The following is a 144,179-nucleotide window of genomic DNA, read 5'->3' on the forward strand; positions in this document are numbered from 1 at the left end:
GAATGGATTCAATATACTATAATAGGCAGTAGAAAACACCACCACCCCTTCAGGTCAGCTTTAAAGGAAACCTCTTGCATCCAGTGATCTGAAGAGGATGCTTTTGTCTGGAAAAGGTAACAAACAGCCTTTTTTTTTTTTTTTTTTTTTTTTTAAATAGCACAGCTATTTGATTAAATGACTATAAAATAATAAGGTTTCTGTCTAAGACTTGTACATTGACTCGTGGTCAGATGAAAAGAGGCTGACAAAATAATGCCAATCTGTTTAAAGGACTTGTGCTGGCCTTACCTAGTCCAGTGTCACTCTTCTATATCCCTAGCTATGACAGTCTTACTGTTGTTCTAACTAAAGTTCAATAATGCTAGGCTTTGGGACATTAGATCTCCTTTCTTATTCTTTCTTATCCAGTTATTAAGTAAGATGACTTTGTTTTTTACTTTGGGAGGTAGAACAGCAAAATCAGTTGACCTTCCCTCTGTTAACATAGGAGAGAAATTGAAGATTTTGCTATGCAAACAGCTCATTTAGCGGTGAATTCATGTCTGTGAAAGGTCATACACATACATACAAATTAGCAAATTAATAAACCTTCCAAAAATATTCAATATAATAAAAAAGCTTAGGACTAAGTACAGTCTAACCTATATTTAAATTTAAAGTGGATACATATTGCTGATTATCACAAGCTAAACAAAATAAATAATCTACTGTGTGTATAATTAGAACACGCCATGTTATGATAATAAAAAATAGTTTCCTTTTCGCTCTGTAGCCATGGAAACTATATATATTTTGGTGCTCTCTTGTCTTTTTTTTTATTATGTTAATCCAAAGGCAGCTAAGGTATGTCTTAAAAGCACTTCTTTGTTTTTGCTTGAAGAGAAGTTGAAGAGATCTTATCCATATCCTGGGCAAGATCTGCCTTTTTTTTTTTTTTTTAACTAGATTTTGATGAATACTTAAAATTAAAAAAATAGAAGATTTAAAAATAGCTTAATTTTAAATTAATGTAAAATGAATTATTATTCATTGGTTTTTAATTATAAAGATAACCCTTCAAAAAGCACAAAACTAAATATATTTATGTATTTATTTATTTTACTTAATGTTAACCAATAACAACTGGGAATAGATTCCTTGTGTTTTCAGTGGTATCTCTATATGGTTATTCTTCTCAATCTAAAATAAGTGTGTAAGCTATGTGGGAAGGTGCAAAAATGTGAAAGGCGTCTATTTCTTTCAACTACCTATGCAGAAAAACAAGATAATTAGTATTTGGATAACTAAAACAAAGAAATTCTACTCAAATGATCAGCTGAAATGTTTATAAGGATATTATTTAGATATTAGCATTTCCGGTGTTCCCTGGAAAATTAACTAAAAAGAAAGGAAGAAAGAAAGAGCTCTCTTCCAACACATTAAGAAAAAAAGAATAATTTTGAAATAATGTTTTGGTGACAATTTTCATTTTAAAGTTAAAAGTATTTTTTTAGGAAAAAAACATTTTTGATCTATACATTTCAAAATCACAGCTATACATGGAAGCAATTTTTGTGAATCTCGCACATCATATATAATTCTGCATTTATCATAATACAAGCGCAGCAGGGAAAAGATTGTAAAGATACTAAAATTTCTTAGTTTCACCTACATACAAGCAAAAGACAGGTTACTATATAGGGTGTGTGTTCAGCTATCAATGAAAGAAAAGCAACAGCATGTTACGGTCATGAACTGTCATGAATAATTTCAGTCCCGTCCCACAGCCAGCATACTGAACATAACTGTTTTCCTGCAAATGACTGCAAAGTATATAAGGGAAAGGGATTTTTTAATTGGTAGTTTACATCTTTTATAGATACCTTGACAGAAAAAAAAAACATTAAAGGGCAGGTTTTTAAGCTAGTTATGGAATGAATTCTCAAGGAATGTTTCAGAATCTGATTGCCACTGAGTATTTAATTCAAAGAATAACAAAATATTTATGCAGAAAGAAGCAGCTTCATCAGTTAGCATTCAGAGACATTTGGAATACTTACTTGGCAGTGCTTTGTCTTTTGAAATGATTAACCTTCAGTCAAATCCGATGAGTGTGTAATTGGAATCAAAGCTACAGACAGGAGTGCTGTATCAGCTGGGCTATCAAGAAAAGGGGTAAAAAAAAAAAAAAAAGAATCATTATCTCCACTTTCTGTGGAGAAGGACAGAACTGACTTAGACACTTGCACCTTGGACAGTACATGACAATGCTCATTAATTTGACCTTTTGTCCTAGGACACTTAAAAGTTAAACATTGTAAAGCTGCCTTTGCTCCCTTTTGTGACTACATTAGTCTTTGGAGATGTTAGTCACCTTATGCTGGTCCTAAATTAATTGAATGTGATCACTAATTTTGAAAATCTATTCTATGGACTTTTAGAAAGCTTTGTCACCTGACAAAACTAACAAAATTCATAAGCAATAAATCATTGGCTATCTTTGTATGCAATAAACTTGAAGTACCCTTCATTTCAATCATGGTACCACTCTTCCCAACATGAAAAGGTGCAGTGACGATAATGACAGTGAGTAATGCTGCAAAAACAGAAAAACATACCTAGTGTGATTATTGAGTTGGTGAATTGTTTGCAGTTTAGGTGATAGCGTCTGCTTGCCAAAGAGATTACATGTTTATTAGACCCCTGAAGTATATATACATTTACCTTAAGAGAAGGGACCTAATTTACTGTTGGGTGAAGTCTGCGAGACCATTTTCTTTTGTCAGAATGAAAATCAATGGACTCATGAAGCACTACATATCAATAACTTCCATTAGATTACAGGGATTCTATGTGCCTGGTTGTATATAAACAAACTTCTCACTCCTTCAAATATCTTGTAATTCATCTAGATACAGGAAGATACATGAAATAATACATTTCTGCACACTCTTCCGTATTTCTTTGCAATTTTTAAACCTACTGAATATATATTTTTTAAAAAAGATATAGCAGATGGAGACATTAAATGTTTCCTTCTAAGATTTCAGAATTTTAAAATGTTGGTTAAACACAAATCAGGATTAAAGTTCACAATCCTAAGGAGGAGAGAAAAGTTATCACCAAACTAAGTACTTCAAAATTATCTGTTTTTTCTCTATAGAATATTTGCTTAAACTGCATTGGAGTAAACTATTTTGACATTTTATCTTAGAAAATGTTGATGTAGTAATTACATTCCCGTGAAATATTTCAAAGATATGAAATCAGTATTTTACTTCGGAAGATACGAAAAAAGTTTCAATCATCAGCTTTATTAAGAGAAAGAACTAAATATATGCATAATAATATCACTGATAATATGTTAAAAAGATATCAAATAGGTAAGATTAAGTGTTAGACTGATATCTTAGTGAGATTTTTGAGATTAGGGTGTAAAAATTCAGATTATGTCATGAGGTTGTATTATAAGCCATTCTGCTTTCATTTGCTCCTCATTTACTATATAATGAAAAGAAATAATAATAGAAATAATAATAAGAGAAAGATCATGCAATCAATAAACAAAACTGGTTCTAGTGTTCAGTGTTTTATAAAAAGAGTTTTAGATTTTTTCCAAAAAAGTAAAAATTCATTCAGTTTGTCTGAGTTTCTCCCAGTTTAGCACAGAACTTGTAGAGAGGAAGGATAAAATTATTTTGCTATATCCTAAAATGGTATGTGAATTATAAGGGACTGAAACTGTGATTGCTACAAATGTAGGGGATACTAGTCAAGATAGGAACTGGTCAATAGGCTTACAATGAACTGGATCAACTTATGGATTTCAATAAATGTGATTTTATGGCTTTGGGGAAGCCTGGACCCTAATTCAATGGTTTAACAGTGCAAAGTCAACCATTTTACATCCTTATACGTACAAACTAGAGTAGAAGAATGGATCTTGGGCCCACTAATTTATGAAAAAACTCTATGACAGGGAGCTGCATAGGCACCTGAGAGATTTTGTTAATGGAGAGTCCTTTGTTTTAACAGTATTAAAGGAAACTAAAGGCACAGCAAATGGAGGCAGCTAACAGAGACAGCAGCATGTGAGCATGGAGTGGGGACAGAAACTGCTGAAGGCAGCGTGGAACTGATTGGTAGTGGTGATGACAGGCCACAGAGATGGTCCCCAACTGCGGCAACTGCGCCAGCACAGCACAGCTATCCCCCAGAGGGAGGACACCGCCACCCAGTCAGGCTGCAGGGACTGCCTGGTGCCTCTCTCCAGCGGGCTGGAACAGGTGGAGGTGGGTCCCTGCCTCCGGGGCACGCGCTGGTGATAACTGCGTTTTTCACCCAAGAGAAGAAGTACATGAAATAAGCAGGCCGCATAGCGCCCAAGGCAATTGTCTAAGTTCCATCCTCTCTGACAAGGTTCTTTTGGATATTCCACACATGGAAGGTGTAATGTCGAAATTTACTTTGAAAATATTTGATGTCACCTGTGTTTTTTGATTTAGCAGAGTGATAAAGCAATACCCTGAAATCACAATAGAAGTGTAAGTTACGCTTAGTAAAATATAGCAATTGCAATGCACAGTTCAATCACAATACCAGTGTGATCCCCATTACTGGTCTCTATAATATGCTCACTGTTACGATGACGGGTGCCCCCAGCCACTGGGAAGGGATATGTGGGTTGAAGCCAGCTCAAGCCCTTTGATCTCTCTGAAATTCCTCTGTCAGTTGTTCAGTTTTCATACTCTCTATTGAGTCATGTATACACTTTCTTCCCAGGCTGGTCTGGCTAACTCCGGGAGACATTCACACCCTTTTGATGAACTCAGGGAGAAACATTTACACCAGTTGACCCACTCAATTGACATCATAGCTGTTTATCTAAAACAAAGGCCACCCTCCAGTTCCCTTTATATTGAGATAAAGTCAGCTTTCACTTTCAGTGCAACAGCTGTGGTTAATGAGTCACACTCTACATTATTCCTGAGCTTCATGGGCACCTCGCCGTTGCCCATCTCCTCTGAGCCTTCTTCCACAGTAGAAGTTTATTGGTTGGCCACAGAAAAGAAAATGAGATTGACAGGATCTTCTCCGAGATCCTGCAGAGATGAGAGCCTGAACCTTCACCTGCACGGGAGGGGCTTGTGCTCATTGAGTGGCAAACAGGAACTCCCAAGGGCTGAGAGTTCCTGACCTCTTTCTCCAACCACAGGTCTGCAGCTATCAAATAGCTCAAGTGCCTTTGTAGTGGAGCAGGGGCTGGGAGCTCTGTGCAACCAGGTGACTGAGCCTGAGCCCCATGGCAGCAACAGGAGAAAGCAGTGAGGGGCAGCAGTGAGAGATCCTCGCTGCAGGGGATGGAGGCCCCATCTCCTGACTAGACCTGCTGTCTGGGGAGGTCTGCTCCTTCCTGGGGGCTCCAGGACACGCAGAGAGGCTACCAAGGCTTGTCTGGCCCTTGGACTATTACCCACTACCGTTTTTCCATGTGTTCACCAATATAGCTAGGGCAGGCCTGGAGCTGTGTTTTTGTGTTATTCATCTATTTTTATTCAAAGGAATATCTTGTCTTAGTTACTGTAAACTTTAGACTGTAGATTTTGGTAAAAAAATATTTATCAGAAATATTATTGGAAAATAAGTAATCCGTAGGGTTGTTTCTGTTCATTTGACATACTCAGTCTCAAGCATATGTTTCAGGAGCTTATAAGCAATATTTAAAAGAAATGGGCAGGGCTACTTTTTTGTTTTGTTTTTATTTGTGTTTTATTTAATAATATCTGTAGTTTGTAGAACTTAGTAGTTAGAATCACCTTACTGATAGCTGTTATGATAGTCTCTTCTCAGTTCTACTCTCACATCTACAAGCAGACTGTAACTGGTAAGACATTAGTGCTCTTCCAACCTGTTGAAAATGGACCTCTATGCAGAAAGGAATGTGGGAAAAACCCTAACCAACCTAGTCTGACCCACTGTTTGGAGCAGGACATTGAACTAGAGACCTGCTAAGGTCCCTTCCCCACTGAATTATCCTGTGATCCTATGAAACAAAGGATCAGAATACTCCAGTAAATCTATCTTTAAGAAATCGGTTTTGGCTCTTTTAACTCCATAACAGCCATATTTAGATTGCGTTATAGTATATTTGGAGGGATCTATTGGAAGGCTTCATTTTGTGCACTGTGTAATAATTGTAATTATTCCCCAAAGTCTGATTTCTAAAGGGCTTTAAATATCTAATCTTTTAAAAAATATGTTTATACAAGGGGTTTTGAAATATTTTTGGAAAAAATGTAGAATGTATACTTTCCACTTATTTGTATATATTATTTGAATACTCAGAAATATCTAATTGCCAATTAACAGAAGGGTCTTTTCCACAATAGATTTTTGTGATTTTTTTGTATTCAAGATACAGTGGGAAAAGTGATAGCAATTCCATTTTATACTCAGTAGTCTAATAATTAGATCATTCATTTAATATATGAGAGATATATACTCAAATACCGTGTGTATCTAACCTTGAGTGCAGAAATACACAGTGACTTCTATGAATTTTATAGTCATTGTTCTAAGCAATGTTCTGAGCAAGTTTTCATTTTCTCTTTCTGAAGGTGTTTTGCTCTGTGACAAAGGTAGTTAAATGTTCTTTGGAGCAAGGACTAAAACTTGAATCTTCCTAGGGACAGTATCCTACTCAACTAGATTTTCTGTCAAGTCCAATTTAGAGCAAAATCAAATGTCAAAATACTGAAATTTCCCCAAAATCTCTTTTCAAAAGTATATTCATTTTTTGATTTTGTCTTCAGGGACAGAAGGTCACAATCTGAAAAGTGTACAGCTTTTGTTTAATTGTTCAGAGTGAGTAAAATGTTGGAGATAATGTATATTTTTAATGAGTCAATAGTAATTAATCACTTTACAGCATACAGGACGGACAACTGAATCAGATGTCATACATTATGCATAAAGATAAATCCAGTTTCTAGTGACTATTTCTGCAAAATTTGTAGTATAGTTGCAAAAGCTCTATTTTCCATGGATGTCAGCAAATCAAGCTATTGTGAAAATTTGTGCAATTTCATGACCACATTGTTTTCATATTGTGACACATTCCACTACAAAATTGCAAAAATCCTGGCACAGTCTCCTGGTCTTTGAAAGAGCAGATAGAAGTGCTTTTTTTTTTGTCATTGTACTACCTTAACTAAAAAAAAAAAAAAAACAGTGATATAAAAAGGGGGAGGAGACAAAATGGCAAAATACTCATCTTTTCACTTTGCTGCAGCTGTAAAGACTTCTTATACCTTGCATGAGCAATCCATTGTAAAGTCTCATTGTCCTCTCCTTTGCAAGTGATTAGAAGTTTCAGTTACCCTCAGAAATATGTTAAGTTATGCAAATGTTCTGGATCCAGAAAGTCAGTGAAGCACAATAACCGCTGAGTAGATTAACTTTGCTGGTATCCTCCCATGGACAAAGGAATAATAATTGAGATGAATTTAACATCAGAATAGAACATCAGACTTCTGTGTATTTGTAGCACATGAATCCCAGGATATTGTATCATAAATATGTCATGTTTTAATGGGATATCAATCTATGCCAGTAAATATTTTCACCTCTTTTCAATTATTTGAAACACTTGAATGTTTTCCTGCCAAACATCTGGTAGCACAGACTAAAAACTGAGGACACTAATAGTAAGCTCATGGGAAAATGTGTTTGGTAGGACTATCTGAGTCAACCGCAGTCCCTTGTGGTCATAGACACTATAAAACTGATGGCCAGAGGGCCTCACACTGTGATCCACAAAACATTTTCCACTCCCTACGACAAACGAGTTTTACAGGTTGTGTTGAAACTATAGCTTGTGAGAGGAAGAGAGCAACAGATCAAACACGTTGCTAGTGTTCTAGTTCTGTGCAACATCAAGTTAAACTATTTCATGCACCACATAAAATATATGCCTCATAAGTAGTAGAGAATCATTTCTGCACAACCTGAATTCTTTTATTTATGTGGTTTCCTCTGCTTCACAGAAATATGAAATCATCTTGTTATGCCTTTTTACAAGAAATCTTGAATAAAATTTGTCTTACATATTAGTCTTGCATCTCTTTTTACAAAATGCTCCTCTGATGTTTGTGACTCGGGAAGAAGGCCCTCAAATGCATAGAGAATTAAATTTTCCTGGTATTGTGAAAATTATTTTTTACGTTTTTGTTGCCCAGAAAAATATGGGCAACATGCCACAGTAACAGCTGAACAAAAACATATTCCACTGACTGTTGTGGGAACCTAAACATATACATGATGTTGAGAGATACTAAAGTTATCTAAATTAGATATTTAAAACCAAATCCTATCCCGATGCTTTTGATGCTGTGGAATGTGTGTAAATATTTCTCTCCTCCACAAAAATTCCTTCTGAGGAAGCATTCAGTTAATGTTACTATTTGTTCAAATCAACTGCTAGCTATTCCTCTTCAGCTGTTGAATTTTCAGGGTTTAGAAGCCGATAATGATGAGTGATATTACTATGGGTGATACAAAGTTTTATACAAATTTTCAAAACCTTTTACACAGAAAGTAGCCAAAAATTCAAGCATATCATACTTAAATATACATTGAAAGTATCTCATCTAAATGGCAAACTTAAACATTCTGAAGTTAAGAAATGCAAGGTTTAAAGAGTATTTGTTCCAGGAGAAAGATATAGGCTACAACATTTAATGGATATTATCACATATGTAAAAACATTTTTCCTCTCTGACTAGACCACACAACAACTAACATGAGTGATTAAAGAGAGCTTTTTGAGGGGAAGAGGGAGAAAAAAAAATAACCAGTTTAGTCAGTTGAGGCAAACAGATGAGCAGATATTAGAATGCAGAAATACTTAAGAGCTCAGGACCATGAAAGTCCGGGAATATGAATTCTGCATTGAATTTACGTAGTAAGTAAAAATACTCAAGTTGAAAGTGAGAGGAAATTCAGACTGGCAAAAGTTAATTTAACATTTTCAAGCTGTCATATTCAGTCTGCAGAGATTTTATATGATTTTGTGATGGTTATGGATGTGCCTACATTAGAATTTTAACTACTGGATTAGCATGGGTGCATCAATGCAACTATTAAAAGGCAAAACTCGAACCATGACAACACCATTTGCATTAAGATATACTACATAGTGTAAATTAGACCTATACTGGGAGTTTATACTAATACAGCTATCATCCCAATGTAGAGAAGAATTTCACTGTACACAATAAAGCCACCTTCTTCAGAAAGAATGAGACATTGAAGGAGGTCCCAATTCACAAAACAATATTAGCATGGGCATCAGCTGTGGGCATAATTCTCCGTTTTGCTGTGCTGGCATAGTTTTGCAGCAAGTATTCCCATTGCATACTGAAAACATGAAAAATGTGTGAAGGCATAGTTTTGCAGCAAGTATTCCCATTGCATACTGAAAACATGAAAAATGTGTGAAATAAATTCAACAATTTTAAGGTTATAGAGTTTCCCTTGTCTGTTCTTTACCAGCACAAACAGTGTATTTCTAGCAGGTTGCTTTACAAGTTCTATAATGGAGTATTTGCAAGTAAAAGATTGACAGATACATAGCAAACACAAATCTATTTCTGATTTGCTTATGGCTGATTACATCCTGTGGAGTATTTTGTTCCCTGGAAAAAAGTTTGTGAAGTTGCTTTATCTTCTCAGATGCTATGTGAATTAACAGTTTCTATTTTGCATAGCCTCAATGCAGCTTCAGGCTGCAGTGAAGTATTCAAAAGTTGAAATAATCTAGTGGGATCATGCCCTCTGAACAGGGTCAGATAAGCTACTGCAGCAGTCTCAATTTCCATGTATTGGTTGGGCTAGGATAACATAAGGAACTATATTTAGTCCTTTATATGATTTAAAAGGTAGCTTTTAAAAAAGCAACCTTTCCCCAACCTTATTGATTAACTTGTATGATATCTGTGCTTTTTGTAAGGATACGTCATGTATGAAGAATAGAGTTAGCCCTTAAAAGTAGAAGCTGGGCTGTTCAGGTCCAAATATAGTAGTAAATTTGTTTTGATCAACCCAGTGGTTTGATTCTGTCTGTACTAGCCAACAAATTTGGCAAATTTATTTATCTGTGATGGTGGTAAAAATGAAATAGAGTTTCAGCTCAACAGAGTGAAAATTTTAGGCAGTGGATTAAGTATAATGAATCTGATAAAAATAGAATGTTAGTACTTATCAAATATATAGTACCGCAGATGTGGAAGCCATTATAGATAAGAAGCAAAACTGACAATGCCTGGGTTTGGCACTTCTACTGGAACAATTTCCTAAATTTAACTGAGTAGCAAAAAGTTCAGAAGTTGCTTTGAAGCTGGTTCTTTAAATTTCTCTGAAATACAAGTGGTTTGAGTCACAATTGTCCATATCAGTATATCATTCATTGTTCATCATCTATTTTATTTAACTATAATGAGTATTATTCTTTCAACCTTTTATATTCATTCTAGAATTCAACTGCTAAAATCTGTTCAGAAGTCTCAGTTATTACATGCTTATTCATATGCAAAAACTATGCTGGGTTTGATGTTTCTTGATTGCTGTTATCAACCTGCTCAATCAGGAAATATCATTGCTTAGCATCTTACATAGAGAGTGGGAAAATCACTGTGTCAAGTTTTCAATTGACAAGCAAAATTCTGATTCAGTGATTAGGGAACTCTTACGAAAGAATGCCATTTATTTAGCTTAAATACAAAGTCTGATAAGCCAAAGGATTCAGGGGAGAAGAAGGAAAGGAGAAGACAGGGTAACAGGCTTCAAATAGATAAAGACAACTAAGGAAGGTCACAATCTGTTATCCAGATCTATTATGAATTGTTTAGATATAATGGACTAAATCCAAAGCAAAGAAGATTCAGGTCACATGTTAGGAAGAGCTTTCTGACACATATAATAATGTACATTGGAATAAACTGCCTTGGGTGACGGTGCAGTCTCCATTACCAGACCTCTTTAAGAACAAATTTGAAATATATATCAAGGGTGCTATAAATATCAAATAATTCTACCTTATACAAAAAGAATGGATTAGGTGGCCACTTGAGATCTCTTTCAGCCTTTAAATGTTATCACTTTAAGAGGTAAGGTAGAAAATCATCAGAATGTTAGAATCATAAAAACATAAGAATTTGAAAAATATTTTTATGATTGTATTTTTTACAGCATTTTTAAGAACTTACTATGATAGTCTCCCTAAACTGCTATGTGACAATTTCATTATCATAATGCCTTAAAATGATTGGATATCAATGCTACTGATAAAGTAAACATTGTACTGCTTTGTTCTATTCAGCTTGTTTTAAAACTACTAGTACATTTCTAGGTCCTTAATTTTTTTTTTTCTCATTTTTTTTCCAGCTCATTGCTACTTTTGCACAAAACTGTTTCTGAACACTTTGTAAGTTTTCTCATTTAAGAATGGGCTGTAAAATGAAAAAATACTATCATATACTTCCATTATTTTATTTCTACTTAGAGGAAATACGCAATTAGGCTCTACTTCTCTGATATTTAGACGGTATCTTATTCTACTGAAATAAGCCAAGGTACATACCTCTCCAGAGTTCCTCTTATTGCAGCCAGTACATATTTTATTGCTAAAATTTTACAAGAGTTTCAGCTAAAGTTACATAAAAGTCAGACAAGAACAAAGCTGTAGTATGGAAAAAATAACTGCTTACTCTTTATGTTAAGATTAATATCTAATCTACTAAAAAAAAGTCCCAAGTGAGTGCATAATAAAGAAAATATAAACCTCTCATAGCAGTGAATAACATGTAGATGCCTCTACTTTGCTATATTCTCTTGTTGATATATCTACAATCCTTTTTTAATATTTGTATCAAAATTAAATAAATAAAACTACATGTGTAATATCAAGGGCCATAATAACAGGATACTTGAATAAAATGTCCTCAGTTAGAGAAACTAGGTTGCTAATCTCTTTTTCATGAATTTATTGAAGCGATGTTAAAAAAGTGTTTCTGTTTTTGTTCCCATCATTTCTAGAACAATCTGCTCCTCCACAACTGTATTATTTTAAAGACAGGAAAACATCTTCTAAGTTGACACTCATATTTGTTACTTTTAGGCTATACTCATATGTTCTTCTGCCAATATTGTGATATCGACTGGAACAGCTTTCTGATACTTTATCTTAGTTTAAATAGCTCTTTTCTCTCCCTCATGGATACTACCTTCTCTCTATGTCCTCCCTTAATGAACTTAAACAGCAGTCACATTCAGTGCCAGCTTTCTTTGCTAGGCTAACTAGAAATTCATATTATTTTGCAAGTATTGCATTCTGCATCATCATGGAATGATACCGTCATCATGTAGACATCTAGATTTTCCCATACGATACCCTCATCCCTAGGATATCAATATTTAGTTGCAGTTCTAACTCCACCTCTTCCAGCTTATTGCATTAGCAAATTCTTACTTTAGTAAGATTTTATCGGTTGAGGTAATCAATAAAAAATATTTAATAAGATCTGTCCAAAGATTGATTCTTTACAAATTTTATCATAATTCTCCTTACCCCAGTGTTCATCCTCCCAGTGTATGTTGAATATTAGTTTGTTTGTACCTACTCTTTAAGCCATTCCTAATCTTTATAGTTCTTCTACTGCTCATCTTCTTTATAATGAATAATAATTCTTATGATAACGTGTTAAATGTGTAATTGAAGTCAAGAAAGATAGGATCCAATGCATTTTATTAGTCTAGAAAGTAAATCATTTTATCAAAGGAAGTCCTAGAAAACATGTTTATGTTTACGTTTTGAAAAATTTATATTGCTTTTTATTTCATTGTTTTATGATCTATATATTTAATATATAATTGTTCTTTGGTACAAGAGTTGTTTTTAAGCATTGACTGTTAGTTATATCTAACTAAGCATTGACTGTTAGTTATGTCCAACTAATGAGCCAGTTGTTCATAGTTTGATACTTTAGACTCTGTGTTGCTTTATTCTTTAGGCTGGTACAATTCTGCACTTTTATTCAATGATCAACATCAATAATTTTATTGAAAAACACATTAAAGTATTTAATTTGGGGTTGCGCTGGATTATCTTCAACTTGTAATTAATTTTTATGGTATTGAAGCACCCTTTCTATTTCGCTTCTTTTTATTTAGTTAGTTTTTATTTTATTGGCAATTTCTAATTTATATATTCTCCTTGAATGTATAACTCATTTATCACTAAATGAATTATTTGAGAATTAAATATTATTCATAACTGCATTTCTATGCTTTACTTTTGTCATTTCTATACCATCCTGTATGTCAGTTTTAATGATCCCCATTTTTTTGCGTTTTTTTCTTTTTAATCTGCACCTTACTGTGACTGCTTCTCTGTCCCTCAGCCTCCATGACTTCCACTTACTTCTGAGTCCCCTACACGGTCACTGTGAGGAGATGGCAGTGGTGTTCAGCCTCAGGTACATCAGCACGGATCTAAGGAGGTGACAGCTGCCTCCTCAGTGCTGCTTCTGCTGTTTCATCCTATTCTCACACTGCTGCTGCCTCCCTATCACAGCATCAGCTCCCCTCCAAGCACGGCTGCTGTTTTCTCAGCCCAACGAGGAAGCGCTGTCAAAAGGATCACTCTTTTGGCTGCGTATGTGAGCAAACTGAAAAAGGCCAGGGCTCATTCCCTGATCCTGAGGCAAATGGCACAGTTTGACTCGTGTCCATATTAGCTTAACTCTCTCGCCCTTTAGAATAAGGCAGCCTGGCTGAGGCTCTGCTTTGGGGATGCTTGCTCTTCAGGCTGTGAAGCAATACTGATGAGCACAGGAGAGCACTCAAGATCATAACGTGGCTTGCTTAGTTTACTAGTAAACAGGCAGCTAAATATCTATCTCAGACCAAGTGGTACAATGTGATTGCGGCAACCTTGCAAAGCCTTCAGTCCCTTTTTGACCTCATTTGGTATGTTCTGGCCCACAGATATAATTGTTATTTTGTGCGTGCCTTCTCTTAGTGTCCAAGTTAAAACACATGTGCAGCAATACACAGAATGATGTTTTTACAGCTCGAAAATCAGATCCTGTTTTCTATGTCCTGAAGCTTGACATGAGAAAAGCTGGAGGTATTTCCCAGTTCTACGCTTGCTGGGAGCACGACAGAGGAATCTTTAAGGCAAAGGCAGCTAAATTAAGTGCAATCCCACCCATACAGCCACTGGGCAGCACTGTGTCTGAAGCATCTTTGAATCTCAGAGCCACAGCTAGACTTAGTCCAGAGGGAAATAAATGTTTTTTTTCTCAAAGGCAAAAAGGAAGTGAGCTATATTTTGCGAGGAGGACTACCACAGACCAAGATCTGGGAATGAAAGGTAAGTTATGAAACAGTGTAGTCATATTCTAAGGAAACTCCGGAGTTCGTAGGATGCACTTTATTTGAGTTTTGCTGAGCCATAAGCAATGTTTCATTCATAAAGAATGAATACTTTATGTTTCTTTCTTTTGCCTTTCTTTCTCTACTTTTTTTCTGGTCTGTATCTTGAAGTTCGTTACCTTTGTTGTAAACGTGGAACTCTTTTCTCTCCTCTCCCTCCTCTTCTATACCTTCCTTCTACAATTTTTCCACAATGACAACTTGAATCTCTTAAATATCTATTACAGATTAGTTTTTTTTCTCTGATTCTTTACATATGAAGGAAGAGCTTGAGATATATAACTAGAACTACAAAATGCCTTTTTATTCATCCTGCTGTATATTTTATTAATCAAGTTACAATGCGCATTTTTTTAGAATGTCTGAGATTCATTTTTCTGCCAACAGAATGGCTATCAAATTATTTCTAGAAACGCTTGGACTTTACAATCATTTATAATTTGTCTTATAATAATTTATAGGTGGTTACATTTCTTGAAAACTTGTTCTAATTTCAAAGAGGAGTCTTAACAGGTTGCATATATATATATTTATTTATTTATTTATACATATACATACCTATATAAATTTAATTCTTTAGCAGTGGATTGCAAGATGACTCTTCAAGGCATTATCCAAATCTGTTATTCATAGCTGATTCTTATTGTAGAGTTAATCTCTCACATCATTCGTATATTTAAATGAGAATTTTTTCTCCTACACTATTGTTAATATTATCTACAAGTAGTTCCCAATAATTTCTTATAAAAGAACAGTCACAGACTTGCACACCGACAGCTCAGAAGCATATGGATTCTCATTTTAGAATTGTATTATACAATAGTGTTTTTAATTGTTTTACAACAGTAAGAGATGTTCCAGCATTGTTTCAGTTCTTTTTTTCCCCCACAATTTGACGTTCACAGGAATATAAAAGATGTAGGGAACAAATGCCTGATAAAACTACCCCAAGTTAATTAACACATGATTAAATCTGAAAATGTCAGAAAAGACAAAAATGTCAAGTAATTTTCAACTATCTTATCCCTCATACAATTAGAAAACTGATAATGACAGCATAAGATTTTCAACTGGAAATTAAGGATATAAAAATAAAAATATATACAATTTGTCACCTTTTCTAATTTTATTTGCCACCAAGCTCCATTTTCCTCTCCCATACTCTTCTTTCTGCCCTATTTTTTTCTCCTATATTATTCATGAGTTATTCTAAACTAATCTCAGAATTTTAAATCTGAGAACACGGGTTATTTTATTTTTAATATATTTTTTAATAGGCCCCTTTACTAATGACTAGCGAGGGGAAAATAAATTTGGAATTCAAACCCAGGAAAAAAAGACTATTTTAAAATTTTCTGGTGTCAAGGCTATTCTTACCATACAGAAATAAATTTTATTTCATGTTAAATTTTCCTTTTCTGAGCCTGGGGACAGACATCAGCAAAAGTAGCTGATTAGCTGTGCTTCTAAATGGAGAAATGTGAAAGGCCAAAAAGCAATACTGTTACAAGCAATGGGTTTAGCAGGTATACGTGCATCACTGCTTGCTTGCTGAATGTTTACCCTAGGAGAATAGTACGGGTAATGGATGGCAGTTATTATTGGAGATGTATTACAACTAAGAGCTTCTCTGTACCATCAATTTTTAAGTAGAACTTACCACTGAAATTAGAGGCAAGGTCTGATTAAAAATTGATTACATACTGAGGGCCCCCAGGGACATTTGGTAGTGAACTAGTCACCATTTGTAGATATATTTTTAGCAAGAACAAACGATCGCTTCTTGAATAAAAACCACTGGGGAAAAAATATTGTATTTCTTTAACTCCACAAAGTAAAGAATCATTCTAACTGAGCTATCTAGTAAGTCATATCAGGTATATGAAATCAAACATTGCCTATTATATGTCAACTCACTGACGAGCTAATCCAGTCTGAATTGACCGTTCTTCACTTCCTAAATGTAACTACCTTTTGAAAAAAATCCTATAATTCTTTAAAACTACTCTTTTTATACGATAAATACCCAAATAATACATCGAATGAATATTGCCAATGAAAACTATTTGTGTTTCTGCCTCCCCCAAACAAACAGAACATATGATGTTCATGACAGTGCCTTACTTACTCTATCAGTAATACTCTAGTGTGACTAGAATGGTTATAGAATGCATTTCATTTCATCTCCCTCAAATATAAGTCATATGTGTAATATTACACCAAAGGATATAAGAACTGTCCTCTGTCACCTCATTTACTCATTTGAGTTCGCTGGTATCGTTTCCGCCACACTTCAATACTATGGAAGTGCTGATGAGATGAACTCGTTCTTAGAGAAAACATCTAGAAGTGCACACGCATAGAGAGGAAGGCAGTGAGTGAGCATTCAGCTTCCATTTATTTCAGAGGTCAGTATGAAGGAAGGACCATCCTTGTGGAGGCAACGTAATTTTTGCAGCAGCTCAGAATTTCTGGCAGCTTATCTTTTTTTTTGTTCACTGTCTTTGCATAGTGTATCTCAGCCTCACTCGTGCAAAGATTTCTACATCTGTGTCTATATCCTTCCTCTACACTTGGCACTTAATTGGATCAACAGTGGAGTGTTATAAACATAATTTTAAAGCCTTGTTTTCAGGTTTTTGTTGTCCAGCGAAACTCATGGACTTGTCTTAAAACTGTTATGCCAAATTGTAATGCTTGTACCATCTCCAGAGGAACAGACATTTTTTCTTGCTTTGAGAAGCCATGAATCTCATTTTTTGTCATGTTGAAAAACAATAGCCTTGAAGCAATTGAGAAACATGTTTTCTCCTAATGACTGCTAAGTGAGAACTGTTGGAGTGTTGCATACCCTTGGCAATGAAAGAGGAAAAGGAAGTTCTGTCTCCCCACCACCAACTTGCTCAAGGTATTAGAAAACTTTAGCTGCACACAGTCAGCTTTATATCAAGCCATAATTACTGGAAATTAATAGGCTGTAAGTTGGAATAATCATAATGGTCATTTTCATTCATAAGCTCTTATCAAGTGCTATATTCATTGATCCTATATTCATTGATCCTAAAAAGCCTGTTTGCTTTTTTTCTTTCTCTCCAGCTCCACTTTCCTTTTTGTCCCTAATAATTCAGAGAATACCTTGTACATCCATAATTGACTCATCTGTATTTTATATTGATTTCATCTTTGAAGGTGCCTTTTTGAATTTTTCCTGGAGTTCTTCCAACTGGTATATTTTAGTGTATATTTTGGTGTCTATTTTAGTATATTTTGCTCATTGGCTTCTTGAATTTAGTCAACTTTAGTTTCCTGAAATTGAATATCCTAGTACTCTTGTATCATGTGGTTCTATCTGCTATGATGATATATGGAAGTAGCTCATGATCACTGCTTTCAAGCTCTTTTTAAGTCTAAGTCATTTCTTTTCTGTTGCAAAGAAATGGCTCTCTATTTAATTTTAGTTACATTTTTCAAAGTTACATTTTGTTACTCGATGATATTCAAGACTATCACAGTTTCTTATTTTAAATAGAAAGGAGTTATTTCTGTAAATGTTCCAAAAAGCGTAGATCCACAATATCTATATGCTATTTCATTGTGTTAGGTGTGACAGCCTAACAATTTGTTTTTACTTATTTTTGTTCTGTGAAGTCTCTGGTACAATATGCAATCACCTTGTATTGATGTTTCCTTTGTTTTCCTTTAATTTCCTCTGTGATTTTGAAATCAAAGGAGAAGTTATTAAAACAATGGAATTGAGAAAATTATTTTAATTTGATAATGTCACAAACGAGTAGACGAAATTTGTAACATATTACCACAGAATGTAAAAACAGAGCTTCCTTGTTTATTGTTTTTATCAGTAAGAGACAAAAAGAAAAATTTGACACTAGGATGCAAATGTTGCTGTCTGAGCCCATTTGCACTATTTAATCTCTGAGGAAAATGCAACTTCTTTCCCCAGATACGTTAGCTTGTAAAATACATGATAATTTAGCTAAAACAGTTGATTAAAAAAAGGAATTTTTAAATCTCTGGTGTCTGTATTTCTGTTTTCCATAGATTTCAAAGCCTCTGCTGCAAGTGAATTAACTCACAATTCCCTGTTTGACAACACCTGCCCTACATCAGCCAAATCCAATTTTGAGTAAGACCAACATGTAAAGGCCTGTACCACTGAAGTTTCTAGCAATCCATTTTTAGCATAAATGCAGCTGGAAGAGATTGTTAGACCTTGGATAAAAGAGGCAGAGAAAGTAGCTGGCACACAAAGTCTTAAATAATTCCCAGCCAACCAGCCGGTGTTTCACTTTTGACCTTGAGTGATATGCCATTTCTCCCTGCAGAGAAGTTCAGCTTGCACCTACAGGTTCCCCTGGTGACAAAAAAGTGAGAGAAAACATATTTCACGTACTGTTTCCTACAGTGACTTTAGCATTACTTGCTTTCATCTTACAAGCCCTCTGCAGCGATGACAACCGCTCCTGTAGACCTCTCCGTGCCCTATCTGATCCAGGTGCAAACAGCCTGAAATTGGAGTGTCAGCTGTGGCAAGCTTTGGGATTAGACCTGTCAGGGAGAGAGTCCCTGCCACAGCAGACATCCAAAAATACTGCTGCCACTAAAGGTTTTATTCTTCAGTGGCAAGAATACTCCTCTATGGGGGAAGATTCCTCTGTGAAAATCCTTTGTGCTACTGTAGCTGACTCCAGAGAAAAATAACTAGAAAGAGAGAGGGGAAGAGTGGGAAAAAGAAAGATAGAGGAAAGAGAGGGAGGAGGGAGAAGGGAGAAGGGAAAGGGGAAAAAGGAGAGGGGAGGAGAAAAAAGGATTAGTTTTCTAACAGCTCAGTTGAATTGATTCACTGAAGATTAGAAGAAGGTGAGACACAGCAGACAGAAGAAAGGGGAAGGGATGACTGGGAGTGAAGCAAGGTAGGGCAGTGGCATGGGGATTGTCTTCTTCAAGGGCAGTGAACTATTAGAGCAACCAACCTGCTTGCTTATACCATTTCAAGGGATGAATTGAAAGACTGCTAGATACAAGGTATTCCAGAGCTGCTCACAGCTACATAGACAAATGGAATTTTCAGATTTTTCAAAAATATTTTATGACTTTTAGTAGATTTAGATCTACTTTTTAGTAGATTTAAATATACATGTGTATTATTTCTAAAGCTAATTCCCCCCAAATAATACATGTGTGTATTATCTGAAAATTTCATTGCTCTACATTCATTTCACTTAACATTCTCTTATACGTACAACTGACAACTGACAAATAATAGTTTCTATTATTTTTTGAAGGTGGAGAGATCTGTGCTTCAGAAAATGAAAGCACTGTAGGAGTATAGATTATTTATTAATTATCAGTTTAGATTTTGTTGTAGATTAGCCCAGCAGGCAGCTATGAGTTCTAGATGAGTTGCCAATGTCTATTTAATCCATAATGTTATGTCCCTAGCAAACGTTTACTACTAATCTTCTTGTTTATGGTGGGATACAGTGGCAAACACCAGTTTAAAAAGTGTGAACTTCCCTTATATGTCTTTAAAATCATAGAAAAATGCATGATAAAATTGGTGTTCTAGTCTAAAATTTTCCTTGTGGATGATAAGGTCTGAATCAAAATTTGGCATGATTTTATCTAAAACCTTTAAGTTTCCTTTAAGTCTTCATCAAGTAGTAAACCAGAACCTGTTCTCTGGAATAAAATCTGCATGTAAAAATGATGCTTAGTATAATTGTTACATATAGACAGTAGGATGCATCTCCCAGTGAAGCCAGAAAGGAACTAATAAAGTCCTATTAAACTCTATTGTGATGATTATAACTTGATTATAAACCACACATTTTGTATCCAGCAAGCGTTTTCTGCCTTCTCAATTCCTTTCTCTGTGCCTCAGAGATGAAAGCGTTTAGCAAGCCTGGGAAGTGTATTAGTACCTTGAAGAGGTGTCTCTGGCTGATGAGACAAAGCTATAGCTATAATCTCTTTGGATGAACACTCACTGAGCAGGTGTGTTTGATCCTACTGCAGACAAGTGGTGCTTTAGTTTATCCAGGGCTAACAAGGCTGCAACAAAAGGGCTTTCCAGAAAACAGCCTCTATGCCTAGCAGCCCTTCCGAGAAAGAGAAGTGAAGATGTGCTAAGCATAAATGCCTTTCGCACCATGCTTTCACATTGTTGATACCAGGATTTGTGCTTCAGAGATATAGAATGGTTTGAAAATATATCTCATGAAAGAACTCCTACAAACCTCCTTTGCTTTACAAAAATACCTAGAGAAGATAAAAAATGTATTTACCTTTAGTATGTCACTTAAGTTTCCCCCCATTCTAGAACACTTTGCAGACATAGGTCAAATCTTTTCAAAAGAATCAGACATTTCTGGATAGCGATCCATCTTATTCTAACAGCAAGTAAAAAAAAAAAAAGGCATTAGACAAAATGTGTCTTTTAGGTCTGGGTTTCTCTCCCCTGGCTATAAAGAGCGTGCTGGGTATCACCCACCTTAGGCTCAATAGTTTCAAAAGGCTGTCCCATACAGTCTTTTTTCTCTTGTACAGTTCAGCACTTCAGAGTGAAGCTGGGGAAATCAATCCATCTTCTAGTCTCCACTGCTTCATTGTCTCATACGCTAACGTTTCCCCAGCATGTCTTCAACCCAGCAGTGGGCAAACCCATTACTTCACTTATCCAGATTTTAAGTAGAATGAGAAAGCAACTAGCTGTACATTCACAGAAGAGTTTGCTGCCAATAAACTTATTAAACTGAATTCCTAGGTTGTACAAATCAACATAAAAAGAGAAGACAAAAGCGTTGTATCTGTTCATTTATTTAGTCTCTGATGCTGTCAGAGATATAAAATGAAGGAGGGTTTTGTCAACTCCTCTGGAGGATGGGATATTTATATTCTATGCTCATCAGCTGCAGGAAGAACTTGCAGGAAGTTCTTGATGAATCATGCTTCTTCTGTTTCGTACCCAAAGTTACATAAGCTTGCTGAGCACTACTTAATAATTGTTTGGTTTCTCTCCAGAGATGCCTCTACTATGCTGCTTTGTAGATCAATTTGGCATTAAAAAGGAATGTTCCTAGATGAAGTGATTAATATTCAATTATCATAATTACACAAATGAAACAATTGGGAAAGTAAATTGTCAGATGTCTATTTATACTTGCTTATATCTGTCCTCATTTACAATCAACTCTCATATACTTGAAAATAAAACATTTTCCTTATCACCTAACTTGTCCATTGAATCATCAATATATTTTCAGTGGAAAAAAATAAAAAAAAATGTTTAATTCACATTAGTTTCCATTTTATTTGGATTATGTAGTTGCTCTAAAGAAGTAGAAAGAATTTAATAAGTAGATACTTGCTTGTTGAAGATGACCTCTTCTGTCTCCTTCCCATGACCACAGAATGGATAACATTTGCTGTCAATACAAGCAGTAATTTTCAAATAAAAGATAGACGCAAAGCATCAGACCCACACTGTTTTAGGAAACAGGATAATTAGGTAAAATGACTACCTGTGGACATGTTTATAGTATCCTAGTTGGATAGGATATTAAGGTAACTATCCATTATACTCTTAACAGCTATAATCTCATACAGTGCTATTCACCAAATGGTTCTGTGCTCCTGTAATAGCACCGGGCAGGGTCCTATGGCTCAGCTCAATTAAAGCTACTCTGACAGGGCAAGACTATTTTGGCAGACAGTGCTATTGCTCTTTCATATAAAAGAGCCCTGGGAACACAATAAGCAATCTCTGCACCATAATGGGTGAAATAGAGCTAATGTTCAGTGATGCAGTACAGATTTACTAAGCTAATGCCAGTCGACTGTGCTTTGACATACTATACACAGTTTTCTAGAGATGGGTTCACATTTTAGTACCATGCCGACTAGGTCTCATTTTTGATGCTTCAATACTGTAGTGCATGTGAAATAGAGATCAGATTTCACTCCACACTATTGTATTCAAAATTTAGTGGCTTTTGATGTGACCCTTTAGGACCAAAGCTTGCAAAGAGAACTCAGAGAAAGAAAAAAGAAGGAAAAAAAAGCCTCTTGTGGTAGCCTCTTTATTTTCTTACAAAGTTCAGAGCTGCTATATGTAATATCAGTTTATACAGGTTTAACTTGCAGATCTAGCCTCTGTTCATCAGTATGAACAAAGTTTGTTATTGATGTTTACTGGAAGTTAAACTCCAGAAATATCAGTTCTTTGACAGGACAAATGGCATATTTATACACATTAAATTTTGTTTTCTATTGCCATTTATAGTTTGTTAGTATCCATCTCATTATTTAACTTAGTGAATACAATATAAGAAGCCATATCCTTTACAAGATAAGATAGAGAAACTAATAGATGAGTGAATAATTTCACAAACGTCAGAATCAGTAGCAATCAGGATCAGTTACACTTTGTGTAATGCATTTGCAACACATAATTTGGTGATCTACTAATTCTAATGACTAAGTATGTCACCTAGTGTTTCTTAACAAGACTTATGTGATAACCCAAGTGACATTCCTGGCTCACAGTGGAGTCTGCAACTGAAACAGAAATAAAGAGATTTAGTCCTAAGTATAAAACAATACCTCTAATTTCTTATTCACTGCACATCACAATGCCATTGCTGTGATCCAGAGTCCACTGAAATCAATACACAGAAAAAAAGAATCCCATGAGACTGAGCAGACTTCATATCATGTTATGAATGAGGAATAACTTGTGCAGACACAGGTCTCATTAGCATGATACTAGGCAACAACTGCAGTATAAAGGATGGGGTGGTCGGGAAGGACATAAGGTCTATTCACAACATTGCTCTGCCTCATTGTACATCCAATAGAAATACTGAATGAGGCACTGTCTGGGCATAAAGCTGTACTTGTACTAACATCTGTTATGATTTGTACTACAGTTTGTTTGGAACTAGGCAACAGAGATGGAGCTGTCAGTGGCTGACACCAGAGGAATGGCCTGTCCCATGAAGTGGCCTTTTTCCATCTGCCTTCATAGTGGCAGACAATGGAGCAGGCATTAGACATTCTGTCCAATGTTATGGCTCAAAAGCAAATTTATCTGATTCCCAGCCGCATCCCAGTAATTTTATACGTAGTTCCATAAAGAAGTCCTCAAAATCAACTTTGCATTAATTTCCAAGTTGAATCCAAGAAGCATTGTCTTCCTTTGAAAGCATGGAAATCCAAACTCTGACGCTAATAAGCAGTTGCAATGCTCTGGCTGTGTTGCTATGTATACCTACAAACTAATACATTATAGTAATCCAGAATGTAATTTAATCTATCTGAGGGAGGTTTGCATAAACTTTTTAGATACCTACTGAGGGACGTAAGTTTCCTTCTAAATTAAAATGCCTAAATTTTCTCATACAGTGATGAATTTCAACTTCTTGTCCCTGTACCAGAAGAGATCTGTGGGTTACTCTCAAGAGGTGCAAAAACCAAGTAAGCAAGCACGTTTTCAGTAGGGAAATATAGCTTGTACCAAATGCCACTGAAAGGCATTCTTAGCTTCACTAGGCGTGAAAGCCCCACGGTGTCCATCACAGAATCACAGAATGGTTGAGATTGGAAGGGACCTCTGGAGATCATCTAGTTCAACCCCCATCATATCAAGCATCCAGACACTGCTGTTTCAGAAGAGCTTCCTAGAGATCCTTGGTCATATCTGCTAGATATTTTTGAATATCATGTTTAAATTGTTCACCAAATCTAACAAAAATATATTTTCATATCTAAGAAAGAGGAAAAAATCTTTAAATTCAATTAAGAGAGTCACAAGATTATCTCCTGGATAAGGAAGAAATAGGATGAGTTTTGAGTGTAAGATTAAATGTTGCTGTACACTGAGAAACTCGACTTCTAGGAAACTGATATCATGATCTGTCTTAATGTACATCTAAGCAAGTGCTCCTTAAAGTGTTGGAGCTCTCTAGAAGTTCTTTCTTATAGACAAGGTCACATGTGGAAGCTGCTAAAAGTACAACTCATTCATAGGATGTACACAAATATTGAAACCTTTCTTATCACCTTATCAGGGGAAAGATGGTAAATCAGGGAGATGAGGTAAAAGAAATCTTGAATTGATCTCAAATTAAGGAGACTGGGCATAGTTATTATTTAATTCATTCACTTATGTATTTGTAAGCATTTGTGGTTTGTAAACAACTTCCATAAACAATTACCTTGTTGATTTTGAATGTTTATGGGTAAATGCTTTTATATATATTTGCATTTTATTTTATTCTGGCTTCAGCCGAATGTGATTTAAGATGATTAGACAACAACAATGCATTTCTAACCTTGCTGACAAATCTATAAATCAGAGCCTTGATTAATAAATATTCTATCTCCCAGCACATTTTCCATTCTATCAAGAGGGTAATGGAGTAAGTTACTGTTGCATCAACAGAACACAGAAGGAGACCTCGTATCATAAGGCCGAGGAGGATGAAGTTTATTCCAATGGTCACAGTGACATCGGTGACTCTATGGCTGTCAGAATGATTATCAGAGTACATTTTGGTGACTTCAGGATGACAGAGATAATTTCAAAGAAATCATTAAAGAAGACAGATATCTAAATAAAGCTAACAACTTCTCTCTTAGAACTTAAAGGTATCTACATCTCTTTATTGCTTACCTGTGGGTCTTATGATCTTTCTTACTTTGAAAAATTTCTTCACTGGGTGCCTAACATTTAGATACAAGTTAGGTCTTACTTCATGTTTCCCCTCCAGAGGAAAGCAGAGGCTACATATTTACCATGTTGTACATTCAGGATTATATAATGACTCCAAAATTTGATAATTCTGTAAATTTGTTGTCCAGTTACTTTGATATTGTTCCTCAGAGCTATACTAGGAAAGCTGATTTGAAATGAAATAAGTAAACGAAATCACAGAATATCAGCAAAATGAATATTCACTAATGTAGTTTAAAAAAAATAAGATTGATTTAAATTTTTCATGAGATTTAAATTAGACTGACAAAGCTAACCATTCACATTATAAACACAAAAAATTACAAGATGTCTGATTTAATGCAACATGAAATTGCGCATAGCACGCAGTCCATATTAAGTACGTTAAAAAAACTGGTCACTCAATGGAACATTGAAAGTGTGGTCCCTGAGGCATTCTAAAATAGTCTGTAAATGAGAGGGAAAAATACAAAATTATATAAAATCCGGTAAAATTCACAAGCAAAATAAAATGTACTGGAGTGGTAAGTAGTGATAAAATGCAACTAGAACTAAGTGACATAGTCAGTAGAGCTTCCTTGGAAAATATGCCTTTAAACAGAGATATACAAAGTTATGTATTTAGAAACAGGGAATGTAGAACATATATCTAAGATGGAGAGTGCTTTGGAAATCAGGAACTCAAAAATTTCGGAATCTTATTTGATAAATGGTTGAATGAGATTCCATAAAGTGATACTGTGACAAAAAACTCTAAATATTATATTCAGCATTATAAACAGGGAAATATTACCTTAGAAAGGGTGCTAATAGAACATAAAAGAATTTGGAGGACAGTAAGAGTACTTGTTTGTGATACTATTTGTAACTATTTACTTTGCACTGAAACAATAAATCTCAATCACATGATCATGACAAAATGATAGCTATAAGATGACTTGACCATGTTCAGCGGATATAAAAAAGAAAAAAGGAAAAGATTCATAATACTTTCCTCCAAAACAGACATAAGCTTCCCCCCCACCTCCCCCCCGGGGACTAGTTGATTCATTTGAAGACGTTGAGCAGAACTGAACTAGTTCAAAAATCTCCAGCACTGTATTAGCACTCATTTAATGCAGTAGGTATTGGCACCAAAATACCCTGATTTCCTTTGCGTTGCAAAGTCATGATTTTGATACTGGTGCTGAACAGTTCCAAATCCTACAAATGTGAACTCAGAGACATCCAGGCAGTGTTTCTACCATCTTAAGTTACTCCTGTTGCTATGAAGTTTGTTTCTTCTAAACTCTGTTAAAGCTAGAAAGTGCAAGAAAAACATACCAAAATTAGCTAGCTCATCAGATAAAGAACTAATGCAAATTCTCTCTCCTTCTTGTCTTTGCTGTTATTTTGGAAGAACTGAAGTAAAAGATTGGTATTTGTTAATTTAATTAATGTGAATAAAATGCATTTGGACAGCTCTATAATGTTCCAAGGATATTCTATATCTTTTACAAGTGAAGTTGTTAACTATCTAAATGGTGTCATTAGTCTATAAGGGATAGAGAAGCGCTTCCCACTGTATGAAAAAATGTTGCATTCCTCCGAAAGCTGTACATAGATTCACATATTCTACATAGTTAAAAACAATATTAAAAATTTAAAATGTTATAACTTTTATTAGAAAGCACAATAATTTATTGTACTTAATACAATTCTATGAAATATTTCTCTAGTTCCAAAAAAAAAGAAAATAATTGGCTCAGCATTTTGTGAAATAGATGGGTAATAGATGTTTTCAGACCTCTTAGAGCTATTACCAGTTATGCTTTCTATCTGAAACCTCATTTTTATATATGTATCTCTAAAAAGGTTCTATAAAGAAGATGATGTTTGTTCCTGCACATATAAACATAGGAATGACTCTAGTGAGTTAGGCCAAAGGATCATCTTTTCCCATAGTAGCCATAGGTGGATGAGAGCATATTGTAAGATATGATAGCTCTTGGTAATATCCCCACACCCTCTAAAAAATATTCAGGTCAGGCAACTTCCTGAGCTGGACATGTATCTGTGTGTTCAGTAAATTTCAAGGAATTTCTCGTTCATATACTTGTCATGTCTTCTATATCCATGAACATTTGGCATTAGAAAAATCCTTTCACAGTGAGACCCACTGTTCTACCATATCATTTGCCCTCCCTGTCAAAATGCTTCTGCTTGCCTAATTTAAATTTAGCCCCTGTTAACCTCATTTGGTGGACCTAAGTCATTTTCTTGGGTAGTGAATGACTGACCTATATTCGGTCTTCCCTTGGACACTCATAACTCTATAGCTGTCCAAAAAGCCCTTTCAAAGTTGTCTCTTTCTAGGGTGAGTATCTTTAGCCTACTCAGTTGTTCCCTGTGCTTCTGTATCTTTGTAGATTACCTTTCTCTGAAACTTTTCTATTATACACATTTTTTCTATGAAATGGCCAGAAGTGTTCACTGTCACTTTTGAATTAATTATTTATAGTTAAATAATAATCAACTAAATTTTATTTAACTTATTATTAATATTCTTAACTAATTCTTAAATTATTTATAATATACTATTTTTATTAACTTTTTTTTTTTTTTTTTTTGCAATTGCTAAGCATTACATATCCTTCTAATACTGATAAATGAATAACACTACAGGGCATCAAACACTTTGAATTTGTGTGTTCTAGACCGCTATTTACAGAGCTGGAAAAAGTGTGTAACACTAGAAAAATACACTAATGTTAGGAAACTACATAAGTATTGTCAGCATTAAGCCGACATTTTCAGGGAAGCATCCATCAGAACTACGAATTCTCACTTGTAAGACATGATGGTCAGCTCAAATTCATATTATAGTTGAGGTTTTTTTTTTCCCAGTATATACCCCTTTACTTTTATCTCCATCAAATTTCATCTGCCATCCTTTCCAGTTACAGTTTCTGTGTACACGCAGTATGCTTGAATAACTCTATTTCATAAATATAAATAATGTAATGTTCATCAGTGCAAAAAGTAACTATAGCCTTATCTTCCACTAGAACTCACAAGCTATTTTTTTTTCCCTCACTATCCCACTGAATACCGAACAGGTACAAAGATGAGCAGCTCTGTCAGTTGAGATACCCACCATGAAAAGTCTAGTTAGTGTGGCTGAGCTATTTGAACTATTGAGATTTTAGATTCAAGTCCACTCTAAATATGGTAGGGTAGACTTGAATTTGCCTTGTCAAATATCAGCAAGTGGCACTAGCATCTGAGTTCTGGATCAGCTGCCAGTCAATTTGCAATAAATGCATTTGAAAGGCTGCAGGCATGTAAACGGGAGATGTATTTTAGAATATGTTGAAGGGAATAATATTGCCAATATAAACTGTATGCATTACTTTCCTTGCAGTTATCTGTATCAAAATTTGGAATTCCATGTTCTGCAGACCTTTCCAAAGAAAAGGTAAAGCTCATGTTGTGTTACACGTCAGGGTTATGAGAGCCAGAACATAAATGCAGCTGCTAGCCAACAGTGTCTTGGTAGCATAAGTAAACATTTAGTCTGTGCTCAGCATTTAGGATGAGGTTCAGATCTACTTTTAGATATCTCTGCTTAGGTATCTATAACAGAAATACCTACATGGGAAGCAGATATCTAAAATCCCATTGTAGCTGATGAAAATCTAATCAATACAGTTAGTAAAGTTTAGGAAACTATTTAGCTTATCCTAAGTGGACTCCCATATTTGCTCAGCTAAATCACTCTCTCACCTTCATTGAGATCAGTGTGGTTAGAGAATTCCTTGTGCTTGAAGGCATATAAACAATTCAGAAAAGCTCCTGTTTGTCAAGCCCTGAGTGCACTAATAGGCCTTAATGACCCTGACCTCAAGGTGAGATACTGTATGGGAAAATGCAGAAGAATGTCGAGGAGACAGGCGATGTGGGAAAAGGAGCATCAACAGGGCATGTTGACCCATAGTCATGTGGCTGAGCCCGTTCCAGTGTGGCGCTGCACCGGGCTTTGAATTGGAAGTAGTGATGAGCTCAATATTCTTGCTGCGCATGTGTGTAGTCCATAAAAACCTCATATAGTGCACTTCCCCGGCGTTCCTCACCCTGGACCGATGCTTAGTGGTGCCAGGGACTCTCCCGCTCCATAATTGCCTCGATCGGGAAATCGTTGGGGAACCCCTGCTCAGATGCAGAGGTAATAAACGTTCAGTATCAACCCTTGGGTGCCTTGTGTTTATGCATCTGTTCCTGCCGGGAGTCCAGGTGGTGCCCCCACCTTACCCTTACAGATACTATCTCATTTCCATTGCGTAGAATAAAATTTTATGCTTCAGCAAATAGCAAGACACTGATGCTGAGCTGCCCAATGCTGAGCTTAATCAAACACTTAACGTTAACTTGTAAACCAGTTTAATTCAGCAAAGAAACGGACACCTCCAGAAATGTGTGTTGTCCTAAACAGATGTCCAAATTACATGGGATAAAATACTTTTTGGAAGGGCACGATTCTATTAACTACCTGTGAATCCTGGTGCTAGATTTAGTTGCCTAAAGATGGGCTTTCAATGTGATTTTGGGCCCTGTTGGATATCAGACCTCTGGCTGCTGCTTTGGAAGGGCGAAGGGCTTGAGTCTCCCAGCTGTGCTGTGCCTTGTATCTATTAGATCTGCGCAGATTACTAGGATCCCCTAAGATTTCTCAAAGTCTCTGTTTTCACACAAGCAAATCCTGCTGTCACCGTCCAGCTTATCTGGAGCTATACTTTTCTTGAAAGCTAACGTTAAATGAGATTAACCCTCTTTTGTACGCAGAGTATAAATAGCACTCGGAATATTTTAGGAAAAGATTTCAACAAGGTCTTAGAAACAAGCTTAATATCGCATATTCATATTCATACAAATGTCTTTGTTCTGCCACTGTCACCTGTGTTCCAGTACAAGGAAATTTTTTTTTTACATTTATGTTTTTGGTGTACATTCTGTATGGTGTACCATGTTTTTGTCTTCTGAATATTTCAGAGTTGTAAGGAAATTGTATCCTTTCTTTCCTCTCTAAACTGCTCAGCAAAAAACCCATCCAGATGACTTCAGCAAATGTTACGACCCTTCACTAAAAAGCACCTGTTTCCTCTGATGCTATGGGACTGACATATGGTTTATTTTATTTTTTGTTATTATTTTGGCCTGAAAAATATCACTGTCAAGAACAAAATTAAATCTTTAATTAAATAATGTGTTCCTAATTAACAGGCATTCTTCTACTTACACTTGCAAGCTGCTAGAATTCCCTGAAACAGCACTATAAAAGAGTTTTTTTAGATTATAATCCATCATTCACAGGATTCAAAATAATATTTGTAAAATTATGTGTATCATTTTGTGTCAAATCCATTGTGTGCATCATTTTCAATGCAGTTCTACCAAACAACCTCATTCTCCTGTACCAAAAAAAACCCCAAAAACAGTCTACCTGGATATTTCATTCTCTGATAGCTATATCTACTAATATCTACTCTCCTTGGATGACTATAAAATAAAAATTATTGTAAAACTTCTTCAAATTTTATGAAAGGAAGCTCTTAATTATAAAGAAAGTCTGAAATAAATGAAGTAGCAAGTGCAATTTCTTCCAAATATCAGTTAATTAGAATTTCATTATAAATCAGTTTTTCTGTTTTGGAAGAAAATATGCCTTTTTTTTTTTTTTTTTAAAGAATTACCCATTGTATAAGAAGTAAGCTTCACAGTGACTTTCAAATAAAATTATTCTAAAATGGACTTGCATTTTCTCTGACATTTTAAGTGATTTTAAACCAATTTGTTATTTTTTTCTTATTATTATTTTGTACTTTCTGCACACCAATCCACAAGCACTGAACTGTTTTCTTTTCCAATACTCTTTAAAGAAGGAAAAGGGACTAGCCCTCACCATACGCTGTAACTTTTAGCCCAGTGCTGCTCTAGTAGTTCAGTGTGCTTTTGGCTGTGTTCCCCGGATAGCAGAACTGTGCATGAACCAGGAAACCTTCACCATGCATTAGCAAAATATAAGCACATGTATGTCTTTATCAGCATCAAATAAGGGTGCATTTGCCTTCGCAGACAAGATTTTAATGCCCTGAAGAGAGCATTGCTCCTAAAAATAAATATAGCAGTATCAACACAATTCGAGTTACCCAACTTGAATTTTTAGCCTGTGCCTTGAAGAGAATAAAATTCTCAAGCAAGTGCAGTGTGTTTTGAAAATAAAATTCAAGTACTGTTTGAGGTGTGTGTGTATTTAGCCTTTCTCTAAATTCAGACTGTCTATTAATTCCCATTTCAGAAAAATCCAATAAAGTACATCACTGGCAGAAAATACTTCAATATGCAGAATTCTTAAAATACTTCAATATGCAGAATTCTTAAATATTTCTTCTGATCTTTATTTAAAATACAATAAATTTCATACCAGCTGCATAAAAATGCATAATTATTTAATTTTTTACAAACAGAAAACCACATGACAACAACAATTGTCAGGTACAATGAAGAAGATGGAGAAAGGCAAAAGCAGAAAAGTCATTTGTGCAGCCATGATATAGATGGGGGATGTCATAGTATTTGCAGAGAGCTACAGTCCCCTAACCCTCTTATTTTGTCTTTCCACAGGAGAATCTTTTGCTGGGTGGGAAAGTTCCTCACCTTGTAATTTCCCAGTCCTTTCAGATCAGACACAGGACAGAAAAGATTATATTGCAAGAAAAAGCTGAAATACACCTCTTGTGCATCATATCGGAATGGTTCCCTCAGAGCCTTTATAGAGGCAACAGTTGTCACAGTGTGCCATGGACTGATCCCTTCAGTTTCCGGGGAGAGTCATGAGCTAGTTTACATACCTTAGCTTATTCCTTATTCACTGCTATGGCAAGGATTCTCAGCTCTGGACTAAACATGGTCTCAAAATTTGGATGATATATTTATGGCTGTCACACTGAAAGACTAAAATGATAAGCTTTGACCTGACAACTACAATTTAGATGGCTAAAGCTAGGCAACATGTTTCCTACCCAAAGTGATTAACCACCATACTCTAAGCTAAGTGTTCTCAAAATATGAATTGTGCCTCACCTACCTTTCGGTTTAATCCAGCTTTGTACTATCTGGCTGAAGTTATGTATAAGGCTCTGGGTACATCCTTATTTTTCCCTTGTTCTGAACCAACCCAAAGCCTTATGGTAGCAACTATTATAGTGGCAAACCCACCAAGAAGAAATGTGTATTAGCTTGGACTTGACTCCATATCAATTTGGCTGTATGATTTACAGCTGGTTCAGAAAAGTGGCAAAGTGGACTTTGAAACATATGTGGATTAGGCACATATGTTTGCTACACAATCTTCTTTAGATTAATATTTTCATGTTTTGTGATTTAAATCTAAATGTAAAAGACTGCACATAAGAAAGTGAAATTTTGGGGGAAAGAGACATAACTTAATTGAAGAACAAATCAAATTGCACCAGAGTCTTAAGGATATAATTTGTTGTTATGATTGTTTTCGTGTCAACTTTCAGCTTCATATTTCCCAATATTTTGCCATTAAAATTAAAAATAAAAGGGATGCCTGTTAACAGTGTAGTTTCCTATTAGAATAGTGCTGGGTGATTTTGGTGACACTTAAAAGGTGTATCCAAGTATTGGAAGCCATATATTGAGTTGGTAATATATTTAGGTAGTAGCTATTTGGTAATAGCTTTATAGACATATTTTAATGTCATCAATTTGCTGAGTTAAGGAAATAACAGTACTGGAAAATTCTGCCCAGTGTAGAAAGTTGTAGAAAGTCAAAGTGAACATAGGAGGGAGCTGGTAAGTAAATGTTATAAATATTAGTATTGGTCTTCTCATGGTATAAGAAAAGTTTCATGAACAGCCATATATTTAATATATACCATCTAGTCCAATCCCTGCTCAAGCAGGGTCACCTAGAGCATATTGCACAGGAATGTGTCCAGAAGGCTTTTGACTGTCTCCAGGGAAGGAGACTCCACAACCTCTCGGGCAACCTGTTCCACTGCTCAGTTACCCTCACAGTGTAGAAGTTTTTCCTCATGTTCAGATGGACCTTCCTGTGATTCAGCTGGTGCTCGTTGCCACTCATCTTATTGCTGGGCACCACTGAGAAGAGTTTGGCCCCATCCTTTTGACACTCGCCCTTTAGATACTTGTAGTCATTGATCAGACCCCCCCCCCCCCTCAATCTTCTCTTCTCCAGGCTAAACAGGCCCAGCTCTCTCAGCCTTTCTTCAGAGGAGAGATGCTCCAGTCCCTTAACCATCTTAGCAGCCTTCCATTGGACTTGCTCCAGTAGCTACATTTCTCTGTTATACTGAGGTGTCCAGAATTGGACTCAGTACTCCAGATGTGGTCTCCCCAGGGCTGAGGAGAGGGGGAGGATCACCTCCCTCCACCTGCTGGCAATACTCTGCCTAGTGCCTGGTATCTTCCAGGATACCATTGGCCTTCTTGGCCAGAAGGACACATTGCTGGCTCATGCTTAACTGTCTGTCCACCAGAACTTCCCACGGCCTTCTCCATAGAGTTGCTTTCCAGAAGATCAGCCCCCAGCCTGTCCTGGTGCAGGGGGTTATTCCTCCCCAGGTGCAGCACCCTGCACTTGCCTTTGTGGAACTTCAGGAGGTTCCTCTCTGCCCCATCTCTCCAGCCTGTCCAGGTCCCTCTGAAGGGCAGCACAGCTCTCTGGAGTATCAGCCCCTCCTCCCAGTTTCATATCATCAGCAAACTTGCTGAGAGTGCACTCTGTCCCTTCATCAAGGTCATCGATAAATACATTGAACAAGACTGGACCCAGTACTGACCCTTGGGGGACACCACTAGCTACAAGCCTCCAACTAGGCTCTGTGCCACTGACCACAACCCTCTGAGCTCGGCCATCCAGCCAGTTCTCCATCCACCTCACTGTCCACTCAGCCAGCCCACACTTCCTGAGTTTACCTGTGAGGATGTGATGGGAGACAGTGTCAAAAGCCTGGCTGAAGTCCAGGCAGACAACACCCACTGCTCTGCCCTCATCTAGCCAGCCAGTCATTCCATTATAGAAGGCTATCATTTAGTTGTGTTCTTTCTGATACAGCCTGAAGCCATATCAGCTGAAACTATGATTTCATCAGATCTGAAACTATACATCATTAAGCTTGCTCAGGACTTTGACACAGGACTTCTAGGGAAAACTCATGAAATGTAGTACTACTGATTCTGTGAGCTGTAAACATCCCGCACAGAGAAGTACTGGACGAAGGTCCAGTAATTATTCTATGGAGATACTAGAAAGGTCCTCTTTTAAAGGATATGGATGAGTCTGGGCCTGGCATTTGATGGATTATTAACCTTTGTGTCCTGATCCAGTTCTGGGTAATTATGTGCGGTGATTATTCTTGCTTAATTTCAAGGCTTTTAATGTATATAGTCTTAATCCTAAATCATTACACTACACAGCTGCTACATAATTACTTCATAGAGGATTTCTTTTTTATGAAAGTAGTTCTTTGCCTACTATTCCAGCCCAAAGAAACTAGTCTTTTTCAAGATATATATGAAGATGAAATTGCCTCGTTACATTTGAAACATATACAAAGAAGAAGAAACAGACAATCAAACAGGCAAGAATGCAAAGATTAGAAAAGCTTTTCTTGTTAATAATGCTTTTTCTCATATATACTATTAGATTATATATGATCTATTTACTATTTTGCATTGTTTCATAAACTTCCTTCATGATCTTAAGTATTCTCTTTCATTAACTTCTAATTTTGGAACATTTTTCTCTTTCAGTTATTACTTAGTTTCTATTTTTGTATTTTGTGCTGTATAATGACTGTCTCTTTGAAAGTCCAGTTTGATTTTCTAGTTTTGATCCATATATTTCTTTATTATGTTTTATATGATAACAGTCTGTTCTTAAAAAATTATTTGTGGCTTTATTGAGAAACTCTTTTTCTCACAAGTGCAGATAACACATCTTTTGTTAAGAAGCAAAACCTCGGCACTCATACTAGTTTTTCGAGTATCAAGGTATCCCTCTCTTAGTTATAATATGCATATGCATAACAGTCCATTTTCAGAGACAAAGCTTTTTCTATAAATCCAGAAGGTGCTTAAATGTTATTCTCCTTGAGAGGAATCTCAGAGTTTTCAGTTCCGTGTTACTGGTGAAACGACCTAGGTGGTACTTAACATCTAGCAGTAAAGTTTGTAAGGACCTTGCCTTCTTTATACTTACCAGTAATTCCATTTCCTTTAAGTTGATTTGTAGGTTTTAGCAGAATACAGGTTAAGATCTTAGTAAGCTCTGATGTGGATAGTAAAACCTCTGAAATTAACTTTAATGAAATTTAAAAAAAAATAGTCACGTTTTCTAAAGTAGTCAAGTAAAATAAAGAACATTTATTTCTTAGTATTTTGTGTTAAGTGTCTAAAACTATTATGAAATAACAGAATAGACAAAAAGCATTATATGCAATCAAATCCTGAGGCCTGAAATTCCTTTTCAGTTAACATTTATTGAAGTCAGTGCATGGGTGTGATTCATTCCTCAGTTTATATTACATAGTATATATTCTTCTGATGTCTCTATTAGAGAGAGCAGATTGTTTTTACCCCCCCCCCCCCCCCCCCTGCCCCAGGAAATATAGCAGCTTTCATGTGGCTTGCCACTAGCCCAACAGTTTTTCAGCTCTTTGGGGATACAGGGCTCCTAAAGATATACAGATAAAAATGAATATGAAAGATTCCCTAGAAGCCATTTCTTCCTGAGCACAAAATGAAACTTGTGGGGAAAATTCCATAGTCCTTGTTGCTGCAATGGTATTCTACTCAGCAAAAAATTTTCTTGATGAAGGGCCACAGATCACAGCCAAATTGCCATTCTGCAAACAGAATCAGAAATGAGTAAATATCTAATCACACAATCTGGCAGCCAATTTCTTAACTGTTACATAGCTACAACTATTCCCAGATTTAGCAAAACTTCAAGAGAAGTTCTTCTTAAAAGAAAAAAACTTCTTAAAGAGAAGCAGCCATTTGATACAAAAGACTAAGGAGATTTGGTACTTCCATATAAGAGGAAAAAAAGTAACAACGGCAAACATAAAACTTTTGAAAATTCCAACTTATTTCAAGATGTGTGGAAGCAAATCTTGCATAAGGAAGTAAACAACCTAAGAAATAAAAGCATCCCAAACACCATTTGTAAATTGATTCCATGTTTTTCAGACAAACTGTCAAAGTACCAGTAAAATAGCTTCTTGGGGGAAAGCAACACTCATAAGCCACAGGTATAAGACATAAATAAAAAATAAAATTATTTTTATGCAAGTATATGTAAATCAAGACCTGTGTTTATGTTTCTGAGGATATTATGCTTTGTCAAAGACGTACCATGTCAACTTCTTCCTGTTTGTGATTCAGGGAAAGCCAAATCTGTGCTGCTTTTTCTTTCAACCATTCATTTTTTTAAACAGGTTACATTGCAAGCAAGCGCGTCAGTCAAGGAGCGTGGTACATATGTCTTTTCATTTCACTGGTGCTTTAAATAATCAAATGTTTGCATGTAAGAGGCCTGCCAACATTAGTATTTGTGTACATATAACCTAAACTGAACCTAGGTAAGGGGTACAGAGAGCTACAAGAAGCACAGAAAAGAATTACTGGTGCTGACTTCACTCAATCCTCCTGAAGTTACAACACAATTCTTCTAAAGTCTGGTAGCGAGAGTAACTGAAAAATTAATTGACTTATTGAAGTGATAAATCATTGGACTTTTTGGCTTTCTGTTTGCTTTTATAAAAGGCCAAGATATAGAAAAAAACTTGCAAAGTTTCTGCATCATCCTGGTGAAGGTCATATCTTAAGAATAGGATTCAGAAGCTACACATTGCTAAATGGTGGGCAAGTATGCTGAGGCAATATCACTAAATATATAGTCTTCACTAAGTACATACTACTGAGAAATGTCAAATACAGGATTCAGATCAGATTTTGGACTTTGACCTGATCCGATATGGTTGCTAACATATACTTATTTACATAAATGATGGCTAGAATGAACATTTCTGTGACTAAGTTCTTATGGTATTTTGGATATTGTTAACCTGTGCAACAGAAGAAGGTAGAAACAGAGGAAGATATTTCACTGATTCAAGCAATAACTAATAACAAAATGTCAAGAAAAAGCTGGTATAAATGGTATTTTTCATAATACTTTGTTATGAGATTATTGCTGTATTACTACTATACTATTGTCATTCATACATGGTGAGCATTGTTATGTTACTTTTTTCATTAATAGAATCCACGGAATTTGAAAATATCTATCTCAGATTGGGAAAAGATAAGTAGGGTAGAAAGTGGCAAAAGATACACTGATTATCACCACAGACTATGAGGGAGACTCCTCTGACCAATTGCAGACGCCTATGTGCATAGTCAACAGAAAGACATAACCTCTTTTAGAGACACAGTTCCTCTGAATACTTCAGATGCCTGCTTTAAGATGAGAGGAATCACAGCCTATATTTGGAAGACTAGTCCAAATATAGTGCTCCATGCTAATCACAACCAAGCCTCAAGGGCAGAATATCAGATCAAAAACAAGCCATACAGTTATATTTCCTCTTAATAACCATATAGTTCATACTTATATATGTATCAACACAGTAAGGCTATCCAAGCTATTAATTCTGCACACCCAGTTCTGAAGTACAGGTATGCAGAAGTGATAGCATAGCTTAGTGGTGCTTATTGCAGTTTTGTATATGCAATCTGCAGGCAACTGCACCTATGTTCTTATTATGGTGAGTTTTGATACTTTTACACACGGTTACATTATGTGACCTCTGTATCAGGTAAACTGATTTTCTCTTAAAAGGTTTCTTTAATTTGATAATGCATCCATTTTGTGGATTTTGGAAGAATAAAATAGAAATTATAGTAAATTCTGTCTTCAAAAAGTTAATGAATAACTCAAGATCATTTGAAAAACGCTGAAATTCTGCACATTAGTGTTTGTGGACAGTGGCAAGCTGTGGTAAAGCAAGTGTGGATTTCCTGAGTTCAGTGTACTTCTTCCACTCTGTTTGCCAGTCAGAAACAAATGTAAACCTCCTGCAACACAGTGACTGACGCAGGACCCGGAGTCAAGGTAACCAAGAATTCATGGATAGTAAACGCTTCTAGAAAGTTTAGACATTTTCCACATATGGCACACATAGATTATTTGCAAAATTATGATAGTGAGGAAAATGCAAAATACATACATATGCAGCCTTTCAGCAGTACTTATAATTTCGGATCTGTTCACAGATGTCTCCATTTTAGAGTCAGCTTATACTCACAAGTCAGGGCCTGAGTGTGAGAATCAGCCCTTCATGACATATGGACTAAATTCATCAGAATTCACTGCCTATTTCACAAAATCATATGGGGGTTCAACGAGGATATAACTAAACTGCGTCCCGAGAAGTGAACTACACATCAGTACTGTTCTAATTAGCTGTATACTCTCCTGTATCACTTTCAAGTATCATTCTCATTTATATCAGATGAAATGTAACCTTGCTGGAGACTTAGTTCCTTATTAAGATTAAAATTGAAATTCTTTATATTTTCACATCCACGTTTCCTAGTATTGTAATTATCTGCTTCAGGCTGCCATTAAATATTAATTTCAAATTACTGTTTAAGAGAAATTCTATAAAAATTCAATGATAGGATGTAAGTTTGAACATAAAGCTGAGGATAATTAGGTTCTTTGAAAGTAGTATTCAGTGAGAAGTGCCTTTATTTGATAATTTATTTGATAATTTATTTTATAATTTTCTCAAATTTGACCTAGAGCCTTCCCCTTCTCCAGTTGCTTTCCAGTGCTTCTTAGTACTCTTTGGTTTATACAACTCAATTTTCTGTGTTATTTCATTTTAGCTTGTTTACTGTTGTTAGTCCCTGGACTGTATTTAGCACTCAAAACATTTGCAAGCAAGACAGAACATACTACAGATGGACAACTCCCAGTGAGAGGTATAGGAACAAAAACAACAAAGATGCCACTGAAATAGGATACATGGTTAAGAATACTGGGAAGAAATCAGAACACTACAGATCTCTCTCAAGATATTTCTCAAAACAAATAACTGATAATCTCTGATGGTAAAATAAGCTAAATATTATTATTATAGAAGTAAGTATAACGTCTAATATTTAGTCGGTGTCATTGTTACTTGATGTTTCAATATCAATTACTTGGAGCAGTGTTGCCTTGATAAAAAGTGATATAAAACATAAGATGTAACGTATACCTTTTTTCATAATTTTTATGTTTTCTTAGCATTTAGCAGTCTCAATACAATGAAGTATTGCTCAACATCCTGTTTTCCTGGTATGCCTAGGGAGCACAGTTCAGTAAGGAGCAGAAGACAATGCACAATGGGAAGCCCAGTAACAGATGTAAAGGCAGATCTGATAAGGTAGGTAAATAAATAAAACATTTCTGCAGTGATGAAAAAAAGAGGTGCCTTATAAAGCTCCAAGAAGAATAACCAGGGCCACCTGTCATGTAGTGTGAACACAACCAGTTGGCTCTAGAGGAAGGCTGGGCAGACTTGAGTCACATTTTACCTCATGACCAAGGATTACTCCCTGGAATGGAAATAGCATCATTAGTATAAGTAAAGCCTAAAAGACTTCTGAAAGCTATAATCAATATCATCATGGTATTTGCTAAGTATAGGGTTACAAGTAGCTTATCTCTCTCTTTTAATATCTACTTAAATAAAAAAATAATATCTTTCTCTCACCGAATGACTAGCAGAAAAGCTGTTCTATGACACTTTTTAGAAATCTTTTAAAATGTGGTTGGCATAATCATGCTTTCAAGATAATTAGCATTTAACAGGAAAACAATTTATCTTGAATCCTTTGTATTTTCTCATGCCCTGCAGCTAATTAAGTCCCCAAAGTCTTGAACAGAACAGAATTTTGTAGGCAGGAAAGAAAAAAATGGAAAGAAAGAAAGATCGTACATAGCAGTAGTTTCACTTGTTCTTACTAGACTTAAAATCTCTTTCATCTGAAAGGGAAATATTAATACAAAACTATTACAGATATGTCTAGATCCATTACATCTTTAAAAAAAATATAGACCTTCCTACAATTTAACCTAGAAAAGTGGTCTCTGGTTCATGATAGACTTATTGTATCAAAATTTATTGAGTTCATGTATCTTTTTAGCTTCTAAATAAAGATTTTAAATAAATGAATCTGGCAGTTTAACAAAGACTATACTCAACAAACATGACAGAAATACCTATACGTGTGAAAAATCTGAGTCTAAACAAGTACCCCAAGACAAAGAGGAATGCAGTACTGACAGTTAAATGCATGCACAGACATAAGTTACTCACCAAAAAAATAATGATATAGCTAGAAACCCAGGAAGGTTTTTTTTGGTTTTTTTAACCAAAAGAATAAATAACAACAATGACAATTATTTTGAGGGAGATATCTCCTGAATGTTTAGATCTTATAGTTGATGCTTCCAAGCTCTTCTTTAAAATTATGACTGTTGAGACATTAACCTTTTTAAAGAAAGCTTTAGACAAATGGCATCAGGAGGAAAAAACTAAAGAGTATAAAACTACACAATTTTGAAATTGTAATATACGAGATGAAAGAGCTGCTGAAGTCTGTTCATTTTTCCACTTACTCTTTTATTTATCATTTTTTATACTTAAATTAACTTCCTACAGCTGGTATATGATCTCAAGTTGAGAAAGCCCATTGTCAGACTTAGAAGTAAAGTCCTTTTGCATTTATAGGCTCCTGGGATTACAGTGACAGTTCTTGCTTAGAGCGTCTTCCCAATAGACGTTGTTTTTGATTCCAGTGATAAAGATGAGCAGGGACTCTCTGTAGAGAAGTAGCAAAGAATAAGGCAGATGCAGCTGTGGAGGAGCAGAAAGCCTGGGAACCCTCCACTTGTTTTCAGGAACAAGTAGATGTATTAAAGGGCATTCCTCCTGACCAAACGGGGAAGTGTGTGAGACTTTCTGAATTTTGACTGACTTTTTGCTCTGCTCCTGCAAAGGTATATCTATCCAGACAGCATGCCTTTGGTAGGAGGATTACAAAACTGCAATTTAGCTTTCTCTGGGATCAAGGCTTTAACATACATCCAAAATAGGTTGAAAAATTCAGCTCTGCTACTGACAAAATGAAAAGAACATGGCTTAAGACCTTCCCATACACATGCATTTGAACTATCCAGACAATTTCTTAGCTTGATTAAAAGCTGAGAAACAGATCCCTGAGCAGAATTTTTTAGGTAAAATGTGCCTTAACAATACTAAGGAAGAATACATGCTGCTATAAAGTCTAAGCATACAGAAATAGATCTATTGGTGAGTGAATAAAATAGCAAAAATTGATCTTTCCATCTTTGGACTGCAGCAAAATAGACTGGTTCAATGCTAAATGATTCCTACTGAAAAGTTAACAAGCAGTATTGATTTCAGCTCTTTCTGGAAACCCGGGCAAATTTAATAGAAGCATCTATGCTTTCTTGTGACTATTTTTTTTCTTTTCCTTTTTTTTTTTTTTTGTTTCTCTGCCAATTAACATCACAAGGAGCGTTGGTAATGGTATTATTTTTTCGTAGTAGTATAAAGGCTAGTTTTATCGAGGGTAAGAAGTTCCCTGGAGCCCCAGCACCAACTTCCAGGAGAAGCCTTGTCCCTCCCCGTGCTCACATGCCCCCTTGCCCAGTTTGTATATCACAAAACTCCTCTCTCCATTTCTCTTTCTCTCTTTCTATATATACGCACATATACATGCACATGTATCTACACACACACATGTGCTTATTCAGAGTGTGTATGTGCAGTTTTCCTTGGGTGGGTTTTGCATGATGCTGCAATATACAGGCACCAGCATCTGCGAGAATGGGAAAGGAGAGCAAAGTGCCCACTTCAGTGCAGTAAGGGAAAGCCCCAAAGGGATTTCCCAAAAGAGCAAGTGAAACAGAAGAACCAGGCAATGGGCCCATGAATCATATAGAGGGTGGGTGGTGGTGGAGCTGCCCTTGCCCACAGCTGTGGAGGAGCTTACAGCCACCTGTAAGACCGTTACAGGTTGCAGGCTGATGCTCTATGTGTTTCCTTATCCTTAGGTTGATGATGTTATAGAAAGCTTCAGAAAGACTCCAGGTGCCTGAAGATGCCGAGGATGGAGAAGTCAGCAGTGTCCTGTGATCTGTCCACCTTCCTGCCCAGGTCCGCAGCAGCCAAAGCAAGGTCAACAGGCATAGTAAGGACAGCGGTGTTCAAGGTAAAACGGAAAAAGGTGGGAGGAGCCTGACTCGTGACCAGCTCCCCTCACAGCCTGTTCATAAAGTTTGTCTGTGCATGAGTTAAAATGGTTGTCCAGTGTCTCATTTCTTACTCGTATGTAGTGCAACGTGTGGGTAGACATGTTTATGTCACCATTTCTGTTAGAAGACACTTCCTAGGCTCCTAGGAAGATGGGAAGCTTTGGGGGTATAAATCCTCTTTTGGAAGCTGCTAAAAGGTGGCAAACTGCTAATCTGAACAGAAGTGGCAACGTGGCTTGCAAACCTTACTGACACCTTACTCCAGGTGGCAAGACAGTGCTTTAAAGGAAACAAGGTTACTGCGGCAGAGCTAGATGCACGATGTGAGGCAGACTTGTTGGATATATAGCAGTTTTCCAAAGACAACGTTGTTAAGTAGATGTATGTATGTATGTATGTATCTTTATATATAAATAGAATTATATAAATTGTATCTATGTATAAATAAACTATATATTATGCATATTTGTACACTTCTTTATACACACACACACACAGAGTCATACGAACATATGTATATGTGTGCACATGTGTATAAATGAATATATATTTTGATATACACCCTCTTCCAAAGACAACGGGCAGCCAACCAGAGGGTGCTCTGAGGTCACGTGGACATGATGGTTTCAACACCCCCGCCTGCCTCCCCTCCGCCAGGGCAACCAGAGGTGGTGCACCCAGACTGTGTGACTGTGAGGGGAGGGGCTTCTATGGCAAGGTGGGGCATGTGACTGCAGGGAGGGGCGGGGCTTCTGCTGGGAGTGGGTGGTGGGGCCCCAGGCTGCTGTTTCTGCTGGGTGGAGGTTGCCCTTAGGTCACTTCCAGCCCCTCTGCCACAGCTGTGACTGGCAGCTGAGACCACGTATTTCTGCCTTAGTCGCTCCTCTTCTCTGTTTCCCTTCCCTTCCCTTCCTTGCGGTAGCTCCTCAGTCCTCTGCCGCTCCATGGGCCTGGGAACGTGCATGCCCAGTCTCTAAGGTGGCTGTTTCCCCGTGCAGCCACCCCGGTTAAACTCCATCACCTAACCCAGTGGAAGAGTGTTTAGATGCAGGCTACCCTCTTTGCAGCTATCTAAGGCCGTCATCGTCAGGACTGCAGGCGTTCCTGTGCTACGTCTGCACCTCCCACTGAGCATCACTCCTGGAGGTCGGGCAGAAGGAAATGTTACCATCCTGAATGCGTAGACAGGAAATGAGATATTAGGATATGCCAATAGTTGAGGCTGGCTATGGAAACTTAATTTAGCTTCCTAAAACAAAAGTTATCGTATAGCTTCTAATTATATAATCACAATACTACTTTTGTACTAAGAGTCGGCTGCTATGCACTACAAAGTGTGGATAGTGTCCATTGCATGAGCTATTTGCTTTGATTCTATTCAAAATCGTACACTTTTTTTTTTTCTTTTTTTCCCTCATTCTTCATACAGCCTGTCTGTAGTTCACCATTTTCATTCTTGCTTTGAAGAATTATTCATGTCCTGCATGGAAACTATGGGAGTCATAGGCAGGCAGCAGAGACTAAATAGTGTTACGCTCAAAATCTTATTTACGAGCAAAGAGGAAACATATATACAGCCAAGAATTTATTAGTAATATAAGTAAAACTTTAACAGTCTAATCCAAGAATCATTGTTAATTCAGATGTAGTTATTAAAGAAAGAATACAGCTATATAGAAAATATTTCAGTAATAATAATACAGTTAAAATAATTAAACGCACACTTATGTGTGTTTTGTTGGTGTTTTGTTTAGTCTGCCCCTGCTCCTCTGGGTCCCAAAGTCAGTGATTTCATTCTCGTGGGTGGCTGGGAAGTGCTGCAGTGAGTTGTCACTTCTTAAAGCCTTTGCTATAGTATCCAATCTGTATTCTTCTGTACTACATCATTATGTTAGGGTTGTAAAATCGTGGTGGTACCATACAAAGATAAACACAAGTAAATAAAATTAGCCATAAACACCTGGTCAATTAGAACAAGGCCTGAGGCCTTGCAAACTCATTCCAAAGCTTATGGCTTGTTACTAGCAAGGGCAATACCGTATTCTAGGGTTACATGGTTGCGGTGGGCCTAATGAAACAAATCGCTAATGGTTAAGGACTTGTACGTTGGCCCTAAGTTTGAAAACACCTAGCCTTACAACAAACTTGTGCTCCCTTTCCATCTTCTGTGCCCAAACAAAATATGAAACATTTTCAAAGCTTTTTCTTCTTGCTATGTCTATAGGCCCACCAGTCCATTTTAGCATCTGGAGCACTGGGGCTGGTATTTAAATCTGAGCCGCTGAGGCACCAGCTATGCTTATAGTACAGCTGGGGTACTGATGGTCCCTGAGACGGTAAGCAGCTAAAATGATTCTAACAAGATACCACCTGATGCAAGAATGAAACTTTAAAGTAGCACCCGCAGATTGCTTGTGCTTCAAAATTTATTTCTCTGTGTTTGTAGAATTCCTGCTAGAATGCGTCTCTGACTGAGGGCACAACTTTATGATCAGCATAAGCACATCTTACTCTGTTTTGCTACTAACCTGTCCGTCTTCCTGTCTGCAGCTTTATGTCCCACTGTTTCCTTTCTGTGCACACAGGCACTGTGCTTACAGTAGCATTCATCTGGCTGATCATTAGGGAGACAGACAAATTATCTGAGCTGAAAACAAGCAATTTTTATTTATTAATTTATTTTTAGTGGGTTAGTTTTCAGCTGGCTATATTCCCTGGCTGAGTGGACCATGGGATTGCACGAGTGCTAGTACAATTGCAGGGAAAGCAAAAGCGGAGAATTCAGAAAATAGGGGGGTGGAATAGCCTTTCACTGGGTAGAGGTGCCTTTATACTAACTGTGAAACATAACAGCAGTGTGATGCTTCACAACAATAAATTCATTGCAGTCAAATAATCAGGATAGATTTCCTTGCACCTGTGTACTATTACATTGCATTTAGGAAAATGTGTGGCTTCTGTAAAACCAGAGTTGAAAGCCTTTTGCTTCATAATGTACTTATTGGTACTGCTGACTTGACAGTGAACTGATAATTTGGTCAGCCAAGCATATCCTTCACGGTTAAATGTTGACTTAATTCTAACCCTCCTTGCTTCCTCACCTCCATAATGAAATTACTGAAGACAGTTGCTGCTTGCAATGAGATCAATCATGAGATCAGGCATGAATCTTGTCAAAGAGTGGATGGAGGACATCCTGGGATTTGGGGAATTTCTTCACCTCAACTTCAGTCAAATAATGCTATAAGAAAATATTACTTGCTTGAAGTGTGGAAGTGTGATACCTAATATGCATTCTGTTTATGTTTCACATTTTTTGGTCTCATTCTTCTATGTAATAGGGACAGAAATTTTAGAAAATCTTATGATGATATTTGTCTGACTGCCTGTCCTTTACCACAAAGACTTAAATGTGATATGTAAATAGTATGTACTAAAGGATGAATTGTTATTATGCATTTCCGTTACAGTGAAAATGGATTAAGGACTGCCCAGTCACCACACATCATTATTTTCTTTCCCTGACTCTTCAGTTCTTACCTTAACAAGAGACGTGAAAGTGACCAAAATGGCTAGGGCAGCCCTATACAAACTAAAAAAATATTTCCTAAGGAGAGCTTAGGTATCTGCTCAGTCATGTTTCAAACTGAACCCAATTGAGCCAGAAAGATTTTGGTGTGGTATAGATGAGTCTCCCTAACAGATCAAGCCCTCTAGATACTAAAGTAAGTATAGATGCCACTCCACTTAAAGTGAGAATTGCAACAAAGCATCACAGAGGGTCATCTAGCTCAGCTTTCGGTACAGGTGAATATCTGGTCCAGTCACCCTTGATTCCCAAGACTGATAGCAAGCGATGGACAACCCAAGGATTTGCTTCATCTAGCCTATTTTAAGCATTCATTCTAGGATGAGATGAATCGTATTTGAAGACTGGCTATTTCTTTTCACTGATTATAAAGAGTGTCAAGGGTGACTGGGTCAGATGCAGATGTCAGCATGGAGTCATCTGTGTTCCACTGCTGCATCTCCAGATCAAACCATCTCTGAGCATTTCCTGCCTGGGGATCTTGGTGATGCAATATAAAGATACTGATGGAGTTCAGATCTTTCCTGACATTAGGCTGTAGCTGGGGAATTGCTACAGAAAGTCGATGGAATTGAATTCTGAAGTGTAGAGCACAGCAGTCTGCTAAACTGAGATTGAGATATAGGATTTAGGCAAACACTATCTGTGAAAGCTATCATGGAAAAAAAACCCTGATTTTATCAAAAGAAAGCTTTCCATTTTTTCTCTCTGAAAATAAATGTAAACTTCTCATGTAAATAAATGCATTCTTACTGAAACTTTTGAACCATTGGGAGTTTTTTCTTGGAACTTTCTCAATCAACTCTAAAAACTAGATTTATAGTTATAATGCTAATTGCTGTTTCTGGTAAGCGAAGCAGCTGTCAGACAAAATCATTTTTTTTTTGTCTTTCGGCACAATCATATAATCGCAAAAGTCTACATGTCATCTTCAGTTCTCACCATAATCTTTTGCTAATTTGTGAACTACTTGATATGTAGATACATATATGTGAGTACTATAGGCTGTTGACATATGAGTAATAAAAACTGTTGATGGAAAATATTCTATTCTGTATCTGGGAAGAACTGATAATATAATGAACACAAACAATCATGCTGTATGATGTGTTTTTGCATATGTGAAAGCCTTTACAAATACTTATTTCAAAAAGAACAAAACTAAACTGAGAGGTGTGTTAGATTACCACCTTAGAATGACACAGTCCATATCAAAGTCAGAAATAACCACTGAGAAGAGTATCAAACTATTTCACAAATAAAATCTGTTAGGATGTAGGCACATGAAATACACATTTGTCCTGTTTTCAGCAAAAATAAATGTCTGTTATCCAGAAAGGTACTTTTGCATATTTCATCTCGCTGTGCAGTACACCAAGACGTCAGAATAATCAGACTACCATACAATTCTAGAAATTTATTAAAGATATTAGAAAAATGGGTCACTTATTGAGAAAAATGCTTGTCTTCCTATTGACGGTTTATTAGGACAGTTTTAGCTGCATATTTTAAGAGAGAGAAAATTTCATTTTCTACACTTCCCCATGGGTTCAACTCGAGGAAGATATTATTTTCACTCACTTGAGTTCTACAGGCAGGAAAGGTCTGTGTTGAATCCAGTCTATGATAAGTTGTATAGTTCAAATGTACATTGGCATAAACTATTCCTCTTAGTAAATGTAAAATTTTTCTAGATTTTTCTCATGGGTTTTGTCCATCCATCAGTCCACTTCTTCCATGTTTCCTGTGTTTGAGAAAGAGGTTTCTACTTTGATAACTTCATTGAAAGAGTTATTAGCAGTGTTTTAGCTCTTGAACACAAAAGTTTTGTTCTAGGTACCTATCCTAAGGAAAAAAAAGAGTATGTAGATGAAACAGTGGCAGTCTAATCATAATCACTAAAGCAATAAATATTCTAGCATTAGAATATTTCAATATTATGAAGAGAGATTGAAAGCTTATATCAGAAAACTGCAGATTATTTCACTGTAGAATGCTTGTAGAATACCAGAGCAGTGTAAAGAAATAATCAATAAAAGATCATATACTATACATTGCAAAGTAATAATGGCATGGTTATTTTCATATCAGAACCATGGTGGAAATGCAATTTTTTTTCTGATTTAGATGGAGATGAATCTTTCCTCAAAATGGACATAGTTATGCTTGAACCATCATTCCCTCTAAAGAACAGCTCAGCAATAATTCCCAGAAAGAATTCGATTTTTACAATTAAACTAATGCAAAAGCAAAGCCAATTAACTTACTGATTCTTCATAAACTTCAACTGAATTTCATTTTTAATGTCAGCTGACTTGTGTTGCTTTCTCTTTAGTCATGATAACGATCAGATAGTCTAACTTCTCGGCAAAGTTGTATAATATTTCCAGATTCTAAAACATAATCCTTAAATGTATTATTCTTCCTAAATTATAAAACCTACCCTTTTATGTCTGGATAAATACCTCATATTAAGGCATTTTTATATGCAGAGGATAGCAGCAATTTAGTCATAATCTGTAAAGCAATAAGTCTCTCTCTATATATATAATAAGAAAAAAATGTGTGTAGAGAGAGAGAGGGATATATTTATGTGTGTGTACATATATATATGCACATACACATATATACATATATGTATATATACATACACATATATATGCTGTTCTGCATAGGGAGAACAATCTGTTATAAGTTGGCCCTGCTTTAAATGAGGATGTTGGACATTATGTTCCGCAGCCCAGTGATCCTTCTAGTCTAAGCTATTCTATGTTTCTATTGTTCTATGATTTATATAGATAAATGGGTAAATCGTATCCAACATAGACTTCACTGGAAGGCAGGTATATATCTATATGCATGTGTGTATTTATATATGAGGAAAATTTATGAAATGTTAAAAGTGTCTTACTAGCTTTTTTTTTGTAAATTTAATAATTGAGTCATGGAATCATAGGAAAAAAGTAGGTTAGATTAGATTTCTGAAAATGATTGACTCTAGCTCAAAGAAGGGCTAACCTCAGTGTTAGATCAGATTGTTCTTGACCTCTTGCTCGGCTGAGTTTTAAAATAATCAGAAATGGAGATTTCACAGCCTCCCTGGACAGCAAACTGTTCAACAGTTCTTACCTTGAAGAATTTTTTCTTTATGGACAGTCAGAATCATTCTTGTTGCAAGCTAGTTGTGGCCTATGCTACTTCTCCTTTCATTGTGCACATCTGAAAAAAGTTTAGTCTTCCCCATAACCTCCGTTTATTTAGTGGAAGGCTGCAATCAGATCCCACCTTAACCTTCTTATCTCCAGGTAATCCAACTTTATCAAAATCTTGGTACCTCCTCCTAAATCGCATATTCCAGCCCTGAAATATTTTTGTGGTCCTTCGCAGGAAGCTTTCCAATTTTACTAAATCTGTCTTGTATGGGGGAAGAGGAATTGGAGACAGTAGTCTTAATAGTGGCTTCATGCATGCTGAATAAACAGGAATAATCACTTCCCCCAATCTATTTGCCTTGCTTTTGTTAATGCAGTATGCAGTCAGCCTTTATCTCCACAAGGGCACACTACTGACTAATATTAAACTTGTCTACCAGGACTCCGTATATATAATACATTTATGTAGTACATATATGAAATGTGATAAAGCCGACAGGTGTGAATTATTCTATTTCCACAGAAGAAGTGCTAAATATTTGGTTGCATTAAAGAGACTAATAGAGCATTGCCAGTTGGGGAGAGTTAAATAACATGCCAAAGTACCACTTACACAAATTATAGCAATGCAAAAAGTTATTTAGTGAAGCTGATTTAATCCTGAGATGTACAGAAATTGTTCTTCAATGGAAACTTATGATGAAAATGTACAAAATTTGTGGTTAAATAACCTAGCATGATAATGCCTGTAACCCTCGAACTCAGTCTTCTCTCAATCTTTGCCTAGGCTGCAAAAGAAAGCGCAGCAAAATCTGAACTATCTTGTGTATGTTCTCTGTTCTCATATTTCTGTTTTATCCTTTCAGCTCTTCTGGGAAACTACCTCACAATGGTTAATTCAAGGGAAAGCTGAATCTATGCAACACTGAGCCCACACAAAAGACCTGCTAGCTGATACAAAAAATCGGCCACTGTGGTAGTGCAAAGTTAGATGTCAGACTCATCATTTTACAGATGACAACATGAAAGCTGCAAAAAATAGCATGACATACCCACAGCTCCTTTGCGTAGAAGGCAATAAATAAAGCAATATTTGTATTCCCTTACAATTGGAAAGAAGGCTTCAAGTAAAGCTCAGCAAAAAGTCTGATATTTTTGTGATTTCACTGGAGGGGTAACAGAGATTGTTTAAAAAGTTTAGATAAAATTGTAGTTAACCTATATGTTTCTGAAAATAGATCATGGAAAATCTTTTTTGTCCCAAATGCCATTACAATAAAAATTTCTTACGAATCTAATCAGCATATATTAAGTCTCTATTAATGTATTGACAAGATATACAGAGGTCAAAATTCAGGTCAAAACTTAGAGTTTAACTCTTAGTTCCATTGTTTTTTTTAAATTGTTAAAGTCCTAGATATGATTCCTATCTTTCCTGTCCCAGTGTTGCAAAACTCTCTAACCCTAGACACTTATAAATAAGCATGGAAGATCAAAATTTGCTCTTTGTGTAATTCATATGGACAAGTATAATATTACTCTAGTCCACAGTCTCTTGTTCTTACGTTAATTCTTGCATTAATTCTGCTGTAGCTGACCTGGAACAACACAGTTCTCTGCCTCAGTAGTACTCATTGACTAATTCATAACTCCTCAAACCACTTCTTAAGCACTAAAACTTAAATTATGTATTGTTTGGAAGCTGAAAGTTAGTCATGATTTGCTTATCGGTGGCTATGCAAAGTCCAGATAATTACCGACTGCTCACAGTTATCCAAAAGCTTTACTAGTTGCCCATTCCACCCTCTTACTCCTCAGTGCCTTCACCCACTGCTGGTTTGATAATCGCTGGCTCTTTGAACTCAGTAGTATATTGGCACAACAGCAAGTGAAAAATTGGAAGAACAGTCCTTGCAAACACCATTTTCTTTGTAACAATACACTGAGAGTATTTGTTACCAGCATACAAAATGGCTTTACCGAGTCTGTAATTTCTCTTGCGTGCGGACAATCTGAGCTACAAATGTACACGGAAGGGATGATTCACCTCAGCTAGCCATCTAAAAGTTAAATGGCTACTATAAGCTAGTAACCTAGCCTCCGTATTCAGCCAGTTACTCAAGAGAAATAGACAACTCCCAGAAGGTAATTCATCCTGTTTTGGTTCTGTCTGTGTCTGAGATAGGAGGGATGAATTGCCTGTGGCAGTATCTCTTTCTCTCCATTGACTAAAAGGGGAGGGGGAAGAAGCCTAGATAAATAGCTTTGACTAGATGCCTATTTTTCAGGAAACTAGAGTTAGGCGAGATGAATCTGACCCGGAATGCCCGTTTCGCCTATGCCAGTAGGTGAGTGCTCCTCTCTAAACTGCATATGCAGACATTTTGGTCACGAAAGGCCAAAAAAAAAAAAACAAAAAACAAAAAAAACACCACCAACACCACACACTGGCTTTTAGCAGCTTGTCAGGAGGTAATTCTTAGCCTCTAAGTTCCTTAAACATATCTCTGCTGCAAAACCTGAAGATTGCCCAAACTAGTAAGCTTGCCTCTTCAAAAAACAAAAGCAGAAAAAACAAACAAAAAAAATGTATCACAGGAAAACGGAGGAAGAAAAAGGGGAAAAGACAAGGTATATGACTGTAGAATTTAGCTGAATTTAGAAAGTGGGAACAGACTGGGAAAATTAGCATACATGATTATCAGTAAGGAGCAGATAACTTCTACACTTTATAAAAAATTTTCTTACACCTTTAAAATGAAAGCTAGCAAAAGAAACTCACTGCGTGCATGCAATATGCTGTCAATCCATAGTTAAAGCTATTACCAATAAAGAAAAAAATATGGGACTGTTTATATCAAAGTTTATTTCAGGCTTTCCATTAACCCACCATAGTTTGGAGCTTGGTATTCTTTGCCTTGAATAACATATATTTCTTTTTTAATTTATCAACATTTATCTGAGATGAAACAAGAGCCTTCCAAATGAATATGTAGCAAGAATTATTTCATACTTCATCCAGACAAGGACTTATTTCAAACAAACAAATTAGAATTTAGAGAGCCTCTGTACATACGTGAAAGCAAGCCGAAGACTAGGTGCCTTTCTGCTACTATATATTTCTTGGACAATAAACTAGTTGTGTGATCTAAGGACTTATTGTAAAAAAAAAAACAACAAAAAAAAACTTAAGCATCTACAAGGCTGTCTGAGGCTGCTTTAGAGACCAAGTATGAGCTTTATGTGTTATGGAAACAAGTGGTGCATATGCTTTGTAAAAACCTCAACAAATACATGCAGCCATCATTGAGATGGCTATGAAATATGTGGCAATTGTACAAATGCACATGACACAAACGCTGCAAATTAGGCAAGCTGCAATCGCTTTTCTTCGTATTGCTCTGATGCTTACTGGATGCTACATAGAAAACAGCCATAAACTATTTCTCCAATTTAATTTAAAGCATGGTGTGTATATTGTTAGCAATTTGTAGAGTGAAGCATGCATTACCATTGTATACTTTGCTAAAGGCAGAAAATGTGTAGTGTTTGTGAAAAGCCAGTTCCCATTTATATGGCTTGGGAGACCTCTGTTGGGCATCTCTATCTTCTACAGCAAAAGTTATCAGAGTCCTGTAGGGCTGCAGGGAGCCTAAGATACTGAAGCTTGTTTTTTTTTCAAATAGCTGAGGAGCACAGCTAATGCAATTCCAGGTGTGTAGTTTGTAGCGCGGAAATACGATTGTGCAGAGGAACAGGGGAGCCAGGGGAATAGAGTCTGGACTGACTGTAAATGGTGCGTTGTTTCAGTCAAATGATGGCGGCCAACCTTTAGTGGCTGGAGAATGTGAGAAAAGTGGCTGCAGAATGTAAGAAAAGGCTTTTTTTTTTTCCTTTTTTTTTTTTTTTCCTGGAGTGCTATGGGAGTAATGAAATAATCCCCAATGCCTGTTCTTCAGCTATCAGGATCTAAAAAAAACGCAGGTATGTTAAGGAGGCCCAGCCGAATAGAAGACTATCAGACTCAAACATCTGAGTTTTCCTCCTGAGCTTCCTAACCCCAAGCTTGGTGTTTATACACTGAGCCCCACACCTAGGGTCCAGTTTCCCAGCTGCCCCTTTCCTTTAACAACTGCCACCAATTCAGTCACAGAGTTACAATTTCAGTGAGCTAACACATAAAACATTATGATTCATTAGCTGAAAACCTGAAGAAAAAGAAGTGAGAGAAACCCTAACATCCTCCTCTGATTCCTGGAAGACTTTCTTTCTGGACGTATTTTTTACAGCAGATGTTTACCAACAGCAAGGGCCCATTTGGAATATGAGAAAATATAATCTTAGTTTCCCTATGGAATTAATTCCCAGGTTACTCTATAAGTGCAGGTTAACCTTTCTGTAGTGTCTTGTAGCAGTGATTCCAGGCACATGCATGCTTTCCTCAGAAAACTCAAATAGAAGCAAAAGGTTAATACTCTTTTTTTTTTTTTGTAAAGTTATTCTATAAAGCTTGAGTAATATATTCTACACTCTGCAGCAAATGGCAACAAACCAACTCCCAAAATACCACCATTCTTACTTTACCTGAAGTGATATATCATTAAACGCAACACATCTTTGTTATTGAGGATAAATGATTGAAATTTTGCATGAATTATTCTTTATGCTGTTTGCTGACATGATGTAAGGGAGCTGCAAGTATTTTTCAAACCATGAGATGATGGAAGGGACCTCAGGAGGTCCCTAGTACCCCTTCCTGCACAAAGCATGGCAGGCACAGGGATCAGACCAGGCTGCTCAAGACTTTATCCTGAAAGCTGCCAAGGATGGAGACGACACAGCCTGTCTGGAAGGCCTTCTCCACTGCCTGACTGTCTTCAGTAAAACAGGAAGTAAAGTTTTGTTTGTTTGCTTGTTTGTTTTTTTTCCTAATATTCTGTAAAATAGGGATAATAATTTGAGAAGACTTTAAGAAATGAATGACTTTTCAAAAATTGTGTAGTTTAATATATAATTTGGACAGATGGGACAAATGCAGCACTAAGCCCAGCTGGACATACTGAACACCTGGCTGGAGTATGTACATTGTCAAAAAGTTTTCCAGTACCAGATTACAGCAATCCTTGTTGAGGCTAAATTCAGCTGGTGCTATTATCACGGATGTAGTCCTTTAGCCTGTGGACCCTAAACTGCTGCTGCCATCTAAACAACAATCTGGGCTGTTTATTCCTTTCTCTGCTCTCTCATGCTAGAGAAATGTTGAGACCTTTTCCAGAGAGGACGGTAAGGAATATGTCTTCTCCAAGACATACATAGTGAATTCATTAAATCATTCGCTTTACATAAATTTTGAGCATATTCAGACATTGTAGCCAGTAGTGGAAATAAACTCTAGGCAGCTCTGTCAATTGGCCTATCTAAAGTTTTAGGGTAAAGTTTTGGGTAAAGTTACTGCTAGTAAGAGTAGGAAAAGAACTGAGATAAAATCAGGATCTGTAAGTGTTTGAGTTCCAGTTACAAAGTACAAAAATAAAAATCTGAAATGAAGCAAATAAAAATAAGTCTATCATCTAAAAGTGTGAATCTATTAAAAAAATCTATTGCTATAACAGTTGACTATGTTTTTGACATTCTTTTTAGAAACAGAGGTACAAAACACAATAATATTCCCAACTTCTGCTGACAATCGATATCTTCTAGGTGTCTTCAGTCCCAATTGGTGCCTTAAGTTCTCTCCTAGGATGATTAGTAAAGTGAAATGAATGAAAAAATGCTGCTACCATGAATCTGAAATTGAAAAGCCAGATTTAATTTTGAAAACTAGTGGAGTGTTCACACTTTTCAGATTATTTGAAGATTAGCTAATTTATGTTAGCTCCAGAATCTAAAATGTCTTTATTTACAAATATATATATTTACAGTGAATCTAAGCATCTATTTAACTGATGCAAGTAGAAGTTAATTTCTCAACAGGTCTAATATGAGCATTTGATATTAAATTTTATTTTTAACTATAAACATTGAGTTAACAGATGTTACATTTATCTTGATCAGTATATTCCTCTATATATTATGAGTCAGAAACAAACAAATATATTATCAGTGCTATGTTTTCATATCTTGCTATGCTTGTGCCATTGCAACTGTAGTAAAAATGTACGTTAATTATCAGCACCTGTCTTCAAACTTAAAATTCATTATATGCATATCATTTAATGAATTTAAATTCTTATGCTTAAATTTGGAATTTTACTTCATTATATTTTTAATTTTGCTTAAATCCTATTTGAAAGATGCTAAAACTCAACTATAGAAAAGGGAATGCGTATATGGTAAGCATTTTTTTTCCGGAATTGTTTTTCTAGATGCTTAGGTGTAATTGAAAGTTCCTCTAAACCAAATATTGCCTGTACTTTATTTGCAGAAATTACAAAGAAATCCTTCCAAAATCATTCTGTCTAAAACTGACAGAAGTATAATATCAAAGTGAAAAAGGAAATGATATCTCCACTAATTGGAAATGGATCTTAGGGTGACTGGCTCAGGGGCAGATATTTTCACTGTAGATGTACACTTAAAGTTAGATGAGACATTCTCTTCATGTTTGAAATACAGCTTTTGTAGAGAAAAACCTGTTGCCTTTTGATCATGATGAAAATCATGTGTTGGTTGATTCAACAGTTTAGCTGACTTCCACCTTTCTTTATCCTAATTTCTGAGACTGAGCTAGAAATGCCATCTATCAGTGAAAGAGAGCAGGCTTTTTCGGTTCGTTTTTGTTTGTTTTTAAAGTGGCAGGGAAAATGCGGAGAAGAAAAGCTTATCTCTTCCTGTGTAAGCCATCTTGCAATGCCTTGATTGTGCTTGCCCTTATATGACTTTGCATCGAGAGCATCAATACCCCTAAGTAGACTTCTCTTCTGCAGCATTTAGTTTAGAAACTGTCTTGAGACTCTGGATGTTGTGAAAACTTCCTTATTTTTTGTTCGTGATTCAGTACTTGAATACTACATGAAACAAAGGGGTTATTATTTCTCCATATCATTTCATTAACATTTCTACTGTATGCTTTAATTAGAATCCTGACTTCAGATTGCTTGTCAAATTAATTCTAAATACCAAATTCTCAAGTTAATTCCTCCTGGAAGGGCTGGTAAACTTTAGTTTCTGTAAAGGCAGCATGGCATTTTTAACAGGTACATGATCTAAGTCATATTTACACTTCATGATAAATAACAGTGCTCAGTGAGATAAGCAAAGGTACAGGAAATGGAACTCTGTTTTTCCTATGTTCCAAATTTCTCTATCAGTCTGTCTTCTATCAACTTCATTTTGATTTGCAAGAATTCTGTCATCACGAGATGTATAATCTCTTCTATGCATTCAAGAAAATTCTGCCAGTCTAGCAGTTAAAATCAGTAAGAAATTAAGCTGTCAAAAAGCATAAAAGACATTACTCTTTTAAAAATATTGCAAAGGTAACAAATTAATGGGAGCTGGAACTTATACAATAACAACATGCTACATTCTATGGGGGGGTTGTTTGTTTTCTTTTCAAAAGAAAACAATAGACTGTTGTCTCCTTAAAAATACTCAAAAAGTTATTACTTCCTCTGGTTTAGACTTCTCTTTCTATGACGCCTCCATTATCTGAGCTCATCTCTTTTGCTCTGAGGAAAGGCTGAAGTCAAATGACCCCAGGGAAGCCTTCACACAGAAATTTCGTTACGTTAAAGAGAAATCACTCTTCAGGGTAAGAATTAACTTTCATCTGAGAAATGCTATGAAAAAGGAGACCATTCTTACCTCAGTTAGTGACTTACTTTGTATAATGCCCATCATTTCTATGGGCATACCTCTGGAAAAAATATTCTCTTCCTAGTAACAGTCACACTCATAATCAGCATTCCCTGTAGCTTTTCTATCATTTCTTTTAAAAATGGAAAGAGTAAAAATAATCTATTTTACTACTTCTAGGGCTATAATCTTTGCATATCTCTGTACTGTAGTATACTATATTTCTATACTAATATACTATATTTCTTACTAATATTTAAATATTACCTAATTCTATTTCAGTAGTTAAGATACTTAAAATTATATTTTTTCATACTTATATAATATCCTAAAAACAAGCTTTTTTGTAATAGATAACAATAAAATGAAATGTGCCATTTACATTATTAAAACACAGCTCTAGGTTGAGTAAAATTGCATCATAATAGTAAAAATACAGTATGGCAAGGCATGGTAATGATATTTTTAAATTCTCCAGTTTTATTGAGACTAAATGAAAAGAGAGAAAATATGCATATTTAATTAGGCCCTGGAGACATACATATTTTCCTGACTTCATGGCAGTAGTTCCATTCACTTAAATCTATCTGCTTGTGAACTAAACATTAAACGTATGAATAAGCTTTGACAAGATGAAAGATTAGAAACTGATTTGTTTGGGATAGTAAGTCCCAGTTTTTCTGTGTTCTGTTTTGGAAATGTCCAGTAGTAGCTCTAATGGAGCCTTTTGGACTCTAATCCAAAAATAAAGATAGATAAAAATTTCAAAGATATTAACAGAAACTATTTTTTTGTGGAGTTAATAGTTTAAGTTAAACTAAGTTAAATTTAAGTCCCTTCCCTTCCCTTCCCTTCCCTTCCCTTCCCTTCCCTCTTTTCTTTTTTTCCTTCTGAAATCTTGCAAAGACTGGGAAATACTAAGAATACACAAATATTTAAAACTGTTAGAAATGCATATTTTTGCCATAAACTGCATATGATTTGAGGAGAGAATGAAGAAATAAGAAATTAACAGTCTCTGAAAATATATTGAACAGAGGACAGGTATCAAAGTAATTACATGAAGGCAGTAACAGATACGACGGCCTGGCAGGCACAATAACATAATAGCACCTGACTCTTATGTTCTTTGTGGAGAATATAACTTGTCTGAATATATAAATTTCCTTTCACTACAATAATTCCTTCCTCTCTATGAGCAAGATTATTAATGATTCTGAAGGTAAGTGTTTTTGGAGGGCAAAATTGCATTGGATGGGAATTTGATGGAAAGTGTTAAAGGAAGCATCCTATCCACTCGATGGAAATACTTACCTGACTTAAAAGAAAAGCTGCCTTGGATTCCCTGAATGGTCAATGGAAATATGGACATGATCTACATTTAAAAGCCTAGACTAACTTCTCCCTCAATATAGGTGCTTCTGTTCAATGGTTAACATCACGGGTAAATGCGGGGCACAAAGAGGAGAACAAAGATCAACAGTGTGTTGTTGAAGGAAAAAAAAGCCTGATGGTCACTGAATGAACACAGCTGCTTCCTCACCTTCAGGGTTTCCAATTTCAATTTTTTTTTCCCCTGTTCAAATTATTAACCTGGGCTACATATGCATATGGAGAAGTGCTTGGCTGGATGAAGGCCAGTCTGCATATTACAGAGTGCTAATATTGTAAGGAAATCATCTTTAACTTGAAGTAGTATTAACTGACGCACAGGAATATGACTTCTTTTTTTCCCCTCTTTGTCTCTGATCAGCCCTGAATGCACAGGAATGCTGCTACCCTTTTTATATGTGCTCTCACTTTGAGAGGATTTTAGTGCTCTTAGAAGCTGTTTAAAGTGTAAGCAGAAACCAGGAAAATTGCTCAATGATCTGTTTTAGAAAGAGGATTTACAGAACATGAGATAATTTTGGCAGAACAGCAGCCACTGGTTTTCAAAAGCTTTTCTTCTCCTTTGTCCCAGTTATTTTCTTTTCAATGTGAGGACAGGAAATACCTTTACTATAAATTAATAGGTACAGTCCACCTATGAAGAGTCTATTAGCTCTCAGGACATCTCTGTTAGATCAATGTTAGACCTCAGGGTGAATCTTAAAGACCTATAGCAAATGATTAGTGAGAGTTACTCTAGACTAATGTCTACAGTGTGTGGCGGGAATCTTGTATTTATGGAATATTTCCTTATGATATTTGAAAATACTAAAGCATCTAAGTCTATTGCCAGCTATCGCTAGCTATTGCCAGCACTCATAATTTCATTGTACATCTTCTAGTGCTAGACATTTAATTAAAGTAGCAGTTCCTTGAGACCAGTAAATATCTGAGAATGTCAAGCATATGTATGTATATAGATAAACGTATAAGTACATGCACACACACAAGTGTTTAGCTTTCGTAATTGCAAGGAAGAGCCTTGAAATGTAACCAAGTTTCAATCTATCATCTCAAAACCCAAAAGATCAATAAACCTTTTTCCATTTTATTCACTGCTACTTTTTAAAGAGAGTTACATTTGGGCAGGAGCTCCCATACGGCTTAGAGAGATATAGAGAAAGGTTCTGTTGCCTTATTTTGGAAAACAGAAACCAGGAGAGCTGTGGCTGGAGCTGCTCTTGGGAGCGCTGCCCAGTTCTCTGGGATTCAGGGCTCAGGCCTAGGCAGGCGCCCCAGCTCCAGCAGCCGTGGCCCAAGCCCTGCCACTCAGGGCTCCTCCAGCCATCTGATGTTCCTCAGGTCTCCATTCGTCTCTGTCTCACACCACCCATGTCTCTCTCAGCAGCCCAATTCTTGAATCTTTGCTTAGAAATAGCAAGGACATGGCTTTATCTTATCACAGCTGCCATTATACCTCAAGTAGTCTGCCACCTAAAACAGTCTTCTGTTTACTCATGTCATATAAGATGACCCCAGAGAGCCTGGCTTCTGAGTTACTGTGTACGATAAATGCTATGTGCCTATATGAAAACACAAAATTTGGACAACTGAAGATGATTTAGTTCTGCTTTGCTTTTAAAAGTAAAAATAGACAACATTATTTATGCCTTTAAAACAGTTTCAGATCCTTTCTATTCTTGTACATGACAATGATCTATCCTAACTGTACAAGGGCTGTCCTGCAACAGCTTTGATGGGAACCATTCCAGGTGCATCACAAACAGAAAAATGTGTGATTTATGCAATTCGTTTAGGCCAAATGAAGAAATGAAGCATTTAATATGATCAGTTTCATCTTGAGAAGCTGTATCGGTGGCTTCCATGTCCAGTTTTTCTTTCAATGTTTTCTTTTCTACAAGCTGCCTTTATTCCCAGTTCTCACGTTATTTTTAAAATATTTTGCATATAAGGAAGATTTGTTTGTATTTCAGCAGTGAAGTTGATTTTGTGCACCATAAAGATTTAAGCACAGACTTATTGTTAGGAAGACCCAACCTAACAATTACATTTTATCTTTTGACTGTAACAACCATCAGTGTCTTCTGTTACAATAGTAACTGAGGAGGCATCTGTCAGTGATTCTACAATTATATTTTGAGCTTAGGCTTCAAGATGAGAAGTCTGTTCTTCCTAGAGGTAAATAACATGTACAATTTCAAATAGATATTTCCATCTTCATCATTTTCTTGTGGGATTTTTGCTTATCTTTTTAAAGTTTTTATTAAACTTTAACAGAAGATATTTGCTTTCATAAATAGGCTAAGTATTGTCCTGAACAAAGCATATTTTCTTTTGTGAATTGCGCATTTTGAAAATATTTTTATTTATCAACAAAAAATTTAAATAAAAAGGTATGTTAACTCTCATACAGTGCTATTGATGTGAAGAACCGTTGATTTCTCTTTCTTCCAAATTATTTTAAGATATTATTCAAATAAAATGTTCATGAAACTGCATGTGGGCTTACCTCTAGCCTGGGAAAAACAACATCTATGTGACAAAATCAAATAGGAAGAAAAAAAATGATTTTTTGTGTCTCCTTTACTGTAGACACATATTTTTTGTTGGTTTTATTCTCATATTGGCAATCCTATTCTAATTAGTTATTAAAAAAGTAGTATGTTAATGGAAAATAACGGTAATATAGTCATATGGAGTGTTACTATTGAGAAAACACACTGATCTTATAACAATAATTTTCTTCAAAATATTACATTTCTGACCAGTAGGAAAAGTATTTTACCTCATTCAAAAGAAAATGTCAGTCCAGCACTCAAGGTACTGTTGATAAATGAAGCATTATGCAGAAGTTAAAGCTGTATGGCACTTGCTGCATCATGGCCAGGATCATCTTTTTTCAGTCATCAGCACTAGTTTTAGTAGACTTAGTACAGTGGTTGTAGAAAAGGTAATTACCCTATGTGGGAAATAAAGATTTTTTTGAATGTCTATTTTTCACATAATATAAAAATCTTTTGTTTTTTCCTGTGCTTAAGTTTCAGAAAGGAAAAATATGCTAATGTCACAAAAAGTTTCTCCCTAGCTTCTCCCTAGCTTTTCATTTAGCATTTATTTTGTCTTAGTGTTCTTTTTTTTTTTTTATTTTCCCTCAGAAATGTGTTGGCTTAGGAAAATGCTTTTATTCCTTACTGAATAAGCAGTGACAGATGAAAACTAAACAGACCTCAGAAAGGTAATAATGCTGAGGTGGTGATTTGTATATAGAATAAATGAAGTATACATATCAGAAACAGCAGAAGAGCCTTAGGAATAAAATGCAGTCATAAGTTATCATTGAGACTATATTCCATAGTGAAATAATTCTGGGATTCCATTTAGATGTAAGGGCACTCTTCAAAGGTAAAATAAATGCTCTCATTTGCAGAATAGCTCAGAAAGAATTATTATAGATAGGATTTAAGGAAATCAGTTTTTCTAATCTTCAGTTAAAACAATAGCCCCTTGGTGCGGGGCAGGAGGAACACGTCTGTGGGTATTGGGTTGGTGCAGCAGGCTGAGCCCATGGTGGAGCCGTTGCATGAAGGGACCAGGCTGCCTCGAGCAGCAGGAACCAGAGCCCTGCTCCCTGGGTCCGTGCAGTGCCAGAAGGGCAGGGGCTTTTGCTTTGCATACCCGCGCGTGGGCATGTGTGTGTGTGTGTGAGAGAGAGAGAGAGAAAGAACAGAAATCCTTGAATAGAAATCTCTATCTAGCTGAAATACCATCCCACTTAGTAAGTAAATCAATCCTAGATTATATATCCCTGAACGGTGTGGTCCCATTCTTGTGGCTACCTAATACAGACAAATAGTGCTGTATCACAGATTCACATATGGTGTCGGAAACGGCCCTTTACATCCCACTCCAAAACACAAAGCATTTAATAACATTCACAAGTCACGGCCAACATATGATTTTGTTTATAAGATGTAATTCAGATGCTTAAAAAAAGAGAAAATTGCTACAATATTAGACAGAAATAAAATATTATTTTATTTTCTATAAAATCTGAATATATTTGAAATAATGATTGGATGACAGTGATTTAATTATTGGCCCCCTGATCAGAGTCACAGATGCACTAACTAAAACTGTATTTTCCTGCTTACAACACTATTCCTCCTTGAATCAGAGACTTCTTTTAATGTCTTGAAGTGCAGCCAGATTTGCACACCTGTGCAATTGCACTCCTAAAAGAGGAGAGGCAAACATCTTATACATTGTATAATGAATACATCAGTAATAATTTCTAAAAATAGGCTAGAAGGGAATGACAAGCTTTGGATTAAAAGCTGACCAGACTTAGTACAGCAAATGAAGAATGGATATTATTCCCAGAAGTGGAAATAAAAGGGAAATGTTTTTGTTCAAATGCAACTGCTAGCATCTGATCTGAGGATTTCACGAGTTCCATACTCAAAGGAGAACTAGAGCACAGCCCATAAGATCATCTGCAAATGTTTTGTTATAGATAATTGAGGATATTTGAAAACCATTAAAGTCAGAACACGGATATGCTACTTAGGAAGTAAAACTGAATTAATTTTACCTGTATTGAAGCCTACATCTTAATTTGTTTTAGGAAATCCTGTGTCCCAAAATAAGGTTTCAAAGCACTTTGCATTGTGGTTTTTATTCTTCTGTTTCATTCCACTAGGAACAGATGAAAAATAAGGTGATTTGGATTCTTTCTGAGAGACATAATTATACCAGAGATGAAGGCCGAAGGAACTGAAAGCACAGTTATACAGCATGATAGCTGAAAGAAGGATAGACTTACCTTTCTGACATGAAGAATATTATGAATGCTTCTTTTCTTATCCTTTTGAAGTCTCTCTAGGCAAACTTTGACTACCCTCACCTTCTTTTTGCGATGTGATTGCTGTATATAAGAAAAAAAAATTGTAACTGTAGCATTCATTAGGGAAATTCAATTTTTTTTAGTCTTCTGTCTGATCTTAAAAGTCAGATTTATATGTTTGTTTAGATAATAAGGGGAAAAGTAAAACAAATTTCTGCCAGTGAGTTGAAATAAGCTACTCCCATATGAACTGTATTTTTGTTTCTTTGGGACTCATCTGTGCAAAACAGTGCAACAAAATACAACAAATACATTTAACTGGCTCCTGAATCTTGAATGTTCTAGTCCTTTGCAGTAATGAAGAAATTGATATATCATCATGGGAAAGAACGCAGACTAAATGAACCTTTGCTGAACTATCGTACAGAAAACGCTATACTCTTAAGTAGTGAATGTTCAAGTGAAGAATCCATTCTTAGCTTATCTGTATTGTATTTTAGACAGCTGAAGTAACAGAGTGTGTTCTGAAGACTTTGAGTCATGGTTGTCATTTTTTTCTAAACATAAAGTCGGAAGTGTCCAATTGTGTATTTGTTTAAATGCAATGTGAAAATAAGTTTTCACAAACGTGTATTCATACGTAAAAGTTTTCAGCTGCTTCTTCTGAAGAGTTTCAGAGTGGATGCAGAAACACAAAAATAGTTAATGTTGATGGAAAGCCTTCATATTTCTTAGTTCTGAAAATATTCTGCTCATTTTTATTTATATCTAAATATACCTTCTAGCTTTGTACAGAAGAAGTCAACCTCTTTTGCAAGGTTTTATATAATACTACATTGCAAACACTTACTAAAGCTGGAAAAGATTAAGATAAATATTGGCCGTCCTTCAGTACAGGAATGGATAAAATTCATCATCACTGTGGCTGTTAGGATTCAGTCACTCGTGTATAACTCTGATATGCAATCCACATTCCACTATTTGTTATACAGTATTTAATAGTGTTTGTTTGTTTATTTGTTTGTTTCCATTTTTTATGGAATCAAATTGTGGTGATCACTTTAGATTAACACTGCAGAGCTCATACGTGGGTAATTACTGTGGAAGAGTTAACATAGTCTTCGCTCATACACAAACAAGTTTGCATAATGATGCAAACTATCATATCTCGCAGGTGTCAAGCTGTCAGCTGTCTTTGTACACATTCTGTCCTACAGTAGGTATAAGACCAGTCACTCTTCTTCCAATGCCAATGTAGGAGTTCAAATCACACTGTATTTACCAACTTCTGCACACAAGCAGGTTTTACATAGTAGCTAGCTAGCTATCTCTGTGGATGTATGCAGATTTTTACTGTACATTCAGCACAAGGTACAGCTGATAGGTTGTTCACTGTCATTTCTTGTCAGAAGTTGTTGTATCTGTCTTGTCCCACTGTGGAAAGTAGTTCACATACTTCCATCTGTTATTAAAAGACATCTGATACATCCAAAACTATCCAAAGAAAAATCAACCGTATTGAAAGGACATCAAGGGTTAAAATGGTAGAAGGTTCAAACATTAAACTTAACTGAGAGACCAGATGGAGCTGGAATAAGCTCCCTAGTATGCTTCCAACTTTTCTTAGGAAAGAGAAGTCAGTGAAAAACGAACCCCAGCACAGAACATTTGCACTTGCTGAAACAACCATTTGGAAAATTTCATAGGCTAGAGAGGCAAAATCAAGCGTGAGGCAGCTATATAGCTAAGCACGCTGCGTTGCTCAAGAGACAAACAGCCTCCCAGAGGGATGTTACACCTGAGCCACAGTTAACAACAACTCTGAAGAAGATCTGCACCTGATCCAAAGAGCTGAAAGCAGCTCCCTTTCAGCTGCACTGTTTCTGATGTGCCTAAGCGCACATTCTCATCACCGTTAAAAAAGCATCCCCTGTAATGCTTTCAAGTGTGTCTGTATGTGGCGCTGAGCATAAATGCAGCTATTGGTGCAACTCAGCACAACATGGCACATCTATAATTCCAGATCGGTGCCAAGTTAAAAAACAAACAAACCATGCAGCAGCATACATTGTTCAGACAAGACAGCTGAGCTACAGTAAAATACATTTTCACTTATATAAAGTCTGTTCTTCCACATATGCTCCGTACTAGGACCTTTGAAAAACTAAATTTGAAAATCCTCTAGTATTGCACCGTGAAATTCTTTATGTAACCATGTTTCTGATCTCCTATGCAGAGCTCTCACCCTAATAGACAAAGCTGAAGCAATGCTGTCACTTACTGGTTTTATACAAGGGGAGTCAAATCTTTACTGTGGTAATGTGATACGACACTGTTGTCAGAAGCATTGAAAAATAAATATATATTTAGCTCTCAAGACAGTCAGAACTAGTGGAAAAGTGTACTTTGCAAACTTCTCTAAATGGCAACCTCAACAAGCACTATGCCCAACCAAAGCACTGCAGGTTTGCATCCGTTGTATTCAGTGGAACCTCTTCTACTAATTCCATGTGGCACTGCATCAGTTCCCAGAGCAGTGACTGAAGATAGCCCTATACTGTATGTATGACTGCACTGAAAATAAAGCTGAAAACATCAGACACATTTCCATTCGTGGCTAAAAAGAATACCCCTCCTTTTTCCCAGAGAAGGAAAAAACTAGTGTGTTAGTCCATTCCTGCAACTGTTCTTCATTCATCACAGGGGCTATTTTCAGACTTAATTTATTCTTATGTGCAGCGTTTGTTCTGTAAGGACCAATCACCCGCTATATAGGGTTATATTTAGCTATGATTGAGAAAATAATCTCTCTGGAATATTGACTGTGAAGGGTTCAAGACTATTAGGTCACTGTAAGTCACCATCAGTGGTACACTATGAAAAATAGTGAATAAATAGAGCCTTTTATGACAAATTGCAATTGTTCTAATGAATAATTAATATAACCCCCTATACTATAAAATAGGAAAGAATGAGGAAGACAAGGACTGCAAAGTGTGTAGCTCCCACCTTTTGACTTTCTTTGCAACTTTAGTAAGCGTTCCCTTGAAATAATATCTTATGGTACTACCTTACTAATTTCTGCTCTGTTAGATCAGACAATAGAAAGGTGTAAACTTCACCTGTGTTGGAGTTAAAGGCAGACATTCCAAAGTGAATTTCACTGCCTTAAGTCTATTAAAGTGGCACCTTTCATAGCATTTCCGTCCACAATAGTGAATAATTAATTTTTTACTTGTTATAGAATTCTGCGAACATGCTAGTCCATGAGTCTGTTGATGTGGTGTTTCTTCTTAAACATCTATATTCCAAGTGCAGAAGTACTTTTCTGAAGACTACATACACTACATATCAAAATAAAAAAAAAAAAGAAATCTTGATGGAAAGTGGAGTTGCAATTTAATAAAGTTATAAACCATTTCATATTTTCAATGCTTTTTCCAAAGGGAGGGAAGGGCAGCTAACAGCAAAGAGAAAGATCACAAAGATTTACTGAAGACATATCTATTCTGAAAGCTATCAACCAACTAAAATATACATATGCACATTTGTGCACATGCCATATGGTTTAATTGGAGAGTCCAAATGGACAAATCCAGATCCACATCCAGATCCAAATGGAAAATGCAAAGAAAGCGTATTCTTTCTTTATTGATTATTTCTATCAGAGATCTTTGATCCTGAATCTTAAATTGTTGCTAGATTTAGAGGACACAGGAAAATTTCAGAAACTTAATTCTAGTTTTTCATCTGGACCATCTTCTTTTATTATTTTGAACGGCTGGACATTTCTGGAGATGTAGCAAACGTAAAAACTATGATTAAGAGTAGCATTAGCAGACGACTGACTAAATATGATCTGCTTTGGAAGAGTCAACAGATGTTTTAGAAAGAGAAGTTTTCTACTGGAACTATTGACCTGTGGTCAAAAACATAGGGACAAAGCTTACACAGTTGATAGTGTAAGGACTTATTAAGGAAATTAAGGAGCCGTGACATGAGAAAAGAGACTTTTACACAGATAAATAATTCCTTGAATATGTAAGAAAAAAGAGGATCTAGGAATAAATAGTTTATTTTTTCAAAGATCTCAATGAAAAAAAAGAAGAGACAATATAACAAAAAAAAAAAAAAGTCAGAGGAAGTTCCACATAAGTTACAAAGCTAAGCAAAAAGTATTTACCAAAATCCAGGACTAATCTAAGCCCTAATGCTTCTTCAGTGTTATTTGGAGGGGGAAAAGATCTTAAACTCATTTTTTTTTAACCAATATTTATATCAAGTTTTATTCTAACAGATACATTTCACCTCAAATTTGGAGAAAAAATATTTTCCTCCTGTTTGAAAATTTTTCACATTTTCTTTTCAAATATTTTTTAAAAGATGAACTACTGGATTTTTCTGAAGTGAACCTTAATTTCATTTATTGAGAGAAATACTCTTCATGAACAAAAATGGAGTGAACAGCACCAATACCTTTCTTCCATCAAAAAGAGAGAGAAAAACATAATTAATCGTTTCTAAACACATTGGATTAATCACGTGCACAAAAATTTCTACCTATAATTTATGCTGAGTCTTCCACTCAGTCTCTGGGGAGCATTACATAGGTTCCCTTCACTCTTTTAGAAAGGAAGAGGATGTGAAATGGACAAGCTATCACAGATTTTACTTGTCTTTCATCCAGTTTCCTGGGGAAAGAGACTACAAAAAATTGGTCACCATAGAGCAGCTATCATATGACTTCATGTTACTGCTTTGCCAGTCGGCATGTATCTGCTGTCATAAGCACTAGCTTCCTTCTAAAAAGTCTATGACTTCTGCTGTATTTTAAAACCCTAAAGAGATCATCTTGTACTCAGGAAAGTGCAGTGTTACAAAAATCTTTTATTTGAAGGAGGACTTACATATAAAAGTTTCTTTTATTGAGTATATATAATTTTGGAGTAAATAAAAAGGTTTTCTGACAGCTTGGTGAAAACAAGTAGACTGAAAAAAAAATTTAATATAAAGCTCTGTAGGTTCTCAATTGCAGAGTGTACTAGCAGCATATCAACTGTTACCATAATCTATATGAGCACCGTGTGGACTTTCATGTGATGTTTACGATACTGATTTTCAGCTACAGAACGTTTTGTAGCTTTTCTGAAGCACCACTCTTATTCTTTACAACATTTCACCTATTGAATATTAAAAATATTTTCTGGAAAGTGTTTGAACTCATCCTATTTTCTTTCTTATTTCATAAAATTCCATGTGAACTAACCTATTTGGTGTGAAGCTCACCTTTTAAATTAATAAAACCCCAAATATTCAAAGAAAGATTTATAATAAAGCATTTGAAAATAGGAAGATTAAAAGATGTAACTATCTGGACTCCAAGTAAATGGTTAGTTAAAATTCATAATGCAGAACTACTTGATGGTCAACATTTTGGAATCAGCCTGTTCCTTCAGTGGAATAAATATGGAGTGAAGAATTATAATCTAATGTAAAGGCACACTTTTATTTTTTTTGAAGGGGAATAATCTTGCCCATGGAAGTCAAATAATGTGATAAGGGCTGTATATCAATGTATATATAAGCTTTCTCAAACCTTAGCAAGAATGTTCTCAATAAAACTGGTCTGAGGTACATTGGCAGTTTAGTGTAGCTGTGCTATGCCATGAACAGCTGAAACCTGGGCCAAGGGTTACAGTAGTGTTGGAGGAGGTCAGTAGTGCTAGTCTTTTATACAGAGGAAGAGCAGACCAGCAGTTGAGGGCTGCTGGTGACTCCACACTTCAAAGACTGTTCAGAAGCAATTTTTACAATGAATGGCCATGTGCTGCCATTGATGATACCATAGGCATACAAACCTAAAAATGGTTCTTATGAGTTACTGAAAATTAGAATTTCATGGTTTCAGTGCAACACCATTAGTACTCACCTATAAGATAGAGTATAATCATATTCATCTGCTAGAGGATGCAGGTTCCAACAACATGAAGCTGTACATGAGAAGCAGCAGTAAAATGTTGATAGAATAGTATATTATATTGAATTCCAAAAATGGAAATAGGAAAATTTAAAAGATTTAACTATTGGAGGCTAACTGTAAGAATTTCTAGCAAAGCTCTATGTTCCTTAAGTTGAAATAAAAAGAAGATAAACCTGGATGTATTAGTTAATCACAGAACACCTGTAGGGTGTAAATTAGATTTAGATTGTTCCTAGCATCAATTACTGCAAAAGCAATTTTCCAGTGAAGTCTTTTCAAGAGAGTGATGGAAGTATTAATGAGATGGTGTAGCACTTTAATGATGAAATCTTATATGGAATACTCAATATGAGAAATTTTGATCATCTAGGTCAGAAAAGTTCAAGAAAAAAATTGCTCTGACTGAACTGGTGGAAAGAAAGACTGTGAAGAAAGCTTGTTTAATGAAAAGGGACTAGAATAATTTAATGTAATAATAGAAGCTTAGATGAGAAACAATTTTCTAAGTATCTGAGCATGTAAGCATCTAAAAGAGAGCAAAAGAAGTATTTAAACAAAAAGATAATGTTGGGACATAAATAAATGTTTATAGACTACTAGGGAATAACTAGAGATTGAAATGGAAATATACACAGATCGAAATATATCATTAGAAGAGTGAAGTTCTAGGTTTAAAGAGGCTTCTGCTAAGAGTCGGGTAGTTAAAACTTGTAAATTGTTTGAATATATATACAGGATTATATGATGTGATTGCAGGAAAGAGAAGGAGGCTTTTCTTGCTATTCTGTGAGGAACCTTATTCTATATACTCTTATGAAACAGCTATTTCCACACTTTTAAGTGAAATATTTTGATTTTTAACCTATATCCCCTATAGGAAATCTAATGAAAAACACTGGACAATAATTTCTCAATGGCTTTTCCTTCTTTAACAAACCAGTGGCATAAGGAAAAATAAAATAAAAAAAAAGGTATAATCTTATACAGTCTGAATTTTGCTTTCAGTAAAAGCTGGGGTGGCATTGTCAGGGGCCTACTAACCCTTTTTAACCTTTAGGGAATGTTGAAGCAATACGAGTGATGTCCGTTACTTCTTAAATTTGCTATTCTGCATGTAAAACTGTCAGAATAGAGGAGAATTATTTAATAGAAGATAAAAATAGCATATTTTTCTCTTAAGAAAATTCATATAATAAGGAAAAAAAGAAAAAAACGCAAGTTAATTCCACAAATTTTTTTGAAAAAAAAGTAGTTAATTTTGGAAACACAAGCACTTCACAATATGCTAAAAGGAGATTTCTTCTTCAGGCCAAAAAATGATTTGGATGATTTAACAAGAAATAAACAAAGCCGCATGGATTAGTTATTGTATTAGTAAGCAATACCTATGTTCTCTTCCAGAGTATGTAAAACGGATTTTAATTGAGTACAAGGCAAAGGAATAGAAAATAGAGAAAATAATTTACATTAGTCATTGTCTATATGAATTAATCCTCTCTCTGGGCTTGCACATAAGTGAGGGAAGAAAATAGATAAAATACATTCATTTATCAAGATATTGATTCTTTTATATGTTTCAAGAAGAGAATTTTTTGTACCCCATGATAATGTATCTGTTGTTTCTTTGCACCTTTCCAGCTCTGCATGTACTTATCATTGAGTACATTCCAGGATTACCAGTAAATTTACTTCAAAGTAAAAAGGCAATTCGACTCTTATGGGGAGTCTTGTCGGCTCTGGGAAATCAAAGTATTGATCATCAAAGTATTGCCAGATCTAAGAGGGGAAGATCAGGAGCACAAAGACTGCAATATAACCTCTTCTACTAACATGTAGACAGTATACATGCTGGATCTGGGCATAAATGTCAAGGGAAAATGAAGGTGATGATATAACTATATGTTTATGATTTGTGCACAAAAGGTGAGGGGGTCTGTGAAGCAGACATGGCAGGAGAATAACAAAATCAAAAGATTTAGAATTAAGCAATAGCAATCTGTAAAATAAGGTGTAGAGCAAAAAAAAACAAACAAACAAACAAAAAAAACCTGGTGAGCTTAGTCTGAAACCTGGAGCTAAACTGTAAGCAACACATTTCCCAGAACTATCCAAAAACACCAGTTTCAGCTGGAGATCTGAATAAAGTCATTAGATCATGAAAAGCCATTATAGTATTTTAGCAAGGGGTGAGATCATGATTATGGGAGAGATTTGGCTGTTTCTTCATTCCTTACTTAACATTCTTCTGTTACATAAACAAGACTTTAATTATTGTTATTTTTTATTTACTCACCATGGAATCATATTAACTCGTGATCTCAGCTGCCTTTTCCCTGAACTGGTACATAATTCTTAATATTGTCTCACTAGACATCATTTTGCTGTTCTCTTTTGTGCATTATTAAAAAAAATAATGTTAATAGGGATTGTAACCTAAACTAAGGTTATAAGCATGAGGAACAGCTCAGAGAGAATACCTGCTATCTGGGACTGGAAAAAGACATAAGTGGAGATTGCAAATATTAAAAATCTTGAGTAAAACTACAAGATAGCTTATTACAAAATCTATGCTTCAATCCTATGCTTATTCTCTCCTGGGTTGAACAACAAAATCAGAGCTGAATTTAAAAAAAAAAAAATCAGCTTTAAATAGTCTTGGTTTTTGGATTGTGAAGATGAGACTAGGTGAAATTCAAACCATTCAAAAGAGTGATAAATTTATACAAGTGAATATCAATCAGTCAGTGGCCAACGTAGAATGATTCGTTATTTAAGTCATGGAAAATGAGGTGATTTTTGATATGATTTGTGTTCTACTGCGGGCTGATTAGTAATTTATGGAAACCGTCCATACAGTAGCAATCTGGCTAACTGATTTTTTTTTTTCAGTTTCCCAATATTTTTGCATGATTTGACCAACGTGTTCTTAATAGAGTAATCAGTCAATGGCTTCCAACAGAAGTTATGAATGCAAATTAAAGTCAGTAGCGCAGTTACCAATTTACTTTTAAAGGGCACACTGTTATAGCTGTTCCTTAGAGCAGAGTTTTATTTTGATAAGAAATTGGCCTTTAAGGCCCTGGGAAGAAAGGATAAAACTAGGCATTCCCTTTGAAAATAGTGCCATTCATTTCGCTTTTGGTTATTAACCTCAGTTAATATTTCGTTGCTATTTCAGAATGTTTTACACAATTATTTCTAATATTTTTAGTTCTGCCGATTCTTGCACTTAATGTAAGCTTTTTATCACTGACTTAATAACTACATACAATTCTCAGGGCATAACCATCTGCTATGCTACGTTACCTCTAAGGTACACTGCAAGGTCATGTGGTGATTATCCACATTCATTAATTTGATATCTAGACCTGACCTCTACCATTTTGTTCAAACATGATGAGAGGTAAAAAACAATTCTAGTTGTTATCTTCTTAAGAAAATAATTTCTTTACGCACTGGCTGTCCCTTTTGTGCAGTTGGACAGTACCCAACAAAGAACTGTAGGCTGCGATATTCAGTACTGCAAATCCTAACGTTAAGTAATCTAGTTCAGGCATAGAATTTACAACAGTGAATTAAATATTCCCTATACTTTCCCTGCTGATTATATAGAAGAAAATAAGGCTTCACAGCACTCAGCATAATGAAACTTGTAAAAATGAGAGTTAGATAAAAGACTATTTCTGAAATTCTGCTTTCCAAATGAACTTAAGCATTCCAGACCTGCTTTGTTGTTATTAGGCTTCACCAAAGAATTGGGCTTCATCATGCTATTATGGAGCAGACGCATACATTTGGGTCATAAAAGCTAAAAAATAGTCCAAGATCCTTTTCCTTCCTGTATGTCTTCTGAGAAGTGATAAGTGACAGTTTGAATGTCAGTTTTACTTTAATTTAATACACAGTCAAACTGAGATATTTTAAAGCCATTACAGGAAGCAGGACTCAGCAAAAATTATTTTCTGATGCTCCAGCATCCTATGTGAGCTTTTCAACTTTAAACATCTGCTGAAGTCAAATCTGTTTACCTATGGCCTGGAATAGACAAGGAACTTTCTCATTGTCACTTACTAAGTCTGAGATGGCAGGCTGTAATTAATAGATGAAGGCAAGTAAGAAATGACTTCTTAGCATCTCCCTGCTGATCTGATTTACTTTTGCTAAGCGATAATGCAAAGGTGAAAAGTTCTGTTACAAGATGGAACACAGGCCAACAGAAACAAGTGATAAATATAGATGAGTCACTGGTAGGACTGCAAGAATGATGTGTTAGTTGGAATGCCAGGCTAAGACTGAGATCAGGGAAAATGGGGAAGACCCCAAGGACATAAGAAAGGTACTACCACAGCTCACTTCACAATAAAAAACTTGTCCCAAGTGGAAACTAAAGGCAATCAAGTATAGATGTTAATTATATCTATATTTGAAGGCAAATAAAAGCTTGCAAAATCTTTACTCGAATGTGTTTGCATATTAACAGAGCTCATGTGAGCCTGATTGCAGGCTGACTCTAGTGATACTGCAGTTGAGAATATCTGTCATGAGAAGTGCCATTGCCGGTGAACTTAAAATTGTAAGCTTCCTAGGGTGAGCTACTGGAAAAAGATAAAAAGTTATTTTCATAGGCAGGTAGTCTATAAGCTGCAGAAAAGACACGAAAGTACAGGCAAAATAAATCCAGTTAATTGATTCAATGCCCTCATTGACTACTGGACTATCTAGCTTTCACCTTCGGTTGAAAATTTCTACTAGAGGCCTTCAGGACCTGTGATACCTCAAGATTTCTGAACAGAGATGGTTTTCCTGAAAAGTGAGCCCCAAATATTCATTTTATATTTACTGAGTGAGCCTCATTCATCAGACTGACAGCCTCATAGAAATTCTGTACTTGCCTTTGTTTTTTTTTTCCTTAATAAAATGATGAAACAAACATCATCGTATAATTTAAAACATAGAGTAGAAAGCTCTAACTGAATTTGGCACATTGTCCACAAATTACTTGAGACACATGAGAAGTTAATCTGGTCTTGCAGTTTAATGCTTGAGAAAGGGGAAACAAATCTAAGTAAGATATATGTCTCAAAGGAAGCAATTAGATAAAGCAGACATAGTGTTCTTCTAATCCTATAAGGGACAATATGCTTCCTTATCTGAATCCATGCTGACTGCCAATGACTTTAACACAGAGTTCCCTGTGGCAGAAACACAAGTTTTCCATTTCTCAGTTTCTTGCTCCAAAAATAAATTTTATTGGGATCCTTTTGTTTTACTTGAATTATGCATTATTTTTTAGTGTGCTCTTTAATATTTTTTTCAAAGATCAATGCAGTTAGTTGCATAAAAAGAATTAAAAACTGAGTAAAAAAAAATATTGAATAGGAATATCAATGACGTAAACACAGCACACAAACACAATGGAAAATATTTTAAAAGGAAATTAAGAAAAAATATTTTGCTACCAAATATACTGTCAACATTCTGAGATCTTTCCAGGTCTTCTCGTATCATGGAAACAGTTGAATTCTAAAATACAAGTTACTTAATGCCTAATACAAAAAAACACTAAAATTTATTCCTTAAAAATTACCCAGAGAAGGAAGTACAAATGACAGGGAAAGGAAGGCACAACAAATCCCCGTTACACTCCCATCTTCCTTGAAATTCAGGAAAGTTAAATAAAAAGATCATAAATTAAAAACAAAATGCAGTAAAGAGCATACCCATTGTCAGCTTCTTCTCCACCATAAGTTTCAGAGATATATAACTTATAATCAGCACTTATAACTTATAATCAGTATCGTAACCTATACTGCAAATGCAGGAACATTTACAAAGCAGTTTTGAAGTTTGGGCGTGCAAAAATCATTGGAGGAGTTTCAGCTTAATCCCAAGAGGCTGGGATCCTTGAGACTGGAGAGTTGTTGGTGGAAAGAGCCCTCTGCAGGTCACCTAGTCCAGCCTTTTGTTGGAAGTGGTCTTACCACCAATATAAGGTCAGATTCCGTGCAGTGCGATAGAAACACAAAGTGTACTCAGAACAAGGTATGAGTGGTTTGATTAAATAATGTGTATATAGCGGCAGGCTATATGCACACATATATACAATATGCACGTGTACATACAAGATACAAAATGTACCAACATTTTTTGTTTCATTCAAATGAGAGGTTAAAGAATGGCCATCTCAAGATTTCCGAGACCTTTGAGAAGTACCATTTGAATATTAGCCTACCAGTGCTAGGAATTATGGGATCCATTCAAAACCTCCTCACATAAGGTTAATTGCACTTTGCAGCCTGCAGATCAGATTTTGAGACATTTCTTAATTTATTATCTTTTAGAATAAATAAGCAAAACTAAACTATTTATGATGTTCATTTGATTTGAAATGAAAAGAATGGTTTCCACTGGTGATTGCTAATGGCAAATTAAAATTTGGTGGTAGTGGTTTTCAAATGTAACTAACTTAAATGTTTATGAATACTGAAAGTCAATTAGAGTTCCAAAGTTTCTAAATTTAGACAATGATCTAAAAAATTAATTTATAAGGGATAAATGCTAAATAAAAGGTCATAGAAAATAACATGAAAAAAAATTAATGAGATGCGTAACTACCTTTGTGAACTGCACTCAAGTTTTATTCAAAGGCTTACCTTCTACTCACAATCCTTAAGTTGGAAATACCTTAAGCTGGAAATTGGAAGAGCCAAAGAATCTCTAGCCTCGTCCGTTTTCTCTCTTTCACCATGTGCATTTGTTTGCATAATATAGAAGACCAGCAGGGCAGAGTAATTACGGCAATCAGTCTCTGAACACATTAATCTGCTCTAAACTGCAGGGAGTAAATGATGCAGAAAGAAATCCAGCAGAGAAATATTTCTTTTGTTTGTGGCAAATCTCACACCAAGTTTAAATCATGCAAGGGAAACTTGTAATTTATTTCATGGTTTCCTAGGCATCAGCAATTAAAATACCTGGTAAAAATATTTGATTTGAAGAGACGTATAAAGCATTTAGGTTATGTTAGCTAATGAACTCGCTATTGTAAACAATAACAAAGACTCCTCTTTGTTTACTCTTACGAAGAATAATTCCTGTTAATCACCATATTCTTCCAATAGACCATAACTAATGGTCTCCAATAGTAAATGGGAAAAATTACTTGATCTTTATTTCTCTTTTCCTTTCATTCCTTTGTTGCTCTTTAAATTTTCATTTTTTACTCTCTTTTCTTCAAGGTACCCTCACCTTACATAAAAAATTCAAGTCACTGAGACAAAGCTAAATTTATTTGAAAAATCACATAAAGAACGATAAAATAATTTCTCATTTGTAGACCCATTTAGTGAATATTTACAATAAAAAAAGAATGAATGAAAATATTTTTCAATTTTTTTAAAAAATATGATTTCAATTTGAATTGACTTCATTTAATGCTACCAAAAAGTGACTTCAAAAGGAAGAAGAATGTTTTATGTCAGAGTCAAATAAATAAAAAATATCATGACATGTTTCATTTCTTATCACATCAAATGACTTCTCAGTCTCCCTAATTCTCTTTTTTCAACGATGAAGAAACAATAAAATCTTCTGTAATTTCTGTGAAGAAATTTTAAAACTAATCAAAATATACCGCATGAGGTTTAATCTGTACATGCTTTTGGCATATACATAATAACTGGTTGATGATGTTATGAATATACTTCTCCATTTTAAATTTCTTATGCATATACTGACGTATTAAAAAAAACAAAAGAACAAAAAACCAAAACACTCATCTAAATGACGCTTTACAATCAATACGATGGTTCTACAAAGGTCAACATTTATTGGACTGGGATAAGGAAAGTTCCTTGTGGTTTTGGCAAAGAAAACTCAAATATACTCAGAAATATATTATTATTGACTCCGTAAGATGAGAAGCATTTTGTTACCATTACAAACATTGCTCAAAGAAGTTATTGGATTCAAAACCTTGCAGGCCTCCATGATATAAACCCTTACATGTTATTGGCTATGTCACTGACACTTGCTATACCAGAGTTATCTGCTATGTGTCTTGCAGGCTGCTAATTCACTCGTCAGCTGGCTGGATGTCACCACCAAAGCAGGCAATAGATCAGCTCTTCCAAAGAACACATGTCAAAGTTTTTGGTAGAGAAGTAAACACAGATGAAGTGTCAGATCGGCACTTCAGATATAGAACTGAACTCATACTGCTGACCTTAAGCAGAAATATCTTAAGAGAGGCCCTATGAAATGATCCAGAAAGGCCTTTGCCTCTATCAAGAGCTACTTGCAGGGGCAGTTTGATAAAATGGTTAGTATACCAAGTTACTGTTAATGAAAGTGCCCTCCAAAGGCATAAAAATCAAACTATCAGCAACAAAAATTGTTTAACATACAATCAAACAAGAAATACAAACAGATATAGTGCCAAAAGAGACAGGTATTGGGCAGAAAAGTAGAAAATCAGGAAGAAGCTGTATAACAATGTTCATATGTTACCCTGAAACACTCAATGGTCTTAAAATGAGGAATATTAGATCATTTTATAATGGAGGTAGTAATAGGCTGTTAACTGAACAAAAATAATTGGATCTCAGGTACAAACATTTCAAGAGTGCATTAAACCAGCTGTTTGTCATCTCTGAGAAAGTATTAAATAAAATTCTACAGTCCCCAAACAGAGCAGCTGGTAGCACCAACCAGATATACTTGAGTATTTTAAATCTCCTGTGCAAATGCCTTTGGAAATGGCATCAGGGTTTTAAAATGTGCTTCCTCAAATGAGGTGAATGTTCTTTGAAATGCTAAGAGATGAATGTGCTTTGAAAACTGACCTGTCAGGGTTTACCAGAGAGATAGCTTAATATTCTCATTAATGGTATATGGTGTACTGGCATAGAATGTTATATCTATTACTATTTATCTTACAATATTACATATGATAACAAAAAATGATGATCATTGGCTTATATTGAGTTTGTATAATTAACACTTCTACCTTTTCCCCCCCTCCACATGTCGTCTTTATGTGTTAATTTTAAGAAATCAGATCATTCAAGAAAATCTACAAAATTATATTACCCTATGCCCTTTAGGGAAACCTTCTGCAGTTCAGTAGTAAGTGCTGAGAAAAAATCATCAGCTTTTTGAGTGTACACAAATGTATGAAGTTAAATATTGGGACATATACTAGTAGAAGTAGCCCCCTGAAGTCTAGGCCTCTTTTGGGGAAATATTTTCACTGCAAACTGAACATTTCTTTTTACAAAGGTCTGAGATTCTCAAGCATTTTGGATCCCTGCTTTCAAGTGGGAGCCTGAATGCATTTGTTTTCCAAGAAAAAAAGTGATATGAACCTGTGTAGAACTGAAAAAAGCAACTTTAGCCAGAAAAGAAATGCCAGAGTCAATCAACAGTTAAAAGTGAACAGAGCTCTGTTATGGCAGTGTAGGGGAGGGGAAAGGAGACCAGAGGGGGTCTTTGAGAAAAGCAGAGCAATGAAAGTAGAACTCTGAAGGTTTTAAATGTGTATTTTCTGGCTACCCAGTGACCTTTCAATGGGACTTTACGGGTATAAGTTGTAAGATATGGCAGTTACAGTAATCCTTTGCATAGGAGCTTGCTATTCACGTTTTGAAAAATGGGAGTGTAGTCTAACACAGACAAATGAAATTCATATTTCAGTATGAATGTGCACTGGAAAGCCTGTAGACTAGATAGGACAGAATTACAGTTTTGGTCCTATTTCCACAAGGAAAAACAAGAAAACACATTTTAATTACAGGCCAAAGTTTTCTACTGCTTTTTACTTTCAGCCATAAGGCACAGTCCAAATGCTTCAAGCTGAGATATGCTGTTGTTGTTGGATTTTGTGTGTGCGTGTGTGCGTGTGTGCGTGTGTGCGTGTGTGTGTGTGTGTGTGTGTGTTGGTCTTCAGTGCTGGCAGATTTTTCCTGTAAGTAAAAAAGCAATTAAGTACCTAAAGCCTTTTGACTTGCAAAGACCCTTGGGAAGAAAAGTTACTAAAGTTCACAATAACTACGACAGAACATGATAAACTACAAAAAGTGTAATAAAAGCACCACATAAAGCAATAAAAGCACCAAAGTTAATAAAAGCATGAAATGAACAAATCTGAAAAAGAGACACTTGCTATTTAAAGCCATGATTTCCTTGCATAGCTAGGAGAAAACATATACTATTTTAATCCCTAGTCGTGAGTAGTGAGGCTTGTTGGCAGTGGCTGAAGGCAGTTACTTGTGTATGCATGGTGGAACAGGAATTAGGTTTTGAGGAAAATAGCAAAATATTTCACAGAGATGGAAAACAACGTTAAGCTTAGCTTCAGAGTAGGCTTCTGTTATGGTGTACTTTGTCTTTCCATCATTCAAAATGGTTTTGGGGGGTTTAGGGACTATAGGTAGAAAAAACCTTCAAGGAAGAGTCACATTTCTCTCTACCACATGGACTTAATTTATTATTTAGAGAACCACCACAAGAATACAAAGTTATAAAACTGTTTTAAATGTTAGCCAATGGATAGGTGGACAATTTCTCTTTTGGTTTGGTCTGGGTTTGCAGTATTATCAGGATGCAGCCTTCAGGAACCTTCTTCGGATAGTAAAGATGAGAAAGAATCCAGCTTTATATTCACCAGTAGGAATCTCCCCATTTAAAGTGATTGTAAAGCAGATGTCACAACTGGCCCAGTTGTGCATACTTCTTAAAAGCAATATTGCTTATCATAGGAACCAGGTATCATCTTTGAAGAAATTATGTATTGCTGTTCATTTGTTTCCTGTCAGGGAACTAATGCAAACGTTAGCGCAGCTTAGGATTTCACTTCCTGCCTTTTACTGGACTCAGTCCAGAGCACAGAATCGGTTCCTGGGAGCACACTGCCTGGGGACAAGATCAGTGACAACTACCTGTGAGATGCATGATATGACCTTTACTTAAGAAACGGAGTAGGTGAATTAGCTATACTACAGAATGCCTCGGATCTGTATTGCTAATTACTCCTTTAATGAGAAATAGGCATGCAAGTTCCCTAAATTACACTGGGCTCAACAGAATGACGGTGCAGAACAGTAGCATAACTAGTAATAATTGATTTATAGGTGTGATATAACACATGGTGCAGACTCATCATCTTTGCATAATTATTTACCATTTTGCCCCTATATGCCTTGTAGCATTAACTAGAAATTTTATGACTGCATATTCTTTCTTGAGTGCATTGTGTGCATATGCAAGTCTCATCTCAGCATTGGGATACAATGAAATTATTTCTAATGTTAATTGCAGTAATGTTAATTACAGTTAATTAGATAACTAATTGCACTGGCTTCTATCTTGTTCTAAACAGACTGCACTTGACAGATGGGTGAACATAAAATTAGCTTGCTATTAGTTGCAGGAAGTAAAAAATAAACTGTATACACAGTCTGAAAGTTTTAAGATTTTCTGTCTGACTTTTCTACTTTTCTAAAGGTAGGTCTGTTTGGCTGTACTGCAGTCTGTGTTTCTTCATGTAACAGGTAAAAATGACTGCAGACAAAAATTAACTTTAATATAGATCTAGATATAATCTGTGACATTAAAAAATACTAATGACAACTGGACTCCTAAATACCACAGTTCCTAGTGAGTTGTTTGCTCCTTATTTGGATACAAAATTCAATGTAAGAACAACTTTCTAATTAGCCACAGCTATTTGCATCTACTAATCTATAGTGCTGTGCTCATATTTTGTGCTAGCTCTAGAGTTTAGTAGAGAACTTTACAACATCTTAAAGAGAATCTGGCCCAATATTTGTGACCCTGTTCAGGCATGGAGGGGCTGGTTAAAGAGTATTCAAAGCAGGCCTAAGTGACAGCTGCAGTCATTTGGAAACCCAAACTACTGTGGGTAGTAGACTTCTGCTACATTCTTCTACCTCAGCTCCAAAATTCACAGGTAATTCATCTTTTCCTGTTTTATGTCAGAAAATACTATTGTATCATAAAGCACCTTGATAAAACAGACTCTACATCTCCATATACATCTCCTTTTGCCAACCAGACTCCCATTTTGGCCTTGTTGAAGACACATGGCTGACAGAGGATTTTAAAAAGGAAAGGGACACAGCACAAGTAATGGATTTAGGGAATGTTGGCCGCCTTAGCCAGCTCCAGCTCTGAGCATGCAACAGCTAACCTGGGCACCACGCTGCAGCGAGCAGCAGAACAGAAAAGGCTCCTCTTCCTGCTTTGTAGGAAAGAAATCCAGACGGGATACTGCCAAGGAAAGGGGTCATGATGGAAGAATAGGAACACCAGTTCTTCTTCCCCAAGGCTTCACAGAATCACAGAATCACAGAATCGTTTAGGTTGGAAGGGACCTCTGGAGATCATCTAGTCCAACCTCCCTGCTCAAGCAGGGTCACCTAGAGCACATTGCCCAGGATCACATCCAGACGGGTTTTGAATATCTCCAGGGAAGGAGACTCCACCACCCCTCTGGGCAACCTGTTCCAATGCTCTGTCACCCTCACAGTGAAGAAGTTTTTTCTCAGGTTCAGATGGAACTTCCTGTGGTTCAGTTTCTGCCCATTGCCTCTTGTCCTGTTGCTGGGCACCACGGAGAAGAGGCTGGCCTCATCCTCTTGACACTCCCCCTTCAGATACTTGTACACGTTGATGAGATCCCCTCTCAATCTTCTCTTCTCCAGGCTGAACAGGCCCAGCTCTTGCAGTCTTTCTTCATAGGAGAGGTGCTCCAGCCCTCTAATCATCTTGGTAGCCCTCCGCTGGACTCTCTCCAGCAGTGCCATGTCTCTCTTGGCTTATCTTCTTGTGGTCTCTGACCCAGCTTCTTTCCCTCCCTTCCCTTCTTCCTATGTCAGGAGCCGTCTGAACAAGGCCTGTTACTTACATAGCTGAGAAACTTGAACCAACCCTGAAATTCTTGAGCCTTGTCTACCAAACCAGAGTCTAAGAATGACATCCAGGGGAAGCAACGGCTGAAATATTGCTTTGTCTCTGCTACACGAGTCATCATTTCTTTCTGAATGCCACGTGACATTTTGAAGTCATACTTTTTTTTTATATAGATTTTATTAAATTACATATGTTATAATCCTTTAGAGCTGTCGTGCTAACCAGTCATGAGACTCATGTAGATTCACATATCAACTGAAAATAAAGTAAAAGCCAGTGTTCCAGCCTGCAACTGAGCTCAGTGAAATTGCTGAATCTTTAGACATAAAATTTATTAGATCTAGAGAATAGATCCCATTTTTGGCCAGGAATCACAAAGGCTCAATGCCAGTTCATTATTCCTATCATTCAATCATAAAAACTGATATATGCTATTAATATGCTGTTCACAGATACTGAATGCCAGAAATAATCCTGGTGTTAAATCAGACTTCTTGAATTATTCATGATGTCTTCTGCAATATTATTTTTGCGACTCAGAGAGAAACAAGCAATATCGCTACTTTGGAAAATAAGTCACATGTAAAAGTATTTGTCTTTTGGGGCTGTCTATCTGATGAAATTTCTAAGTTTTGATATAATTAAAGGCTAAGATCTATATTACTGCAATGTTGAAACCACATTTCTTTCTGCAAAGAAACAAATTAAAATGAAAAAAACAAGATCTCTTCTTTTAAACCATTGATCCTTAAAACAGCGTAAATCAATCCATACCGTGAAACAAATATATTTTGCAGTATATATTAAAAAAAATACAGCCAATCTTAAACTGTCAGTACCTCATCTGATTCAAGGTGAGCCACTTGGCTGGTTTAGTTAAAATGCAGTAAACAGCACAGAAGGGGGTAACATGGCTTTCATATAGTCTAATCTTTGATTTTTCAGTCCAAATGATCTGATGTCACTCAGCTGACCACCAGGAATTTCTGCCTAAATCTGCAGTGTTAGTCATCATACATTCATGTGGCCGCTAGAACCTCAGTGATTTGTTACTGTGCCCCATGACCATATTTCTAATATGGTAAGAGTGAAATTTCCTCATCGGCTTTTTCAATGGGATTGTAAATGTAATATTTATTACTTATATTATTAGTAATAATATTCTTAAGCAAGAAAAGCTTTTTCTTTAGCGCTGTGGTCAGTTGGCTTACCCCACAGTTAATGCAATCAAAACTAGACTTACTGCATTTATATAACACTATCTATCTATCTACCTATCTAGGAAGGTTAGCTTATAGAGTCCAATTAACTCAAAGTATCAAGGGAATTTCAACATGGAAAACCTTTTCATTTATTTTTCCTTTCCTTCAGAAAGTGTGTATTCATTAGGCAGAACAAATTAATAAGTGAAATTCATTGGTGCAGAAAAATGGAGAAAGGCCTTCTTGAAAGTAGCTTTCACGCTCTGAACAAGTTCTCTGTTTCAATTTCTTTTCCTCCCCTTCCTTCTATTTTCAAATTATTGGAAGGATAAGGTTATTTGTGGCATTATCAAATGCCTCCTGCCATACCAACTGTGATGTATTTCCTAACCTTTACTGCAGCTTTGACTGGGTGATCCCCGCCACTGCATCAAGGGAATGGCTCTTCTGCAACAAAATTAAATTCTGTCATACCCAGTTGTTTGGTTCCACATTGTGATAAACTAATCAAAAAATTTATGCATTTTTAATAGAACTCAGGAAACAGTGAAATTCATGGAATCAAAGGAAATTTAAAATATAAAAGGAACACTGATTATTTGCCAACATGTTTTTTTCTCCATCACAGCTGTTGACTGGTTCTAACACATTTCTAACACAACCCTTTGCAGACACAGATTCTAACATATTTCTCTATTTTCTTTTGTGACACTTGTTGTGCAATGACATCAAATAAAAGTATTTCTGAGATATCTGAAAAACTGAACAGTAGGTGAATGTGAAAAAAATAGGATAAAGACGGTCAGATGCTTATTGTAGAAATTCTATATGACTGCAGCAAGAAGATCAATTTGACAGTGCCTCATCTGGCTGCAAATGAACCACACTACAGGTGCAAAGATATCACCAACACTGAAAAATGGGAAAGGAAAAGGAATAAGTTATCATGATTGTATTGCATACATACTCATGCTCAACATTTTTTTGGACAGTCGTTCCAGTTTTTATTATTTACAGCTTCTTCAAGAGCATAGGAAAAGATTAAAGTAGTAGACCACAGAAGTTGAGATGAAATGAAAACCACACAGAAAACAGAAACAATGCAACAAAAAAGAGTGGACCTGTTAATATAGGAGAAGATTCCCTACCTGTCTCTCAAAGAAAAGGCATCTCACAAAAATTCTTCTTACATCAATGCATTTCACAACTAAGTACGGTTCTAGACAACTCTGTTCCAATCTTCTTTCAAGCACAATAAAGACAGGAGTCATCTGGAGACTCCTGAAAAGGTTTTTATTTATTTTTCATTTATAGCTAGCAAGATTTACAACAGGCAAATGTATCTCTGTTTAAAATACATGCTTAACAAAAACAAATTTCAAAGAAATTCCACTGAGGTAGATGTAAGTTACAGTTACTGCCAGTTCTTAACTGTGTTCATGTTGAAAGTTACCTGACTGAGTACTTTAGGTAGTGCCCTATATTGTTTGCCATAGCAGGGCACAAATGCCCCTTGAAGTTGAGTACAAATCATTTTCACACTGTGAAAGTCTCAGGGTCTGTTTGGAGTCTGACAGCCATATTGAGGCTATGCTTCAGCGATCCTATATGTGTTATCACTATACTGCCTTAAAATAAAATATTTGCACTTGCCTTCTGCACACTCAGCAGTCAAAGGTCAAGCAGGTAATGGTCATGCAACCCCTATGCTGACTATCAGCATTTGGTCTGAATTTATTCACAGAAACATTTGAGAAAGCTTGTAATCAGGACAAGATATATCTCAGGACCATTCTCACCTTCCTCAAGAAAATTAAGTACTTTCACCAGTCCAAGCAATATTTCCTATTCATTCTCTAAGTTTGAGCAAGGAGTTAAGTATAGCAACTGAAAAGCCTTAAGAAGGAACTGTACTGTGGAGTACAGGGCAGAGTTAGTTGGATCCAGTCTACTGAGATAACTGGTAACCAAGACCAAAATTTCCAACTATCTGTTTGGCTACCTAAGTGAGATTCTTTCTTTTTTAAGGATCACTTGGAGAAGACGCCTAAACAGGACTGCATACTTGCTTGACTGTTCTCAAGAGTCTGTGAAAACTGTCAGGGGTGGCTCTCGTGCCAGTGCAACAAGCTGTGAAGGTAACTGACATTGTTTTGAAGGACTGGAAAAAGTGGAGAACAGTAAGGATAGAGAAGAGGGAAAGGGAAAGATCCAATTATCTTTTCATGTTCTGTTAGGGTATAGATGTGCACATCTATATTGCACCATGCTTTAGCTTGACCTGAGTAGAAAATGAACTGAGAACTCTTTACTATGCTCCAGTATCTGCTCTAAGTTGGAGTGAGCACTTGAGATCGGTAATGATTTACTTGCTGCTTTGCATAATGATGTTCCTCATCTCAATTTGTGCAGTAGGCTATGACCAATAGTATGAACACTATGGGTTCCTATGAGACCAAAAGGTCCCCAGCACTCTTCTTCAAATAGTTGTGAAGTTTGTCCATTTCTCGCCTAACTTCTCCTGACTCATCTTTTACATCTGTCCATTCTTCAGAGAACTATCTGCAACTTTTGGCAGCTGCTCGGTCTGATTTATTACATCCAGTAGCTTCTCAGGGGGTCTGTTGAGTTGGCTAGACCTCGGGCCAGGGCCTTGTCACCTGCCTGAATACCTTAACAAATCCCTTTATCGAGTCGTTTCAAGATCCTGAATTCATGAAAGCCTCGAGGTAGAGAGCAGTTTTGGAAGGGCATTTTGGAGAGGCAGCCTGCTTGCAAATCAGTATATCACAAACATCGTGAAACAAATTTCTCTGAGGACCTGGAAAACAAGAGGAAATTGGCTACATTGGAGGGAGACATTCCTTTTGAGAAATGCCCATTTGTAAAAGATTATTGTTGCCACGGTGCGGCAAGGGCCAGCTGCTCCCCAGCTTAGGGGAGCCGGGAGTGGAGGGTGCCCACAGCCCTGGACATGCCCTCGATGATGGGACAGCGTCCCGCAGTGACTGCATGCAGTGGCAGAGCTGGAGCTGGTTCTCGGGTCCATCAACAGCCCCTGGCACCGCAAGTGATGAGGCAGGTCTGGGGTCCCTCCAGGGGCTCTGGGAGAAGGAGACAAGGCCAGGGACAGGGCTGGGGAACAGCTGCAGCTGCATCCGAGTGGCCTTGCAGCAGAGAGCTGCTGGCAGTGCCGGGCCATGGCCGGGCAGGGGACTGGAGGCAGCACGGCTGCGGCATCAGGGAGCAGCGACTGACCGCCCCGGGCTGGGCTGGGTCCGGGACGGGGCTGGAGAGGGGATTCTGGGAGGTCCCCGATGGGGCTAGTCAGGGCCATTACAGCCTATTAGTGCCCTCAGGGCCCTGACAAGTATCAAACAACAGTGCTTATTTCTCCAAAGTGCATAGAAACTTAAAGGCTATTTGTGCTTTTACTGGGGAGGTAAATAATATCAATGGTAGTGATTATTTTCCCTTTCAACGAAATAGGATCACAATAAATTCTTATGGCAAGACTTACAGTACAGTAGGTGAATTTTTATGAGGTACATGCATCAAAAAGTATTTATGCTCCACACATATCGTTTAAATAATACCTGTATGAAGAGAACATTTATATTACAATGCCCACTGTCAGAAAATACAATGACTATTCATGATTCTAGTATGAAAAATGAGACTCTAATGGCACTCATTTGACATTAAATACTATCCACTCTTGGGCTAATAAAGACATTTTCAGTATTAATGAAACTAATCCAACACCACAGATTTCTGCCTGCTCATTACAGAAATTTATTCATAAAATCTTCATTTGTTCATATGAGATCCTGATGGAGCAATGTACCCAATAGAGACAGTTCTAGGAACATTTCTAAAATGATTTCCAAGTTCTTTCTGGCTCTTTCCCTTGCAGTCCCTCTTCAAGCAGCCAAAATCTGTAAAATATGAACCTACTCTAACATTTTCTAAAATGAATCCATGATCTGTTGGGACCCAAACTGGTAATTCCTTACATTTATGCATTTTGAATGCAGCATTTCTCTAGCTGTCATACAATTTGTAAGACAGGCTGAAGGAATACAGTTATATAACAAATAATAAAACAGAAATCAGAATAAGCAATACAGCCAGGATTTCTCAATATTTTTGAAAGATTTGTTAAAACTTTTCACAACTTCCTGCTGGAAATTCAGATAAAGAAGAGAATATGAGCGGCTACTTTCAAATAATCATTTACAAGAAAAAATATTGAAACTCTGATCCAAAATCTGTATAAGACAAGCATGTCTGGCCTGCCTTAAGCTATGACTGTGAAAACAAAACAGAAAAGTCACACCGTAACAACTTAGATGGCCTAACCTGGATATTTGAAGGTTAACCTCCTCCTTCAGGCCCGTTCCCCTATCTGTTTGTCATGGAACAAACACTGCATACTCCTAACACTTCACAAGAATAGTTTCTTCTTTCCTTCTCTGCTCAGTGGCATGCCTCTAACAGGGTAAGGAGGTAGTAAAATTGTACTAGCTATAATAGCCGTAAAAACTTCTTTAAGTGTGGGAGTCCAGTCCTGTCATATTGTTCAACAGCCTACTGAAAAGCACTTTTATACTATGCAGATGAAGGCAGGGTAAGAACTTCATAGAATATAATATTATGTGAATAATTATTTATCTTGAAGCGAGAGTTTTGGCTACAGAATCAAGACAAATTACTTCTCAGAAACTGCAGAGGAAGAGGAACAAAATGATGAGATAAAACATTGTGCCTCATATGCACAAAATCATCAAAAATGGAATGTAGAAGAAACTGAATACTTAGATTCAAGATCACCATCTAAAAACCCTACCTGTGATCCTACAGACATGAAGGGTCAAATGAAATAAATGTCTTTTGGCTTATTTATCCCAATTTTTCAACATCATGGAATATCACTTCAAAACTTCCAGACTTTGAACCACACTGTCATAAGCAGTGCACACCAGCAAAAGGGAGCTGCAAAGCATACTCCAGGGAGTATATCTTATTAGTGGATCCTATGAGTTCCTTTTAACTAGCAAATAACCTCCAGAATCACTTCTGTCCTTTTCTTCAAGTGCTTTGTCTTTTACTTTGGTTTGATTTTGTTTCTGTGAGCACTGTTGCTGTTAAGTGTTTGGGAGTTAATAACTCTATTCAACAACAGGAGACTGCCATGTCATCATTCATTCCAGATTTAAATTATAGGCACCCGTTTTATTTATGGAGTTGTGCAGTGAACTCTTTGCATTTTGAAAAAGAGTTAATTGTTAAGCAGTGCATGGTTCATTAAAGATCTGCAGTCAGTACTTCCCAAAATAGACAAACATAAAACACATACATTGTTTGCAGTCTTTCTCAAATGTAAACTATTTTTCTGTATTTTTATGTAAAATGTTCAAAATAGCAAAGGTATATCCTCAGCAATTGTATTTTAAATATATTCTTGGATGCTTGCCTCTGATGCTGATCTTAAGAAAGTGTATGCATTGATTAGTTCCCATGATAACAACATCTACAAGTTGGTTTGAACAGTGATGAGTGACAGAATGGCTTTTTTCTTAAGTTGTCTGGTTATTTGTACAGACCCTGTGGCCAATGATAGATGTTATTTTTTAACTACTACCAGCAAAGCCTCACTGCTCTGTACAGTATTGGTTAAATTCTCTTCAAGCTTCCAGCAGAGTTCTAATAAGTTTCATCAAATCTATATCTTTGAAAACATTTACTCATCTGTATGATAGAAAGATTGCTTCCTAAAAGTATAAGCCCTTACAGAAGGATAGCTCTGAATGTGTCCTTTGGAGCTTTTTCATTCACTGCAGCATATGTGCCTTATTAAAAAAGAGAATAGTAAAACTTCCTGTTGCTTTTTATAGCAACAATCTATTAATTTATAGCATCTTAGAATAATGAACCTACCATTTCAATATTTTTATGTATTTAATTAATTATTTCTTTAAAATAATTAAATTTTCAGAGGAATAACTATAAGTCTAGGAATATCTGAGTAATTGTGAAATATAAGGAAACTGTTTCCATCTATACATATATATTCCATTTCTGGGTGTTGCATTGTTATTGCATTGCTGTACACGTAAGTTATACATACCTACCTTTTTTAGTCATATAGCATAAAGCACTTTTTTGTGATCCAGCTTTAGCATTATGGTTTCTCAACAAAAGTTTGCTTGTAAAATTTACTTTATCTGAATTTTAAGCTATAGTCTTTGCTGTGTATATATTACAGGAACATTATTGACTAGAGATACCGAAATTAAGGAATCTGGAAGTAGCTCAGACACTAGAACCAGTGTAACCTTATTAGTTGCTGTTCCATATGGGCTAATATACATTGTTTACTCTTATAATAAATTAGCATCAAGAGAAGACTGTGCTGACATGGTTAAACTACTGTGGTGCATGAGGTAGTTCAGGAATTATTAGTTGAAATTACTGGGTGCAATGTAAAATACCATTAATGTTCAACCACACAGACTAAATAATGTCACACTTAGATCTCATAAAGTTTTAAAGATGAATATAATCTTGAAAACCTTTCACTAAATCATATATTCAGAAATTACTCAAAGCCAAGGACTCAGACACTAAATGAAGCAGATATTTGTCAAATTTCTAATGATTCTGTTACATAAATAACTGCAGTACAGCATAGGCCTTACAAAAACCTCTTAAAAATACATAAGTGGAAGTATATCAACACAAACTATTATTTGAATTATTGTTCAAAAACTCAAAGCTTAAGTAAACCCTTATAAATGACTGACTGAAAATTGTTGTAAAGAATGTGAAAAAGTAGGATTGTTTTTTACTAGAGCATGTATTCATTCTACAGCACCTGATTTCTGGGCAAGGTTGTGGAGAGAGCGATGGAATATAAGAGGAAAGCAGTTCTCATCTGAAAGTTGGAGCTAGATGAAAAATCTGTTCTTCAGGTATCAAGGGAAGTTTCACTTCATAAGAAATAACCCGAGCCGCTCCTAACATTACTTCCATGGTACTACGCAGACACCTTACCAAACCTTGGCTTTATGTTATGTAAAATATTTCCTGGTTTCCTCAAGATGAAAATGGTCATTATGTTACTCAGCCAGCTGTGTGATGTAACAGACATTTGGGATATAGGACCACATTGGATTGTCTTCTTTGAGCTAGAGGTTGGGCTAGAGACCTCCTGACCTGTATTGCCTACTATATAGAAAAAAAAAAAAAAAGGATCTTATCAGGTCCTGGAAAGAGTATTTGGCAATTAGATATATTCACTTTGGAGAATTTTAATTTGCATCAGCAAACCTTTAACCATTGCTTATTCTACTAAATTTGCATCAATGTTAAAACTGTAAATATGTCAAATGTAACATCTTATCCATAGCTACCTTTAAGGTAGACCTTGAGGGTTTAGAGTTGCAAGATGCTACTGAGGAAAAGTAGCTGATTATAGAAAAGTAAGCTTGCAGATACACATGCACAGTAAAGCATAAGTAGCTACATAAAACTACTTATCTAGCTATAGACAACAGACGTCAATAGACATACATAGACATATATTTAGCTTATATATATCTATAGACAATATAGCTATCAAACATGGGATATAGTATCTATGTGCCACATAGACACATGCATGGGATCACAGCAGTTCTCAGAGTTATTATAAAATAGCCCTATGCACTACGAAGGGAATTATTTCATCTATCCATCTGAACAACAGTGATAACATTTCAGCAGACTTATCAGCATGTGCTGGCTGTTTTTTCCCCTACCATCTGCAGCATATGCAAACACATTGCAAGAAAAACACAAATTACCCACTGAGGTCATTTTTCTTTGTATCTCCTGCTTGCTTAGGGGTACATAACCTATCACCAGGTAGCATAATAAATAGTCTAGATGTTCTACTTCTGTTATAGGTTGCCTTCTATTTTGGACAACTGGCACAAAATCAAATAGCTGGTTAAGATACTAATTCTTAACTACAGCAATGATGATTCCAACACCGTAAATATGTTACTTGCCCAACAGCCAGTTGTACACAGTGCAGCGGACAAAACCTTTCCTAAACAAAATTTAGTAATGCTTTCTTCCTGGAGGGAGATTACATATCATTTGAATATATATATATATACACACATATATATTTAAAATTCCTGCTTGATTGATAAATATTGGTGCATTTTTGTACATGGGGATGTCATATTTCAGCATAATCAGCAAGTTCTGCATCCACGATAAATTCAGCAAATGACTAAAACTTATCCCTTATGCATAAAAATTAGTCTGACTCCAGACTGTGATGCTTGTCACTTCGTGAGGGTTCTTTTAAGTTCTTCATGGGTGTAGAAATCTGCAAGAGTGGTCTATGGATTTTTGCATGCTTACTACAGGAATATTAGAAGGAAACCAAACGTTACTGTGCTGTTTATTAGCTGCAAAATACTGCTCTATCTCAGTGCTGAATATATTTAACATATGTATATTTTGCATGTGTAAAATATATGTAGACTGTCTTTGACACTGAACCTATTTAGGTGCTGAAATTCAGCTATAATGCTTACTTTCATGGATACAGGAAGACTTATTTAGTGCAGGAGGGATCTAGCCAGTTGAGGACCTTTGAGTCTTCTCAGTACCTGCTAGACCTTCCCACCGTGTGGAGGACACACACTTGATATTCTGCTCTTACAACGAGCAACATTTTTGAGTTGCAGTTAGATTTTCCATTCTTTACGTATGTGGTTCTCTGAGAGATAGATCTTATTCCCTTCTCAGGTACTAGCACATCCTTTGCAGCAGTAGCACTGGCAGTAGCCTGAGGTGGAGGAGCCCTTGAAAGAGTGCTAGTCAGTCTGTTATTGTGCAAGCTTCTTATGGGAATAATTGAAATAAGATCGCTGCTTGCATTCTTGCAAACACAGTCTTGATCTTTCTTTCTCCATATCACCCACCAGTTCTACTTGTGCTTTAAAACAGGGAAGGTCATAAATACAAAGTAGCTATAATAGTAAGAGCATCTCCAGAAGTTGCCAGGAACTGTTTGTACCAAGGAAACACTGGGCATATGCTGCCTTGACAGCCACTGACAGGGCTTGGTTGCATATGCTGCACTGTCAAAACACCTTTTTAACTATTTCAGAGGAATTGTGCTTTTTCTTTCTCTTTTTGAGGTAAAATTTGCAAAATAGATGAGTTTGTGCAAAGGTTCAAGTAAATGTTCTTATCCAGGAACAACCCTGAATTATGCTTTTTTTCTTTCTAACTTTTAGTAGCCTATTCCTCTGTGCATAAGATCAGACTTAATTTATTTCATGATAATATACATAATCTCATAACTGCATATAACTGTTTTATAACTATAGATTGATGGGCTAGATGACTGAAGTGATTATGGTTGGGTTTTCCATATATTTAAACACATTTCATTCATTGCTGATGAACAGAAGAAAATGGCATTCTTCCGTTCATATAATAACGATTTAGACAAATCATATGTGTGGGTATGTATTAGTTTTGTGTACTCACACACGCGCGCATGCACACACACACACAAACTACTTGAAAGCTGTAACTATCTTTGCCAAATACCACCGTTACAGGTACTAATGAAACTGAACATAAACTCACTAGATTTCCCTACCAAGATATTTTCTTCATCATTCTTGAAATAAAACAAAAAAACAAACAAAAAAGTCAGATCCAGTTTTAAAAACACCTTTTCTTTCCAAAACCCTTGGAAAAGTATTGAGTTTAGCAATTTATCCAAATGACAGAGGGCTCGATCCAAATCCCATTAGAACCGGAGATTCTTTCCATTAACTTAAATTAGTTTTGGCTCACAGTGCACATGCTTTTAGTGATTTGTGCTAAACATTTGAAAGGGATGACAACAACACATGAAAATGACATGCTGAAAATGTGCCTTAATGTTATACTAAAAATAGCTGCCAGATCATCTTTAAAGAGAGAGCTCATCAAGGTTGTTGAATAACCAGAGTAATAGCTGTCCAGATGCGATAATGAGATTTATGTAAAATATTGCGTGGGCAGAAGTTATAATTGCTTTTTTTGTTGTCACAGAAGAGAAGTTTTCATTTTTCAATTTCCAGCTTTGTGAAGTTCAGTTAGCAGGCAGAGATTAAAGTTTAACTCCAGGTTATTACTACCTATATGGCTAACACATATATAAAACCTGTATGCACATCTGGTAGCAAAATCTGCAAGTTATAGCTTATTGTCAGATGATATAAATGTTTCTGTGATTTACAGCATGAAACTCTGGGGGTTATGAGCCCTAAATGCTTCTCTGTTATAAACTTTATATTTGAGACAAACAATGCTGTCTGAAAATTCTTTCCTTTTTTTTTTTTTTTTTTTTTGATTCAGGTGGAAGAAAACACTTTAATTAACATGAATATTCTTGACAGCTGTTTGAGAAGAACTACCTAACTATGCTGAACTGGTAGTGAGATCATTCACAGCATGAAAAGAAAAATTAGCATAGGCACAGTGTTTTACACCAGCTGTGCACCTCCTTAGAGAAAGTGGAGAGTTCTTGTGGAGAAGAGAGACATCAAGTATGTGTAGGAAGCTTTTAGACTATTTTCTATAGCATGTTCTCAAACACCTCTTGTTTATCATGGAGACGTCTCAGCTTCACTTCAGCCTTCCTGCACTCTCCACTGGCACTTATATTTCGAAATTGTAGATTGCTTTCTCTCATATTTGAAATTGATATCTAAGCCTTGTCTATCTGATTACAGGAATCCTTCCCTTGCTTATTGTGTACATTTATTTAGTCTCTATAGTTGTAAGTCTGAAGAACTAGACCATTTCTTTTAACAACAACAACAACAACAACAAAAACTTAGATAAACAGCACACAAGTTCTTTTACAAAACAATGTGTCACATGAAAAGGAAAGCATAAAAAGGGCTAAATTATGTCTGAGTGGAAGTTCCAGCTGTAAAGTTTTAAAGCTGTTTACTTTTTAAAACTTTACAATTTTTTTCACTTAGGCTGCATCAGCCAGTCTTAGGATAAAAAAGTTGATGAAATGACATCTAGTGCAAGAAAATGTCTGTAGTATAGGGAAAACAACAAGTACAAGTGTTTCTGATAAGGAATTTGCAAAACGAAAAAAGTAGAAAGGTTAGAATTTGTAGATGCACAAAATATTACTGTAGGGATACTATATAAACTTGTAATTGCTTATTAGCATTTTGATATCAAGAAAGCTGATTTAGAGGACACAAAGCTTTTCCTCCTTAGCACTGCAGCAAGTATACATCAACACTATCTGCAGGTGTAATTTTGTATTTAACACTGAAGAGCAAATGAGGTATTGGAATAAGTAATTGAATTTCTATTTTTTCTTATGCATCATCAATAGAATTAAGAACCGATTTCCATACAAGCTCGCAAGCTCTGCACTGATTTACATTGATATATTTCCATTGTGGACTGTTGAATATATATGCACATACTGAAGTCTACTTAATATCAAGGATGGAATTTATTATCTGATCCACATAATCTTCCTTCCTGATGGTACTTCAGGAAGGAGAAAGAAGGAAGGAAGGAAGAAAGGGAGGGAGGAGGGGAGGGAGGGAGGGAGGACAGAAAGTCAAGTCCTTCTGAAGGTCTTCTCTGAAGGGACTGTAGAGATGACAGTTAAGAAAAAAATATTTACCAGAGATGAAGCGCTGTCCTTAGTGGTGGAAAGATTTCTAACAAAATTATAACAGTACACAATCATCTGGACCTACATGGGTGGATCCTCAGGTTAGAGTGACGGGGGAAAGGGTGATGCAGAGAAATTTTTTTAGTTGTTAAAGTTCTACAGAATTTTGTCCCATACCAAAAATAATGAATCTGTCTTTTCTGATCTTAAACTTGCTTTTTGACCATCCTGACCAAGCAGCAGACATTTGTTAATGAGAAATATACTAAGCTGGGGGGTGGGGGGTGGGGTGGGGGGAGAGAAGATGATTCTGAAAAAATATTTTAATTTATGGGATAAAAGTCTATGTAAGAGTCTCTACTTGTTAAGATATGTTTATTTATTTCTTGTCTTAATTTAATGAAGAAATAGATTTCAGGACATTGTGAAGATTGCAGTTCTCATAAATGTACTTCAAAAATTAACCAATGGGGAACCCCTAAATTGAATCCTATAAACAGCACTTGAAATTACATTTTCAGACTGCTCAGCAACACATTCTTTTTAATCGTTTATGTTGACCTTGCTTTTCCGATAAGAAATCCTCTTAGAAAGTGTAATGTTTCCCTGAATAGAAAAGACTTAATTAGGCTTAATTTGCACAATCAGGGATCATAAACAGATTATAATTTGCATTGCAAAACTGCAGAGCATCATTAAGGTTACATTTGGTATGGTAGTTATAAGAAATTGTATTGAATAAATATCTGCAGCCTAAGGTAACAGTAAACAGTAAATGAACGTATAAATCCTTATCTGAGAACATAATTGTTTTTTTCTGGATATTACTGTCCACTCTAGAAGGGCTGCAGCAATGTAGCTATTTCTGTATATATATGATAGATACTTTAATATAATATTACTTACTTATTTTGAAGACGCTTATGATAGAAGTCTTTTTCACAGCTTATTATATAGAATTATTAAAAGTCTCCTCAGTCAGTCGTGTCTGGTGGGGGCAGTGCTTAAGGAAGGAGAAGCAAAATCCCATGTGTAGTAGGCCAAAGCTAACATGAAATCTGTTCCTGCTGTGGTAGCTGTTGCTCTTCTTGTTTTACATTATATACTATTGTCAGATAAAAATCTAATAAGCAGTGTGAATCCACTTTTGATAAACAGCATACTTAGGAAAGGTCCTCTTTCTAGTCTCTTTCTAATTGTATTGAATATACTCAGAATAGTCCTCATAACTATATATTATTTGGAAAGATACTCTGCAGACAAACAATTACTTTTGTTGTTATGCTTCTCTGCTTATCATCTTCATTAATTCTTACGGAGGAGGAAAAGATAGCATTGTCAAATCCTTCTGCAAACATGGATGTCTCGCACAGAAATGACTGGTCAGTGAAGCAGCACCTAGGTCTGAAGAATTACTGATATTTGGCACTTCTTAAAATCTGAAAAATAGGCAATGTCTTAATGAGGCATAGAGTGATGGGATAATCAGTGAAGGAAGAGAGAACAAGCATTAACAGAAGAGTTGATGCATGAAGGTACCTTGCTTTCTTGCATTTATTTTGAAGGAGCTATTTTGAGACCAAATTTAAAAAGCATATGATTTTCTGCTAGAATAAGGATTCTCTCTAGTGATCTATAATGGACATGGAAATATTGAGATTTCTTTTCATACCTTCTAGATTTGCACACAAAACAACATCTTTTCTGCTACTGGCTGATTTTCTGATCTCTTTTAGAAAGAGCTTGCAATAAAATTTTAGGGGTTGGTGTCTGAAATCTTCTGTCCTTCAGCTGTCAGTCCTAAGAAGTGGAGACTACAGGAAAGCAAAATTGCTTGGGTGATGAGAATTGGTTTTCCCATCACCACCGAAAGCGTTTTAGTTTCACGTGGAAAAATCTGAATATATATTCAACTAAATATAAGTTTTGTCCAGCAAAACGGAGACTATTCAATATACAGAGGAGTTTGCATTCAACAGAAGCTGAAAAAGAAATGACAAAATCTTGGTTGCGGTTATGCCATACTGATTTAATGCAAAATGTGATGGGTTCAGATACGGTATTTTCAATAATATGCATGCAATTTCACAGAAGTATGTTACATTTATTCATAGCAAAATAGTAGATGCTGCTGTATTATGTTAGCTTGAATGAATATATGTTGTGTGGAAATATGCATTGGGTGGGCAAGTGCTTCTGGCTGGAAAAGGCTGCAGTTGAGAAATAAATATATTGATATGAGTGAAAAGATATTGGCTTTGACAAAAAGTTACTGGCTTCTATATGTTTTGAAAGAAAACCTATTTATATATAAAATATAATTCTATCAGTTGGAAGATACTGTTATTGATTTCAGAAGCATTTGGCAATGTATTAGATTCAGCAAAATGACATTGGTTTCAATGTGTATTGCATGTATCCATCTCCCTGAAATTGTATTCTGTTGAAAAATAAAACAAACACAAATCCAGCTCCGAGGTCTCCAGTCTCAAAACATTTGTGGTAAGCCCATCTAGATGAACACTACCAGTCTTTAACAGAACCTGAGGTTTTACTTTAGATTCTCTTAAGTTTTTTAGTGGTCTTTATTTACATTTTGCAGGCTTTCTTTTTAGTAACTTATTGCTGTCATCATTCACAGCTCTTTATTTTTTCATCGATACATTTCATTACAGTTGTGCCTTTCCTTGAACAACTTGATAAGTCATGGTTTCAAGACTTCGTCATTCAATCTTTGGTTGAGAAAAAACTTGAAAAGTGTTTAAATAAGAAAAATAAGATGCTGCAGATAAGAGCTGAGATGGGAAATAAATTTGCCCTACCATGAATCAGGGGAATAGTAAAAATAATTTCAATCTCTTCTGGAACGTCTGAAATAGCTATGCTTTTCTATTTTTAAACAGAACAAGAAAATAACTTCCTGGACATAACTAGTAACACGTTGGTGAAGTTTCCTGAATAGGATGTGTGAAACAGAGTCAAGTTCTTCTGCTGATTCATATGAGGGACTTCACACTGGAACTATTTATGTCAGATTTGCGTCAGAACCTTTCACCTGTAGAGACAATCTTTTGTTCTCCTTCTCCAAAAGGCTATTTATATGCAGTAGAACATTTCCAGTGGGAAGGATTGAAAATCCATCACTTTCTCCTCAGAAAAGGAACAGAATCACCACAAGCAGGAAGGTGAAGGTTCAGGTACTATTTCTGACTAGGTAGATATTTGATCTGGATTTGACCTGAAATTATTAAGCATCAGGTGATTGTAGTTTCTCTTTCTTTTGCTGAAAAATTGCTGGAACTGAGATCTTTTCATCAATTAAAATTATACTCAGATGAATATATTCCTACAAAAATAATATTTTGAGGAAGCTATCACTTTCCATCAGTGTACATGAGAACACATATGTTTCATAGAATGATTTCCATTAAATTCTGATGGAGATAATAAAAATTTTCTGCAACAATATCCTCTAGTTGATTCATATGCAGTCAGATTTATGACTGTACCTTTGGATGCGCTCCTGTTCATCCTGCTGGGGTACATCTATTGCTTTTATTAAGTTTCTGTTTCTATAGGTTCTTAAACATGCGGTAGCCTGGCATTAACATTTATCAATATTTTTAAGAGTTCTTATGAAGTGTAGGGTAGACTATTTGGAAAACTGAACAGGCTTTACATCAGCAAAATGAGATAGATATTTCTAAGAAAGAAAATTCAGCTCAAAACCTCTGTTAATATAATAGTGTGGTGTGTATATCTGTCCCTTTATTCATTGATCCTAATAAAGATTTAAAACATTTAGTTTGTCCAGCTGAAAATGTTTATCCTGGCTCATGAAGAAATCTGGAGCAAAAAACAAACAAACAAACATTTTTAACATTAAAAAAAAAGAGCAATTACTTGCAAGGACCTATGTCTGAATATAATTGCTAGCAAAGAAAAGGAAATTCTAGACTTTGATTTCAAAGGGGATATACAAATTTTGTGTGAAGAGAACTTGTTGACCACATATATCAGTAATGTACATGAACGATATTTCTGTTCCTGCTCTAACAATTTATCAAAGAATAAAGTTATCAAAGAATAAATATCTTTGATATGTCTATGCTGCATCAGTTAAGACACATAACAGGACAAGTTCTACCACTGGCTGTTCATAAGTTTTTAAGGACATTTTTATTGTTTTTTTAAATTATTTTTTGTATTATCTAGAATGAAATACTAATAAGGATAATAATTGTAGTAAAATGACTTTGTTAAGTTTACCAAGAATATTCCCTTCTAGGTTCCGGGAAAGCTTGCATCACATTTTATTTTTTTAAGAGCCAAATGTAGATCTACATAGATAAATAATAAATGAATGTAAATAAAATAAGAGCAACAGAAGCACAAAGGGAATAGTGATACAATAACGATCAGTATAAAAGTGTCACTCCAGTTCTCTGAGCTCTGTAGAGAAATGTGTAGGTCTCAGGGTTTGATAAACCTTAGATTCATACTTAATGAAGATTTGAGAATCCCTCCTGGAAGAAGGCAGTTGAAGGTATGTATGTAACACCCCTTTACGTCCCTTGAAAATATACAAATGCAAGCTCTGAGGGTCTGCTAGTATGGACTTTTTTGTCTTTGCATAGTCATTCTGTGGAGCAACTACCTTTGAGATTATCTGTTGCTGATGGTTTGCTCACTCTGACTCAAGGAAGAAGTGTGGAACATTTTCCTCTCTGTCAGCCTATGGCCTTGGAACATCGGAGGACTCTGGTATGTAAGCATCAATGGACATAAAGTGTGCCAATATGGGAGAAGTTTCCATGTGTTGCACAAGACTTTCACAAGTATAAAAGGTAACTTTTGGGGAGTCATAAAACTGGAAAAGGTTGAAATTCACTATCCTAAATATAAATTGCAGGAGATGGATGTCGTCTCGGAGTAAAATGTAGTGTAATGAAAGACCAAAATGTTTTTTGGTAAAGAGGTAAGTAGGTCCTCCACTATTTGTAGGCATTCCTAAGTTGTACAACTTTGATTTCATCAGCTCTTACTCTTCTCACAGTGCATGTTATCAATAAAACACATTCCTATCTATGAAGGTTATAGTGGAATAAAACATCTTTATAGAGTTAAAACAGCATTCCCATGAGGCTGCACTACTGTAGGAATCTTAGCTTAAAAATAATACTATTCATGCTACTAAAGTAGTTTCTGCATAACTAACATAGAATGAAATATCTATAGAAAAGGTTACGTGGAAAAAATTAGGTAGGCAGTTAAGTTAAAAAAAATAGTAGCAAAGGATCACATTTGAAATAAACATAATACTTGGTTTTGTTAAAAGGCATGGGAATGCACCATCTGCTTTATATTATTTTAGTCATCAGGCTTTACTTTGCTGTATTTTGGATTGGGCAGGTAATGATCTGTATTTTGATTTCATTTCTTTCTTTTTTCTTTCCTTCTTCTCTCCCTGCACCACTTCCCATTAAAAAATTGAAAACAGAAAGTTTATATAGAGAATAAAAAAGTGTGTGTATTTGTATATATGTGTACGTGTGTGTGTGTATATTTATATATACATATACATATATATAAGAACAGTGGTTTTTGTAACTTAATAGTGAGTGGACTGGATTTTTCATAATGCTGCTGCTTTTTCCTGCTGCATTCTTTGCCAGGAAGACACCTGTTCAGTAATTATATGGCCAGCAGTACATTAGCAACATTACTTGCTGGATTGCAGGTGTTTGAATCTATAGGGAGAAGGTCATTACATTGTCATTTCTCTCCATCTGGCCCAAAGAAAGCAAAGTATGTATGGGCCACTGAGACTGCTTGCTTAGAGGATGTTTCTCTGTCCCTTCATCACAGAACAGCGCATACCATATTTCCTGAATTTTTAAGATGCCAGTCATTACGAACTTTTATTTATGCAACAGTAGCCTCAAATAAATCAATTCACCCCTGAATTTGCATGCTCACTAACATGCTCACTCACTTGTGTGTGTGTGTGTGTGTGTGTGTGTGTGTGTGTGTGTGTGTGTTCCGGTTTTTTGTCGGTTCTTACTGTAGCTTAAAAAAAATGTTCCCTAGAGGAAGGGGGTTTGGACCTGGATCTTTTCATCCCCTGCTGATTGCAGTCTGATATTAGAAAGGTTTTTAGGAGACACTTCAATGTGGCATAAAGCACATGAGACAAATATGCCTTTGCTAGATACTGCCCTACTAAGTGTGCTTAATGGGTATTTCTGATTATCTTTCCACGTTGAGCCCGTCTGCTTGTGAAATACATTGATTAGAAGGGTAAAAATAGAGAAGACATGTTTTAACTTTGCCAGTCAATGTTTGTGTAGCATTGTTTCTATAAATTCAGTGAGAGGTAATCACTGAAGGAAGAATAACTGCTTAAGTCATTGCTTTCCTACTGGAAATCTACTGGCAGCTTGCCACGGGCCAATCCACTGGTGATTCTGAAAGGTTTTTATTTGGCTTACAACTGCCCAAGCATCTTTCACTGTTTCTACACAAAACCCAGATATTTAGCTAATCAGGCTGCTATAGCTATGCCTCTGTGTCTCCAGAACGGAGAAAATCCCCCATGGGGAGAAGCCAAACAGCCCCAACTTACATGAGAGGTAACGGTTCCTAATGAATTATCTTGGCTGAACATCAGATTAGTATTTTCAAACATTCTGGAGCAACTTACAAAGACTGTTCAAGGGGTGATTATACTGGAAATGGATATATTTATGGGCAGAGCTGTGTAAGATTCTTGAGTAAAGCAGAAAAAAACTCAACCCAATGATCCTGAACATCCTTTGCAATCTTATCTTTCTACAGAGTCAGTAAAACAAAGGAGAATCATTTAATTGGTGTGGCTACTCTCAGAGGGGAAGGTCTGGCCTATAGATACTGGTTTATTTGTTCTAACTGGTAACAGTTTAACACAAAATTGACAACAGAAATGAATCAGTGAAACCTTTAAGTCAAATATTAATACTATGTGAGGCTGATTCCAAAACATTTCTTCTTCCTTTTTACATCTCTGGAAATACTAAAATTGATTTTACTAATATATACTTACAATTATAAAATCTTTTCTTGGACATGAATATTAAAGATCAAAATTTGCCTGTGGAAGAAATTTTATTCTTGAAATATTTCAATAAAACAAAACTTTCAACTGTGCAACGTAAACCAGAAACTTCTTATCAAAAACTTTTCAGTGGTCTTCCTCTTTCAATAGAAGAGGGATTTTTATCTTTTTTTCTTTTTCCATTTCTGTTTCTTTTTATTTTTTCATCATCATCTTCTAAATTTTATATAGGAGATTTAATGTTATATCCCTAATAGAGTAATATTAAGGATATATGTATTGTAGTTGAGACCTTTCAAAGTAAGTTATGCTGATTAAGATGCAGGATAATTTGCCTACAAGACATGGAACCATGGACTATTGTCTCTTTCCATAGTCTGGGAAGGTGGAATGAATCCAGGTATTTGAAGGTCCCAGCATTTCAGTATAATAAGATCATGTACTCTTCTAATCATATATATCTTGCATTAAAGAGCTCACTTCTCCCAGTGTTTTTAGTTTTGTATTTTTAAACTAAATTATCTTTTTCCTCTAGGAAATTCAGAATAATAACATATATCAATAGTATTGCAAAACTTTGTAGAAGATACATGCTTATTTCTGGGAGGAACCTTGTCACAATAAATTAGTGTTTTAGAAAAGGGGGGAAAACAGAAAACAAAACAGAAATTCAGTTGTTTATCTTCTGTCAACAAAATATGATTACTGTCTTTAGAATAAATCCTAAAAATGTAATGGAACTAAGTAATGAATAGAAATGCTATTTTTTCATTTTATTTTGAATACGAAAAATACTCTAGTGACCAGATCTTTTCTTAATATATTTCTTTTCTTAGGCTGTTGTTCTATAGCAGTGTGCATGAAGAAATGCAATAATGATTACTCTTTCTAAGGCTTAAATACGGATATGTGGGTGTTATGATCATATTGACCTATCTGTACCACTAAACACTCTGGCTATATCTTAGCAAGAGAGGCATGAAAAAGGACATGATTCACTCAAAGAGAAAAAAAAAAAAAAAAAAGAGGAAAAAATAAGAGAACAGTAAAAAGAAAGGGAAGATAATTAATGTGATGGAAATTAATGCAAGAACAGCTTGGCATTTGTATAGCATAACTCAGTGCAGTCAATACAGAAACCAGTTTGGGAAACAGTGGAATGGTAACAGATGAAATGCAAGAAAACTGCTTTATTTAGCAACCAGATTCCAAAAGATAGACGTCTAAAGGCCGATGGGTTTTAAGTTCTACAGAAGATGTGTGGAAATAAGGGCTATCAAAAATGCTGCTTTGTTGAGTGTGGGTTCATCTTTTATTTCTTCTTTCATAGTGGTATGTAAAAGATCTGAATTGGAGAAACATTAGTTGAAGCATTTGCCACTACTTTACCCAACTTCAATGAGGTCCAGGAACTTAACGCTTATTGAATTAGGCTAATTTTGCACTAGTTTAACAGAAAATGAAGAAAAAGAGTTTGGCACTGCTAAGTTGTCTGTACTTTGAAAGATGAACTTTTAAAATTTATAATTACTTTTTCATGTATTTTTTATTTCATAATGTGCAACAGATTTTAAACTGCATAAAACATAATAGAAAAATAATGATTAAGTCAGTCGTAACATTTTGAATCCTTCAAAATAATTACTTTAACTTTTTTCTTTCAAAGTTTCAGTATTTTTATGTGTTCCATCTGCAATTTAATCCAAATGTTGAAGTCTCAAAATCATATGCAAATTAAAAACTCAATTCACTAAAAAACTCAGTCATATAAAATAGTTTCTCATAAAAACTCTCTCAAATGCTTTTAAGACTGTTAATTTTAAACCTCCTCAAATGTTGTTTAAAAAGAACGTGTATGAGACATGACTTAATATGAAATTGACTTCTAATTTTTGTTATAATTACAGATAGTAATGCAAAATTCATCACAACATTCCTATTTATAAGTGCAGGGGTTGCACAAAATTTCAGTAAGTATAAAATGTTTGGGAATTCTACAGAGTTTGTAATGGAGTAGAGATAAACATATGGCATGGACAGAAGACCAAAAAAAGCTAGTTCGTTCAAAGAAAAATACTGAACCTTTAAGTGTCTTTTAATTTGTCATTAAAGAGCAACTAAAATGGAATGAACTGACACATGTTGCTTAGGTTTTGAACATGTTCTGTGCAGGATGTTACTAACACAGGCAAATGAAAAGCAAAGTATTTTCATAGATTAAAAATGGACTAGAAATCAGAAAGTAATATTAATAATAAAGGAACAGTCTGCATAGTGTAGAAAGCAGACCACCAAATGTTTATACCTTTCAAGAAAGCCTTCAGAAACATTCATTCAGTTAATTCTTTGCCAAAGATAGTTCACAAATCCATGTCAAATAAGAAATGCCTTGATCTAGAGCTTTCAGGCCTAAGAAGGAGAGAAAGAGGGAACTTTCCATTATTTGGCTTGCAGAATTTAATAATGCTACAGCTATTTAGTAACAATATCATTGGGGTACCTGATAGACTCCTAATGTTCAGAATGTAGCCAAAACACTGCAGGAATGAAAAAGTACCACCTGTGTGTTATAGCTTTGTTTTCCTTTTATAATTTTTGTACAGGATTGCAAGGTATGAAATCTGCATAGTTGGGGCTTCCATATGAGCACAGACTTTCAAATTCAGTGTATTTTTACCATCCTTTTACCAGCTTGTAGGTTCCACCTGTTCAGATGGAAGGAGTAATTCAGCCATGAGAAAGCTCAGAGCTGAATTTACACTTCACTTGCTCCTCCAGCCTCATTTGCTTGCCTGAATGGTCAGGACAGTCAGAAGGCAGGGCTGACAAAATTAGAATGGAGAAAGTCGGTGATACAAAACTCTTAAGGGACTCTGACTTCTTGTTTTAGAGGCTGTCTGCTCAGGCAGTTCTTTGAAATGCTTAAAATGCTAAGAAAGTAATATTCTTATCTGCTCTAAATCAGAGGAGTTTAGAGACTCTATGCCTATTTTAACAAATAAAGTAAACACATGATTGTGCCTAGTGCACTAAAATGTGAGCATTAATGCATCTAAAGTTATAGGAAACCACAAATCCCTTACCTTGCTTTCTTCTTAATTTATTTTACCACCCTTAAGTTCTATTTAATGCAGAGAATGATCAAAGCAGTAAATATTTTGATGCAATTTTACGGCACTTATAGTCTTGTCCACCTGTCTGCCTATTGCAATCAATATATGCTGGTGAATGCTCTGTTAAATCTAAAAAGAAACTTTGTGACTGATTATTTTATCTTATAGTCTTGACTGCTTTAATTGCACTTTGCTCACTAGATTTCTGCTGGAACTATTTCTAATTCATGAAACCTTTATCTAATTTTCAAAGTTTTCTGTTTTTCAGAAGGCAATCATATACGAAAACACGCTCTGGCACTAGCATCTTCTTTAATTTAATGCAGAATATCCTCCACATTTATAGCTTTATATCAAAAGGATAAAACTAGACCTTTAACAAAGAGATAAATAAGAAGAGAAAAATCCAACAATGTGGATGGGTAAACACATGTATGCACAGTATTTCCACTGCGTCAAGCATTTATTCCAACATAAGAGCAAAAGGACAAAGCTAAGTTTTGAATTATGTATCACTTAGCTCTAGGCTCTGTGCTGATAAATAATTCCTTGCTGTTTACGTGCCTGTAAACTTTTCCTCAATAATCTCAAGTCTAGTCCTCCATACTCATTTTCATAATCCACCCAACCACAAATCCTTAGAAATATCCCCTCTTTTTCCCAAATGTTTAAGCCCCTCAGTGGACTCCGCGAGCACCACAGTACAGCTTATATGTCTCACTAGTAATATTATGAAACTGTTTATAAACATATTACTGCTTATTCTCATATTCTTATATATATCCCACAAATAACTAGACTTTTAGCAAAGAGTTACCAAATCATCTTGTCTAAGACTGTCATTTTGACTTGCAGGGAAATCTCTGTCATAAAATTTCCAGCCTAATTTTGCCGAATCAAGTTGTTTCGAAAAGGTCAGAGTAAGTAAAATGAGCCATCAGATCTCCAGAGGGCACAACAGCAGTATGAGTTAGCGTTTACTGGTAGGTTTTAATGCTTACATTAAAACATAAACATTTTAGTCTGTTGCCTAGTGGTTAGGCATTCCTCTAGGAGGTAGGAGCTGTAAGTTTGCCCCTTTCAGACTGAAGAGAAAAATGAACTAGGGTCTCCCTGTCTTAAGTGATCACTGTAAACAGGGGTCTAAAAAAGGACACCACCACCTTTCCCATGCTTTTAAGTACTGCAGGCTACAATTGCATTTTATAAAAACAGAGTCCATCTTACTTTCTTTCATGTTATAGCCAGATCCTGCAACTGGCACAACTTAATCCATGCCTTTCACTGAGGTAAATCTCTGGTAACTTCACTAAGATTCCAAAGGGATGCAAGGTCAATGCTTAGTCTCTAATTATGGAATAAGAGCTTAGATTTTCAAGCATTCTGGATAAGGAAATTTATTTCATTTGGTCCTCAAAGCAAGGCCCTGATCCTTCAGACAATATAATAATAAAATAGATTTTACAGGACAGTAGTGACAATATTCTTGAGGGAAGGACAATATCTTAATTTATTTAGACTTAAAATATTGGAATATATATTTACAAACAAATTTCTATTTTGACACAGACTAATAAATGGTATTTTCATAATATCAAATGTTAACTGAATAAATCGGGTGAATAATAAAACTATGAATAATAATGTCTATACTTAATATTACAGCACAGCCTTCTATGGTCTGGCCAAGGCTAAGCAAAAAATTAGTTTTTTGGTTCACTGTACAACTGAAAAAAAATTAAGGTCAATTCTGAAAAAAATTTTAATTAAACCATGCATTTCACTTGACACCTTCTCCTTACAGTATTCATTTCTATTTCCTCTGCTCTTTTAACCACATTAAATAAAGAAATTTAGGTATTTTAAAATAAAATTTAGCAGATATTTTTACTTTATCAAAATATATTTCAAGAATTGTTTCACTTAGATATATTGTGTTTCTTCCTTGTCTTGTGATTTACGTTTGGCTGAAACAATTCAATGATAATCTGTGAATGATTAAATTCACTAAACTATGTTTTTTCTGAGTAAAAATTCAACATTACAACACTTAGACCTGGTCTTAAACTGACACAATCCAAATTAACCTTATCTGTCTGGCACACTTTTTACCAAAATGAAAGAGGAATGTTTTCATGGTGATTATTATTATATTATAATTGAATCACCATCTATATATATATATTCATTATATATTTGCTATACAACTATGGATATATTATATACTGTATGTAGACACTAAGATATTATTATTACTATTGCCACTGCTATTTAGATAGTATGTTTTCACTGCTTGCTCTTGTTACTGTTAACTTGTGTGCCATCCTTCTGATTTCTGGGAAAGATTGCATGTCAGATGTTAGGCATTTCTGAGACAGACATAATTCCTAAGAAAACAGAAAACTCTCTCCCTGACCCAAGTCATTTAAGGAAGCATTTTGTACATCAGGCCATATTCTAGAGCAGGACCATAGCACGGGGCATCAGGTGGAAAAAGGCAGATTGTATGCCATGAAGTAGCTCCGAGATGTGCTGTGAATATCTAAAGAAAGCTTCACTGTGCTTGAAAGAGTTGAGATTGCAAGGCCAGGAGATGAGGCTGCAAGGAGGAATAATGCTTTGTAAACCTGCCCAGTTTGTCAATTATTACATATATTTTGATTAGTGGCAAAAGAGGTGTGTATATCTCATGTGAAACTGGGCTACGGGAGTCTTTCTGTCATTGACTTACCACTCTGGGAGTCTCACTGGGTTTTAGTCACCTTTCTGTTAGTTAGGATTAATCAGGAACCCCTAACTAATTATGTAAGAGTGCCTCTCTATGTCATCTCGTTTAGCAGTATGTACAAACTAGAGGGAAGGAAGGTCTTCAACCAGCAAAACGTCCGCCTGTGCATTTAGTATCAGGTAAACTTCCCTGGGAGTGCTTTGCTTTCTGCCTTACTTCCCCCCCCGCCCCGAATTGTATAAACAGAGCTGTAGTCCTCTGTTGTTCTAGATGCCTGAATCAGACAATTCCTCAGAGTCTCCGGAAAGTTCAGGTAATCGTTACACAGCTGAGTAAACCACAGTGTGAGGCACACACGGCTATATCCATGGGTTTTCTCACTTCAGCTCGCTGTGATATTTTTACCAGGGAACTGAGAGACCTTGATGTATCCTGAGCATAGTGCTGAGGACTGTGGGGAGGTATGGGGAGAACTTTCAACACAGATTGCTTTAGCCTTCATTCTAGCAGAAAATCAGGCCACTTACCAGCACATCCAAAAATAGCAGCTCGCCTGGGTATAAAGCACCAGCAATGTGTTAGAGAATATTTCACATGTATTTCAGCAGGTTGATGAGAGTATTCAAATAAAAGCATGAATTAAATGAAAGCATATCCACTTGATTCCTCTCCTGTTCAAAGTAACTTTGGCAGAACAACTAAAAGGACAGTTATTAAAGCTCTGATATTTTATTCTAACAACCTTAAAGTATAAACCTTTATATTTTAATATGAAGGGGTGAGGCTTGTCCTCAGCTCTACTCATCAGATAATTCTCTAGAATCGCAGTTCCCAAAAAGAGGCATTAAAATCATCAAAGAATACCCTATTATTTGCTAAGATAAGAAGAGCTGATTTTGGACTTTCTACAGTTAAGGCAAGTCACCTCAGTGTATGTTATGGGAATATGTTTATGTCTTCAGAGTACTTCACACTTGGCAGTACTTTCTTCCAGAAACTGAACAAAAAGCAGAATGGTTTGAATCATTGTAATGAGAAGTTTGTTAGAAAAGCTGGCATAATCATAGCTCATATTGTTGGTACTGATTCTGTATACAATTCAGTAAATGAATATAGCGAAATGAATATTAGAAAAGTTGCTAATTTAAAACTGATGCAGGATAGAGGGGAATCAATTCCATATTAAAGAATTTCACATTTAAAATCTCTCTATTTATTCCAAAGTTAATACATGAGCATACTTTAGTAACTGGCTATAGGATCTCATAAATGTAAGTTAGGAAAGCAATGAATGGTACAGTGACTTTTCATGCCAGAAATATGTCCCCATCCAGACTATATTGTAAGTTTTCATTGTCTCTTATCCTGAGAAGAGCCACAAGTATCTTGGGGGAAAAAAAAAAAAAAGGTCTGTCTGTACAAAATAAATCTTCTGACTTTGCTCCTGCTAAAATGAATTTGTGCCTTCAATCAGATAGGGATGCCACAATGCAGATAAGCAATCATAGATAAATTACACTTGCAAATTGTGTAGCAAAAAGGAAAGGTATTCATCTGAAAATTTATTGAGATAGCTATTATAGTCCTTTCAGTTCTTCATGGCAGTTTGTTACATGAAATGTCATAGCCTTGTATGGATGACAGCCTCTATACTAAGGTTACCTAACACATACCGATATAGAGAAACATGAAACTGCTTTATTGTTCTTTTTCCTTTCAATGAGTATTGACATCAAATATGACACTAAGACTTTCAAAGTAGAAATTTTTAAGGGAAAAGTGACTACTATTTCATGAAAATCTATTTAAGTTTCACTGAGTTAAAACTTGTCAGAGACTGTCATCGCTGTCGATGGTTTGTATAATACAGCTTGTTGGGCTTAAGTTTTTGGCAGTGAGTCAGAACCCCTACAGCTACTCGTGGGCAGTGCCCATACCACCTGGCACCAATATTTTAGACAGGTCAAACTCTGGAAAAAATGCAGACAAAAAGAAGTCTTCTCATCAAAGGGCAGAAGAAGTAGTGACCTATGGATAAAGCCCTGGCCTGAGTTCCTTAAGCATTAATCCTAAAATATTAATCTTAAATCAATAACCTTAAATCAATAACCTTAAATTAATCATTTCTACTACCAGAAGCCAGTGTCCTCCAGCTTTAGTGGGAAGACAATGACATCACTGAGTCCTGTATTTTACACAAATCTTTCCATTAGTTAATGGAAAACTCTCTGTAGATGGCAAATGAAATTATTAAAACCTTCTGGGTATACAGAAATTTGCCCACACTAGTAATGCAGAGACATTGACTTTTTCTATAGGCTAGCATTAACAAGAGCTAAATTCTAAATGAACAATTACATAACACAGGGACAGAAAAATGAATGTCTATGAGGAAAACCTCACAGATCTGCCAGTGGTTTCTCTGGAAGATCTTCTATATGTTTGTCTTTGCCAGCTTGGATCCACAGAAATGCTCCTCACATTTAATCTAAGCATTGTATTAGTGTACAGTGCAGTCCTTTCTAAAGACAGATTCATACAGGTTAACAGCTTCAGGACAAACAATAAAAGACTCCTTTGGAAGTTCAGGAATTGTTCTGATGAAGCAAAAAAATGTTAACATAAGTAACATTATATCACATACTTACTTTTAATAAAACCTTATAAATGTTGTATGCAAGCATATAAGCATACAAGGCTGAAGTTAAATCATTCATTATCAGGCCATTCTAGAAAAAAATTCCTGATGTTTTGGTCATGTGTGCTATTAGATAGGTAAAATTTCATGATCGTTACTTTTATTTATATATTCACTGCCTCAAGTGCACACAATGAACCGTATGAAAGGAGTAAATCAAGATTGTTTCATAAATGAAACTGCCACATACACAAGATGTGTACCATAGCATTAGAAGCTGCGGAATGTGAAGGAGTTAGAGAAATGGACAGAAGAAAAAGAATGGATAGCTTAATCAACTAAATATTCCCAGCTGACCTGTATTCTTCCTGAACTTTGCTAGAAAGTTTTTTTAATAAGGGAATGTAGTAATGTTACCAAGTCATTTAAGTAGGATATTTGCAGATGAAAAATAGCTAGCATTTGCTTCCAAAAATACTTATTAGAACTAAGGCACAAATTGGATTTGTTTTATAAGAGGCTTCAAGATTGTGAAATTTTGTTTCACTCGGATCAGGAACGAAACTTAAAAATACCGGATTTCCCAAAGAAATATAGAAAAAAAAAGAATGATCAGAGGCCAAGTGAAATGTTTAGTTTTGTAATATTGTTGTTTTTTTTTTTTTTAATGATGTATCTGAAAAGAATTATAAGAATAATTTTATAACAACCAAATGGCTTTATGGAACCTTCTTCATTTGCTCCAAAACGAATAGTTGAAGGCTGAGAGAGCTGTCATATCCAACAGCTCAGTAAAAGAGGCAACGTAATCTGGAATATAAAGGCATTTTTAGAAAAGAAGAGCAAAATTGGGTGAATAATGACTTTAATGCATTTAGATTTTAATATCTACATTAGATACTCAGACTCCAAAAACAAACAAAAAATCAAAGGGAGTGATAATTTGAAAAATAATTTATTTATCTAGTCACTGATATCAGGGAAGAAAATGCAAAGCTAATCAGTTTATTTTCTTTTCCAGTTTTCCCATCTGAAAAATAAACCCATAATCTCTTATCATGCACTCATATTGTAAAGATAAAAATCTGTTATTCATTTCACCAATGAGGTAGATGTTTTTACAGATACATTATTTTTCATTATTTAGTACGATACTTGGATGGCATGCTTTGAATTAAGTTGGTATACTTTGAAATATCAAGAATTATATGTATTATGACAATATGCATTTTAAAATATCATTGTTTTCAACCCTTTTCAAATATTGTTTATTTCTCTAATTTCTGTCCATTCTGTGGGACCCATTAAGTTGGTCTTGTTCCTGTGGAAGCTTTTATGTATGCACAGCTTTTATATATGGAGTTAAATTTACCAGCTAACATTGAGAATTAAAGTTACTGGGCACTTTCTACTGAAAAATTTTCCAAATATGCACAGTTATAAGAAAGCTGTTTTTTTCTTTTTTTAAAAAAATATGTCACTGTAGTATTCTGTTACTCCATAATAGACACTTTATTAATATGCTTCATTTATTAACTATGGGTAGAAATCATTACTGTTCATGTTTAATAACGTATAATCTAATAATGAAATGTGAAATATGATTAAGCAAAAGACCTGAATTTACAGCCTTTTTTTACAATAAAATCCACTGAGTTCAATTGGACTATATTCCTGAAGAACCTTCTCGGTTTGGATGACCAGATTAATCCGTTCTCTTTTCTTTCTTTTTTCTTCAGCTATACTTTACATGCCCTGAAGCTATCCTGCTAGGTACTTTACAGCAATTGGTTAAAGGTCAGACATTGAGAGTGTGATATCAAACTGAATATCTGTTTCTTGCTTACCAGTTGTTATTCGTGCTTTTATGAGACTCCAACCTGAACCTTTCAGATCACTTTGGTTGACTTGCTCTTTATCCTTTTCCATTTAAAAAATACCTCTTACATCCATCAGTGTTTGTCTAGTCAAGGTGCTGAAATCCCCAGCCATTCCTTACCTCTTCTTGAAAAGATTTTACTTTCTTCATTCTTTTGTGCAACTCCTGATAAAATTGTGAAGTAGTACTTTGTAGGGAATCTGCAAGTTTCACAGTTAGACAGGGTTTTTTTTTTTATTAGTTCTAGAGAATTAATATTACTTTCTAGTTTTAATTACACTTAGCCACTCTGGATATCATCTGGTCCAATCCCCGTGGTCAAAGCAGGGTCAGCTAGAGCAGGTTTCCTAGGACAATGCCCAATAATATTTTGAATATCATTCTCCCAATAAAAAAAAAAGGTGTTTTCTTATGTTTAATTTTCCTATATTTCAGCTTGGGGCCGTTGCCTCTCATCCTGCTACTAGCCATCACTGAGAAGAGTTTTGCTCTGTCTTCTTTACACCCTCCTTTCAGATCATTCAGACATTAAGATCCCCCAAGCCTTCTCTTCTCCAGGCTGAACAGTCGCAGCTCTCTCAGCTTCTCCTTCTGTGAGAGGTGCCCCAGTCCTTCACTGAACTCATTCTCATATGCCCATGTTTCTCTTGTATTGGGCAGCCTGGAACTGGACCCAGCACTCCAGATCCAGCTCCGAGCAGAGGCGAAGTATCTCCTCCCTTGACCTGCTGGCAACACTTGTCCTAATGCAGTCCAGGATACTGTTGACCTTTTCCACCACAAGGGCACGTGGTTTGTTCATGGTCAAATTGTTGTCCACCAGGATCCTCAGGGACTTTTCTGAAAAGCTACTTTCCAGCCCAGCTTCACCCAGTTCCCTCAGCACTCGTGGGTGCATACTGTCATTTCCCAAGGACTAGTTTCTGCAGAGAAGGTATTCCTTGCTCCATAGTTTTCCACAGACGTCAGGGACCTAGCATTCCTAATGGTAAATCTACCAGTAAAGACGAAGGAACAAGAAAGCATTGAACCCCTCAGCCTTTTACACTTATGTTTTCCTCAGTAAATTAATGTATGAAAATACCTGAATATTTTATTAGGAAAGGGCATGTGAGAGAAAGGTCTATGACTCCTCAAAACAACAGCTGTGTGCTCCAGTCCAGTGTGTTTGCGCAAACACTGAACTTGATTGACATGGACAGTCTTGTCGGGGAAGAAGATGCATCAGGCTATCAGTTCCTAAGAATATACCTTGAATATGAACACTAATAAGGAACAACTATTAGCAACAGCTGTCCAAGAACCAATTTCTCAGTCCTTTGTGCATTGTTCAGAACTTTGGGGATGTATCATTTCTCCAGTTGTTTCTTCTTCGTTCACTTCCCAACAAAATGTATTTAATATAAAGCCTCTAAGGTTGCAATCACATGGAAAAGTTTAGCTGATTCAAAATTGTTCTACAGCAATGTATTATTCAAAACTTTGCAAACTTAATAGTTGCATCAAACTTAAATGTAGGGGAATTTAGTCAAAATTGTCAAAAACAATATTCAATTCAGGTCTATTTTGTAGCTATTCAGAAAGGAAATAATGGCAGTAAATTTAAGTACTTGCATTGTTTTATTTTAAGCTTTTATGATTCAGAAATCACTTTATCTGTGAGTTGTAAACTTTCTAGGCACTCGGTGTAAAAATGAAATTCCATCAAAACCATGTGTGCTTCAGAGTTGCACTGGAGCATTCAGAATTTTCTATCTCAATCGTCTATAAAAATTTCTTAGCATAAAGCGAAATAGCTGAATCTTTCAGTTGTGTGAACGAATGAGTCCATTCTTTCAGACTCTAAGATATTAAAACAAAAACAAAACAAAAACAAAAACCCCTACCATTAGCAACATTTGTAGGTATGATATCAGTCTTCAACAAGTGGGTTACATCTGTATTTGGAGATTGAATATTTCCATTTAGGAGGGTAAGATAAAATCTCTTCTGGAAACTTGCGTAAAGTTGTTGAGAGAGAAAAGAATGAGAGTAAAGACAAATATGCATTAACATAATCTGAAAAGTATATGGTGTGCAAGTCTTCAGAAGTTTATATTTAGCCTCATTTGGGCTAAACTATTACCAACTGTTATTACTGGCATTATCTGTTTCAGGTAAGAAGTAGAACTAGTAGTCCAGGTCCAAACAACTTTAAAGCAAATACAAATAAGGAGAATCTATTTTTTTAATAGTAATTATGAAGAAATTATTTTGAAAAATAACATAAGGCTATATTAGTAACTATGTGAATGGCTGAAATTTCCAGATGTAAATCACAGTTCCAACAAACTGTCTAAAGTGTGAGATAAACAGGTTAGTCATTTTACTCTATCTGGATGTGTGATTGATGGATTTCTATTAATATCTTTTCTCTACTTCCCTTCCGTGACACTGGGGTCCTTTCTATCCCACATAGGGCAAAAGTAATCAAGGAAATGCTGTACAGAAACTTTTTTTCTTTTTCTTTTTCTTTTTCCCTTTTTTTAAGAACAGCTCCTATCAACCCTACTGCTAAGGAAAGGATGGACGTGAGTGAGTATGGCAGTTCACTGTTGGCTTTATGTTAGCACCTGGCCTTACAAAAATATCAGGTTTAAGGAAGATTTTCAATTGATATATGCCTAGTTATGCTCCCAGTTAAGAAAGATGTCTTTAATTCTCCAAAAAGGTAGTATTGTCCCTTAGCAAACAGAGGAGAAATCCACACTTGAGCAATAAGGCTAAAACAGAAATAATAAACATCCATGTGAATTTTCTATAAAGGCATAGCTATCAGCTAACAAGTGTCCCAACATTAGGGTAACAAGTGTGCCCAAACTGGTCTTAGAAGATATGTGAAACTGAAATGAACAGGAAACAGAAAATAAAACTTTGCTGAAGATAACTAAGATGTGTTAATAATACAAAGCAAAACACTTTCTAAGAATATCACAAACAAGGAAACACTATTTTTTTCTTTGTCTCCTGTACACTAAAAAAGAGAAAGAAAAGAAAAATGTACTAAATGTGAAAATAAAATCTACCCATGCATTGACAACAAAGAGAAAATAGTTATCCTTCCAGTTTTCTAACTTGCCTGATCCAACCTTCAGGAGCAGCTTTTACCCACCAAAGACTTGAGTGTTTACAGCAGAAGAAAAACTGGAAGATAAGCTTATTGATAAATTATTATATTAAATATATGAATATATATTTATATATATCCTAGTTATTCTTAGAATACCGTTACTGTAGTAACTTAATAATTCCACATGAGATCTTGCATACTGAATCTCAGGATGTAGTATCTATATATAAATGAGTAATGGAGAAAGTTAGATCTGATGGTGAATATCGCATATGAGACCAACATGGACAAGATCTTGGAGCAAGTCATGCTACCAGGACATTAGGAAAAACATAGGAAGATTGGCTTCCCCAAATCCTAATCTATTAAAGGGTACATGCTTCATGTGAGAAATCCAAGTGCTGTAGAACATGAATGGTGGAGTACAGTTGCAAAAGCTTCCTTTTGAAAAAATAAAACTTTTAAGCAATTCATTAAAAATGAATAAGCAGTTGATTTGTTACCCAGACAGTGCATTCCTCTACCCTGCTAAACGTCTGCAGGCTTATCTTTATTTGAGGAAACTGTCTTGAAGGATAAGCCTCTTGAACTATTCAGCACTTGTCAAAAAGTCACACACAGAAGAATTATCTGGTATACAGCAAGTTTGTACTCTATTTTTCCTTAAGTACCTATATTTTGAATCTGGACCTTTCCTACAACTGATGTAGCTTAATACATAGAAATATGCAGAAATCTTTAATTATGTAATGACATTATTGGAATGCACTGAATGTTTTATTATATTTCAATCCAATCTTTTAATTATGTCATGAAATAAACATTATTCTACCACGTTATTAAACAAATATCTATCCACTCACTAAATAAATCAGGCTGTACAATTGAATATAAATAGCTTCTGGTACCAAGCTAACCTGTTTAGATAACAAAAATGTTATGTTCATTTCTCTTGCTTAGTAGAGAGGTCTAGGACATCAGGAAAAGATCTAGCACCTTCTTCCTTTTCCTTGGGAACTGATAACATACCCCTCACTTGTGTGAACAAGGAATAAGTTCATAAATGTTGTCATTTAATAAATAAATTGCTAGTCAAAAATAACTCTGTAGAATAGCTGGTAAGGTGCGAGATGCTTTCAAGAATATTCAATCCCTACATTAATATGTATAAATAGAGAGAGGGAGAGAGAGTTTAAAACTGCTATTTAGATTCCCAAGAACAACTTCAGGAATAGATTGCTGATATCTCATCAAAATGTAGTATAAAATTGTTTTGCAGAGCTAGATCTGTCTCTTAACTGAAATCTTTAGATAAACAACTGCAGAATCATGTGATTTTTCTGCATAGAAATAAGGATTACAAGACATGTAGAGATCACATTTTTATTAATATTTTTGTTGTTGTTGTTGTTGTTGTTACGGGAAGAAATACAGAACAAGACTGAATGGTATATTTTGCAGGATTTTCAGATTAAAGTACAGCTTAAAGACTTGGTCTGTGTAACACCGATCTGGTGTGTGTAATATTGTAGTACTTTCTTAAACCTCTCCAAATAGTATGTAAAAGAGAATAGACCTAACTCTGAGCTCACATATTCTATTGGAAGTTCTGTGTAAGCTCTCTGAGCACTGTAAAAAACATATAGGTTAGATCAGAATTAGCCAAAGGAAGTCTAGAAATAACTTCTGGGGCAAATTGTTACAAATAATACCAAACTTTCCTCTTCAAGGGAGCTATACCATTTACATCATGAGAAGATTGGCCAGTGATCAATATTTTACAGAGAACTGCTAAAATGCTATATGTACCTTGTTAAAGATGCATCCCAAACATTTTAATTTTTATAGAATATTGATTTAATTTGAAATATCCCTACTGGCCAATAAATGAACTTATTCATAACTCCATGTGGCTGGAGCTTTTCCAAATGTTCAAATACTATTTCTGTGCAGATTGTCCATATTTCTCATATTTTCCAGGTTTGGTATACTAATCTGACAATTTTATATCTTTAAGAAAGTTAGGTTTTTTTTTTTTTTTTTTTACACACATTTACATTTTTTACACACTACCAGACATGGACCCAGGAAACCTGGTTGAACCATCATAAAATAGGTAAGTAAAGTAAGGGTAGAAAAGATTTATTGTCTTAACTGTGGCATGTGGCCAAAGATTATTCCTCCTTTTCTAGCAGATACTTACTAAAAGGCCCAAGGAAATCCTATTAACTTATTTTTGTGCCTGTTCCCCTACAGAATAAATGCCAAGACAATAAGCTTGCTCCATGTTTGTCCTTAACAGTCATGAGTGAATATGATCTATATTTAAAAAAGCCTTCAAAAGCAGCAGGTCCCTTTCTTGTGTGAGTTTTTAAAGATATTCTTTTGAATGTGTAACTCTGCCAAGGCTTTGGATGACAGAAATATATCTACCGTTATGTTGGCTGACTTCTCCAATCAAAAATAGGACTTAAACAAAAACCAAAAAAGAAACAATCAAACAAAAAGCCTCTTTGAAATATGTGATAGTCCTCATCTGAGGATAAATGCATGGTATGTTTTTCTATGGAAGGCTGAGGTAGATTTTGTGTGGAGTTTTAGTTCCCTTAGCTATTCAGTCTCACTACCTTTTCTGATTATTAATCTGTACATGCTACTGGATTGCACGCCAGAAGTTGTTGATCCATCCATTATTTTCATTTCTCCTTGAAGTCCACAGCATCAGAGAATGCTAAGGTCAGAGATTTATGCAAATCAACTCTGTTTCATGTTGAATGTCATTGTTATGGCTCTACCACCTGTAGTTTAAGGTAGTAAGAGGCAAAAGTGGGTGCAAGTTAATAAATTTTATCAGTGCTGTGGACACTTTAAATAATTTCATTGCAGATAAAATGTCTGTAAGGTGTTTTAAATCACAGTCTTTGAGCAAAGATCAATTTCAGTAAGAAATAAATAAATAAGAAGAAACCAGTAACAAAGTTTCCTTCACATTGTGAACTAAACGTCATTTTCTGACTAAGTAGGATTTTCTCTTTCTGCTTGTCTTGATGCTTGCTAAATAAATGATGGATTTGTGTCTATAATAATGAATGTGTACAGAAACAACATAAGTGTTTCAAACATACCAGAAATTTTTCCCCTTTTTTACTGTGGATCACCAAATCTGCCTAGACACTGTCAGTTGCTGTCAATATCTTAGTATAGCTGTGGTCCTGCTGCCACGATATTGCTACAAGCCAATAACAGTCTTTGCTTTGCTACACCCATCACTTTTGGCAGCTGCACTCTTTGCACTGTCATATTTTTCTTCCACAACTATTTGCTTGATGAAAATGGAAAAATTTTGCTATGACTCAATACGAGACAGACATGGACGTACTGGAGTGAGTCCAGGTAACCAGCTGTCAATGGAAGAGTCCATGTTAGCCCTAGGTCTTGTGAGAGCACCCACATTCATACTGTATGTTAAGCTGTCATGAGTACGTGAGGCTTAAGAACTAACCGGGCTTGCACTGAGTGGAAAGCTTCCACTGCAGATTTGTCTCTCAGAGTGCTGAGAGAGAGCTCAGAGCCCACAGCATGTCAGAGCAGCTTGTATTAACATCTTCAATCTGCAGAATGGACTGGCCTACGCTACTCTTTTCAGTACCTTCTTTCCAGTATCACTGCTGTCTTCATTCACTGAAAATTTGATTCCCTTCCATGAATTCCCATTGCCCCAGATTCATTTTTACCTGTGGACAATACCTATTTCTCAAACTCTGCAACTTGTACAGCACACCTGGCAAAATCAGTTTACCTTCTGATAATAGGTTTTACTAAACTTTTGTAAATGATTAGTGCTATCTAAAATGTTGTCACTTCAAACAACAAGTGCAGCTGCTGGCACAGAGTGTCTGTTTTCCATAATTTGATGGGTCAGTGTGCAGTATAACTGCTCAGATCCTATAATTGTTTTTCTGTTTATCTTTCAATTAGAAAAAATGTTATGAAAATAGTCCTTATACTATTGAGATGCAAATAATTTCAGTGTAAAAATTACCCTGATGAGACTTCTATGCTGTCATCAATCTCCATTTCATCTTTAAAATAAATGTTTTCAGAAAGCTCTCTTATAAAGAAAATAAGTATTAAAATCAATCTCATCAGAACAAATATTATGCTGAATATTTATGTTCCGTTTCTGACCAGTTATATAAATCTCATTTACAATTTTTTCCCCAGATTTATACAAATATTCACATCTCAATGACTAATCTGACTTTTAAAATTCTCCAGTGACTTTATTTTACTATCTTTGCTTTAAAATTACCTAGGTGTATCTTTGTCCACATTTATAATTTAGCTTTTATTAAGGAGAAGCACAGTAACTTTTAACGTTCTTAATGATTGATGATGTTAATATGTGAGAAGACCCAAGCACAGTAAAAATTATCTCAGGATAATTACTCCAGAGAAGCTCAAATGAGGAAATGAAGAGCAAAAGTAAGCTTTAATATGAAGTGGTTCACATATAACAACTAATTAACAGTCATAAAAGTCAGAGGTACAGTCAATGAGCAACAGAGTATGTTACAGAGTAACACTCTGATCCCATGCTGTAATCCACAAAATCTTCAAACACTGTAAATAGCCACAAAAACAACCAAAAAATTGAAAGTTCATCAGTAAGGACGAGAAAATATTATGTTGCTCATAATGCATTAGTAATTGAGCTTTGCTCGGTTTGAGCTAGGAAAAGATGGGCATCATTGACTTATCTTGTTCTTTAATAACACTTGCTCACATTCAGGTAAGTTAGTTGGGAATATACTGAGATTTCATTTACGTTTTGGAAAGATTTTGTCTGACAGCCTAAGAAATAAAAGCGTACACTCCAAGTTGGCATAGATAATCAAACAAAGGTAGTCACTAACCTTTCCTTTCATATGGAATTTGCTGTATGCTCTAAAACTCTAAAAAACTGAGTGTACCAAGCCCAGGTTAGCTGGGAAGGGTGACGCAGAAGAGACCAAAGGCCTATGCAGCCCTCCCTGTCTCTGCACAGCTGGAGCATGCATTAGTTCTGGGTTAAGAACCAAAGGGGGAACATTAAGTCATTGTTCTGTCTTCCAGTACACATGACTGGGACATTATATACCTTAGTTGTTTGTCATAATGTTTACGGAAGATCCATCTGAACAGATACATATATTTGCACATGCACATCTGTCTACCTGTCTAGTTCCCATTGATTCATTCCCATTCCCTCCTATTCTGAGGAAAGAAGCAAGCAGTTCTAGGAAATGATTCATCCTAGGCCCAAGCAGTCGAGGAGGTTCCTGCAGAGCACTGATGATAACTTCTTGACCCAGGTGGTGGAGACGCCAACAAGGAGAGGTGTGCTCGTAGAGTTGGTACTAACAAAGAAAGAAGGTCTGGTTGGAGATGTGAAGGTTGGGGGAAGCCTTGGCTGCAGTGACCGTGAGATGGTGGAGTTCAGGATCCTGCGAGGAGGGAGCAGGGCAAGAAGCAGGATCGCAACCCTGGACTTGAGGAGAGCTAACTTTGGCCTCTTCAGGGACCTACTTAGGGGAATCGCATGGGGTAGGGCCCTAGAAGGAAGGGAGATCCAAGAGAGCTTGTTAATATTCAAGCATCACCTCCTCCAGGCTCAAGATCAGTGCATCCCTCTGAGGAAGAAGTCGAGCAAAGTGGGCAGGAGACCTGCATGGCTGAGCAAGGAACTCCTGGCAAAACTCCAGCAGAAGGAGGAAGTCTACAGAATGTGGGAAAGAGGATAGGCCACTTGGGAGGAACACGAGGACGTTGTCAGAGTTGGCAGGGATGCAGCAAGGAAGGCTACGGCCCATTTGGAATTAAATCTGGCAAGGGCTGCCAAGGACAGCAAGAAGGGCTTCTTCCAGTACCTCAATAGCAAAAGGGAGACTAGGGAAAACGTGGGCCTGCTGTTGAACGGGGTGGGTGCCCTGGTAACAAAGGATAGAGAAAAGGCAGAGTTATTGAATGCTGGCTTTGCTTCAGTCTTCACTGCTAAGCCCAGTCCTCAGGAATTCCAGGCCTTGGAGACAAGAGAGGAAGTCTGGAGAAAGGAAGACTCTCCCTTGGTGGAGAAGGATCGGGAGAGAGATCATTTGTCCAAACCTGACACCCACAAACCCGTGGGCCCCGAAGGGATACACCCACGAGTGCCGAGGGAGCTGGCGGATGTTATTGCTAGGCCACTCTCCATTGTCTTGGAAAGGTCCTGGAGAACAGGAGAGGTGTGTGAGGACTGGAAGGAAGCCAGTGTGACTGCAGTCTTCCCAAAGGGCCAGAAGGAGGAGCCAGGGAACTCCAGGCCTGTCAGCCTGCAAAGCTGATGGAACAGCTCCTCCCCTGGAGGTCCTCACTAAGCATCTGGAGGACAAGAAGGTGATCAGGAGGTGTCAGCACGGCTTCACCAAAGGGAAATCATGCTTGAGCAATCTGACAGCCTTCTCTGATGGAATGACTGGCTGGGGAGATGAGGGCAGAGCAGTGGGTGTTGTCTGCCTGGACTTCAGCCAGGCTTTTGACACTGTCTCCCATCACATCCTCACAGGTAAACTCAGGAAGTGTGGGCTGGCTGAGTGGACAGTGAGGTGAGGTGGATGGAGAACTGGCTGGATGGCCGAGCTCAGAGGGTTGTGGTCAGTGGCACAGAGCCTAGCTGGAGGCCTGTAACCTCCAACCTGTAGCTAGCGGTGCCCCCCAGGGGTCAGTCCTGGATCCAGTCTTGTTCAACGTATTCATTGATGACCTGGATGAAGGGACAGTGTGCACCCTCAGCAAGTTTGCTGATGATACGAAACTGGGAGGAGGGGCTGACACCCCAGAAGGCTGTGCTGCCCTTCAGAGGGACCCGGACAGGCTGGAGAGCTGGGGCAGAGAGCTGGGCCTGTTTAACCTGAAGAAGAGAAGACTAAGAGGCGATCTCATCAATGTGTAGAAGTATCTGAAGGCTAGGTGTAGAGAGGATGGGGCCAGACTCTTCTCCGTGGTGCCCAGCGACCAGATAAGAGGCAACAGGCTGCAACTGAAACACAGAAAGTTCCGTCTGAACATGAGGAAAGACTCCTTTACTGTGAGGGTAACTGAGCAGTGGCACAGGTTGCTCAGAGAGGTTGTGGCGTCTCTTTTCCTGGAGATATTCAAAACTTGCCTGGTTGGGATCCTATGCAACCTACTCTACATGGCTCTGGTTGAGCAGGGAGGATGATCTCCAGAAGTCCCTTCCAACCTTGGCTATTCCATGATTCTGTGATTCTATGATGTTATTTGTCCAAAATCTTATAGTCAAAACATTCTTTATTAAAACAATTAATTGATGTAGTGCTTTTTACTCCATCACATTAGCTGATCTCTTTTTCTTCATATATTCTTATAAAATATTTATTTATGTGATGGCATTCCATTTCTCAAATAGATTAAAAGAATGTAACTTCTAATCTTTAATGCACAGTGTACATACAAAAATAAGAATTATGTCATCAAAGACTGATAAATGTTATGCTTGTGATGAATTTAAATTAACTATATACTTTCATAGTTTAACTCAAAATTTCAGTGTTCTGCCCCTTTTGCTTTACTTGTCATTGCTCATAAGATGAATAAAGAAAGTAATGAGATGAATAAAGAAAGTAATGAGTTCTTGATTCTGTAACAGTTTTTAGCAAAAGCTAAAAAGTACTTACCTGCATCAAAATTTTAATCATAAAAACTACTTTTACTGTTGCTATGTGTTAGCAAAGAAAATATTTACTGGTGTATTGATATAGCAGTTTAAATATGTTTAAATATACATTTAAATATATTTCTATATTTATTCATATCCTCATAACATAGAAGGTGTTTTTTTTTGTTTGTTTGAAATATTTTAAATATATACAAGACTTCCCCTCTCTGGTTTCTTATATCGTTTATTTGTCTTATACAGTGTGTTCCTGAAAAATTTTTATGCAATGTAAAGTAAAGGCCTCAGAGCTGAAGTAGCCCTATATCTGCTTAAGCAGCTTAACTTAAATATGAATTGTCTATGGGAAATACTTCTGAAATGTTCATCGATCTCCAAGATTTCCAGATGCAGATATTCTTGTAATGAGTAACTTGAATTGCATCTCTGCAGGCTGCCTCAGTTGGTCATGGCAAAGTCATTAAAGTCTTAAATTTCATTTTCAGTGGTAGAGGAATCTATTCCCTATATGGCCAATTTATGACTCTTTGGGAATTGGTCTGCCTATGGAACCAATTCATGTAATTTCTCCCAGTAGCACCAGATGCAAATAACCAATGGGAAATAGGAGTTGTTCATTTTAAAGGCTATATTGACCCAGCCTAAAATCAAGAAGTTTTTCCAAGTAGCTGTTTTGAAACTGACAATGTGTATACCAGCTGGACAAAGAAAATATGCACAGGGTTCAGAGAGACTAAGAAGGCTGAAAGTCAATGCTTTGCTTAAGCTTACAAGAAGAAAAAGAAAACATACAAATCAAGATGGCTATTTTTGCTATATATTTATCATTTCTTCTTATTTTATGGTAATGTCCCACACAAGGGTATATATCACCTACAGCCACCATGAATTTGTCAACAACTAATTATGTCAAGCCAATCTAATTTCCTTCCACAACATAGGAATAGACGTTGTGGCCAGATAGAAAAAGATGTTATATCTTGACTCCACTGGGGTTTTTGATGCTGTCTCACACGACATTCTCTTAATCAAGTTTCAAAAATATGGACTAAGCAAGCTGCTGTAACATCAGTGTAAATCTGGCTGCAAAAAGATAATCGTACCACTGTTTTACTAGCACATTGAAAGCATCCCTGTATCCAAGACCATAGAATGTTTTCATTGGTGAGCTGTATCATGAAGGAAATAGTATATTTATTAAATTTTCAGATGATATTAAGATGAAAGAAATTGCTACGCTGTTGGAAGATTAAGAACTCAGAGGAATCCTAATGAATGGGAAAAAGAACTGGAAAAGTAGGATGAGATCTGTAGAATGAGTAAAACTGCACTTAGGAAAGAACTGCATATCCATTGAAATAATACATTATGAATAAGTAGTATAAATTAGTAATAGAACTGTAGACAAGTATCTGAGGAGTACACACTAAACATTAGTCATCAACAATCTTACTCTATTGAAAAAAGAAAAAAATGAAAAATGGAAAAGTGAAAGGCAAGTATCCTACCAAGGTGCCTGATAAGGTGTCTATAAAGCAGATAAGTCAGTCTTCTCTGCTTAATATTGACACAGCTCAGCTGGATTAGTGTGTCCTGGGCCATGCAATTCACAAAAAATATATATAAATCGAGTAAGAAGAGCTTAGAGGAGAGAATGAGAATTACCAGGAGGCTAGAAAAATCATAAGGATAATTAAAAAGACTCTGGTTCTTTAGTCTAAAATGCAGAAAATGAAGGGTTGACATGGAAACATTCTTTCAAATACAAAACTGAGGGCTGAACTACAAAAGAAAATGACCTGGTTTTCGTACCCAATAAAGACAGAACTATGGAAATAATGAGCACAAAAGGAGATTTAAGTTAGGCACCGAGAAAAACAACTTTTTTATAATGAGTATATTTCAATACTGGCCTGTATGCTCTGGTAGATTTTTCAGAATGGCTTAGACAAACTTCTAATAAGAATTTTGTAACTAGAGTGTATCCTGCTTTTGGCAGGATTATACTTTCTTTTCTGGATCTCTCTCTAGCCTATATTTTACAGTTCTATGACTCAAACAAACTTAAGCATTTTCGTATATGAGGCAATAATATATACAATACCAGAACTGTGCATATTGTGAGAAGTCAGGCGGGTCGGATAGGTTATTAATATCCATGCTTTGGCTATTGAACCTTTCCATGTTTTGTGGCCATTTAGTAACCTACAAAAATCTGAGAAGATGTCAGTAAAGTGATGAGCTGCACTAATCAGATTAACTTAGATTCTATAAGAATAACTTAAAAGTCCATTAAAAAGTTTAATTTATTTTTTTTTCCATATACCTGTATGATGTTTGATATAACAGGGACAGGGCAATGAAAAGTGGTAGAGTCATGTTATTATCCAGTGAAAGATGAATCCTTCAAGTATCTATTTCAAAATAATCTAATGTGCGTTTTTAAAAGATGTTCATTTAAGAAAGATAATTAGCATGTGTTAATTAAATATCTGTCAATAGATTTCAGGGTAAACCTGTACTTCTAGACAAAACAGGTCTAGAAAGCAAGCTAGATCACATGATCATGTCTATAGATTTACTCCTAGCATAATTACTTAGTTTTTTCAGTCCAGGTCATCAAAAGACATCATGGACAAACATGTCAAGTGTGTAGCGCCCTCTGCCCTAGGCATTTCTTCACTATATTCTGGTCATCTTAGCATCCTCAAAATCCCACAGGCCTTTCATACTTTTCCTCAGGATGTACAACGGAACCCTTAGCTGCGTGGTTGGGTAGCACCACTCTGATGGGCTGCAATGCAGTCCTAACTTTATTTCAGACACTTTTAGCTGAATAAAAAAAGCACACTCAGAATGGCAAAAGTTATCCAAAACAATAAAAATATTTAGGACCGCAGAGGTATCGTGAGGAGAATAGATATAATTTGTCACCAGCTATCATATAAAATGGATACAGTTAGTCTATGCCACTCGGCCTTGGGAAAAGAAAATGGTCCTAGACTCTGCTTTTAGAAATACCGTCAAAATTTGTACAAAAAGCATGAAGGACCTACAGAAAGCCTCATATAAATTTACAGTACAGGGCTATCCAACAAATTATGATAAAAACAATGAGATTTCAGCCAACTATGAATGCAGTTGCATGCTGCGTGCTTTCCCCAGGCTCTATGTTCTCTACATATGGGTTAAGTGAAAAGGAATCTCGATAAAAGACTGAGAGAAATAAAAAACATACAAAAGAAGGGAATTTTTCACTTCTCTTTTTTATCCTATCTGTGTGAATAGATTCCAAGAAAAGAACAGTAATATTGTGTTCTAATCTATTGAGGCATCACTGTCAAGTTAGTACAATAAATTTAGCAAAACAAAAGAAAAAGTCTAGATAAGAACAATTACTGGATTGATTTGGAAACTTGATTTTTATATATATATGCAAGAATGACTATCCTATTTCACCTGTGGAAAATTCAAATCAAAAATAGATTTTTTCTTGGAGCTAATATGCTTTAATCAACTCCCACTCTATGCATACTAACAGACAGTTCCTGAGCATCAATTAAAATGATACATGAATGAAAGAATGATGCTGTTACATTTTCCTCATCTTAAAAATAAATAATTCTCAGAAGAGGAAGGAAGACAAAAATAAAACAGTAGGAAATTACAATATTAAAGTTCACATCACTGACACTAATATATAGTACCAGCATTGCTAAATCAGCAAACTGCAGATCTGAGGCCCAAACAGTCTAGTTCCTGGTAAAGTGAAGAGAAAAATGCAGTTATCGATGATCGGCTTGTGCAATTTTATAACACAATGCTGTTGTATACTTTCTAAAGTGACCTTACCTAATCTGGCATTTATTCAATATGATGCAAAATAAGATAACTGACACAAATCATAAACTCAAGAGCTAAAGTGCTTCACACTACTCAGAAATAGATGCAGAAGTGAGACAAATTTAGTGAAACATTTCATGATAGGTGTGCAAAATGAATAAAGTCTCTGAAATTCTTTGTTAATACACTAATGGAAATGATCACCAGATATTCTTCTGACAAAAAATCCATGCCTTATATAGAGGAGCTTAGTTATTTATCATAGGCAACTTGAAGAACAGTACTGTGCTATGAAAAAGGTTTATTCAAGTAAGATAACATAATTAAGAGAAATAAATTTAGCCAGATAAGCTGAGATGGACTAATAATGATTTCCTAACTTGTTTACTATTTGCTAAAAACACATGCTCTTGAGTCGCTTGTTTGTCTACCGAAGCTTTAAGTGAGATGAAAGTTAGAAGCAAATATTTATAACTGCAAATATTCTACACTCTGTTTTTGTTTTTTTTTTTCATTTTGGCTTTCTAAACAAGAAAGAGCATGACAGGTCCTTCATTGTAACGTATACCATCCATTCAGGACTTTACTCACTATTAATTTCCTATACTTTAAAAAGAAAGTAATAATTCCCCATGGGCTATTGCCTTCAAGAGCTTCAGGTTGTTGAACCAAGGTCTAACATTTATTTTTCCAGTAAGGAATTTTGGAAACAGCTAACAAGAAAATTTTGAAGACTAAATTACAGGAAAGCCATTGTATCTGGCTCTTCTGCACCTTTCGGTCTCTCTGGGAACTGAGGGGTTGCCTGACTTGTTCTGTATTCTACAAAACGGCTTAATTTTTGCAAAGTTCAGCATTGCAACTCAGCTCCATGAGTAGAATTCACAAGGATCACTTATTTCTTGAGATCATAGAGCAAGACAGGATCTTTTTTCTGCTATTTCCTGAAGCTCAAACTCATCATTTTCCTCATGATTTATTGCAACCACTAGAGTGGAATATAGTTAAATCTAGAAAGCAGCGTAGTAGTAAACTAGTCACATTAGAGAGCTGGTGATCAAAAAATAACTTGTGGCTTGATTAGACTAATAAGATAAAAGATGGAAAAATATCACTTGCTGTTTCTTCTGTGGCTATGAACAGCCTAAGTTAAAATTGTTCAGTTTAATAATTTATCACAAAGTGTTATTCCATTTAATAAAATGAAATATGTAAGAAATACAATTGAAAGAAGAGAAAAAATAAAATAACAATAAACATTGGAACTTTCTCCCCACTTTTAAATTCCCTTTGTGTCAGCAGGATTGAAGTATTTTGTAAGTTAATAATTTTTTAATGCAGGATCTTCACACATAATGGGGAAAAAAACAATCAGCTTTTCTAATTTATCTTTGATACACCTCAGAGACCAGCTGCTATTGAAACTCTGATCATGTGAAACAGTTATTTGCCTGTCTAGGCTTAGAAATCCTGTGCTGTAACCAGACACATATCATAGATTGCCTGAATTCAAATAAAACAGTAGTAGAAGAATGGGTTAGCACAATAGCTGCCTCCAAACCTGAAGTTCTCTTGACCTGAATCACTCATTCATCAAAGCTTATTTCCCCTCTGTTTTCTGAGGTATCATATCACTAATTTACATATCTTTTCTTGTTCTAACGTTCACTGTTCTCATCTCACCATGTAGCTGATCAGTTCTTGGCAGCTGTCTTATAATGTTCATGATCCCGGGGATATCATCAACACTGAAAACAGAATTCAATCAAGCAGTGAATTTACAGTGTGGATCAGGCTAAGCAGATTAGGTGCCTGCTCCATAATAAGGATGTGAAGGGTTGCCACAGACAAACAACTCCAAACGCAGCTCCTGCCAATGATTTTTCATTCATATTCAGTGGTTCTCAAGCAGTAAGAGCTGACTAAACAGCAAGTCTGTATTCATATTCCATAATAGCAATTTTAGGAAAGCATTCAATGTCTGTTACATTGGCCAAAATACGTTTTGCCTTCATCTTCATATTCTAGAGTCAAACCATGCTATGTAATCACAGTGCAGTATGAGTTTAAGGGTGAATTCAGAAAAGATGACCGAAGGGAGTAAAATCTTTTTTGAGAGGCTTTGATACACTATAATCTAGTGTCATTACAGCCAGTGCGGACCGTAGATGGTGGTGGGGATTTGGAGTAAAGTTGTGATAGTATGATGGGGACATGGGTTGGAGAGATGTGGCTGACAGTGGTAGAGCATGCAATGCTGTAAGCAGAGCTAGGAGCTAAGGGTTACATGACAGGAACAGAAGAATAGTTTTGTGAGGCAGACACTGCCATGGCCATACTAAAATCATTCCCTATCAGTGAAGCTATGCCTACTGTTCACTCACTGCAAGGTGGGACTTGGGCAGAGGCAGGAGAAAACACTGCAGGTTTTTTTATCTGATGTTGATAATTTTAAAAGGATGATGTGGTGTTGCACAGAAACACATGGACAGAGTGTTTATTAGAATACTAATTTACTGGTATCTTTGGCATAAGGTAACACTCCGGTGGTGAATCAAATCTCTCAAGCAGAGTGGTCATTCACTGTCTTGGTGGTGATGGGAGCCTCTGCTGCAAATATCCTTGCAAAGATATCTTCAGCTAGATCATGTGAGACTCCCTGAACTGCTGTTATGGTGACCAGCTCTCCTGTGGTCCTGTGTGACTACTCCAGCTTATGAATGACCTATTGCTGTTGCCAAGCTTAAACCACATACAAAACATATCTTAACTACTCCATAGCCTAACTAACATATCTTAAATATTATAAAAGACTGTCCTATGTGACCATTCATGCATCTGCAGATAACAGCTTCTACCATTTACAAGTGTTTCATCTGTGCACTGTTTAGCCAGTTCTGCATGAGGAATAGTCTGCAGAAATTCCTTGGACTGTCAGATTCTCTATCCAGGATATAAATCAACACATTTGAATATATAGGGAGTGTCTATCAATTAGTCTTTGCACAGCAGGAACTGCCTGAGGAATCACCAGAACTGACTGAAATTCCCACCTGAAGAGCTCTTGTAACAATTAGTCAAACGCTTTCCTATGAAGCTAGCTAGGACTTAGTCAATCATGTGTTTTCAGGCGACCTGTTGTCTCAAAGCTGTTTCTTAACCACCCAGGGAACTGATGATTAAGTGCACAGGGTATGCATGCAAGCGCTGCCCTGATCCCCATCTGCACCACAATCGTAACCATATGGCAAATGTGAATACCATGCTGATATCATAGTTCTAACTTAAAATCCATAATCTTCACACTCTTTCCCTTCCCACATGGGAAGGGAGAGAAGGGGCTAACAGTATGAGAAAGAAGGTCTCCTGCCTCTGCCCAAATGTTGCCCTTTGCAACATTTCACTTGCACATTGTCTTCCTACCCCCATCCTTTTCCGTGACGCAGATCATCACCCTCTGAGTTTCACTATTTTCCTTCAGCAACTTTGTAACTTAGCTGAGCCCTTCTCACGCTACTGTTTAAAACCTGTTCTCACTCACCCAAAGTCAAATTTTGCTTAAATGGCTAGAAAAACATGACTGTGAATAACGCTGCACCACTCTACCATGGGCCGGACTGAGAGCGGTGCCTGAGCCACGGGTTTTAAAGTCAACTGAATAAAAAAAACCTATAGTGTGCAGTTTAAACATACCCCTAGCTGGCTGTTAAAAGACTTTTGAGAGGTCTGTGCAGGTGACTGCTGTGCATCAGCTATGCCATATTCCTATTATTGAAAATTTAAAGGCTGGAAAATGAAAGTCATTCGATACATTCTTCTGCCGATAAGGAGATGTGATCAAGACTTGTGTAAAATAGGCTAATTTTCCTAAAGATAACCGATTACCAAATTAGCTGACAGTTAATTAACTTAATATCCTTCCTAAGGCTAGTTTGAAAGATCATTAAACACTCCCCTGTTTAAGTATGTAGTTTATCCTAGAATGCCTCTACAGTGGAGCTCAAACTTTTGCAAGACTCCAAAATTGAGTTTTACCTTGTTTCAGGTTATCTCAGTTTGAATCATGTGATTTCAAATTACCTCATCTTGGGAAACGAAAGAAAAGTGCTTGGTGAGTAAAAAAAGGTAGAGACATTAGCTGACAGAACAAGACCTAGTTTCAGCTCTCGTGTGGACATCTGCCCTTAGTCTCGACTAGATCCCCTTTCAACTTAGCAGAGAGAAGCAGATGTTCTAGAGAGCAGTTCAGAGATTTAGATTTAGATATCTGCCATAAAGTAAAATGAAATGTAATTTAAAAGTGTCAGTTTTACTTCCTTGACTATAAAACCAGGCTACAAATTAGTATAGAGGTAGCACATGCAATATAGAGGTCTAATGATGACTCAAATGAATGCTATCTTATGGTGGTAAGAATAAATGTAGACTGAAAAGAGACAGGTAATTTACCATCTGATCTCAACCCACGTAAAATTTCCTTCAGTAAATCAGTTCAATTAGTGGAATTGTGTTTCCTCCATCTCCCCACTATGCCAGTTTCTGTGGCTAGTTCCTGTAGGTTTACTTCTGTTTCTGGAAAGCTTCAAACACTAGAAACCTGTTATTTAGCAGTTCTTTGACTTACAAAGAACTGAACTTTCAGAAAGGAAGCTACTTTAGAAATACCTAAAGGATCTATTTTTATTAACTTCAGGATATAATATCCTTTTAAAAAATTAGTCTACTTAAAAAGATAGCTTGTAAATTTGAGAATGATGTTATTTATTCTGAGGAATAGTGCTTCCAATGTTTTATAAACTGTTTTCCTCTAGAACAAGTAAAAGGCTATATTTCAGTGAGAACTCTCACCAATTTTCATTTTGCAACTCTGGGCTGTTTTACTCAGAGGACTATTTAAAAAAAATAGAAAGAATTGTATGATGGGAAAATAATATTTTTCTCTTTTCCCTCACCCTAATAAATAAATCAACTTACTATAAAAATCTGCCATCCATTGTGCCGCCAAAAAAAAAAAAAAAGTAATATGGAAAACTATCCTAAAAGGTTAAAAATTCAAAAAGTAGATAAAAAATGAGGACAATAGGATCAATCCAAAAAGAAGCTTGGGACATACTCCAAGAAAGAGAGAGTATCTATTATTATATATAAAGTTATGTGGAAAGCCTCAGGCATGGTACTCAAAATGTAATTTACATTTTAGCTTCTTAAGCATCTTTTCAAAAGTGATGGCAGTGTAAGCAGAACCAGGTTGTCTAGCCTCTTGTGCTCATTCTTATGCCTACTTACATATTTGTGCAGTTTCAGAGAAAATTACCTCCTGGAACCTAATTTGGTTAAAAATACCCATATATGTTGATTCAAATTTTCAGCCAGATCAGTGTCTTCATTCTCTCCCCTGACCCTTTCCTGCGATCCAGGTTAGGGCTGTCCGAAGATTTTTGCAGGCATAGCATGAGCCAGAAGAGAAGGACTGAGAATAAGAAGCCAGAGGATGGTGGAGTGCTGTAATGAGAAGTGTATAGTCATTTAGATGACTTAACTGCTGCTCAGTGCACATCTGAGGCCCTGGACACTTCAGTGCCCGATAAGCAGTATGTCAGCAGTAGGTGCTGACATAGAAACTCACAACAATCAAATGTCACCAAAAAAAAAAAAATAACTCAATGTCACAAAACCAGAGAAGAGAAAATTCCAAAGGAGATTGTGCCTGAATATCTTTCCTTACTGTGTATTCAGTTACCTCTTTAGAGCTATCCCTTTAGAGCTAGGTACATCTGTGTCAAACTGTGAGGCAAGGCCTGAAATGAGCATATACAGATCTTTTTCCATTTTTATTTTGCTTTCTTTTTGCTTGTTTGTTTGTTTTCTGACTTGGTCCTCCTTTGAAATTTAAGTCTAATGAGGGTGGAGATGTTGCTACTGATGTTAATGCCTTCTGAATGGTAACCTCCTGGCGGAGAACCTGCTCAGAAGCAGGAAACTAAAGTTCTTTTTTCTCTTTATACTGAAGAATTTAAACATATTTCTGCTGTCTGTTGGAGGAGAGCCCTAGTGACCAGATTCTGAACTACAGAGAGAAGAATCAGCCCTGGGCCACTTAGAGGAAACAAAAACAAAAACAAAAAAAAGGAAAGGAAAAAGAAGGAAAGGGAAGGGGAAGGGGAAAGGGAAAGGGAAAGGGAAAGGGAATGGGAAAGGGAAAGGGAAAGGGAAAGGAACAAACTTATGAGCTAACCATTCCCAAAGAGATTTCAGGCTATCTGGCTTCTAACTAAACAGAACAGCCTACCCCAGTATAAGTTAGAGATTCTGTGCTTAAGTAGCTGGAAGTGCTGTTATCTCAGCATCTGAATGGTTCTGATTTATTATTCCAAAGGCATTAACTCACCTTCTAGCTTACACATCCAAGTCATGATGCTTGATTCCATTTCAGAAAGCATTTAGGCTCCTACGTTCTTTCTCGGACCTAGCCCTTAGGCCAGTAAACTTTGCTATATTGGTTTCTTCTGCTCTCTCTTTACAATTTCTTTATAAGAACAATGATAAAAGGAATAGAAGGATATTTAAGAGGTGATAAGAAAAAGAAAGCCCAATGTTAGTTTATAAAATAAATGAGAATTGAATGTCTCTTATTTTTTTCAGTTATAGAGATTTGCTTTGAGGTACCCTGCATGGAAATGGTTCTCTAACACTTTGAAACCTTTAACTATGATCTAAAGTATTGTCATCTTGATGTACTTACTGTTTTAATGCATGAAAATAAACCGTCTTCATTCATACTCTAAAGACAATTCTTCAACATATATTTATGTCCATTACACAATCTATTCAGCAATAATCTATTCACTCAAATTCCAACAAAATCATGTAATGACTGAAAATGTCTCTGGACAAAGCTGTCATGTATCTTATTGTCTTCTCCACCATTTGTAGAATTAGAATCCAGCTAACTTGAATACGACCACAGGTTATGGCTATTATCATAGCTGTTTGCTCAGTGTTTCTAACAGTATTTATTTTCAAAAAGGCTATATTTGAATAATCTGGCCAGGATCCAATAAATTCACGTGATACTTCAAATTATATTAAAGGGTATTTAAAAACCCCAGGAAAGAATAAAAAAAGAAGACCTAAATCCCAGTCTTCACTAGAAAAGTGAAAGTTTGATCATTTTTCTTTTAAATTTAAACCAATAAACTGCATCTCCTTTTTAATATAGTATTATGAGTTTCAAAGATTAAGTGAGTTGTCATGAAGATATTATAGGAAATATTTAACAAAGGAAAAATTTTTAAGAGCAGAGATCATAGTTTGACACTATGACAATGAATATGAACAAATTTCTATTTATGATGCTTATAAGCACAGTGGTATATTTTTAAGCACTTTAAAAAGGCACATAAAAACGTTTTCTGAATGCTGTTTTTGTATTCGGTAAAAAGTAGATTTCTATTCAATTGCCAGATAGAAATTCTCCATTAAAGTTTACTGTACTGTGGTATTAGCTGATGATATTTACCATTAAATTTTATTCGAGCAGCAAGAAAATCATTTTTCTTTCACAAAAAAGGGCATACCAGGACCCCCGAGGAACTAGACAGTACTTGCTGCTAGCAAGTACTCTCAGAAAAGGAGAGCTAGGCAAGGACTATTGCAGGGGGCCTTGACTTAACTTCTCCTGGCAAGTTCTAGCTAGGTGTGGCTGCTCACGAGCTCTCTGGGTTGCCCTGGTCAGAGGGAGTTGGGGCTTTTGATTCAGGTGGCTCCTGATTGGGTGGGTCAAGCACCCTTGTGAGTCACTGCTAGGCAAAGGCCTGTATAAGAGCCAGGCCTAGAGCCCAGCTCCCAACAGAAGCAGCAGTTTGTGCAGAAGGGTGCCAGAAGGCAAAGAAGGCACCTTCATTTCTCATAGTAGTGTGTGCTTCCCCAGGTATGGTCATGACATGCCACAGAGCACGTTCCCCAGTGGCTGCTGGAGGTGCTGCATCACCTGTGTCTGAAGCTGCAACCCAGACAGACCCTCAGACAGCAGATGCAGCTCTGCAGGTGTCAGGCTGCAGGGAGTGCCTGGGGCCTCTCTGTGGGGCCTGGGCTGACAGTCAGCTCTCCTGCAGAAGGTGTGCGGTGGTTGACCAGTTGTATCGCCAGATAAAGGAGTTACGGGAGGAAGTCAGTAGGCTGTGTAGCATCCGAGAGGATGAGCAGGAGAGTGACAGGGTATTCCTGGAGACTGTGCAGCTGCAGGAGTCCCCACCCCGCACTGCAGCGGAGTTGTCAGAGGGCTCAGCACCGTGTGAAATGGTACATTGTAACATTGTAGAAGGAGGCTGGAAATTGGTCACTTCTTGTGACTTGCCCTAGAAGAACAAGTTTAGCGCCCTCCAAGCCGAGGAGGAGCTGGGCATGGCTCCAAGGGAGGCAACTGGCCTGGCAGACCCTGTGCCGTGCAGGAACACCCAGAAGAAGCGGCGAGTGATTGTTGTGGGCGACTCCCTGCTGCAGGGGACAGAGGCACCTATCTGCCCACCTGACCTCTTGTCCAGAGAGGTTTGCTGCGTGCCAGGGGCTCCACTAAGAGAAGTCATGGAAAGACTGCCAAGGCTTGGCCGTGCACCGGACTATTGCTCTCTGCTGCTCTTCCACGTGGGAGCTAATGACACAAAGGGCAAACTGGAAACCATCAAACAGGCAGGACTTCAGGGCTCTGGGAATGGTGGTCCAGGGTCTGGGAGCCCAGGTCGTTCTCTCCTCAATGCTGCCTGTAAGGGGAAGGGGAGGGAGGAGGAGTAGACGGATTTTCCAAGTTAACAACTGGCTGTGCTGCTGGTGTTGGCATCAGGGCTTTGGTTTCTATGACCATGGGACCGTGTTTGAAGACCGACAGCTGATGGGGAGAGATGGGATCTGCCTCACTAAGTGGGGCACGCGTGTCTTTGTCAACAGGTTGGCCAGCGTGGTGAGGAAGGCTTTAAACTAGGAAAGATGGAGGAGGGGGAGACCTACAGAGACAGGGTAGTCAGTAAAACACCGCACAAGTCAGGGTGCCTCCAGCGGGGGCATGCAGCCAGGGAAGTGCCTACAGGACATGGCTATGGGGGATCCTCTAGCACCTCTCCTGGGAAGCCTGCATGCTCGATTGGCTCTCTGAAAAGCCTGTACACCAATGCACGCAGCATAGGGAATAAGCAGGAAGAGTTAGAGATCTGTGTGCGGTCGCAGGGCCATGATCTCATTGCGGTTCCAGAGACATGGTGGGATAGCTCACGTGACTAGTTTGCTGTTATGGAGATGGCAATGTGTTTTTTAGGAAAGACAGGCCAGGAAGGCGAGGTGGTGGAGTCGCCCTTTATGTGAGGGAGCAACGAGAATGTGTGGAGCTCTGCCTCGGGGTGGATGAAGAGCAAGTTGAGAGCCTAGGGGTAAGGATTAAAGGGCAGGCTAACGTGGGCGACAGTGTTGTGGGGGTTTACTACAGGCCACCTGACCAGGAAGGAGGAGTCAATGAGGCCTTCTACAGACAGCTGGAAGTAGCCTCACGATCACAGGCCCTGGTTCTCATGGGGCACTTCAAGCACCCTGACATCTGCTGGGAAGAGAGCACAGCTAGGCCCAAGCAGTCGAGGAGGTTCCTGCAGAGCACTGATGATAACTTCTTGACCCAGGTGGTGGAGACACCAACGAGGAGAGGTGTGCTCCTAGAGTTGGTACTAACAAAGAAGAAGGTCTGGTTGGAGATGTGAAGGTTGGGGGCAGCCTTGGCTGTAGCGACCGTGAGATGGTGGAGTTCAGGATCCTGCGAGGAGGGAGCAGGGCAAGAAGCGGGATCGCAACGCTGGACTTGAGGAGAGCTAACTTTGGCCTCTTCAGGGACCTGCTTAGGGGAATCGCATGGGGTAGGGCCCCAGAAGGAAGGGAGATCCAAGAGAGCTTGTTAATATTCATTCAGCAGAGTTGCTGAATGCCTTCTTTGCTTCAGCCTTTACTGCTAAGGCCAGTCCTCAGGAATTCCAGGCCCCGGGGACAAGAGAGGAAGTCTGGAGAAAGGAAGACTCTCCCTTGGTGGAGAAGGATCGGGAGAGAGATCATTTGTCCAAACCTGACACCCACAAACCCGTGGGCCCCGAAGGGATACACCCACGAGTGCCGAGGGAGCTGGCGGATGTTATTGCTAGGCCACTCTCCATCGTCTTGGAAAGGTCCTGGAGAACAGGAGAGGTGTGTGAGGACTGGAAGGAAGCCAGTGTGACTGCAGTCTTCCCAAAGGGCCAGAAGGAGGAGCCAGGAAACTCCAGGCCTGTCAGCCTGCAAAGCTGATGGAACAGCTCCTCCCCTGGAGGTCCTCACTAAGCATCTGGAGGACAAGAAGGTGATCAGGAGGAGTCAGCACGGCTTCACCAAAGGGAAATCATGCTTGAGCAATCTGACAGCCTTCTCTGATGGGATGACTGGCTGGGTAGATGAGGGCAGAGCAGTGGGTGTTGTCTGCCTGGACTTCAGCCAGGCTTTTGACACTGTCTCCCATCACAAACTCACAGGCAAACTCAGGAAGTGTGGGCTGGCTGAGTGGACAGTGAGGTGAGGTGGATGGAGAACTGGCTGGATGGCCGAGCTCAGAGGGTTGTGGTCAGTGGCACAGAGCCTAGCTGGAGGCCTGTAGCCTCCAACCTGTAGCTAGCGGTGCCCCCCAGGGGTCAGTCCTGGATCCAGTCTTGTTCAACGTATTCATCGATGACCTGGATGAAGGGACAGAGTGCACCCTCAGCAAGTTTGCTGATGATATGAAACTGGGAGGAGGGGCTGACACCCCAGAAGGCTGTGCTGCCCTTCAGAGGGACAGAGAGGAACCTCCGGAAGCTCCACAAAGCAAAAGTGCAGGGTGCTGCACCTAGGGAGGAATAACCCTCTGCACCAGGACAGGCTGGAGGTTGACCAGCTGGGAAGCAGCTCTGCAGAGAAGGCCCTGGGAGTGCTGGTGGACAACAAGTGAAGCATGAGGCAGCAAGGTGCCCTCGTGGCCAAGAAGGCCAATGGTCTCCTGGGCTGCATTGGGCAGAGTGTTGCCAGCAGGTGGAGGGAGGTGATCCTGCCCCTCTCCTCAGCCCTGGGGAGAACTACACCTGGAGTACTGCGTCCAATTCTGGGCTCCCCAGTACACAAGAGAGACATGGCACTCCTGGAGAGAGTCCAGTGGAGGCCTACAAAGATGGTTAGGGGACTGGAGCATCTCTCCTCTGAAGAAAGGCTGAGAGAGCTGGGGCTGTTTAGCCTGGAGAAGAGAAGACTGAGAGGTGATCTGATCAACGTGTACAAGTATCTGAAGGGAGGGTGGAGAGGATAGGATCAAACTCTTTTTCAGTGGTGCCCAGTGACAGAACAAGGTGCAACGGGCAGAAACTGAAACACAGGAAGTTCAGTCTGAACATGAGGAAAAACTTGTTTCCTGTGAGGGTGACAGAGCACTGGAACAGGTTGCCCAGAGAGGTTGTGGAGTCTCCTTCGCTGGAGATATTCAAAAGCCACCTGGACACAATCCTGGGCAATGTGCTCTAGGTGACCCTGCTTGAGCATGGAGGGGTTGGACTAGATGATCTCCAGAGCTCCCTTCCAACCTTCGCTATTCTGTGATTCTGTGATATCCATTGGACAATCTGCAGTAAAAATATCTGGAATGATAAAGATCACAATCGTTAATTTATTTTATCAAAGTCAATGAAAAGACTGAGGAGAAAGAAAATACTGTCTGACAGTCTACAAAAACAGGAATTCCTCTGCACTATTTCTAAAAATTTATCCCCTTTTATACAACATAGACTCCTCTTTGATCCTGCCTGCTCAGACTTTCTGACATATTACCTTTTTTTCAGCTTTTATTCAGTGTTTCATTCCAAATTTTATGCTACATTTCTAGTGAGAAGACAGTATTGTAAAAATCAGAGTGATTATGTTCATCAGAAATATGCAACTGATGATAGTGATCTTTCTTTATATACAGTTTTCAAACTACTGTGTTAAACAATTGAAGAAATAGCTATCTCAGGTAACTCAGTTGAAATTCAAAAGGTCTGTAGCAGAGCAAAATGGCAAATTGATACAAAATACTATCCAGTCAAACTCAGCAAAAATTTGTAACCTGACTTTTTTATAATAAACTTATTTCTTCTATTAGTTTTAGTATGATTATAGTTTCTTCAAGCATGTATAATAAAGAAGTGCCATTGGAGGCACTTCTAGCCTCCAATACATCCTTGAGACATCTGTGGATATGCAGGCAGATGTCTTTAGGGAACAGACCAGGAGTCAGAAAAGAGAATTGTTTAGGAATTAGACCAATGAAAAGGTCTTGAGAGAAGCTTAAAGGAGGTAGTACTAGCTTTCCCAGGTGTTGTTAATAGAGTCTTGGCTAATTCAGCATAGCTTAGAATTGTTAAGGTAAAAGAAGAGTGGACTATGTGGCACCTGGGAAGCCTTTGTTATCAGCAACTGATCAAGCACTATTAATTCCTTCTTATCTCTGCCCAATTGAGAAATAAATCCTTGAGTCAAAGTTGGTAAAATTATTATCTACCAGTTGTCCACAAAGCCTTGAGAAGCAGAGAAGTTTAACAGAGTCTATCAGAGAGTCACGGTTGATATATCTCTTAATTAAAAAAGGAATAACTGAGAAATAAAGAATCCAACTAGAAGTAAGATGAGAGAATACTGAAAGGATGAAGGCCTGTGGCATAACCCTGGCGGACCTGGGGTAGGTCTTATGCTGTTATAATGAGGAAAACTGCATTGTTTGACTATAAGTTAAGGAAGTTAAAGAAGGATTGAATCTGTTTACTGTGGGCATGTAATCTGCATGTAAATGTGTGTACTTAAGGAAGCAGCCCTCCTGAAGCAAATGCCTAAATCTTTGATGGAGGGTGGGGGTATCTTTGCAAGCCCTCAGGAAAAGATTTTGCCCACTTAATTTGGGTGCTTGCTGCAGTAGAGTGGAAAATAGACCTCCAGTTTAGTACCTAAGTTGGGCTGTACAGATCCTGAGTCTGCTGATTTGCTATTCTCAGTTAATACTTTGATTAATAAACTTATTACTTACAACCATCAGTCATTAACTTTCCCACTTAATAGCACTAGAGAAAGTTTCTCTTCAGTAAAAAATGTATCTTCATTGAGGAGGGCAGGAGTTGTAAGATATGGTAGGATAAAGGGGTTTTTATGACATTGCAAAAGACAAGAAAATGGTAAGGTAAGCACAGATTAAGAAAGCTATATGAGGACTAAGGTAAAATAAGAAAACTTAAAAATAAGCAGTATCATTATTTTATCCAGCTTCTAGATAACAGTTCTTTTAACAAAACTGAAACATTAGGAGCTTCTTCTGTGGAAACTATAACAAGCTGTCACCATGACAAGTGCTTCCAGTAGAAGCAGCAGCAAAGTATATGCAGTCTTCAGCCTTGCTTAGTTTATGCAAGCAATAGCAAAACTAAACTAGGCTGTTATTTTCTTTTTCATCTTTTTCATACATGCCCATTGCTAAAGGTTGCTTTTGCAGTATGCACTCTTTTGCAAAGGTAGATGCATAGCAGAGATCAGGAAGTTTATTCAAGAAAAATAGCATTGCACTTATATTTCTTCCTCTATAATTTAATATAAATTTAAATAGAAACATTTACTGACTAAAAACTGAAACACAATGGATTTTTTTTTCTCTAAATAAACACTGACTGCTTTCTTTAAAGTAGTGAATAGCTGTGTACAGTGAAAAAAAAAATCCTAGATAACAGCTTTAATTAAAATTTTAATTGTATCTGTATGAACCACCAAGGGCAGAAAAAAAATCATGTACAGAACACTGCTTGATGTTTCAGTTGTTTTCCCTCCCTCCCCCGCTGTTCTTTTTTAACTCTTTCTGGAAGCTCATTCAGCTAAACTACAGAGTACAAGAGCATCCCCTGCAGGAACGTTTTAGTCCATGCTGATTTTTTTCTTTTCTATAGTGCTTTTTATTCTGTTAATTTGTATTCATCCTGCATGGTGCACAGTAATTGTGTCTAGAGAATTAGAGAAGGATGGCTATTGCAGTGGTAATAGAATTACTATCGGTGTTCTAGGCTGGTAAAAGGATTCTGAGTTTCAGTGAGAGGATTTAAAAGCACAGGCTGAAACGTATATTGGGATCTCTTTTCTGCAGCACTAGTTATAGATATATTTTTCTTTGGGTTTATGAATGGGATCATTTAAAGCCAGCAAATATTGATAAGAAAGCTGAGTTTAGGATTCCCTGAAAAAGCACCTGTATGTATGTGCATATTAATGATATATAAATGCACATGCATGCATGTACACATTCTGGAGAGAACCAGTAGTCTCATCCTGTGCCCATGAATGCAACGAGAATGTTAATGTACTGGGCATAACAGGAAGTTCTATTTGCTATTTTCTTCAGAAATATGTTCTTTCTGATTTAACTCCCCCAACTTCATTTAAATAAAAAGAGGAAAGTTCTAGTCATTAAATGTCAGCATATTATGGATATGGCCAAGAAGTCTAACCCATTTTTTGTTCCAGGAAATGATTGTACAAAAATTTAGTAGACGCTGAGGGCAAATGTCAACTCCTGTTACAAATGATATAGAAACAAAAGAAAGCTTATTGATTTCATAACAATCTGAGAGTTACACTTTAATGAGCACAGATACATTATTTAAAGTTTAATTGTGCATTCATAGTATAAAATTCAGTGATGAAGAACAGATGACTTATGTCCTTTGTTCTTTGGAAGTATTGAGAGCAGATGTATATGTCCTAATTACAAGAACTAAATTGTAAATCTGTAAATCCAACTTTAGTGTAAGATGCCAACAAGAAGCGTAAATTATTATATTTCTGCAGAAAGACTCATCCTCCTGATCTAACTGAAACTGTGGTTCACTTGAAACTTGAGTAAATGAACCAAATCAAATCAAATTATTTTGTTGAAAATGATTTTATTTTGGTTTAATAAGGAGAAATTGATTGTGGAATCAGATATCTTTGACTTCAGGAAATGCCAGGTGTTTCCTTTTCATGAACACAGTTGAAGTCCAAGATCCATGTATATAGAAGTCGTCTTGGATTTAACTGTGCTCAGCTTAGCAATGCTTGATAATTCTCTAGGCATTACAGTGAAATCTGATTAACTAAGAAAGAAGAAAACATAGCTATTTGCAGCCTTATTTTATAAAACTCATCTTTGCTTTCGATCAGCATAGTATCCCTTCAGTATATCATTTTAGGATTGCTATAAACTGTATTCGATATGAACAGCGGGAGGTATACATAGAAGTACATATGATGTCTCCTTGGGATGCTGGATAATCATATTTCTCCCATACTGTATACATTGCCATGATACGTCCTAAAATCGTTTGACATTTTTTTTTTGGCTGCATGTTTTTGTTTCTGTCGATTAGCATCTTCACAGAATCACAGAATAGCGAAGGTTGGAAGGGAGCTCTGGAGATCATCTAGTCCAACCCCTCCATGCTCAAGCAGGGTCACCTAGAGCACATTGCCCAGGATTGTGTCCAGGTGGCTTTTGAATATCTCCAGCGAAGGAGACTCCACAACCTCTCTGGGCAACCTGTTCCAGTGCTCTGTCACCCTCACAGGAAACAAGTTTTTCCTCATGTTCAGACCGAACTTCCTGTGTTTCAGTTTCTGCCCGTTGCACCTTGTTCTGTCACTGGGCACCACTGAAAAAGAGTTTGATCCTATCCTCTCCACCCTCCCTTCAGATACTTGTACACGTTGATCAGATCACCTCTCAGTCTTCTCTTCTCCAGGCTAAACAGCCCCAGCTCTCTCAGCCTTTCTTCAGAGGAGAGATGCTCCAGTCCCCTAACCATCTTTGTAGGCCTCCACTGGACTCTCTCCAGGAGTGCCATGTCTCTCTTGTGTACTGGGGAGCCCAGAATTGGACGCAGTACTCCAGGTGAGGCCTCCCCAGGGCTGAGGAGAGGGGCAGGATCACCTCCCTCCACCTGCTGGCAACACTCTGCCCAATGCAGCCCAGGAGACCATTGGCCTTCTTGGCCACAAGGGCACCTTGCTGCCTCATGCTTCACTTGTTGTCCACCAGCACTCCCAGGGCCTTCTCTGCAGAGCTGCTTCCCAGCTGGTCAACCTCCAGCCTGTCCTGGTGCAGAGGGTTATTCCTCCCTAGGTGCAGCACCCTGCACTTTTGCTTTGTGGAGCTTCCGGAGGTTCCTCTCTGTCCCAGCTCTCCAGCCTGTCCGGGTCCCTCTGAAGGGCAGCACAGCCTTCTGGGGTGTCAGCCCCTCCTCCCAGTTTCGTATCATCAGCAAACTTGCTGAGGGTGCACTCTGTCCCTTCATCCAGGTCATTGATGAATACGTTGAACAAGACTGGATCCAGGACTGACCCCTGGGGGGCACCGCTAGCTACAGGTTGGAGGCTACAGGCCTCCAGCTAGGCTCTGTGCCACTGACCACAACCCTCTGAGCTCGGCCATCCAGCCAGTTCTCCATCCACCTCACCTCACTGTCCACTCAGCCAGCCCACACTTCCTGAGTTTGCCTGTGAGTTTGTGATGGGAGACAGTGTCAAAAGCCTGGCTGAAGTCCAGGCAGACAACACCCACTGCTCTGCCCTCATCTACCCAGCCAGTCATCCCATCAGAGAAGGCTGTCAGATTGCTCAAGCATGATTTCCCTTTGGTGAAGCCGTGCTGACGCCTCCTGATCACCTTCTTGTCCTCCAGATGCTTAGTGAGGACCTCCAGGAGGAGCTGTTCCATCACCTTTCCCGGGCTG

Source organism: Struthio camelus, chromosome 1 (assembly GCF_040807025.1).
Source record: "Struthio camelus isolate bStrCam1 chromosome 1, bStrCam1.hap1, whole genome shotgun sequence".
Classification (NCBI taxonomy): domain Eukaryota; kingdom Metazoa; phylum Chordata; class Aves; order Struthioniformes; family Struthionidae; genus Struthio; species Struthio camelus.